The sequence below is a fragment of the Diospyros lotus genome, chromosome 4 (assembly GCF_014633365.1).
Source record: "Diospyros lotus cultivar Yz01 chromosome 4, ASM1463336v1, whole genome shotgun sequence".
NCBI classification, from domain to species: Eukaryota; Viridiplantae; Streptophyta; class Magnoliopsida; order Ericales; family Ebenaceae; genus Diospyros; species Diospyros lotus.
The window spans coordinates 17738081-17859684 of record NC_068341.1 but is presented as its reverse complement, the minus strand read 5'-3'; the positions used below and the strand labels follow the sequence as shown (position 1 = coordinate 17859684).

General features: G+C 35.8%; 3 protein-coding genes across 6 annotated transcripts; 2 read left to right on the top strand and 1 right to left on the bottom strand.

Annotated features, from left to right (window-relative positions):
• Nucleotides 1-15829: 15829 nt before the first annotated feature.
• On the top strand, nucleotides 15830-64878 carry LOC127799479 (uncharacterized). 2 transcript variants are annotated; one of them, XM_052333542.1, is made up of 16 exons: nucleotides 15830-15976; nucleotides 16119-16178; nucleotides 16366-16438; nucleotides 16530-16602; nucleotides 45560-45605; nucleotides 46594-46704; nucleotides 47269-47356; nucleotides 47776-47872; nucleotides 58970-59030; nucleotides 59130-59260; nucleotides 59918-60035; nucleotides 60684-60807; nucleotides 60994-61101; nucleotides 61187-61264; nucleotides 62421-62497; nucleotides 64475-64878. In XM_052333542.1, the coding sequence occupies exons 1-15, from the start codon at nucleotides 15911-15913 to the stop codon at nucleotides 62468-62470; spliced, it is 1284 nt and encodes a 427-aa protein (XP_052189502.1). In that variant the 5' UTR covers nucleotides 15830-15910; the 3' UTR covers nucleotides 62471-62497; nucleotides 64475-64878. The 2 variants fall into 2 exon arrangements, with proteins under 2 accessions (XP_052189502.1, XP_052189501.1); XM_052333541.1 differs by lacking the exon at nucleotides 64475-64878 and adding an exon at nucleotides 62985-63147.
• Nucleotides 64828-70574, top strand: LOC127799480 (probable F-actin-capping protein subunit beta). Its single transcript, XM_052333543.1, has 8 exons — nucleotides 64828-64978; nucleotides 67947-68017; nucleotides 68355-68468; nucleotides 69217-69299; nucleotides 69376-69449; nucleotides 69614-69733; nucleotides 69847-69942; nucleotides 70142-70574. Exons 1-8 carry the CDS (start codon nucleotides 64850-64852, stop codon nucleotides 70223-70225), a joined length of 771 nt encoding a protein of 256 aa, XP_052189503.1. The 5' UTR covers nucleotides 64828-64849; the 3' UTR covers nucleotides 70226-70574.
• A 5914-nt stretch (nucleotides 70575-76488) lies between these two features.
• LOC127800048 (co-chaperone protein p23-1-like) lies at nucleotides 76489-83966 on the bottom strand. Of its 3 annotated transcripts, none has more exons than XM_052334445.1 (6): nucleotides 83800-83966; nucleotides 77485-77671; nucleotides 77233-77395; nucleotides 77110-77150; nucleotides 76971-77032; nucleotides 76489-76853 (listed from the first exon to the last, which is right to left on the bottom strand). In XM_052334445.1, the coding sequence occupies exons 1-6, from the start codon at nucleotides 83802-83804 to the stop codon at nucleotides 76847-76849; spliced, it is 465 nt and encodes a 154-aa protein (XP_052190405.1). In that variant the 5' UTR covers nucleotides 83805-83966; the 3' UTR covers nucleotides 76489-76846. The 3 variants fall into 3 exon arrangements, with proteins under 3 accessions (XP_052190405.1, XP_052190403.1, XP_052190404.1); XM_052334443.1 differs by having other exon boundaries at nucleotides 76975-77032; XM_052334444.1 differs by having other exon boundaries at nucleotides 76978-77032.
• Nucleotides 83967-121604: the final 37638 nt, after the last annotated feature.

Genomic DNA, 121604 nt, shown 5'->3' with positions numbered 1-121604 from the left:
AGGGATATTGTTAGTTGTAGATAGGGTGACTCATCATTCTGGTATGATTTGTTTGTTTCATTGTTTGGTGCATCTGGAGCATTAATTACATTTTGAGAAAGCATTAATAACACATAACCATGCTTGATGGCCTTCAGGATATAGTGTGTAAAATACTTATTCTACTTGTTCTATGAAAGAACTGATAGACACTCAAGAGAAGGTGGATTAGGTTTTAAAAACTTTGTAAATTGAAACCCTTTTGTGCAAAGAAAGAACATATATGCCTTTTAAAGTCTTTGAAAGATGAGTATGAAAGATTTTATTTGAAGTTTAAATACTTGGCTCCTTAAGAAATAATAATGCAAATAAAAACTTGAAAGACAAAAAACTTTGTAATAATAAAATAGATTGTTGTAACAACAAACTTTGAATGATGGAAATAAGAAGTTAACTTTGTTGAGAGTAAAGACAATGTTGAAATGAAAGAAAGAAGAAAAGGATGCATCGCACAACAATTTTTATAATGGTTCGACGCAACCAGCCTAATCCACTCACTTGACTCCTCACTAAGGACTTTAACAATCTACTTAGCTTTTCAAGCTCAGCTTTTCACAGGTGTAGCTGTAAAGTTCACTTTTTACAAGTTCAGCAGTAACCAATACAATCGATTTTTAAAGGCTCAACCGAAACCACTACTTTTTAAAGGATCAGGTGTAACCTCTTAGAATCAGGCGCAACCTCTTGTCTTTTAGGGATCAGGAATAACCACAATAAGATATAAGAGGTTTACAACTTTGAACACTTGAAAAGTTTTTACAATAAGTGATACCAAGTACAAAAGTTTGCTTCTCACGAATAAAGAAGAGAGACAAAAGAAATGTAGAGAATGTAAGCACTATTTCTCTCTTTTTGTGTTTGAGGATGACAGTTTGAAGAACTTTGGCTCACTTCAGTAGTACAAAGAATTCAAGAATCAATAGCCTTTATCTTATTTTATAGTTATTGTCTTAAGAATGAGAATTTGCAATGACATCTTTATTTTTCCATAAAATAATCATTAGAATATTCATTTATGATGCTAGATGATTTATGAAAAATTTAGAGCCTTTTTAGAGCCTAAATGGTCCAATTTGTGCCTTGAAAGTATATATAATGATTAGTTTAACAGCTATAAAATTTGACTTCAATAACCTCTCACTCGACTAACTTAGGTTCTCACTCGACTAATGAAATTCTTCAATCGATTGAAAAAGCTTCATACTTGAGTATTTTTTATCAGCACTCTATTATACTTTTTAGATACTCGATTAAACTTGAGATACAAAGAGCTTGTTTAAAATATTTGACTATCACTCATTAATAGTCTATTATCCATTAATATACACTCGATTTCCCATAAAAAAATACTTGATTGAAATCATATAAACATTGACTAAGCACAATCACACAATTAATACAAGATTTTACTTGATTATGCTTAAAACTTAGTCGATTAAGAAGATATACCACTCGGTTACAACATAGATCACTAAATTGCTTTTGAAATAGCTGAGACTTGTAATAAGTACTTGATTGCAAAGAGCATTCACTCAAGTAGTATTCAAACATACTCGATCATACTTAATGCCCAACTCAATAATCATTCAAACAACATATATTGTTTTGAATAACATCAAAACAACATCTAAGATATCATGAACATTGAGCTTAAATATAAAACTCAATTTTCTCATTAAGAACAACATAACACAAAACTAATAACTTAACATAAACATTAAGCCCAAATACATAGCATGCTTAAAATACAAGTGGCATTTGTGAAAGTTGATTATCACTAACTTTCCAATCACACTCACTTGGTTATATAGAAAACCTTAGAAGAGATATTCTTAAGGAACATGATTTTTTATAACAAGTTGAGAACAATATACGTTACTCAACTAAATGGCTTCCTTTATATATATTCAAATAAGAATCACTTTACTAGATTCATTAAATCACAGCATGCATAAAGATACATCATGAATAATCACATTCATTTTGTGAATCATGCTCACATGAAATATTCATAAGTATCTGACCATTACTTGACTGGAATGAAGCACACAAAACATTGCAAAATGTTGAGCACAAAATATGTTACTCAACAACATAGCACATCATACATCACAAAGATACTCTAGCTTGATTATTATGGTATCTCATTTATTTGCCAAGACAAGAGCACACATAAGATAAATAAATTTTATAGGCTTTAAAGCTTCATGACTTACCAAAATAAGAACATATATACGCTTAACAAAACATATATGATTTCTATACTATAAGCTCTAAGCTATTCACACATATACAACAAATGCATACTTTGAGTAATTTTTGAAAGATAGAAACTTTAGAGTTCTATTACTCAAATGCATTCAACCTAAACATGAGCAACATTATGAAGTATTACTTGGAAAGCAAACAGAGTTGGACCCCACCAGGAACCTTCAAGACTAAGTGCTTATCGTTGTGCTAAAAGCTATAGCTATTAGCAAAGGTGCAACTCTTTATCCCTATCTACATTGTGGGTTTGCAACCCCATCCCCAGGTTTGAATAGGAAGTCTCGCGGAACTGTTGAGGCTATGCCTATGGACCAACAGTCCCCCCAGTGCATCAAAGGAGACTTGAACCTGCAACCTGCTCTGATACCAGTTGAACCCCACTAGGAACCTTTAGGACTGAGCGCTTACCACCGTGCCAAAAGCTATAGCTCTTAGCAGAGGCGCAACTCTTTATCTCTATCCATACTGTGGGTTTGCAACCCCATCCCTAAGTCTCAACAGATAATCTCACGGAGCCGCTGGGGCTATGGCTATGGACTAACAAACAACATTCAAATGCTTTCAAGAATTGATCTAACTACATCTAGATACCTTAAGATTTCACTACTTAATTGCATCTACATCCTTACTCAAGTGACTGTCCATCTAATGACTACACACCTAAGAAGATGAAATTTCAGTAGCTTAACCAACTGCTACTTGAAATCAACAATCCTATAAATACTTGAATGATTTTGCTTATCAAGCAGCATGCATTCAATATTATAAGTTCTTCAAGTGTTCTCCCATTCAATTTAAGAACATTGAGAACTTTAATAACTTGATACTAAATATCAAATAGATAACTTAAACTCTATGATTTGGATCTTAGAATTACTTTGCCTAAGCATACACACATATATTCAAAAGCATAGATGAAAACATTAAAGCATCAACTAAAGCACACTACTTTTAGACATGAGTGATGCTTTCACAAAACTAAAGTGCTTAAGATATTTTTCATCCTTAAGCTTACTCTAAAGGTGTGTTTGATTGCATTACCTAGAATTTAATTCTATGTAATATTGCCTAAAAAATAAAAACCACCCCACCCCCTTGAAAAATGAATTCCATGGAAAGAAGCTTTAAATGCTTGTACCATACATATTTTTTCATAGAAAAATTAAGAGTGTTTGATTGTTTTCTATAGAAAATGTGTAATAATTACATATTTTTCACGGTAAATGTGTGCAATAAAACACACTCTAAGTGTCATGATGATAGATAACATTTATCCATGACACTAATGCATTAGGATACTTAAGATATCCCTTGAGATCCTAGGCACATAAATAAAAGAAAGATTAAACACAAAGAAAGCATAGAATAACCTTAAAATGAAGAATAAAACAACTTAATTTCTACAAATCAAAAACTTAAATACCATCACTTGAGTGCATAATCATTTACTTAAACATTGAATATAAAATATGGAACACATTACTTTTAAACATTGAGTAATGCTACAGCATAAAACACTTAGTTTATCATAAGCTTAACTTATACAATATCTTTAGGATAACCTTATGTCACTAAAGCATATGGTTAGAACAAACATAACACAAAAGAGATGAGACCATCAAAAGACAAACCTATCAAGGTTCCTTGACCAAGGCAAGCTTAACATATACTCTATTAGGATAAGCTTAACATATCCTTAGACAATATTCTACACAATTTTTTTTTCAATTAAAAAATATATTAATAAGCCTATGAGAATATAACAAGATTCCTTGAGCATACTCTCAAAGCATCTTTCATTACATTAATTTTTTGCATACAATAGTCATCATCAAAACATTCAAGAGCATAAAACTTAACATTTTGCAAGTATAAATGGATAATACAACCTATATCGCCTCTTTGCTTTAACCTCAACAATCCCATAATTTTTATCTATCTTTTTCCCTTGATTAGGAATTGGATCAAACCATGCACATTTGAATGTAACTAATTTATTTATATGCCATCTAGTATATTATAATTCTACAACATCATATAATACTCCATAAAAATCATTATTTGATTGCCTATAGTTAGAACCTCGAACACACACCATAATTATAAGTGGATTTTCCCTTATTCTAGTCCTTTATATAAAATTTATAGCCATTCACAAAGTACATAGGCCATGTCTCAACCATATTTAAAGGCCCCTATGCCAAACTCCTCAGAAGAGGGTCTTCAATCCTATGTTCTGAATTGAGAACTATTATCATAAAATACTTATTAATTACATCGACCTATTAAAACATGGAGAAATAAAAACATATGAGAATAATGCAACTTACATATTTTTTAAACCAAGAGGTGAAGTTTATCGTAATCTTGTTGTCAAGTTACATATTAGAACTGTTAGACATAAGTATAAGTTCACACAACATATTTGTATACATACTGCAGGGGAAAATATATTATCACTCATTTTTTATTTCTTAGATGACAGATATATATATATATATCATTTTTGAATTAACACCTTGACAAATAACTTACTCGAGAAACAACTGAACCTTAAGACAATTTAGAAGAGGGTGTAGTTTTACAGCTTCCAATTCCTTATTATCTAATTGATACATTTGATGCATTTCCCATATAGACGACCTGGATTATTAAAAATTAACACATGTGGATTAGATGAACTAACTTCACCTCCATCATCATTACGTGACACTTTTTTTCTCCTGCATGGAATATCTGATGGATAATAATAAGACATAAAGGTAGATGTCTCCTCGACTAAATAGGTTTTATATAGAACTTTCTACTCGAGCCTTGTTCTTGACCTTATTTTGTAGAGTATGCAAGAATTTATATAATGATATTAAATGTAATACTTGAAACAAAATGATAGGCTATCATTGAAATGATGGATGCATTCAACACAAAATGTTTGAATGGATACATCCATCCATATTGAAATGGTCCACCAACCCTTGATATGTACGGTAGGTGAATAAGAATGTGCTCCATTGAGGCAAAGAAGCTAGTGGGGAATATTTGTTCCAATTTACACAAAATAGGAGGAATGTTTGTCTTGAACCAACAATTGCTCCACTCTTAATGATGTTGAACTCAATTCCTTGAAAAGTTGACTTAGCTTAGTAAGTGTATTCCAGATGGGCTTTGGAAACTCTTTAAATTCTACTGGAAGCAATTGTTGCATAAATACATGGCAATCATGACTTTTCATACCGTGCAACTTTGCTTCCCTCATGTCGACACACCTCGTTTTATTGGAAACATATCGATCGGGTAAGCTAAGTTGTTTAACCCATTCACAAATGGCCAATCTTTGTTGCTTACTCAATGTGTACTTTGCTTTGGGTTTGATTAACCTACCACCTCTTATATCTTGAAGATGTAATTCTTTTCATTTACAATACTCGACCAAGTCAAACCTTGCATTTTCTATGTCTTTCGTTTTACCCTTGATGTCCAAAATGATATCGAGTAGGGCAACAAATATATTCCTCTCAATGTGGATCACATCAACATTTATATGTCAACATATGCGTTTTTCAATATGTCAACTCCCAAAATATACTTCGTTTTGCCCAATTGTGATCAATCCCATATCCAAATGGATGTGCGCCTTGAGACTCAAAGATTGTAGCTAGGTATACACTTGACTCTTTGCCATATTTCTTCGCTATTCAACCTATGAGGAGACAATGCAAATTTAGTATAATTTATTTTAAATGTTTTCTTGCTATGTCTGTAAGGATAGTCCATGGGCAAAAATTGTCAATGACAATCAAAAAATGAATCTTTCCTCCTATGCTTGAGTGTAAAAGCCTTTAACCGCTCCATACAATATGGGCAAGTAAGTTTCCCAATAGTCATCCAACTAGACAACATCCCATAAGCAGGAAAGTCATTCACAGTCCACATCAAAGCTACCCTTATCATAAAGTTTTGTCTTAGAGACACATGATATGTTAGAGCACCACAACAATTTTAAGTCAACGATCAGTGGCTTCAAATACACATCAATCTTACTTTTGGGATTGGATGGATCGGGAATAATGATGGTCAGGAACATTATTTATTTTCTCATGCATATCCAATGAGGAAGATTGTAAGGAGTAATGATCACCAACCAACAAGAATAAGCATGTCCAGATATCCCAAAAGGCAAAAACCCATTAGCATATAATCCTAATCTCATATTTTGGGGGTTGGTTGCAAAATTAGGATAGGTTTTATCAAAATGTTTCCATGCCTCTCTATCTGATGAATGAGATAAAACATCGGTCTCTCTTTGGTTCTCACGATGCCATCTCACGTGATTTGCTGTAGCCAGCAAAGAATAAAGTCTTTGAAGCCTGGGCACAAGTGAGAAATACCACATGTTCTTAAGGGTTGTGTCTTTACTTTGACCACATCTTGTTATTCGTTAAAACGTTAATGCCCACAAAATCTATAACTTTGCTCATACTCATCATCTTTATAACTTATGGCAACAATCAATCTTTATATACCCTAATCCTAATTTTTCTACTGATTTTTTTGTACGGTATAAATTTGTGGGCATATGTTTCCACAAGGCAATGCATCACCCATCATTTGGACCATGAGATTAAAATAGCCCTCAGACATGTTATAATCACTCTTGAGACTTACACTTTCAATTACCATAGATAACTTCGAATAATTTTCACATCCATCCCACAATGGAGCCTATGTAGCTGACAACATCTCAAAAGATTGTTATGCATATGGATTGGGATCTTCAGTGACATTATGTTCGTACCCAAATGCCTATTGTTCAATATGTTGACCTATACTAGGTCCTGCTTCATTCATAACCATTCATTCATATGTATTATATTATGCTCTTTGTCTATTATGACCATAGTATGTGTTTTCCCAGACTACTGTCGGAAATGAGGGTATCGATTCTCCATGATTAGTCCAATAATAATAATTTTTCATAAACCCATTCCTAAACAAATCTTCCTTCACCTCGTTAACCAATTTAAATTTCTTGAAATTACATTTCTTACAAGAGCATCTCAACTTTCATATTCTCTAAACTTGATCTTGAGCATATGTGAAGTCTATAAACTGTCTAACCCTTTCAACAAATTCATCAGTCAAACGTCGATTAATAGTTAATTTATTATCTGTAAGGCCCGCTTCTGAATATTCGAAAGAAGGTCCTTACATAGATGATATAGAACAAAACTGAACTTAAATAACAACTCATTTCATTTCTAGCAGTGGAAATTAAATTAATGTTCAATTACGTTCCCAGTATCTCATAACTCTAGGCTCGATGGCCATCTAAAATGATAAGAGGCTCAAATGACAATAACATAATAAATTCTCTTTATTACAACCTCACCAAATTACTAACTAGGATCTTTAAAACTATGACACATCTCCGTACACCACTACCTTTGGGCTATAGTCCTATTGGACTTGCCCCCAATAACATTCTTTCATTCACCTAGAATGGCAAAGAAGATCAAATGAGCCACAAGGCTCAGCAAGTTTAAGAAACAAGGAACAATATATAGAATCCAAGAACACGATGACACTAAAAAGAATAAACAAGGACTCCACAATTATATACAGGTTTCATAATTCATGAATTTATCGATTTAACTTAATATATCATGTCACCATGTATCACTATGCAAATGTGCATAAAATTTCAATATCATTATCAATTCTCACAGGCTCGCAAGCCATCAATCAATATATGCAAGAGTGCATCATTTCATTATCAATATCAATTTTCCTGGCTCTCAAGCCTTAAATCGATGCATGAAAAAATGCATAAGTTCCATAAAATCTCACAACAAATATGGAGCCAACCTACTAAGCTATGGCCACCTCGTCCCGAGCCAAGTGCTCTAGGGTACCCTTTCTCCCTCCGCGTAAAATAATAGGTGCGCAAAACATATATATATATATGTAACATGTACATATATGCATCATGTATGCATTTGCCAACCACATGTATTTAAATTCTTATTTCTCAATATTCATTCTTTCAACACCATTTACCCATACTGGGTATTTACCATCATCAAATAATTCAACATATCTTACTTCATAACATTTACCTCGATTAAGATGTAAATTAAAACACATAAATAATTTTGGGAGATGTTATTTAAGGTTAAATCTTGATTCACCATTTGAGGAGTAATATAGATTTAATATGTTATTTTTGCCGTCATAAAAATTCTTCAATGATTCATTTAATAATTATGCTAAATTGACATTGATATGTATTTTGGAAAATTAAATAGGGTATTTGGATTTTAGCATATATATATTCAAATATGGGAAAGTGTATTCGGATGGGTTATGGCTTATTCGGATATGTTGGATGAGCATTGAGTGATATCCAGATGGCTGGAGGTGGATTCAGATGTCTCTGGGAGTGATTGAGAGTGATATTCAAATATGGGGTGATACATCCGAATGTTAGAAGTCAAGAATGTGAGTGATATCTGGATGCTACAGTAGCACATCCGGATAGATATCCAGATATGGGCTAAGACATCCGGATGCACCATGATTCAGAAATTCAACTTCAACCAGGTTTCGTATTTTGGGCATAACTTTCTTGTACGAACTCTGATTGAGATGATTCAAGATGATATGGAAAGCCAAGAAAAATATATACAACTTTTATATTTTGAGTTTTCAAATATTAGGGTTTAATAGAGGTCTAAATTTAGCTTGAAGTTTGCTGCTATTGCGTTATATTCGAATGTGAATATACAGTTCGACAATGTTTAGTATTCTAGGAATATCTCTCTCGTCTGAACTCCGATTGAGATGATTAAAGATGATATGGAAAGACAAGAGAAGGATCTACAACTTTTGTGTTTTAAGTTTTCAAAGAATCGGGTTGTATAGAGGTCGAAAATGAGCTTGAAGTTGCTGCTAGGGTGAACTATCCGGATATGGCTATCCTTGGAGGGTAATATTCGGATGGTAGATATGTATATCTGGATGAGACACACACTCATCCGAATGTTACTCACATGGATTCCCAAGACTCATTCGGATAAACCATTTCCTATTCGGATGACTGCAAGAAGATTCTGTAACTCACTTACGCAGACGATGGTTTATACATACCTATATATATATATATATATACAACAAGCAATACTTATGGCTACACCATTTCGAAAGAAGATTGGGGAAAACAATCCCAATTGAAAATAAAGAAATCTGGAATGAATCAATGCTAGCTTAGGAGAAATATATGACTAAGTGTATATATGTATATACATATATATGTGAACAGTATATATATTTACAGAGAAGAAGAAGATGAATAGTTTAACTGAACATCCAATGCATAACATGGTGTGAAGAAAAGAACTTGCCTGAAGATGTTCCAATAGAAGAACTTGAGACTCCCTCAATGAGCTTCGGTCGCCAACAGCAAAAATAGGTGGAGAAGAAAGAGAAGATAAAAGTAGAAGAAGAACATAGAGAAGAAGAAGGTTATGAAACTATTGGAGAAGGAGGAATGAAAGTGATGGTCAATGGAACAGGAGACAAAATCAAGCACTAAATCATCCAAATGGTACAAAATCAGTGTACAAAGAGAATAGAGAATCAAAAGGGAGAGGGAGAGGAAGCTGTAGGCGCCTACTGCAACAAGCAGACAGCCTACTGCTTTCTGATTAGTGGTTAATTTTGTAAAAATTATGTTATAATTACACCTTTCTTTTGATCTTAAAAATGACCTAAATTAGATATTAATATATATTTTATGGTTATATGCAAGTTTAAATTGAAAAAATGAATGAAATGAAGTTCTAAAGTAAAATTTAAAAAAAAAAAAAATAATAATAATAATAATAATAATAATAATAATAATAAATATATATAATACATATACATCATTATATGCGTGCATGTAATATATATATAATATAATTTATTAATAACATTAAATTATTTTTTTTGTAGGCATGAAGAAGGTGGGCTTGGAGACTCAAAAAGAATTAAAATCCATGAAGAATTAAAGCTCATGAAGAATTAAAACCCAAAAAGAATTAAAGTCCATGAAGAATTAAAACTCATGAAGAATTAAAGCCCATGAAGAATTAAAGTCCATGAAGAATTAAAACCCATGAAAAATTAAGGCCCAACTTGAGCAACCCATGAAAGATATCATTTGGAGAAGGTCCAAGCATTATTTTTAATTCTAATGAAGATTAAAAATCCAATTATAGAAATCTATTTTTATTTTTTTAATGTGAGTGCTTTATTATGTGTGTTTTTTAGCTAAAATCCATTTAACTATTAGGTGTGTATTATAGCTAAAATTCATTTAACTTTATGAGTGCTTTATTAGGTATGTATTTTAGCTAAAATCCATTTAATATTAGGTGTGTATTATAGCTAAAATCCATTTAACTTTAAGTATGTGAGTGCCCATTAGATATAATTATGTCTAGTTGAATAATTGAAATTGTGTGGTTTGTATTGCATCTTGTGGCTTATAAATAGCTCACTTGATTGCATTTGTAAGTGTAATTATTATTATTGAATCAAAGTTTAGTTGTTTCCTTAGAATTCTCTCTTTGAGAATTGCTTTTAATCTCTCTTATTTTTTCTATTGTTTTCTCTTGTGATCTTACTTCCTTGCTTTCTTCTTTTAAATTCTTATGTCATTTATTGTTATTTTATTATTCACCGCCTAAATGGCCGGTTAGTTTATGCCTTTAAATTTCTACAATTTTAATTTTAGTCTTTTAATTATCCACCGCCTAAATGGCCGGTTAGTTTCTGCTATTTTAATTCCTGTCATTTAAATTCTGTTATTTAAATTACATTATTTAAATTCCTGTCAATTAACTTTCAAATGGAAATGAGTAGCTAAATCTAATCTTGGGTTAAGGCAAGGACAGTGTCCAACGCCAATGATTCCCAAAGAAAGCTGTGCTTAAAATGAGTGACATTAATTTAAATTTCAGTATAGGTGTATAGTAATTATTGAGAGATCATTAGGTTTGGATTGGAGCGTAAGCCTAACTTAGAGCTTTCATGCCATGTATGGAAGTTACTAGAACTGGAAACATTATCATACCCAAACCCGGATGATTGATTTAGTTGTTTTGTGTATTAATTGTAATTTGATTTATGGTAGTTGTTTAAATTAGAATCCCGCATCTCATGTATGGGGATTGCTTAAACTAGAATTATCATTATCTCTAATTACATTTAATAACAAACCCTCATATCTAAAATTAAATTAATGTTACTAACCTTGTTTGCTAAAATTTGGGAATCAACGGGTTGACGCTTAAATTGTTTTAACTCAAATACTATCCAATTTCATATTTTTACGTTCAATATTTATTTCAATTTCTGCCTTGTTTTATTTCCTACTATATGTTGTCTAAAAACCATAAAAAAATCTTGTTGCCAATTTGTCCAAATGCGTGTGCGTGTGTGTGAAATTCTTTTTCTGTTGCCATAAATAAATCTCTCAATAGATGACCTGGACTCATCCAAAAAATATAAATTTAAATTTGGACTACAACTGCACTCGTACACTGATGAGTATAAACCTCTCACCAAAATAAAGAAAAGAAAAATATAAAATTTTTATTGTGTTTTGTTTTGTGTTTTAATTGCAGAGTGAGAGTGTAGCCACTTTCCCTTTTTGTTTTTCTTTTCTTTCTTTTTTTTTTGTTATCCACATAACAATAAAATTTAGATCCTATTACCTTTGGGCCTAAGCCCAAACTAGAATTTACATAGCCCATCAGATAGACCCGTGGACTCATTAACTAATTAATTGAGGTCCATTTCATTATTCCCCAATTTTATTAAAAATTATCCCCATATACGTATTTTTACGATTACATGAACCACAAATCTAAAATTATTTCTATGCCATCAAAGAGATTTATCACCAAATATTAAAATACTTAGACCCATATTTAGAATGCCATTAAATTGTCATCAAGTAATAAAACACCTAGATCCATTCATAATATAATTAAAATTCTAAACACATCTCAATGGCCCAATTTATTTGGACTTTTCCCACATTTTTGAATTTCATTTAGATGGGCTAACAAATTCTTATTCCCACTTACACTTTATTTCATAAATAAAAAAAATATTTTCAATCCTCAATTAATTAAATAAAAAATTTTGAGCCCATAATAAAATACCCAAAAATGTCTAGACCTCATAACGGTCGTTACATTATCCGTCCATCATTGATGCTCAAGGATTTCCATTATGTTTGATTCTAGAAAACAAAAAGAAAAAAACATGTGATTGTAATGCCCAAGAATTTTGGAAATAAATAATTATTAATTTTGGTACTTGAGGTGGTTATTGAATATTTGAGGGTTTAGGAGAAAATATTAATTTACATTGACTTGAGGAAATAGGAGAATACTTGGTAAATTATGGTATTGGTGTAATTATTAATCTAGGGTGTAAGTGGGATTCCAGAAGTTTCAAGGTAATAGTGTAAATATTAAAAGGGGCTAAGTGCTCGTTTCCAAAACTTCGGGGGCTTAGAAGCAATTTCTAAAAGTGCTGGTGAGGTCTCCTTAAATTCAATAGGAGACATATAATAAATGAGGAAGCAGCTAGCGCGGGCGTTCGCGCGCGCGCAAGGGAGGCCAGGCCAGTGACGCAGGATCGAGGCTGGGGCTTTGCTTGTGCACTGGGGGAATTTTGGTTGATTTTAATTAGGCTTCAGCGCCCAAAATGGTGTCGTTTTGGGCCAAGTGTTGGCTTTGTGCGGCCCAACCGCGCCATGTGGTGCGAGCTGGTGTCTCCCTTGCCACCTATCCATTTTACCTACATTTCATCCCTTCACTGTTTGCCAATTTATAGCCACGTATCAGGGGTAAAACCAAGACCATCATTAACCTTAATTCAGTGGGTTAAATCATGGTTTGGGATGAAAATCGGGGGGTGGCCACGCCTATAATTAGGTGAGCATAGGTGTGAAATTGAAGGCATGAAATGAAGAAGTGGCTATGAGCCGGAGAAGGAATTTCAATAGTGAGATTAGTTTCAAAGTTGATTTATAATTAGTTAATTTGGTAAGTTAGTTAATTAGTGAATTAACTTAATTAGTAAATTAATTTAGTAAATAACGTTTAAAATTAGTTAAGGTAGTGCATTAGTTAAATTAATGAATTAACTTAGTAAATAATTCATTGGAAGATTTCGATAGAATTGCTACCCATAGATCTATTTAATAAATTTCTACTATATGTAATTTTATATATAGGGAATTTTGAGTACATCGACGGTATATTTATCGAGTTATCGACATTAAGTGATCGACAAGGTAAAGGTTAATATGCTTTGTATGTAAATTTCTTTTGTCATGTCTTGCATAAGATGTCGAGGGAGTGGCTAGGCATGGGGCAGTGGATTTTTGACTATGAAAGTCCTAGGACTAGGTCATACAGGGAACCACTAAGGGCCACATAGAGCTTCAGATAGGTGCAATGGACGGTTTTGCATAGATGTTGCACTTCATTTTTATCTATAATGTCATTCTTATTAATTTACTGCATTGTATATTGTCTTTACTGAGTCCCTGGACTCACCCCTTTACCCCTACTAGCCCAACAGATGGCTCGGGGTCTAAGAGAGGGAAAGCGGTGTCGGTGGAAGAGTTGCTGGTTAATAGTGATTGCGGATAGTGAAAATGTGGGTCGTGTTTTTGTGTCATTTATGTAATATATATGTATATATATGCTTTGTATTTGACTACGGGAGACAGCTACGGTTTAAATAAAAAGTTGATTAAAATCAAGTTAAGGTTCCCACTATGAGTAACTCAAAGTATGTGTTTGAACCGCTCGAAATATAAAATGTGTTTAAATATGCTTGATTGTTGGTGCGTCTAATAAGCATGTTGGTATTTACTTTTATTTATTTACGAAAAGTGGATTTATATTTTAAAGGGCTACTCGAGCATGAGAATTGGGTGAATTTCTGTTGTTTATGTATTTTAAATTCGAGTTCTCGATAGTCGAAGGCAACGAAACCTGGACCCCACCCATGGCATCATATTATTTTAATGCTTTATATTGGTAGGGCATAATCGTCATTCGAGATAGGCCGAGGTTGTAAATGTGGGTTATGGTGATACTTGATAATAGGGACCGGGGCGTCACAGTGATCAATAACAATAATGTAGTAGCTTACAATCAAGAGTCTTGTTATTCTTACTTATTCAAAAGATGAGAGATTAAGCTTACTTTAGTTTATTCTTCTCTCCCTATATACTCAAGAGAAAAGTCTATAATCTTGTTAACCTTATACCTTTTTTTAAATTCCTTTTGACGTTTTTATTTGTGATATTATAAAGGTTAAGCCTTACCCTAATAAAAGGCATTAGTTGTGCTTGAACCTATTAAAAAGTCATTGGTTGTAAAGGTTTGTACTTGAGCCTATTTCAAAAGCTACTCAAGTAAGTTGGTTAGACTAAATCTTTGGTGAAAAGATAAGGCAGTAGAGAAAGCACAACCGAACCACTATATATTTTGTGTACTGCATTTCTTTATTTATTTTTACTTGCTACTTTAATTTTTTTTAAGGGTGAAAACGCTTAATTCACTCTCTTTTAAGCAAACGAAACTTTACATTTTCAAATGCCCATTCAACAAAAGAAAAGTTAGTATAATTTTTACAATATAATGAATAGATGGTATAATTATGTGAAACCTCAAGTTTGTTATTCTAATTTGTTTAAAAACATCTTAGGATGTTTGTCACTATTTTTTTCTACATAATAATAGAAGTTTTTTTCATGTGATTCGATTAAAAATAACAGCTAATATTATTTATATAGTGTATTATTTATTAATAGTAAAATTTAAATTTTATATTCCTAAAAAAAAAGGTATAAGAGGTGGTAGGCTAATCAAATACAAACATGAGCTAATATTATTTATATTGTATATTATTTATTATTAGTAAAATTCAAAATTTATATTTCTAAAAGAAGTAAGAAAAATATTTTTTGAAAAATGAGTGTACAAATATTAAATTACCAATAAAACACTAAACTTTGACTTAACTATCATTTTCGGAATGAATTTAAGAATAATCACTTTTTATGCCAAACAAATCTATATTAATTTTATAACATGTGATAAAGCCGTTAATAAAATTAATGTTTGTTAAGAAATTTTAAAAATCAATGTCAAATCCATATTAAATTTTACAATTTATAAAAAATGTGAAAAATCTGATACAGAGTTTCGGGTTAAAAATTATTAAATATATAAAGTTTTAATATCTGAGTTTCAGATAAATTTGATTATGAGTTATAAAGGTTAGTAAGCGATGTTAGTTCGAGTAATGCTGCTATCTAAGAGTTTGATATAGAATTGATAATTTTTAAAGTTCATTATAGAATTAATAATTTTTAAAATTAGATACAAAATTAGTAGTTAGGTCTGATATTTTATTGATAATTAACTAAAATCGAGTAACTTGGTCTTGGTCTCTTTACCCATTCCCGTAGGTGAAATTCAACGCCCCCGAGCAACGGAAGCGTTAGCCATTGCAGCGCGAGAGAGATATGGCCGACTCAGACCTAATCACTGCGCTCCAATCCCAAATTGAGTCTCTTCAAATCAGAGTCAAGGTTTACTCGCTCTCTCTTCCATTTCTTCTACTTTGTGTTTCCGTTCTGTAATTTCAATTCATTCCCATCAACTTCCGACCTCTCATATGGGTTCTTCACTGCATTTCTTTCACTCTTTTTCCTTCAAAACCCCAAAAATCAGGAATTAGAGTCCGCGAATTCCAAACTGTCGTCTATAGTCTCCACTTGTCACTGCCGTAAGGTTAGTTTCACATCCATACACGATTGTAATTTGTTGTTGGAAGACAATGAGCGTTTCTATGGAGCTTTAATAATAATAATAATAATAATAATAATAATAATAATAATAATAAATTTCCGTGTTAATATGTAAATTTAGCCTCTTTTTTTTTTTTTTTTCTGTTTGATGATTTGATTACGTAATGCAGGAGGAAAATCTTGATGCTTGTAATGTTAGTAGTGTTGGGTTAGTTGGTAAGAGCGGGAAGAAGAAATTGTCAGGTTCTGGTTCTATTATTTTGGGCCTTGTGAATTATGGCTTGGAAAAAAAAATCATTTTATGCATTTGAATTTATCCAATTTCTTAATGCAGAAAGTAACATGCAGACTGGGCGTCCATCTTCCAAGAGATACGTTGCACTAAAAATAATGTATTTTGGTCAGGGGTATGTGTTGTTACTAGCATTTGTTTGTTTGTTTCTGTACTTACGAAATGCCCTTTAAATCTGTGTTGCCTTACATTAATAAGATTACGAACTGGCAATAAGTTTAGAACTGCTTATTATAGGTTAAAGTTGGAAGCATGAAATATTATGGAAAAAAGCTAGAAGAATTGACAATTATGTTTGGTTTTAACTATCTAACTGGATGTGGCTGGGGTGGTGAAGAAAGATATCGCATATGTGGAATAATCATAAATTGAGAAGTATGGTGGCTTACTGTGCTAGAGACTATTGTGGCTGACCATATGTATCTCTAACTTTTCAATTCTGGGTGTGTTTGATTTAAGTATTTATGGAAGTCTAAGCATGCTAGTTATGTTATATACCCATATTTACTATTTTCTCTGTGCTTAATTTCTTCTTTGTCGGTACTTATATTATTCTGAGATGGCTGGAGGTCTAGAATTGATATAGTCAACCTCAGCTAGTGGGATTAAGGATTGTAAGTATTGTTCTTGTTGTTGGGTAGTTATATCACTCTAAGCAATCAACTACCACCAGTGTGATTCTGTGCAAGGAACATAAGCAGTTCCATGAATTCTCCCTCCGTGGATCGAGCATATTTCTATGATTATTTCCAATTATGAGCTCATATTTATGAATTGACCAATGGTAATATTATGTTTGCCTTATAGTTGGACCAACTATGGGCACTTACGACATCGTTTGGCTTGGCCACAAGATTTCTTCTGCCTAAGTGTTGCCACTTCCCAGTAGGATGCTTGTGGCACCCTCAGCTCAATATTATATTTTGCCTTGTAGTTGGACCGACTATGGGCACTCATGACACCCTTTGGCTTGGTCACAAGACCCCTCAGCTCAATATTATGTTTTGCCTTGTAGGTGGACCAACTATGGGAACTCAGGACACCCTTTTTGCTTGGTCACAATACTTCTTCTGCTTAAGTGTTGCCACTCCCCATTAGGATGCTTGTGGCACCCTCAGCTCAATATTATGTTTTGCCTTGTAGTTGGATTGGACCAACTATGGGTTCTTACCACACCCTTTGGCTTGGTCACAAGAATTTTTCTGCCCAGATGTTGCCACTCCCCATTAGGACACTTAATGGCACCATCAGCTCAATTGTTTGCTTGAGCACTGTACAGGTTACCATCTTTTAATATGATATCAATGCAAGCCTCCATAGGCTGCTCCATTGGTTGTAGGCTGCTTTGCTAGCTGTGCCACACATTGCTCCACTAGTTGCTCTTATTTGTTGGGAGTCCCCACCAAGTGGGTCCTACCTTGCAACAACTTAAATAGATTCGACATCTATGGAACATAGGCTAAGGCAATTCTTAGGACCCTTTTTGTAGGGGTCCATCAAGGTTTTGTGGAATAAAGGTTAGAATTAATGGTTTGTGTCCTTGCCGTATTGATTCATAAAGAGAGGACAGATATATGTAACATGCTTATCCCATATGTGCCATGGGTCACAACTCCCTGTTCTCCATCATCTATAGGGTGCCTCTCTCCCATTAGAGTCGTTAGTTACCCATTTCAAGTGCCCCTTTTTCAGTACCGATGTGGTGTCACTTCACTAATGGGATTTTATGGTATGGCTTTTGACTACGTCTCTTGGACATTAACCTGCAGCCTGATTTCTCCACTATAAATATGGAGTTAGATGTCTTTTGACAGATTGATTGCAACATATATGCACGAGTCCTTTTTGTTCCAACTTTTATTCTCCTTGAGGACTGAAGAAATCTTCTTTTGAAAGAATAATCCTCTGTCTATTATTCCCTTGAGAATGCCACAAATATATACACAGTGAATCCTAAGAATTCTCCTAAATTTTAGAGATTAGATTCCTACTTTTTAGGACTAGATTACAACAACCTTAAATACAAACAAATCTAATAAAAGGGAAAGATAAGATATAATAGCAATATAAATCAAGATAAATTACAGAGAATAAATCAGATGATAACGAGCTTAGTAGCTTGGCAACTCGGCCATTAGCTCGACAGCTCGGCCTTCCCTTAGCTCGGCAGCTCGACCTCATCAGCTCGGCCTTCCATCAGCTTGGCCTCCCAACAATTTCCACACTCCCCCTCAAGCTGGGCTGAATATGTTATTCAAACCAAGCTTGTAACTCAATTCATCGAATATTCTTCTAGATAGAGCTTTAGTGAGAATGTTAGCCATTTGGTTACTAGTAGGAGTGTAGATCAACTTGAATATTCCCTCTTCCAGTTTTTCTTTGATAAAGTGTCTGTCAATCTCCACATGTTTAGTCCAGTCATGATGAACCGGATTTTTAGCAATGCTGATGGCAGATTGCTTGTCACACAACACCTTTACTGGTTCTACTGTATCTATTTTCAGCTCTTGGAGTAGTCTTTTCAGCCATATTCCTTCACAAAATCCATGAGCCATTGCTCTAAATTCGGCCTCTGCACTACTTCTAGATACAACCGATTGTTTCTTATTGCGCCAAGTCACTAGATTTCCCCATACAAATGAACAATACCCTAAAGTTGACCTTCTATCAAGAATTGAACCAGCCCAATCAACATCTGTATAGACTGTGATTCCTCGATTTGCTGTTTTTCTGAACATTAACCCCTTGCCTGGAGTTGATTTTAAGTATCTTAGGATGCGGTAAATTGCTTCCAAGTGCTCCTCTTTGGGATCATTCATGAATTGACTTACAACACTAGCAGAAAATCCAATATTCGGCCTGGTATGTGATAGATGTATAAGCTTTCCTACTAACCTTTGATACCTTCATTTGTCAACTGGATTACTTTCTTTGCCAATGTCCAATTTTGCTTTAGATTCCATAGGAGTTTCAGCTGGTTTACAACCCAACATTCCTGTTTCCTTAAGGAGATCCAGGATATACTTTCTTTGTGTGACTGAAATTTTCTCTTTGGACCTTGCAACCTCCATGCCTAAGAAGTATCTTAAATTCCCTAGGTTTTTTATCTCAAATTCTCTTGCAAGTACTTCTTTAAGGCTTTTGATTTCAATAATGTTATCCCCTGTAACAATGATATCATCCATGTGAAACTTAGGAAGGAAACCCTAACTTTTAATATGTATATACAACTTAATTAAATTCATAGACTATACACCTATATATATATACAAATACAATGGGCCATGGGCTCTAACATAGGATTAACCCTAGACTATAACCATATAACTCAACACTCCCCCTCAAGCTAGAGCATATATATCACATGCACTAAGTTTGCTACAAATATACTCAATTCGAGGACCCCTGAGAGACTTAGTGAAGACATCTGCTAACTGGTCATTGGAATTGACAAAATCTATGGTAATACAGCCAGATAAAATCTTCTCTCGGATGAAGTGACAATCCATCTCGATATGTTTGGTCCTCTCATGAAAGATTGGATTGGAAGCAATATGTAATGTTGCTTGATTGTCGCAAATTAATCTCATCTGTGATATCTCCCCAAATTTGAGCTCCTGAAGCAATTGTTTTAACCAGATAAATTCACACATTGCCAAAGTCATAGCATGATATTCTGCTTCTATACTCGACCTAGCAACAACCTCTTGTTTCTTACTTTTTCAAGATACTAGGTTTCCTCCAACCAGAATACAATATCCTGAAGTAGACCGTCTATCAGAAGGAGAACCTGCCCAATCAGTATCAGAATATCTGACTACTTGAGTATGACCTCCGTCCTCATACAATAGTCCTCTACCTGGAGCTCTCTTAATATACCTGAGAATCCGGACTATCTCATCCCAGTGGCTATCGCAAGGAGACTGTAAAAACTGACTGAGAAAGAAATATCTGGGCGAGTGATAGTGAGATAATTAAGTTTTCCGACTAGCCTGCGGTATCTTCCAGGATCAGCAAGAGGCTCCCCCTGTCCTCGTAAGAACTTTACATTAGGGTCCATAGGAGAATCTATAGGTTTATAATCAAGCATCCCAGTTTCTTCCAGAATGTCTAACACATACTTTCGTTGAGAGATAACAATACCAGAATTGGACTGAGCAACTTCTATGCCAAGAAAGTATTTAAGTAACCCCAAGTCTTTAGTCTGAAAATGATGGAAAAGATGTTTCTTCAAGTGAATAATACCATCCTGATCATCACCTGTAATAACAATATCATCCACATAGACAACCAAGTATATACACCTCCCCTGTGATGTGTGTTTATAAAAAATCGAATGATCAGACTCACTACGAGTCATACCAAAGTCTTGAATGATGTCAGGTTCCTAGCCTGATAAGTGAAATCGAGAATGGCAAAGGAAGGGAGAGAGGGAATTGGAGAGAATTTTAGAGGGAAAGAAGAGCGAAATTTTGGAGGGAGAAGGATTGAGAAGGAAACTAATTTCCTGATTTCATTCAACATATGGGAAAATGCATAGATCAGCTTCTTTATACTGATTGGCTCAGTTGGCGGCAAAAACGGTTAAGCCTTCTCCCACTTGCCTTACAACTTGCTTGACACATGCTGGAACATTCCTCCAGCTGTGATTTAACCGAAGCTATTATTTACATGGGATTACATGGGCTCAGCCCAATAGATTTAGGCCTATTGTCGAATACATTGGCCTAAGTATCTAACAATCCCCGCCCCTTAAAACTTTTCATGTCCGCAAGAAATATGTAGGAGACTGGCCACGTTGGGAAATTGTTGGAGCAGTTTTGGAAGATACTCCCAAGTGTTGTTGTCCTCATGTAGAGATGACCACTTGACGAGGGGCATGGGGGGCAGTGTGCTACTATGCGGTTGTTGACCAATGGCTTTCTTGAGAAGAGAGACGTGAAACACCGGATGGATGTGTGTGTCCTCCGGAAGTAGTAACTTGTAGGCTACAGCTCCAATCTTTTCGATAATAGGAAAATGGCCATAGTATTTTGGAGTGAGCTTGGAAATTGGCTGCTGAGACAAAGCCTTGAGATGTTATGGCCCGAGCTTGAGGTAAACCACTTCTCCCACGGTAAATTCTCGTTCGCTACAATGTCGATCAGCCATCTGCTTCATTCGATTTTGAGCCTTAGCTAATTCTGTCTTTACCAACTGCATAATTTCCTGTCGCTGTTGCAAGTAATTATCAACGGTTGCCACGGTAGTGTGGTTGGCTAAGGCCGGTAGTAGTCTTGGTTTGTAGCCATAAAGAGCCTCAAATGGAGTCATGCGGATTGAGCTGTGGAACGTTGAGTTGTACCACCATTGTGTAACGACCAACCACTTATGCCACCCTTTAGGTTGTAGGAAACTGAAACATCTCAAATAAAGCTCCAGCGACTGGTTTACGCGTTCAGTCTGGCCATCCGTTTCTGGGTGATAGGCGGTGGACATTAAGAGTCTTGTGCCGAGCAACTTCATGAGCTCTTTGTCACGGACCATGCCAAGTTTTGCTACGGATTTTTTTTTTTTTTTTCTTGCTATGTCTTTAATTGCTTGCTATGTTTCTTTGTTATTCCATAGGATTCTCTTTTATTCCAGCTGCTAGTTAGTTAGAGAGAATATCCAGCTGTAAAGGTGTTTGGGATAGGACAAAATAGTTGGTTATGGGAGCTGCAATCTGCTGTGGCAGCCCCCCCTAGGATAGCTATATAAGCCCAAACGGCTCCTAAGAATGGTCATCGAGAATCAATCAACAAATTCTGGATTTACTCCCTGCATTCTCTCTACCTCCCAAACTATTCTCTCCCTCAATCTTCTTCTTCTTCTCTCTAAACCTTTCTCTTCTACTACCATTCCCTAGCCCATTCTAATACACCTTGGACGGAAGTTGACAGCAGTCCCAGCGACTGTGACATTTGGTATCAGAGCAACGACCCCGACAGTAGAGGACCACGCGAAACAATGGCCGAAGGCACTCGCATGAAGAATATGGAGTCACAACTCCAGCAAGTCACATCAACCGTGGGACAGTTCCAACATCGCGTGGACCGTTTGGAGTTGGGTTCCAAGAAGAATTACGAGGCTATTGGAGGACTCGAGCGTAGGCTTGAAAACGGTTTGAATCAAATGAGGGAGGATATCAACCAGATGAGAGAGGAGATGGGGAATCAGCTTCAGCGATACATGCTGATGTTTACCCAGCAAAACCAGGTGAGAATAGCTCCTGATTTCCCCCCTCGAGCTAGAACAGAACCCATCTTGCATAATGATAGGGTGAACAGAGGCAATGAGACCTCGGAGGTTGAGGTTGAGCAAGACGATGAGATCGAAACTGAAACAAGGAGAGGAAGGGAGGACAGAATTGCTCCGCCTCAACCAGGATTTCCAATGCCGAGAATGGAAATTCCAGTATTTGAAGGAACTAATCCTAGGTGGTGGATCAGGAAGTGTGAACGAATGTTCAAATGGTATAATATACCAGTAGAAAGAAGGGTGGCCCTGGCCACAACTTATTTTGACGATGCAGTGGATGCATGGTTCCATGGATGGACCCGAACGAGGGGGATTTACACCTAGCAGGAGTTTTCAGAGAAACTTTGTGAAAGGTTTGGGGAGAGGACCATGTCGGACATTATAGAGGAATTTAATAAGTTGAGGCAAGCGGGGAATGTTGGGTCTTACTCGAAGCGTTTTGAGGAGCTAAGGTCGTTGATGAGTGACAATGATCCCCACCTGTCAAAAGCTTATTTTGTTTCTAGCTTCCTTAGCGGCCTCAATGAGGACTTGCGACCGATAGTGAAAATGATAAGGCCTCGGACGGTGGAACAAGTCGCTGAGAGTGCCAAGTTGCAGGAGTTGGTGGTTGAGGCCCTTATGAGAAAGCAGAGGCAGCAACAGAAGATGACCACCGGTGGAAATTGGCAACAAGGGGGGAGCAGTAAAGGAACTTCTAGAGATCCAGTTAAAGGAGGAAGAAATGTTGGTGGTCCCTAAGAAGCTTCCTGGCGCATGTTACAAGTGCGGGGATAGGTACTATCCGGGGCACCAATGCAAACGCCAACTATTACTGCTGGAAGGAGACAGGGATGGTGAACTGGATGCGGAAGAAGTAGAAGAGATCAGGGAAACTAGAGGCGAGAACGATGGAGAAATATCCCTCCATGCCCTCAAGGGGATTACCAACAACAAGATAATTAAGGTGGAAGGGAAGGTGAAGGAAGGCAGCCTGTCAATTTTGATTGACAGTGGGAGCACCCATAGTTTCCTTGACAATAGCACCGCTAGAAAGCTTAAGTGCCAACTCACCGGGACACCACCCTTGAGTGTGGTCGTTGCTAATGGAAACCGAGTGTTGAGCAATTCAGCTTGCCTGGGTTTCATATGGGAAATGCAGGAGGAGGAGTTTGAGGCAGACCTTAGATTACTGCAATTAGGAGGTTGTGATGTGGTGTTAGGAGTGGATTGGATGAAGGGGGTGAGCCCCATAAGCTTTGATTTCAACCGAATGGAAGTCTCATTTGAAAAAGAAGGGAAGAGGATGACGTTTACCAGCGGGCAAGAGGTTGCGACCTGCAAGATGATCATGGGTAAGAGGCTGCAGAGAGTCCTCAAGAGCAAATGGAATCAGTTCACACAACTGTTCTCCATTGTGGCAGTGGAAAAGCTTCTTGATGAAGGGGGGCAAGGGGAGCTGCGACTCACTGTTTGCCATCAGTGTAGGAGTGACGATCAGGTATGCACATTACCCTTTATTGATGAATTGTTGGCAGACTTTAAGGACCTCTTTGTGGAACCTAAGACCCTTCCTCCTAACCGAACTTTGGACCATGCCATTAACCTAAAACCAAATGTAGAGCCCATCAATGTCAGATCCTACCGTTATCCCCCCATCCAAAAAACTGAAATCGAAAGAATGGTAAAAGAGATGTTGAGCCAATCCTTCATTAAACCAAGCCAAAGCCTATTTGCTTCCCCTGTCCTATTGGTAAAGAAAAAAGATGGCACTTAGCGTTTTTGTGTAGATTATCGCCAACTTAACTCCCTAACCATCAAAGACAAGTTCCCCATTCCCCTTGTTGAAGACCTTATGGATGAATTACACCAGGCCAAGTTCTTTTCCAAGTTAGATTTGCGCTTGGGCTATCACCAAATAAGGATGAAGCCCGAGGATATCCACAAAATGGCCTTCCGCACACACCATGGTCATTTTGAGTTCTTGGTGATGCCCTTTGGGCTCACCAATGCCCCAGCCACTTTCCAATCTCTAATGAACCAGATATTTGAGCCCTATTTAAGGAAGTTCATCCTTGTATTCTTTGATGACATCCTTGTTTATAGCCCCACCTTGGACCAACACCTAATCCACCTAAGAACCACTCTTGAGGTCCTTAGAAGAAACCAACTATTTATCAAAAAATCTAAATGTGCATTTGGCCAAAACCAAGTGGAATACTTGGGACACTTAATTTCAGAAGAAGGAATCAGCACCGATCCCAGCAAGGTGGAGGCCATGCTCATCAGGCCAAAACCCACTACAATAAGGGCTCTTAGAGGATTTTTGGGGCTGACTGGCTATTACCGTAGATTCGTTAAGGGGTATGGAATCTTGAGCAAACCACTTACTAACCTGTTAAAGAAGGGAAACTTCCAGTGGGGGCCAGAGGCAGACTCTGCCTTCGAAGGGCTGAAGTTGGCAGTAAGCAGGGTTCCCACACTCGGGCTGCCGGACTTCAACAAGCCCTTCATGCTAGAGACGGATGCTTGCGGAGTGGGGATAGGCGCAGTATTGATGCAGGATGGAAGACCATTGGCCTTTCTGAGCCAAGCCCACAGTCCTAGACACTTGGGGCTTAGTGTTTATGAGAAGGAGTTCTTGGCTGTCTTAATGGCTGTTGAAAAGTGGCGCCATTATCTGGAGGCAGGAAGGTTTATCATCAAGACGGATCATGAGTCCCTGAAGGTCCTGCTCCAACAAAAGCTTCAATCCCAACTCCAAAGGAAAGGGATGACCAAGCTAATAGGTTTGGACTACTCAATTCAATACAAGAAAGGGAAGGAGAATCTAGCAGCGGATGCATTGTCCAGGTGCCAAGAAGAAGCCAGATTGGCCGCCATGACTGTGGTAATTCCTGAATGGTGTAAAGAGGTGGTGGACAGCTATGAAGGAGACGACCGTATTCAGGGCCTACTGGAAAAATTGGCTCTGGGAAGCGGGGAGACAGGAGGCTATACGATGAGAGATGGGTTGCTGAGGTATAAGGGTCGGATAGTAATAGGCCACAAGGAGGAGCTTAAGAGTAAAATTCTGCAGTCACTTCATGAGTCTCCTATAGGGGGACATTCGGGCATCCAAAACACCTACTTAAGGGTGTGACAACTTTTCTACTAGCCCGGACTAAGGGAAACGGTCAAAAGGTTTGTCTTGGGGTGTGACACATGTAAGAGATGCAAACATGAGAACGTGGCATATCCCGGTCTTCTTCAACCATTGCCCATTCCATAACAGTCATGGACAAGTGTGTCCATGGATTTCATTGAGGGACTGCCACGTTCGGAGGGCAAGGACTGTATAATGGTGATTGTCGATAGGTTCACTAAGTTTGCGCACTTTGTGGGACTAGCACACCCTTACACGGCTCAGGAGGTGGCTCGGGCGTTCACTGACCGGGTAGTTGCCATGCATGGGGTCCCTAAGACCATCATATCCAACTGGGATAAGATCTTTACCAGCCACTTTTGGAGGGAGTTGATGAAAAATATGGGCATGGAACTCAATCTATCGACTGCATACCACCCTCAGTCGGATAGGCAAACCGAAAAGGTGAACCGAAGTCTCGAAACCTACCTCCGTTGCGTGTGTTTTGCTGCAACCCAAGGACTGGCATAGGTGGCTAGCTCTAGCCCAGTGGTGGTACAATTCCAACCACCACACATCAATTAAGATGTCACATTTTGAAGTTGTATTTGGGTTTAAGCCTCCAATTCTACCGGCCATCGAAGATTGTACCTCAGCTGCTGCAGTTGAAGAGTATTTCCAGCAAAGGAGAGGGGTGATACAACAACTCAAACAAGAGTTGGCATCAACCCAAAACCGGATGAAGCAGCAGGCTGATAGGAGGAGGACTGACAGAATTCGGAGTAGGAGATAATGTTTATCGACGGCTGAGGTACCCTCACCTTAAATCCATTTCCCAAGGCCCGGTCTCTAAGCTCAGCCCTAAATACTTTGGGCCTTTTCCCATAACGGCTAGGATTGGCAAGGTGGCTTATCGTTTACTACTTCCCGAAAGATCCCACATTCACCCAGTCTTCCATGTTTCCCTATTAAAGAAGTCAATAGGGAAGGAACGAGTGAACCCGAGGTTGCCTACCTTACCTAAGGAGAAGGAAGTCACAAGGGAGCTAGAGGCCATATTGGACAGAAGAGTCATCTACCATCAAGGGGCTCCTCTTATGCAGGTGCTAGTCAGGTGGCAAGGAGAATCAGGAAAGGAAGACACCTGGGAGTACCTTCCCCAGTTACTACAACAATTTCCCCGGACCGCTAGCCTCTTAAATATTTCTTGAGGACAAGAAATCGCTGAAGGGAAGGGCATTGTCACGGACCATGCCAAGTTTTGCTGTGGATTTATTTATTTTTTCCTGCTATATCTTTAATTGCTTGCTATGTTTCTTTTGTTATTCTATAGGATTCTCTTTTATTCCAGTTGCTAGTTAGTTAGAGAGAATATCCAGCTGTAAAGGTGTTTGGGATAGGACAAAATAGTTGGTTATGGGAGCTGCAATCTGCTGTGGCAGCCCCCCCTAGGATAGCTATATAAGCCCAAACGGCTCCTAAGAATGGTCATCGAGAATCAATCAACAAATTCTGGATTTACTCCCTGCATTCTCTCTACCTCCCAAACTATTCTCTCCCTCAATCTTCTTCTTCTTCTCTCTAAACCTTTCTCTTCTACTACCATTCCCTAGCCCATTCTAATACACCTTGGACGGAAGTTGACAGCAGCTCCCATAACCAACCGCATAATTTCCTGTCGCTGTTGCAAGTAATTATCAACGGCTGCCACGGTAGTGTGGTTGGCTAAGGCCGGTAGTAGTCTTGGTTTGTAGCCATAGAGAGCCTCAAATGGAGTCATGCGGATGGAGCTATGGAACGTTGAGTTGTACCACCATTGTGCAACGGCCAACCACTTATGCCACCCTTTAGGTTGTAGGAAACTGAAACATCTCAAATAAAGCTCCAACGACTGGTTTACGCGTTCGGTCTGGCCATTTGTTTCTGGGTGATAGGCAGTGGACATTAAGAGTCTTGTGCCGAGCAACTTCATGAGCTCTTTCCAGAATAAACTAGTGAAGATGCGGTCTCTGTCGGACACAATAGACTGCAGTATACCATGCAGCTTCACTATATGATCCATGAATGTTCTAACAACGTCTTGAGCCGTGTAAGGGTGGGATAACCCCAGAAAGTGGCTGAATTTAGAGAACCTATCCACCATTACCATGATGCAGTCTTTTCTTTCGGAGCGAGGAAGCCCTTCTATAAAGTCCATTGTGATATTAGTCCAGGCTTGGTCCGATTGGAGAAGGCCGGGATGCGCTATAGTCTCATGCTTACACCTTCTGCACACATCACACTGCATCACATAGTTCTAGACATATTTTTTTAGCTGGGACCAAAAGAATACCTGTTGGACTCTTCGGTATGTATTTTGGATACCCGAATGGCCATCGAGAGGGGACTCATGGAGGGCTTGGAGGATGTTCTTCTTCAATACTTCATTGTTTCCGATCACCAAGCGTCCTTTATAGCGCAGTATCCCATTGTTTAGTGAGTAGCCGGGTCTACTGTGCACAGCCACACTTAATTGCTCTAGTAAGCCTTTGGTCCAGTCATCTTGAGGGTAATTGGTAGTCACTTCTTGTAACCAATCGGGAACAACGGCGGATATAGCTTCACATGTTCCTTCTTCTTGGCAGCGAGACAAGGCGTCTGCTGCAACATTCTCCTTCCCCTTTTGAAATTGGATTACATAATCCAATCCCATAAGTTTGGCCATGCCCTTCTTTTGTAATTGAGTGTGTAGCCGTTGTTGTAGCAAAAATTTAAGACTTTCATAGTCCGTTTTTATCACAAATTTGTTTCCTTCCAAGTAGTGCCGCCACTCTTCTACTGCCATGAGAACTGCCATCAACTCCTTCTCGTATATGCTAAGTCCTTGATGGCGTGAAGCTAGAGAGTGGCTTAGGAAAGCCAACGGTTTGCCCTCCTGAGATAGAACGGCCCCTATCCCATGGTTGCTAGCATCGGTTTCCAACACAAAGGGTTTGTAGAAGTCTGGTAAACCAAGAACTGGGACTTCACTCAGTGCTTGTTTAAGTTGCTCAAAAGCTGCCTCGGCCGGAGGACTCCATCTAAAGCTGTCTTTCTTGAGCATTTCTTTTAAGGGTTTACTTATCGTTCCATAATTTCTTACAAATTTTTTGTAGTAGCCCCTGAGTCCAAGGAACCCCCTCAAGGCTTTGATGCTTTGTAGGTTTCGGCCAAGATACAACAGCTGCAATTTTCTTGGGGTCTGTCCCCACTCCTCCCCCTGAAATGATATGTCCAAGATACTCCTCTTGTTGTTGTGCAAAAACACACTTTGACCTTTTGATGTACAATTGATTGTATCTCAAGATGTTGAATGTAGCCCTAAGATGGTCTAAATGTTGGTTAAAAGAGGGGCTGTAAACCAAGATATCATCAAAGAAAACTAACAAAAATTTTCTGAGATGGGGTTCAAAAATTTGATTCATGAGAGCTTGGAATGTGGCTGGTGCGTTAGTTAGGCCGAAAGGCATAATAGTGAATTCAAAATGGCCATGATGTGTTTTGAAGGCTGTTTTGGGGATATCACTAGGATCCATTCTAATTTGGTGGTACCCCGACCTTAGGTCCAATTTGGAGAAAACAATGGCGTACTTAAGTTCATCTAAAAGATCTTCAATAATAGGGATGGGAAATTTGTCTTTGATAGTAATGGCGTTAAGTTGTCTGTAGTCAATACAGAAACGCCATGTTCCATCCTTTTTTTTTGACTAATAGGACGGGAGAGGCGAATGGACTGTGGTTGGGTCAAATCACCGATTGAGTTAGCATCTCTTTGACTAGTTTCTCAATTTTAGATTTGAGTTTTGGGGGATACCGGTAGGATCATGTTTACTGGTGCAGCATTAGGTAGGAGGGGTATGGTATGGTCCAGGGACCTTTGAGGAGGAAGGGTTTTAGGTTCTACAAATAGATCTTGATATTCAATTAAAAGTGCATCAAGAAGAGTCAAATCATGTACCTGCTAAGTAGATGTGGTCGCTGAAACTGTTTCACTTCCCAATCCTTGCTGTTCATTGGCCTTAATTGAAAAGAGTTGGGCTACTTGTGAGATCTTCTTTTTGAATAGCTGCTGAAGTGTTTTTCCTTTAATCATCTTGCATGTGCCCACCTCCACATTTCCTTGTAGCACCACCCTTCTTCCTTCTTTCTCCAGTGCAACCTCCATTTTGTTAAAATCAAAGCTGATTGGACTCACCTCCTTCATCCAATCCACCCCAAAGACAATATGACATCCTCCTAGCTTAAGCAGCCTCAAGTCAGCCTGGTAATCCTCTCCTTGCATTTCCCAGCAAAATCCCACACAAGAGGATTTGCTGATTACTCGGTTTCCGTTGGCCATAGTAACCGAGAGTGGCTGGGTGTTGGCTAGCGGCCACTTCATTTGTTTAGTTGTTCCCTCATCTATGAAGCTGTGGGTACTCCCACTATCTATTAAAACCATGAGAGTACTCTCCTGAACCCTCCCCTCTACCTTTATAATCTTGCTACTAGCCATTCCTTTCATAGCGTGTAAAGAGATGGCCCCTCCTCTTTCATCTTCATCTTCTTCTTTGCCAACGATCTCTTCCTCATCTTCCCTCTGTCCCTTCTAGTAATAGCAGCTGCCTTTTGCATTGGTGTCTAGGAGAGTACCTATCCCCACACTTGTAACACAATCCTGCCATCCTTCTTTGTTCAAAGATCTTATCTCTGGAAGGTAAGTTCGAATCATAAGGGGAGGAATTAGTTAGATACCTTACTCCTGTTCCTCCTCTGAAATTGTCCTTGTTTTGTATTCGTTCTCCTGGTGATAACATTCCCGAATTCGTTCCCTTGCCTTACGCCCTTTGCTTCTTCATTAGGGCCTCCACAGTAAGTTCTTGAAGTAGTGCATCTTCGGCCGCTTCCTGTACCGTTCTTGGTCTCATCATCTTCACCATAGATCGGAGATCATCGCTCAATCCACTGATGAAACTCGATACAAAATAATCCTCAGTTAAGTAAGGATTTCGGTGGAGCATGAGTGACTTCAGCTCTTCGAATTTGAGCTGATAATCCTAAACCGTTCCTAGTTGTTTTAGTTTGTTGAACTCTTATACAATGTCTATCGTTCTTCGTTCACCAAATCGTTCGCACAATCCTTTAACAAATTCTGCCCACGAGTATCTTTCCCTGACTCTTGACCATCCTTGGAACCATATATCTCCCACATCATTTAAGTATGCGGCGGCTAGATTAACTCTTTGCTCCTCGGTCACTTGGTGGATATTGAACAATTTTTCACATCGTCGAGTCCACCACCTTGGTTTGGTCTCGTCAAACACCGGTAACTCTAATTTAGGGATTGGAAAATTAGAGTTCCCCGTGTTAACCATCGCTCCTTGCAGTCGGTTCATGCCTCTTTCTTCCATTTCTCCTGGTTCACCTTCCAGTTCTGGTGATCCCATTGCTCGATGGCTAGGGCCAATACCTGGAAGTATGGGATCCCATTGTTCACGTGGTGGAAAATCTGGAGATATCCTTACCTGCGCCTGGCTTGAGAACATCACAGCATGAATTGCTGCATCTGATCTCTCACCATATTACTCTGCTCCCGCATTTCTTCTCGGATCTGAACGTGCATATCTCCTCTCAAACGATCCGCCACTACTTCCAACTTCTTATCCACGGCTCCGATCGCGTCTTCAATATTACCAACCCATTGTTGCACCTCAGTCACCGTCGCAGTGACTTGTTGGATCTGCATTTCCATTTGCTTCATGCGAGTTTCGTCAACCATTGCGTTCTAAGCTCAGAAGCGCCGGTCAGGAAAGTTTCTCTGATACCAATTTGTCAGGTTCCTAGCCTGATAAGTGAAATCGAGAATGGCAAAGGAAGGGAGAGGGGGAATTGGAGAGAATTTTAGAGGGAAAGAAGAGCGAAATTTAGGAGGGAAAAGGATTGAGAAGGAAACTAATTTCCTGATTTCATTCAACATATGGGAAAATGCATAGATCAGCTTCTTTATACTGATCTTTGGCTCAGTTGGCGGCAAAAACGGTTAAGCCTTCTCCCACTTGCCTTACAACTTGCTCGGCACATGCTGGAACATTCCTCTAGCTGTGATTTAACCGAAGCTATTATTTACATGGGATTACATGGGCTCAGCCCAATAGATTTAAGCCTATTGCCGAATACATTGGCCTAAGTATCTAACAAATGACAGGACTGAAACGACCAAACCAGGCTTGAGGAGACTGCTTCAACCCATATAGTGAGCGACAGAGTTTACAAACCTGGCCAGACTCCCCTTGAGCAATAAATCTAGGAGGTTGCTCCATATAAATCTCCTCATGAAGCTCACCATGTAAGAAGACATTCTTAATGTCCAGTTGATACAACGGCCAGTGGCGCATAGCTACTATAGAGAGAAACAAACGCACAGAGGACATCTTAACAATAGGGGAAAAAGTGTCACCATAGTCAAGACCATAAACCTGAGTATACCCTTTGGCAACTAACGGCCTTAAGGTGATCAACTTGCCCATCAGGACCCACCTTAATAGTATAGATCCACTGACAGCCGACAAGAGATTTCCCTGGGTGTAAAGGAACCAAATCCCAAGTACCATTGGAATGCAAAGCAGTTATCTCATCCACCATTGTTTGTCGCCACCCCGGATCAGAAAGTGCCTCACTAATAGTCTTAGGTATTGAAACAAAGGACAAGGAAGACACAAAAGCATAAAAAGGAGACGAGAGACGGTGATAACTAAGAAAATTATAAATGGGGTGAGGATTGCGAGAAGAATGAGTACCTTTCCGAAGGGCAATAGGAAGCAAATTCTTAGAAGGTAGTACCGCAGCAGGTGGAGAGACTGGAGCAGGATGTGAGGCAACAGGAATCGCTGAAGTAGTAGGAGATACGGGAGAAGGCACAAGAACAACATCTCCACCGGGAGGAGACCGAGGTTGATGACGTCGATGATAAACCTACAATGGGGTAGAAGAAGGAACAGGGAGAATAGGAGCAGGGGGACTCGTGGGAAGAGGGATTGCCTCAGAAATGAGTTAACACTCGGAATGAGGCGAAGAGTAGAAAGGAGGCGACTCAAAGAAGATAACATCCGCCGAGTGAAAATAACAGCGGGTGTCAGGAGAATAACATTGATAACCCTTCTGAAGGTGAGAGTAACCAAAAAAAAATGCATTTGATGGATCGAGCAGACAATTTATCTTGACTGGGAGACAGGTTATGGACAAAGCAGGTGCAACCAAAGACACAGGGAGGAATCTGGTGCTGAAGAACTGAGGAGGGCATCCTGTTAATGAGATAGCAAGCAGCAAGGACAGCTTCAGCCCAAAAGCAAAAGGGAACATGATGATGTAGAAGAAGAGTGCGAGCAGTTTCAATCAAATGTTTGTTTTTACGTTCAGCAACCCCATTCTGCTGTGGTGTATATGCACAAGACGACTGATGCAAGATCCCTTGAGAAGACATAAAGGTAGTAAAGGGAATAGAAAAATACTCAGGGGCATTGTCATTGCGCAATACTTGGACAGAGATATGAAATTGCGTTTTGATTTCAGCACAAAAGGATTCAAAAATTGAGAATAACTCAGAACGATTTTTCATTAAATATAACCATGTGCAACGAGAATAATCGTCGATAAAGGTTACAAAATATTGAAAACCCAAAACAGACATGACACAACTAGGACCCTAGACATCGAAATGAACTAAAGCAAACGGGGACATAACCCGATTATTGACACGCTTTGGAAAAGAAGTGCGAGACTGTTTTCCAAGTTGACAAGACTCACAATGAATGGACGACAAACTAGATAAACTGGGGACCATCTTCTGAAACTTAGCCAAACTAGGATGTCCCAAACGATTGTGGAGAAGAGCAGGAGACTCAGTCACCAAGCAAGCAACAAGCGATGGAGGAAGGTTGAGATGATAGAGACCCTACGACTCACATTCGACACCAATCATCTGTCCCGTACCGCGATCCTAGATAATAACAGAATGATCATCAAAGGTGATAGAACAATTTAAGGCACATGTAAGTTTACTAATAGAGACAAGATTAAAGGGACAATGAGGAAGATAAAGAACAAAATCTAAAGGCAGAGAATGTAAGGGTTTGGCAGTGCCAACAGCTTTAGCAACTGCTTTGGACCTATTGGCTAATGTTACAGAAGGTAAAGAAATAGAGTTAGTAAAATGAGAGAACAAATGGGGATTACCAGAGATATGGTTAGAGGCACCTGAGTCCAGGACCCATGGTCCCAAAGAGGATGACTGAGCGAGACAGGCAGTGGAATCACCAGAGTGGGCGACAGAAGCAATTGTGGATGAGGTTTGTTGTGACGTCTTATACTTGAGATACTCATCATAGTCAGCCCTAGTGAGAATAACAGATTGCGGTGGATGACCATCAAAGGACTTAGATCGAGAACCATCAGCATGAGTAACATTAACACGAGGAGGGCGGCCATGCAACTTATAACAGTGTTCCTTAGTATGCCTCCACTTGTGACAGTAGTTACACTTGGGGGCGTTTGCCCCGATTACCACGATCTCCATCCTGTTCGCCACTACTCTGAACCTGTGAGACCATGACTGAATGATCACCTGCAGAAGAGGAAGTCACTGTAGGAACAGATGAAACCCGAAGAAGACGAGAATGCACTTCATCCATAATAGGTACAGTAGGACTAGCAAGAATCTGATCATGAACAGGAGCAAGTTCAGGACCAATGGTGGCAAGAGTACACACCATGAAGAACTTATCCCGTTGAGCTAGATCCTTTGCAGCAATCTTACCAACATGTAACAAGGAGTTAAATTCAGCTTTAATAGAGGCCATCCGACCAAGAAAATCAGGAAGAATCAAACCTTGTTGTCGTAAACTGAGTAGATTAGACATCACTGAATACAGATGTTGAATGTCATTAGCGTATAATGCCTTGGCCTGAGCCCATAATTCACAGCACATGGTATAGTTAGTATAGATCGGATGAAGAGAGGGATCAATTGACTACCACAGGAGACTGCATAACAGAGCATCAGCTCTCTGCCACTCAGATTTATTTGTGGTCACATTTTCAGCCTTGGTAGTCAGATGATCTTGTAAACCTTGACCCATACACCATAGTTCAACTGCCTTGGGCCAAGAGATATAATTGGAACTGCGCATCAACTTCTTAGTAGCAATGGCTGGAGAGGGAGACAAAATACCAGAGAATGAGCCAGATTTACTGGTACTAGCCATGTTGGACACAAAAGAGCCTTACAAGATCAACAGATCTGAAACAAAAGGGTTAAATAAGCCAAAAAATAAAGGATGGGTGATCCCATAGAGAATGAAGTGTGGAGGCGCGTTGGAGCGACAACAGATGGAGGAAGCCGGTGACCGGCGACGGCGGATGGCATCGGATGGCGACGAAACCATTGGGGCTGGGATGGACTAAAAGAGGCGAGGCCAATGGTTAAGATGGCGTTGTGATCGGAGCACTGGTGAGAGAGATCGGAGCAAAAAAGGCTCCGTGAACAGAGCGAGAGAGGTGGCGCGTGGCAGCGGCAACGGCAACATTCCTCCGGGGGTCAACAGATCGGAGGCCGGCAAATGCAATGGTGGTGGTAGTGTGCATGATCGGTGGTCGGACAATGAAGACCTACTGCTGACCAGTAGCGCGAGTGGCGAAAACGCAGTGGGTGGCGACGATGGTGGCACGGCAGGCTGCGACGGTCGGTGGCGACGCGACCGTCGGCGGTCGTCGATGATGTGGGCAGCGGCGGCGACAGCTAGGGTTTGTATGGTGGCTGCTAGGGTTTGTATTAAAAGTTAGGGTTTGTATGGCTCTGATACCATGTGAAACTTAGGAAGGAAACCCTAACTTTTAATATATATGTACAACTTAATTAAATTCATAGACTATACACCTATATATATATACAAATACAATGGGCCATGGGCTCTAACATAGGATTAACCCTAGACTATAACCATATAACTCAACAATCCACATATACAGTGAGAATAGTCAATTTACCTTCCAAGGACTGTTTGATGAATAAAGTGTGGTCGACTTAGCACTGATTAAATCCATGCTTCTTGACTGCCCTTGTAAATCTCTCAAACCAGGCTCTTGGGGATTGTTTAAGTTCATAGAGTGATCTCTTTAGCTTGCAAACTTTGTTCTTTGTAAGTTTAGTCTCAAATCCATGGGGAATCTCCATGTAAACTTCCTCTTCTAGATCTCCATTTAAGAAAGCATTCTTCACATCTAACTGATGTAGAGGCCAATCCAAATTTGTTGCTAGGGACAACAGAACTCTGATGGTATTCAACTTTGCCACTGGAGCAAATGTTTCTTGGTAGTCAATACCATAAGTTTGGGTGAAGCCCTTTGCCACTAACTGAGCCTTGAATCTATCAATCTCTCCATCCTCCCTATATTTTATCGTGAAAACCCACTTGCAGCCCACAGGGTTTTTTTCGGGAGGCAAATCAGTGATATCTCACGTTTCATTCTTTTCCAAGGCCTTGATTTCCTCAAGAACAACCTCCTTCCATCTAGGGTGCTGAAGAGCCTCTTGGATATTGTTAGGAACCTACACTTTGTCTACATTTGAAACAAACACACTGAATTTTTCTAAGAGACCCTTGTATGAGATATAATTTTGTAGAGGATGTTTTGTGCATGCTCTCACACCTTTCCTCAAGGCAATAGGCCAATGTAAATCCTCATTATCAATAGAAACAGTAACAGTATCCTCACCAGTTATATTTCTACCTCTTTCTACCAGTGATTTCGGCTTAGCCTCTTGAACAGTCTTGTGGCATGTTGGAGCCTCATTCTCCTTAGGTTTGGACTGTCTTCTAGAGTAAACCTGCAGTTCAGTGACAGTAGAGGCAGGAAATCCCTTGGTAGGAGAAGGAGAATGGCTGATAGAGGTGTTAGATTCAGGTTCCTCGGTCTGCTCAAGTTCTTGGCAGTCAATAGAATCCCAAAACTAATATTCTAAGGAAGTATCTTGAGTGTTCTCCCCCTAAATATCAGTTTTGTGATAATATGGCTGATTTTCAATAAATGTGACATCCATGGAGGTGAAGAATTTTTGAAGTTCAGGAGAGTAGCATTTATACCCTTTTTGATGAGGAGAGTAGCCTAGAAATATGCATTTGAGAGACCGAGGCTCAAGCTTGCTTCTCATATGATTATGCACATGAACAAATGCACAACAACCGAAAATTTTGAGGGGAAGATGTGAAAGGATCCGTGTGTGAGGAAAGGAAGTAAGAAGAAGTTGACTAGGGATTTGATGCTTTAGGATGCGTGAGGGCATTCTATTGATTAGATAGGTGGCCGTTAGAATAGTTTCACCCTAAAAATGAGAAGGAACATTAGTAGAGAACAATAGGGATCTCGCAACTTCCAATAAGTGTCAGTTCTTTCATTTTGCAACCCCATTTTGTTGGGGGGTATCAACACAAGTGCTTTGGTGTACTATGCCTTTTGTTGGGAAAGATAATGACCAATGATAGAATTGAAGTATTTTTTGCCATTATCTGTTCTCAAGATCAGAATTTTGGCATTGAATTGTCTTTGCACCATTGAATGAAAAGTTTGAAAGATAGAACCAGCTTCAGATTTTTCTTTCATAAGAAATACCCACGTTAAGCGAGTATGATCATCAATAAATGATATGAACCAATGAGCCCCAGTAATGTTTCTAACCCTAGAAGGCCCCCACACATCGTTATGAATCAAGGAGAAAGGCAAAGATGGAGTATAAACTTAGCTGGGATAAGTGTTTCGTATATGTTTAGAGAATTAACAGATTTCACATTGTAACAAATGGGGATCTTTATTCTTGAACAATGAGGGAAACAATTTCTGAAGATAAACAAAATTAGGATGACCTAATCTATAGTGCCATAACATGATAACACCATTATTGGAATGAAAATTAGATAAATAAACAGCTGGTTTAAGAGAAGAACAGTTGCTGGATTGAACGACTTTACTGCTAGAAGAAGTCTTTTTAAGGATGTAGAGGCTCGAACATGCTTTAGCACTGCCAATCGTCCTCCCCAAACTCCAGTCCTGAAATTCACACAAATTTTGTGAGAATTTAACCACACAATTACAATCAGTAGATAACTTGCTCACTAATATTAAGTTGTAGTCTAAATTTGGCACCAAGATAACTGATTTTAGGGTTAAATCATCTAAAACTGCCACCATTCCGATTCTAGCTACCTTTGATAGTGAACCATCAGCAATCCTTACCACCCAATCTTGCTTGCAGGGTTGAAAATTAGTTAGTATATTAGATTCTCCAGTCATGTGATCAGAAGCCGCTAAATCAACAATCCATACAGCATAAAACTCACTTTTGACAGTTAAAACATGAGATGATTTACCTTTAAGGGCTATGGAACCGGATGCCAAGTTAAAGGGCTGAGAAAATTGGGTCTTTTCTAACATAGTTTGAAACCATTCCATCTGTTCCTTGCTGAACAGATTAGGTGATGAAGTTGATGAGGCTGTTGTGGTTTCCTTCGTGGAAGCTAAAGTACCTCTACTCTTCCTTTCGTGGGCTGGCTTCCAATCAGGTGGCTTACCATGAATTTCCCAACAAGTATCCTTGGTGTGTTTTGTCTTGTGACAGTGATCACACCAAGGTCTGGCCTTCTTTTGTTTGAAGGCAGTTTGATGGCTTCTTCGGGTGATTAGAGCCGATTGCTCCAAGGTTGGAGTTGTAGACTTGAGCATAATCTTCATCCGGCTCTCTTCCCTTCAGACTTCAGCAAAAGCCTCTCTAAGACTTGGCAAGGGCTTTGTTCCAAGAATTCTCCCACGTACAACATCTAGGTTTTTATTCAAACTGATGAGAAATTTGTACAACCTCTTCTTTTCCACAATACTCTTGTATTTTGCTGAATCCTCTGTGCACTTCCATTGGATGGTATCATACTTATCCAATTGAAGCCAATACTTGTTTAAGGAATTAAAGTATTGTGTGACATGAGAATCACCTTGCCTTAGGTCATCAAGCACGCTTTCTATGTCGAATAACTCCAAAGTATTTTCGATATGGGAATAGGCTTCCTTAGCAGCCTCCCAAATTTCTTGTGCGGTATCATAAAGAAGGAAATTCTCACCTATTTCATTCGTCATAGAATTGATGAGCCAAGACATCACCATGTTATTTTCTATCTTCCAACCTCTGTATCCTGGTTCCTCTTCTCCTGGTTTGGCTATGACTCCGGTCAAGTAGTCGTTTTTACCCTTGCCGCATATGAACATCAACACTGATTGTGACCATTGGAGATAATTCTGACTGCTGAGCTTGTGTCCCGTAATAGCAATCATGCTGTTATTATCCATGGTTATAGCATTGTTGCTTGGTGCGGGAATAATCTGGGTAGACTTACTGTTGCTGCTGGCCATTGTAGAAGAATTTTGGTACTATCGGGTAGAAGGAAGAAAAGAGATTAAGAGGTGGCTGGTCGCTGCAGCAACTGGCTGCTTAGGGTTTGATAACAGGAGGAAATAATTCCTGCTCTGATACCATGAAGAAATCTTCTTTTGAAAGAATAATCCTCTGTCTATTATTCCCTTGAGAATGCCATAAATATATACACAGTGGATCTTAAGAATTCTCCTAAATTTTATAGATTAGATTCCTACTTTTTAGGACTAGATTACAACAACCTTAAATACAAACAAATATAATAAAAGGGAAAGATAAGATATAATAGCAATATAAATCAAGATAAATCACAGAGAATAAATCAGATGATAACGAGCTTAGTAGCTCGACAACTCGGCCATTAGCTCGATAGCTCAGCCTTCCCTTAGCTCGGCAACTCGGCTTCATCAGCTCGGCAGCTCGGCCTCCCAACAATTTCCACAAAGACCTTGACCTCTCTGCCTCTTTGGGTTTGTCTTAGCCCTTCTTGTTCTTGGTATCAGTGATTCTTGCCTAGTTCATCACCAGCTATAACTTTTAGAAGGCCTTTAATCGACCTTAGCCTTTTGGCATCATCATGCAGAGCATACATGTAAATGCCCTTACCTTTTTTGGGATGTTATTTGTCTCCCAATGATAGCAGGATTTTTTCCAAATAAATAATTAATTTAGTAATTGATAATTGCCAATCAGTTTGAACAATTACTAATAATTTGATAAATTCCCCACTTATCTTTCTAGAGTTCATTTGACTTCGGACCTTGGTTGGGTTTATTGTTCGTGATTTTATGTAACCCTCAAATAACACGCATGTATATACATTCAAGACAAGTAAAATGATGAGTAAAGATCGTTCCCATGGAGATTGGTAACTAAACTTCTTGATTACTAAAGTTGGCCACTTGGACAATCAATTACTCAAAGAAATTAAACCCTAAATTGTGCAACTAGAAAGAAAAAAATTAAACAACTAACAATCATTTACATTCTAAAGAACTAAAATTTAATTGATTAAAACCTACGGTTTTCTAAATTCACCTAGCAAATCCACTTTATCGAATTATTTCAATCTTGGTTGATTAGGTTACGAACTATGTCAATCAAGTACTTTAATTTATTTATTAGCTTATGTCTAGGTCTAACAAGTTTATTCAACTAATCTAACTCACTATATGTCTATGTGAATTAGAATTAGAGAACACATTAAGCATAGGTATTCATAACATGAAAATATTCATCACAAATATAATCAAAGATTGCACATGTAATCAAGTGAATGTCTTCCCCCATTAACATATGTTATTTTGTCCAAGAGTCAATTCCTTACTTATCTATGTCTAGCATCATAAAAAATCTCAAATCATGTAATTGGTGATTAGGTACTACGAGCATCAAGTCTATAACAAAATAAACATAGTTGAAGCAGCAATCACAACTAGAATTGAGTAAACTAGTAAAGATTCATTGCATAGGATCCCTTAGAAACCCTAGCACAATTAATTAGCTACTCATAATGAATAATATATCCTCAAATCATCCAAGAGTTGCTGCATAATTGAGATCCCAAATAATCAAAAGAAAAACAGAATTTAGAAGCTAAAACCAATTTCTTTGATCTTGCTTTGACCCCTCTTTGATGTAGCACCACTCTTTGTTGAACCTCTTGCCTCCAAAACCTTGCTTTTGGTCCCTCTAGGGCTGCTGCAAAAGTTGGGAATCAGTGGACAAGTGTCTGGAACAAAAAGCTCAATAGAAGAAGGAAGGATGCAAAACGATCTCTATGAAAGAAAATCTGTCTTCTCTCCCAAAAGCTACACTTTTTCTCCCCCTTTTTTTTTTTTTGGGGGGGGGGGGGGGGGGGGGGGGGGGGGTGTCTTCATGTCCAATCTGTTCTCTAATGTGTCTCCCATGTTCCTAAATAGATTGGTCCTCTAGGAAGTCCAAAACCAACTGGAAACAGATTGCCAAACTAACAGGCCTCCTCAACAGAAGGGCTGCCCATGTCCAGCAACTTTGCATGTGTTTTAGACTGCCTTCCTGTCAGAATTGGGCTTTGTGAAAGTTGTAGATAATTGTCTTAGCTTTCCAACGCATATAAGAACACCCAAATCCGATATTTGTGGAGGAAGTTATTGCCAGAAAACCGGGAGGAGGTCCAGGTTGGAATTTCAGTCCTTGTGCATGTAGGATTCCAATTCGACCCCAACTTTTTTTTCCATGTTAATTAAGAACTTTGACCTCCAATTAGCCTCTTATTTCCTCTTCCATCTGTACCACATAATAAAATAAATATTAGTGCAATATTAACTCAAAAATAAATTAATTAACACACTAATTAACTAAAATTCACAAAATTGGGCATTTAATTTGTGTAAAAATTTCAGCTCATCATTTATCCTTTCAAACTCTAGTGGCAACACCCTTATTTTTATTTGTCGAGTAAAGGTAATAAATTAATTAACTTATGAAAGCATAGGATTGAACCTCAGATTTTAAACTGCACCTAAAATTTATTTCTATGAACTGGTGTTCGGTAGTGCCCCTTTTTAATTTTTATTTCTAAAATGTGTGTCATTATAACACACTTATTTATCTCCTTTATTCTAGTTAATTTTATATTTATATATGAAAATACACAGATGCATTCACGTATATCTATTTATAGACAATAAAATATTATATATTATATTATATTATATGCTTTGGGGTGGCATTAAATGCCACTCCTCTCCCTTGCACCGGGAGCATTGCTGCCGGATTCTCCTCAACCAAATGCCCTAGGCTTTCCCTTAGGATAAATTTGTGGGACACCCCTCGATTCTGCACTGAGGTTCCTGTTTGGTTATACCAATTTCTTTTTACATCTCCAAACTTCATACCCAAAACCTTGCACTCTTTAGCATACTCCACAAAATCAACTTCTCGGAATATTTAAGCCTTAAATATTCCATCAAGCTTTCCATTGCATCGAACAAAATCTATCATCTTTTCACTCTAGTGTGTTTCTGAAATCATATTTCTTGATAAATAAACATCCATACGTGAATAATCAACACCCTTATAGTGCACTTAAGTGATATAAACACTGTTTCTCCCTCCTTTATGTCCCAAGTTTCTCCTTTCTTGTGGAATGTCCTGCTTGCACATCTACATACATATACATTTTTAGCAAAATATATTTCAGGGGTGAGGTATACAATTAACAACCATCATGCATAAACACATTTGACATGGATATCATTTTATCAACTCAAAAAGCAACAAAGCTTTTGTAGATTGCAACTTCAATACATTATTCCAAGAATATCAAAGTAGCATATGCATGTCTATTTTATGCAAGATATTCAAAATAATCATGTGCAATCTATTTATCATGTCAAAATAATGCTTGTAAACAAATTGCTCATACCCCTTACCTTTAGTAAACAAAGGCTAGCATTGAAGAGGAGAAACATTAGCTTTGGCATCTCCTTCTTCTCTTCTTTTCCTCTTCTTCTTCATACTTTGTTCTCTCTTTCTTTCTTTTCTTCCTTGCTCATTGCCACTGTTGAGCCCTCACTTCTCTTTTGCTAAAAGTAGAAGTATGGTCTCTAAGGCCCCTTTTGTACTACTAAGGGATTGAGGGCAATTTCGTCATTTCAAAACTTGCCACTTCTCTTTTTCCTTCACTCTTTTGGATTTTGTGCAAGCATGCTCCAACCATGCTCTCTGTCTCCTCTTTTCTCGAAAGAAATCCCATGTCATAAAATAGGCTATCATTGCCTATTATCTTCTCTCTTAATTTAAAAACATCATTTAACTCATCAAATCATTAAATGCTCTCCTTCCTTTACACTTAAGCCGTTCTCATGTGTGTGTGTGTGTATGCACATGCATACACATATTTTGGCCTTTTATGTCAACTTTACTATTATTTTTTGCACTACACAGTATTTTTCCTCAAAAATCATGCCCACGACGTACTTCTTCAAAACCTATCAAGTTATATGTCTATGGACTTGTTTTGATATGAGGAGCCTGAATATCATAGTTTTCAAAAGTACACTTGAGGCATGCCTAGGCACGAGGCACATAGAGGCCTCATCACCATTGAGGTGCAACACCACGCTTGAGGTGCTACCTAGGTTGCGATGAGGTGTTCCTCATGCAAGGTGCAATGCGCAATATCTTGTGTATACAAGTGTATTAAAATCCTATATCTTGTCCATTTGTCATCTTAGATCTTATTTCTTGTTGATTTGATTGCATATTCTTGTATATTGGTGATAGGCAAACCTAGTAGTGAAAGCCAGAGGTCTACCAGATCTCCCACTTGCCGCTAGGAACCTTTGACAGTGATTTTCACTCGCTGCAGAACTATTCATGTCTGCATTCTGCATCATTTTTCATTCTTTATTCTAATTTCTCTTACAATTTAAAAGAAACTAATTCTTTGTTGTAATTGTTTTTCACTATGTTCTACACTATTTTTTTTTTTTATTTCTTCTAATTTTTGTTCCAACTTAGAAGAAACCAATTCTTGAGAAACAAATGTTTTCATTGTGTGCTCTACTGATTCTTTTCTCTTTCTTCTAATTTCTTTTGAAACTTAAAAAAAAAAAAAAACTAATTGCAAACGAAACTAATTGTTTTTTTTGTAACTATTTTTGCTATGTGTTCTGTTGTATTTTTTTTTTCTTTTTTCTAGTTGCAAAAGAAATTAGAAGAAATAATGGTTTTCCTATAATTGTTTTTGTAGTGTATTTTGCTATAATTTTTTCTTTCCTCTAATCTCTTTTGCAGTTAGAAGAAACTAATTGTTTTCCACAATAATATTAGTTGTTATTATTGATTTGGTTATTTCATTTATGATTTTATCCTTATAGGTACACATTGAAAAGAATAATATATAAGTATTTTAAAATCATCTTGTGTTGGATGAATCATGGGATTACACACGATTTGGAGGAGAAAGTTTGCAAGCAGCCTTTCCAAGAATATATTGGATTCTCTCCAAGATTAGGGATGTGATCATAATTTAAAATAGTTTCCTAAATCTGTAAAGTTGTATATATGGTTTCCTTGTATATTGTGTAGCATATTTATCTTTCCTTTCATAGAGCTTTCTGATCATCCATCTTGTCATAGACAAGTATTTGTGTCTCCAAAAATTCAAGTGATATGCTGAATCGCCAATTTTCTCAAAATTAATTATCCCAAAAATTAATTTCCACAAAAATAGCTCTCCCAAAATTATAAAAGATTTTGGGGGTGTTGCAATACTCAACTGGAGATGAGCAGTGCTTGTTTAGCAAAGGCACAAAAAAAAAAAAAAAAAAAAAAGCAGTCTTGTGAAACCACCTGAAGTGATTTTTATACCCTATACCTTTTTTGAGAATAATTAAGGAATTATTAAATAAAGAAAAGTATGTATGGAATTTCTAGATATATTATGGTTTTGGCAGTAGGTTGTGGGGCCTGATAAGTTCACTTGGTTCGGGGTCATAGTCCAAGTACCCCTGGGTATGGACTGGAAACCAGGTAAAGATAAGTTGTTATTCAAAATGTGGTGCAGAGATGATTCCAATGATGTGATCAACGTGTAAAATGGATAAACTGGAGAAAGATAAAATAAAGAATAAGTTTAAATGTAGTATAAAAGGAATGGGTTCCCCAAACCCAGTTTGGGTTTTAGTAAATTTTAACATTTAGTAGTTAACTTTTAACATTTATTGAGCCAATCAAAAGGAGACGCGTGGCTGCCACTTCACTGGGTTTGTGAACACAGTGGGTTCACCAATCAATTTCCAGTATAAAATACTGCATTCATGCAAAACAAGGCAAATTGAATCAGTGAGTTATGTTGGAAACACTGAACAGGTTGAATCAGTGAGTACAGTTCAGAAACTTTGAAAATTCATAACTCACTGGTCTGAGATTCACTGCAAGTGTTTGGTATAATTAGCTACTGAGAACATATGCATGTATATCCACTTAACATTTTGCAGATGTCGAAGCTTATGCACCATTGATTGCAACATGCTCTTGTCATATTTCAGTGAAACTGTTGGAATTGGATCTTTGGCCCTTGTTTCTGCTTTCTCACAGACATCAGTTTTATGGTTCCTACTAGGGTTCATATTTGCATTTGAAAATTATGAATATTTTCCCTTTTTGTTATCCATTTTGCACATTGCAGGAATTCATATTGTTTATACTAAGTCATTAAGTGCTTTATTGCAGGTTCTTTGGATTTGCTTCAGAAGCTCAAATGGATCCAACTGTTGAGGTGGGTTTCATTTTTCAAGATTTTTGAATGGCTATGTTGGAAGAAAAATTTTAACTGATATGGAACAAAAATGCTGCCTTAAATGCAAATGTTATGTGTTATTGTATGGAAGGATAGTCCATCCTATGTTCTCACAAAAATTTGAGATGTGGGCAATTATTGCATGGACCATCATGTTTACCACATGTGATTGGTTGACCTTAGAGATTCTTCTGCTCATGTATTCTTTAAAAGAAGCGTGATACCTGTCTATTTAGTATGACCGTTTATTTCCTTAGAATTCACCCTTCAGCAAGGGAATGCAAAATTTTCTTGATGAGCATGAAATATATAGATTGACATCCATTACTTGTCATGCCATAATGCATGTTGGCATCAACTGTTTGGAGAGATGGAATGTTTAGGTTTTCATTTTCACTTGCTACATAAAGATTGGGGCGAAATAGTTAACTTTTTTTCCTTTCATTTGTTTTAAAAAAGTTTGGCAGGAAAAATCAATAATGTTCTTATCTGGGATTTTCAGTTTTGATCTCACAAAGAATAGCTATTTCTGTGGAATTCTTTGATTTTATAACTATTTATTTTGTTGTTCTTTTATTTGTGAGAAACTTTTATATCTATGGTTTTGAAGTTTAAATAATAATTCACTGCTAGATTAAAGACATCTTTATAGGATGTCCCAGTGCATGAGGCTGCCTGCTTTGTGAGGGTTGGGGGGAGGATCATTTTTATATGCAACCCAATTCTTTGTTTGCAAATATGCTGTTTTCATGAATTAAACCCAAGACCTTGAAATCATAAAGCAGCAACCTTATCGTTACTACCAAAGCTTGCCATGAGATAAGGCATCTTTGAAGGTTAAAAAATTAGAGTTAAGATGCTTATACTGACATAAGATTTTCTTGGAATGAACTTGGAGGCTTGGTTTACTTGCAAGTAAGTGGACGATTTTCTATTATTCTTTGTTTAATATTTGGATTTTCTGCAGTCTGAAATTTTTAAAGCTCTAAAGAAGACAAGGCTAGTTGATGGTGACAAGAAGGACTTTCTGTACTCGAGATGTGGCAGAACAGACAAGGGTGTTTCATCTGTTGGGCAAGTAAGATGGCAGCAGAACTAATTTTGTGTTTTATTCCCAATTGCTAGGAAATATGGCTGCAAAAGTTTGTATGAGTTGGTTGTTTGAACTCTTTCCTTGTTTTTTCTTTTTCTTTTTTTAAATATTCTGCTGATGCAACCTGTGTTACATTTGAATTTGTGAGGATTTGAGATTTTCAATAATAAAACATGATTGTGATAGGTGGAGTATTGCAGAGGAGGATGGGATTTGTGGCTTTGAGTGAGGATATGATTGCCTGGTTTAAGTGAGGATGTAATTTGGCTCATACAGAGGTTATCAGGCAATTCATACATGTGCACTGTGTGCCAAGTGTTTGGAATTACAGATTTATATCTTATTAATTTGAGATAAATATTAAGGTCTTCAACCTTTAGTACATTCATGCTATCAGAAGTCAATGTTAGAATTCCTAAAACCAATAAAATGGCATAATTCTGTTTATTCTTTCTTTTTTTTTATTCTAAATTTCATTTATGGAGCTTGTGAAGCATCTTGTTCTTATTATTATTAAATCATTTGAAAGCAAGAAAGTGATTGATGCAGGTGATTTCTCTGTTTTTACGTTCTACCCGGATGGAAACAGAACAGAGCAATGGAACTTCTGGCAAATTTCAGGAAAAGGAACCATATGGTTAGCTTACATCTCCTTTTAAATTTTGATTTCTAACTCTTAGCTCTGGTTCTCCCAGTAAGTTTATTTTGATTCAACTGATGAGCATAGTCATAAAATAAGAAAATTGCCTCATTATCTTTTCCTATCCTAGTGGAATTTAGCTTCCAATATAGATTATGGCCTTAATTGGATGGGACTTACTACATATCTCATATGTAGCAGCACAGTTGGATGAGCCTCGATGAAGATACAGACTGATCTAATGGTTGTCTAAGAACATGGCATGATCAACTATGTCTTAGAAAAGAATGCTGAAAGTGTTTTACTCCTTTGGAAGATACTAAATAATTTTTACAGATGATTTGCATATGAATAGTGTAAATCTAAATTATTATTCTGTCATGGTTGCTTCTGACTATATTTATATGTTATCTCAGAAGGAGAAATAGACTACGTGAGAATACTGAATAGAGTCCTCCCTAAAGATATTCGAGTTATGGGATGGTGCCCTGCTCCTGTTGATTTCAGTGCAAGGTCTGTCTGGCTTTACTAGTCCTTTCACTTGCTAGAACTTTTAATCATTGTGATTTTTTAACTGTTTTATTTGTTGGTTTGCCTGCTAAAATGTGAGATCCACATATGTATGTATGACTTCTTTACTGACTAGAGGATAGCATGCTATTATAAGAATTACAACAAAAGTAGCAGCTTATTGTCCACCAATCTCCATGATTAAATGGCAGTTTTGGGATGCATCAAAAGCCACACTTGAGAAAATGTTCTGATGAATGGATACTTCAAAATGTTGGCCTCTTGCTTTTTTACCATACCATGAAATTTTGGTTTTCTAGAAGCAAGCCTCATAATTTTCTTTCATACTATTGACATAATTCATTTATTCCAAGAATGTGCTTTTAGCATGCAGAAGAATCGGGCTTCAGTGAGTTAGATTTTCTAAATTATCCCTCTTTTAGAACTGCTCTACTGCAGCTAACACTTACCTGGAGTGCAATCAAGCTGGAAGACCCCAGAGTCCCTGGTGCACAATAATTTTTTTTGCAGCTTGCTTCTGACTCACACTGTAAGCATAGTCAATTTTCATTATCCACGCAACATAGCTTAATAGGCAGTTACCAGAGCCAGTGATTCTCCTCTTGAATGATGAAGAAGAGCTGCAAGGGAGGACAGAAAGGAAGCAGAGAAAAGGCAGAGTAGGAAGAAAGAAAATCTGAAAGCTTTTATTGAAAGCAGAGTACAAGAATTATCCTGTTTTTATACATATTCAACTATAGGTACATCATCTAGCCAATAGACGGACAGCAAAGTGCTACCAAGTCTAGAACCACTCTCATAACTGCCAAAAACAAACAACCTAGTTCCTAGTTGAGTGGTGCAATCCACTCATCAGCTCCGAGATGGTTTAAACCAGTGCAGTGATCCAGTTGACCCTCACTCAAGCATTCCATTTTAATCCCAAGCCATTGATCATTCTCCACCCGCTATCTCCTTCTTAGCTTGAATGGTTGCCTCCAAATTAGGAATGTAAAAGCTCAGTTAAGTTCAACAACTGAACTTAACTGAGCTTTTAACTCTCCTCAATACACATATCTCTTGGGAACTCTTTTCTTTCTGTATCCTCTGCCGCTCTACCAGTTGCTCAGCATTGCTTGTTGAATTCTGAATAGCTTCAGTAGTAGCCTTGCTTCCCCTTTCGCCTGGTAGTTTGTCATAGCTCTCATGCTTAATTGGTGAAAAGGTTAAGAAGGTGAGCATTGTGTGATTGATAAGGCCAAAGTTGTGCTTCAGGGTCAGATATGTTCCTTTACCTTTAAATATATGGAAAGGGTGACAATTTGTTAGATATATTCCAGATAAAGGTGAAGGAATTTGAGAATTGGCTGGATAACATGTAAATCACATCAGTTGAAGGTGATAAAGTTGTTCGAAATTTTCACTTGAATTACCATACAGCTTCATCAAAATATGGTTTTTGAGGTTATCCTATTTTCTTTTGGCCTGATGACTAAGAAGAAAGGTTTCTTTTAAATTCATCTTGACTTCCCCACCATACAACCTATCATGCAAGTGCTTTGACCCTTGAAAGCCTGAGGATGTTTTGTAGTTTGACTTGTATCAAATTACTTCACCAAGAATTACACCTTTAGCTTCTAGAATGTTAAAGGGTAACACACAAAGAAGCAACAGTACATTTGCGGATATGGGTATGGATACAACAATTAGAAAAAAACTAAGAAACAGATAGGTAAAAGATAATATTCTTTTTATATTATGTTAGTAATGCTTATGTACACGATAAGCAAAAAAGGAAAAATCACTAAAAATACATAAAAAGTATGACTAATCTAATATGAAGATATTGATAAAAAACAACAGTAACATATCAAGCTTTACTCCCACTAGGTGAGGCTGGCTGCACAGATTTTAACTTGCCGATTATCTCTATTTATAGCCATATCTTTTGCAAAGACATTTTAATCCATATCATACCGAAGAGTTTCCTACCAAGTTCTGTTCAATAAATGTAACTAAAATGTAACTAAAATGTATTATTTATTTGTCTATTCTTGGTTGATTTAATCGTGTCTACTTATTTTCTTGGCTTGCTATTCAAACTTTCTCCAATACTAGCAGCTAGGCAACAATTAACTCTCTTCTATATCATGCACATAATATTTGTCTGTTGTCTCTTTTAGCTCTCATCTATTTGGGCTGTATAAACAATTTCTTGTTATTACCCCTAGAATAATTGAATAGACTGATGTAATTTCTGATGATTAGCAACAGCATCACTGTATCATGCAGGTTCATCTCCTTTATTTTGGAATGTTTCTTAATATAATAATTATTATTATTTATTATAAATAAATGGATCTACACTCATTGGTGGATATGAATTAATTCTTATGGTTCCCATTAAGAAAATTTTGTTGGATCACTCCAGCTTATATGATGTGTAGTTAGTTTATTTTAATTTTATAAAGAAGTTTGTGTCTGTGATACTGGAAAATTGTAATTAAAAAAGGATCCAGCTCTCTTTTCACTTGCTGAAGCATTTCTTGGACTTGTGAACGAGGGAGACAACAATGGCCGAAGGCACGCGAATGAAGGGATTGGAGGCTCAAGTGTAGCAATGCGGATCCTCGATGGTGGACTTGCGGGCAAGGGTAGACCAATTGGAGTTGGGATTCGATAGGAACCATGAGGCGATCATCGCCCTAGATAGGAAGTTGGATGTGGCAGTAACGCAGATCAGAGAGGAGTTACAAGGATTTATGGTGATGTTTGCAAGGCAGCATCGGGTTAGCATTCCACCTGATTTTCCCTCTTGAGAGAGGACAGAGCCGATTCTGCTAGGGCAAGGTAGAACGAATCCAATTATGCTAGGAAGAGGAAGGAATCAAAGGACCATTGAGACTTCGGTAGGAGGAGAAGATCAAGGGGAGCCAGGGGAGGCTAGATGGGAACAGCGGCAGGAGGTGCCAGTAGGCCACAATCCGCATGGTTTACTCATGCTGTGATTGGAAATTCCCTTGTTCGATGGGATGAACCCCTGCTGGTGGGTTCAGAGATGTGACAGGTTCAGTGTTCTAAAACGTGTTAGGCGCTAGTCGGGTGCCAGACTGGGGCCTAGCGCCTAGGACACCTAAGCAGGGCCTAGGCGGACTGTTTTTTTTTTTTTAAGTTTTTTTGTATGTAATTTCATGTTATATATATATATAAACTGATGATGGGTGATGGCATACCAAAGGGCGGAGGAAGAACAACCAACAGCAAGAGAGACAACTGGTGACGACATCCAAGGCGCCAAGGGAAATCGGGAAATCAGGGGCCAAGAGAGATGACTAGTGGCGACAGCCAAGGAGCCAAGGGAAATTGGGAAATCAAGGGCCAAGAGAGATGACTGGCGGCGGCGGCGGTGACAAGAGAGAGCTTTTGAAAAGGCGATTGGCGGCGGCGACGATTGGTCGGTTCTCAGAATTTAAAAACCCTAACTTAAAACCTTTGAAAATTAGGTGACCCAGGTGGCTAGGCGTCGCTGATGATTGATTAATGGGATCGGTGCCTAGGGAGGCCGATTAGCCTATATTCGTAACGACCAGGGGCCGCCTAACGCCTCGGCGGCACCTATAGGCGGTGCCGCCTAGGTCGATTTTTAGAACACTAGACAGGGTGGTTGAGTGGTATGGAGTGGCCGAGAGGCAAAAGGTGGCAATAGCAGCAACATACCTTAACGATGTAGGGGACGCCTGGTACCAAGGGTGGTCCAAGGTCTAGGAATTCTGTAGGTGGGGAGATTTTGTAGAAGAATTATGTGAAAGGTTCGGGGATCTGGGGCTATCGAACGTGGTTGAAGAATTTAACAAAATCAAACAAGTTGGAACGGTGATGGAGTACCAACTAAGGTTTGAGGAGTTGAAGGCCTTAATGCTCAACCACAACCCCTTCTTAATCGAGGCTTATTTCGTTTCAAGCTTTATAAGTGGCTTGAATGAGGAATTGAGACCCCTGGTGAAGGTGCTAAGACCCCGAACCCTTTAGCACGTTGCTGACAGTGAGTTGCATGAGGTGGCGGTGGAAGCACTGATGAAGAAGTAGAGGGCAGTGAATAAGAGTGTTGTCCCAGTGAATTCACTGCTTGGTAGGAGTTATACCACGGAATGGGATGGGGACCTCCGGCCATGAAGAATTTGGCACTACCAGTGTGACACCCTTAACTTGCATGAACATAAACATAAGGCAGACGGTCATATTTCTTCATATATATATATTTTTTTATATATACGTATATATGTTGATAAATATAACTCTTATACTTTTTGGAGAATAAGAGGTATAGGTACATATATATATATATAGGTACATATATAAGAGGTATAGATACAAAGTTTAGAACTTTGTTTGAGAATCTTAGATGAAAATTCCAAAAACATCCTCATAATCCCATGGCTTTAATTGATTACAAAATTAGAATTTAGTGCTAAAGGAAGCGAGGTTTTTCATTCATAAAGGGATGATAAGGATATCCGAATCTTGTCAAGACAAAAAAACGTAACATAAACCACAAAAATAGTCTTTTAAACAAGCTTTCTCATAACATTTAACTTTGAAAAACTTGTTTCGATAAAGGAAAGAAAGACAAATTTGAGATTTATTAAAATTCTTTTTGAAGAAGCCACCACGTTCCATGTCCGTCTTCCAATCTCCTCATTCGCTATCACCTGAGGGGAAAATTATGGGATGAGATTCATGCGAGTCTCAGTAAGTACAAGAGAACCATCATATGTATTTAAACAAGTCATGACATAACATATCATATGGAGACACGAGAGGTTCCACCAACTACGAGGGCACGAACCCTCGTGCGTAGCGCTACCGAGCTCTGGTCCTGAAACTTTGTGAACATAACATAACATGAGGGACCACATAACATAATTCATGGGCATGCTTAAATATCATAAATAGTTCATAATGTACTTATCTCAACTTGGTTGAACAAGATTTTTTTTAAGGTTTAAGGCCTTCACACCTTAAATGGGTTTGTTTCTCTGCAGAAAACATGGATTTTTATAAGACAAACTTAAATTATTTTTACATAAGGTTGTAGGGAATCTAAATAGGAGATAAGATGGAAAATTTCGTGGGAGAAAGGGCTTCCACGCGCCCCAAGAAGAGATGGTGCGTATTTACACCCGCTAAAGGTAGATTCGACACCCTTTCGTATTTTTGCCATATCTCTCTCATTTTAACTTCGAATCAACTTCCGTTTGAACCTACAGACTCCTATTTCAATTCTCTATATGATTATGGAAAGAAATCAGACTTACCTCTCCAAGCTTATGACTGTTGCAGCAGTTCTTTGGCGACTGTTTGCTTTTCGTCAAGCCTTTGCCTCTTCTTCGTTTTCTCCCTCATTTTTCACCGAATTTCTCTCTTTCTTTTTACAGAACTTCCTTTTCACACTCAAGATCTTATTTCTCTCTAAAAGTGCTCTCAAAGTGGCACGGATTTGGCTCACACAATTTTGAGATTGTTTGAAAAGTTAGATTTCAAGCTTATTTATGGAATTCCAAGTCAATCTTTCTTTGCCAAGTGTCCCGCCACCTAGCACAACAATAATTACCTTGCCACTTGCCTAAATCAAATCTTGACATGTGTATTAAGCTACATTTAAAGGAGGTTTGGAATCCAAAGTAGAATTGAAGAACTATTTGAAATCCAAAGTTGAATTTGAAAGTTATTTGAAATTCGAACCAATAGGATTGTGCCACATCGTCGTTGATCTTATCCTCAAATACCCAATAAGATGCTTCCACCTCACAAGGACACTTGGAAGGTGTTGATTGGCCAATCCTTGATATTTTTGGATGATATTTTTGGCTAGTTTACCAATATTACATTTTAGCCCAAACTTTTTAGATAATTGCGCTTAGACCTTGCAAGTTGGTCCCCGGCCATCTTTTAATTGCACTTTTGCCCCTGGAGAAATGATTTATTACGTTAATACCCTAGGGTTTTCGTAAATTACACTTGTGTCCAAGTTTTTCCAAAATTTTCACTTTTACCCGGACTAGTAATTACGAATTTGCCACTAGTTGAAAAACTAAATTTTTGTCTTAGGACTTTCGTAACCCCTTGAAAATGTCTTATTTCGTCATATATCTGAACTTAAAGATCCTTGGTATATATCACAATTTAAAGTTATTGGATATTACATATTTGAACTCAGAAAGAAAAGAAATAAAAATCTTCTGTGTTACAACCAGCCCCCAACCCCCAAGGAGGGAAGACTATGGAATAGAGAAGATAGGCAGGCCTCTGTTTCAAGTGTGAGGACAAGTATTACATAGGCCATCAATGCAAGAAACAACTCCTGTTATTAGAAGAGGAAGAAACAGATTTGGTGGAAGAAAGGGAAGCATCACACACACAAGAAGAAGAAGAAGACAATGGTGAGATTTCCCTACACGCTCTAAAAGGACTCACCAACAGCAAGATAATTAAGGTAGAAAGGCAAGTGGAGGAGAGTAAGCTAATGATCTTGATTGATAGTGAGAGTACCCACAGTTTTTTAGATGAGGGTATGGCTCGAAGGTTGAAATGCTCCCTAATTCCCACTCAGCCATTGATAGTGATTGTGGCCAATGGGAATAAGGTGATGAGCAGGTTTGCATGTGCAGGGTTCTGTTAGGATATGCAAGGAGAGGGATTCAAGGCCGATTTGAGGCTACTAAAATTAGGGGGATGTGATGTAGTATTGGGGGCCGATTGGATGAAAAATGTTAACCCAATCTGCTTTGACTTTAACAAAATAGAGGTGACCTTTGAGAGGGAGAGAAGGAAGATGACACTAAGAGGCAGCAAGGAGGTGGGGGTATGCAAGATGATTACGGGCAGAGGGTTACAAAAGCTATTCAAACACAAGATGAACCAAGCGGCTCAGTTATTCTCTGTTCAAGCCATTGAGGAAGGAGAAGAAGAGCTGGGCATAGAAAGGGAGTTCGTGTTAACCATTAGAAGTTCCCCACAATCCCACACTAAGGTACACCATTCTGATCTACTTAATATACTCCCAGTTGAATTTGAGAATTTATTTGTAGAGCCTCAATCTCTACCCCCAACCCAAGCCATTGACCACACTATCAACCTTAAGCCCCACACAGAACCTGTTAACACTCGTGCCTACTGCTACCTTCCTAACCAGAAAACAAAGATCGGAAAATTGGTTAAGGAGATGCTCCACAAGTCCCTCGTAAGACCTAGCCACAACCCTTTTGCATCCCTAGTGTTGTTGGTAAAAAAAAAAAATGGTTCCTGGTGATTTTGTATTGATTACTGCCAGTTAAACAAAATAACCATCAAGAACAAATTTCTCATCCCACTCATTGATGACCTGCTAGATGAACTGAAACATGCCACTATTTTTTCTAAGTTGGACCTGAGATCCGAATACCACCAGATCTGGATGAATCTTATGGACATTTCCAAAACCGCATTTAGAACTCACCAGGCCCACTATGAGTTCCTTGTCATGCCCTTTAGCTTAACCAATGCCCCAGCCACCTTTCAATCTCTAATGAACTAGATTTTTGAGCCATACCTCAAAGATTTCATTCTTGTATTCTTTGATGATATTCTAATATATAGCCCAACTTTTGACCTCCACCTAAAACATTTGAGGACTACATTTGAAATTCTTAAGCTCAACAAGTTGTATATTATGAGATCAAAGTGTGCCTTCACACAAAGCCAAGTGGAATATTTGAGATATATCATATCGGGCCAAGGATTGAGTACAGACCCCAAAAAAGTGGCTGCCATGAACAACTGACCTAGACCAACAATTGTTAAGGCCCTAAGGGGTTTTCTGTGGTTGATCAGTTATTATAGAAGATTTGTAAAGGGGTATGGAGGCATAAGTAGGCCACTTACAGACTTATTGAAGAAAGACAACTTTGGGTGCAATCATAAGGCAAAGGCCGCCTTCGAGTCATTGAAGAGAGCTATGAGTGAAGCCCCAATCCTTGGCGTGCCTGACTTTAGCAAGACATTTGTGGTGGAGACAGATGCTAATGGAATGGGCATAGGGGCAACCCTCATGCAAGAAGGCAAACCATTAGCCTTTATAAGTTAGGCCTTAGCCCCAAAACATATGGGCCTTAGTGTGTATGAAAAGTAGTTGTTAGCAATCATTTTTGCAGTGGATAAATGGAGACATTATCTTGAGGGAAATAAGTTTATCATAAAAACCAATCATAAGAGTTTGAAGTTTTTACTACAACAGAAACTTCACACCCACTTGCAGAGGAAGGGGATGACTAAACTAATGGGTTTGGACTATGCAATCCAATACAAGAAAGGAAAGGAGAACATTGCGGCAAATGTTCTGTCTAGATGCCAAGAAGAGGCAACAACTATTGCCATCTCAACTTTAGTTCCGAAGTGCTGTTAGGAGATGGCCAATAGTTACAAAGGGACAAGTAGGCCAAGACTCTCTTGGAGCAACTGATAATTGCTCTTGCAAGTAAGGTGGGGTATACACTGTCAAATGGGGTGATAAGATTCAAGGGTAGGCTAGTGATAGGAAACAACATAGAACTGAGGAAGAGGATACTACAAGCCTTACATTAATCCCCTTTCGGTGGCCATTCAGGAGTCCAAAATACTTATCACAAGGTGAAGCAAATGTTTAGCTGGCCTAAGTTGAAAGGGGAGGTGATGAAGTTTGTCCTTTCATGTGATGTGTGTAAGAGATGCAAATATGAGACGGTGACCTCCAAGGCTTTTACAACCACTGAATACTCCAAGGCAAACATGGGAGAGTGTTTCCATGGACTTCATTGAAGGGCTTCCGAGGTCAGAAGGGAAAGACTGCATATTTGTGGTGGTGGACAGATTCTCCAAATTTGCGTATTTTATGGGCCTTACTCACCCTTACACAACACATGAAGTAGCTCGGGTTTTCTTAGATCAAGTGGTGAAAGTGCATGGGGTGCCAAAGACTATAGTGTCAGACCGAGACAAGGTTTTCAGCAGCCTCCTATGGCAGTCACTAATGAAATCCTTGGGAGCTAAGTTGAACCTCTCTTCTCCCTATCATCCTCAAACTGATGGGTAAACCGAGAGTCAATCAATGCCTCAAAACCTACCTCAGGTGCTTGTGTTTCATACACCCAAAAAGCTGGCACAAGTGGATTTTAGTAGCATAGTGGTGGTATAACTCTACCTACCACAGTGCCATTAAAATGCCACCCTTCGACGCCCTCTTTGGCTACCAACCCCCCCTATTGCTAGCCTTACCTGGCCCTATCAATGTGGTTGCGATGGCTGAACACCTGCAACAGAGGCAGCATGTCCTTCAGCAACTAAAGAAGGACTTAGCCATGGCCCAGAATCGGATGAAACAAATGGCGGACAAGGGAAGGAGTGAGAACATTCAATGTGGGAGAGGCATTCTACATGAAGCTAAAGGGACCCCATCTCAGTTCCTTAGCTCCTGGCCCTATCTCTTAGTTAAGTCCCAGATACTTTGGTCCCTTTTCCATTGTGGCCAAATTGGGAAATGTAGCCTGCAAATTGCAGATATCAGAGGTAACCCAAATCCACCAGATGTTTCATGTATCGTTGTTAAAGAAGTCAGTAGGGAACCAACTAGTCAGTGCCCAGTTACCCCAAAGACCCCTGGACTCTGAATTGCCTCCAGAATCAGCTGCCATTGTAGATCTCAGGGTCATCTATCAACATGGAGCCCCAATAATGCAGGTGCTGGTGCAGTGATCCAACATGCCTACAGACAACAGCACTTGAGAGTACCTCTCGGACTTACTTAAGCAGTTTCCAAGAGTTGCTAGTCTCCTAACCATTTCTTGAGGACAAAAAATGTCTCAAGAGGAGGGTATTTGTCATGTACTTGGGGGGCATACTGTAAATACTTAGGCAGTTATTTTGGGCGGGAGATGTAGCATGTGAGGGAAGGCTATAAATTGTAGCCGACCCTACTATTGGTTTCATCCAGAATTTGAATGAAATCTTGATTCCCTCTCAATTCCCTTCTCAATCCTTGTTGCATTCTCTATCTCTCTCTATTTCCATAATTCTCTTTCCCCCCACTTCACGAAATTCTTCTCGTTCTCACTGAGATCTCTACCAATCGAGAGAGATCAATTCTCAAGCATTGCCAGATCTTTGTGGATCTAACATCATCATATCTACATTTAACTATTATCCAAATTAGTTGAGCTGTGACCAGCAGGTGTAGGATGAGTATGGAGCACAAAACTAATACAATCAGTGGAGAAAGGGACTAGTATTTAGGGTGACTTTAGGTGGAAGGCTGGTAGACTTACATGGATTGTTAATGTTTTGGTAACAGGGGTAGAGGTGTGATTTGAAAAAAATTATAGAAAAGGACTTCATGAGCAAACGGAGGAGGAGGAGGAGGAGGTTGTGAGCATGAAATGGATTAGTCAAGTCAGGTTCAATGATTGACAAGAAAAGTAGGCAGTTAAGGGGAAGAAGGAATTTTAGTAAGATCCCTAGGAATAGCCCCTTGGAAAGATTTAATGGACTCCAAATTTTTTATTTTTTCAAAAAAATTTCTATCAATAACTTTTTTTCTTTTTGCTGAGTCAACAACTTTTATGAGTATCTACTGACGTAGCATTTCCTCATTCCAACTGCAAAATGATTTCCAAAACCGGAGGACACATGATACCACTCATTACAATACTCTCACTCTTTCTAACTGTCAGAGATATACTCGTCTGGATTAAACCAAATCCTTTTAGTGATAGTCTCCAATCAGACAATGGTGGGACCCCTTACTCAAGTTAGTTGGGCTCACATTGGCTTATAGGGGTCATGACACCTTTCCACTTTGCATTTGCCAAACGGTTGTACTTTCTCAACTTGTTCCATTGAAAAACTCTTAATGGTTTCTGCACATCCTTTCTGTTTGAAAATTTGCTTTGTGATGACTGTTAGAAAAATCGTATATTTAATGGCCATGAACTTATTCAAGGATATTTTTGTTTTGTAATTCATTCTCTTAGGCTTTAGTTGTGAAATTAAATTGTCATTGGCTCCCATTTCTTGTTGTTATTGCCAGTTCAGGTTTAGCTGCTTGAACAGGGAATACAAGTACTTCTTTTGGAGAGGAAATCTGAATATAGAGGTGTGTTTTTGGCCTTATGCCTCTAACATAAAAAGAAATCCATATGGTCCTGCTCTACTACTGACGTGCTGAAATTTTATCTACTACATGTTTTACTAGACAATGGAGAATGCAGGTAAGAAATTTGTTGGGGAGCATGACTTCCGAAACTTCTGCAAGATGGATGCAGCTAATGTACATAACTACAAGAGGCGTATCATGCAATTTGAAATAATACCTTGCACTGAAAGGTTGAGAATAGCAACTAGCAATAGCTCATGAGTGTTATTAGTGATTTCATCTTGTTCATTACTTGGAATGATGATCACTTTAATTCTTAGTAGCATCCTCTCCAAAATCTTTATGGTATTCTCTTACTTTGTTAACTTTGTTGGACTTTTGGTAAACTTTGCAAGTATTAGGCATTTTAAGATAGAGACTTCCAGCATATATTATAACTTTAAGCTGTTCTCTTGGTTTGATTCTTTTGGAGAGTATATAATCTTGTCCATTGTGGACTGAATTATGGAACAGTTCTCTTTATATTCACTCATCATTCAAAAGGCCTCTGCCCATGTTTTGAAAATTTTAGTTGGCATTGAAGAGGTAAAAAAAATGGTTGTGCTAGAATTTGTGCTAGATTTCTTTAAGGTCCTCTTTCTAGGTTATTTGTGTGCTACTTATGAAACATAATCATCTTTACTTGTTTCCATCGGTTAAAACTGTAGTATTCATTCTCAAAACAAGTAGGAGAATGTACTGTTACTATCAAAAAGGTTCGTCTCTCTAGGTGTTATCTGGATTCTGGTACAAGTTTCCAGGCATTTTTTTGTATAGATCAAATAAACTTTCTTATACCTAGCAAAAAAATAAAAAAAAAAATGAACAAAATTTCTCATTATCTGCAGGCTTGAAAGCGATCAGCTTTGGGCAGTAAAAATCAAAGGTACGGCTTTCCTATGGCACCAGGTTCGGTGCATGGTTGCTGTACTCTTTATGATTGGCCAAGGTCTTGAATCCCCTAATGTGCGTATCAATGTCTTCAATTGATTAGTCTGAAATCTCTTTTATGTGACTGCATATGTTATTTATATCTAATAAACTAAATACACATAAAAACATATATTATCTGATTTCATCTTCTAGTGATGCAGCTGTACATCTTGGATGACCATTGATTATACATCATAGAATAAAGCATTGTGTGACGTGACTTTCCATCTTTCAAGCAAAGACAAACATTTTATTTTGAGGTGGGGTGGCGGGGATTGGGCTTGGGCTTATGAAAGGTTTTTCATATCACATCTATGAGGATGTATGTGTATATTATCATGTTGTTTGATGATACCTTTAACCCATAGCTAATTAACACAGGATGACTGAACAGCTTTAATGTTGGCTGATAAGTTCTCCATTTGGTTTCATGTTGTTTTCAGTGTTGAATAACACGTGTAGAACATATCCTCTTCTGTAAGTTGACAGTATCAGTAACGGTGATAAATAGTTCTACTGGATGATGGCTCTGGCCTTCCTTAGAAACCCATCATTGGCCCATTAATGAAATATAATGAATGGTTACCTTCTTTTGAAGGCTTATTGGGGTCATCATGTAATCTTCAAATTTTTTTCTTATATGCTTTGTCATCAACTCAGATCAGGTTTTTGAATCTGCAGGTAATTGATACATTGTTGGATATTGAGAGGACACCAAGAAAGCCTCAGTACATAATGGCGCCGGAGATTCCATTGGTACTCCAGTCCTGCGAGTTTGAAGGCCTCAGGTTTATGTGCTCGTCAGGTACTTAGCATCAGAAACACCATTCAGTTCCAGCTCTAACTGTTAATTTGTCCTACATTATGTCCAAATTACAGTTTATTTCTGGAAATTCCTTTTCATATCTTTGGCAGGATGCACATCCTTTAATAGCCATTTATGTGTTTTATATGGAATATTTCTATTTGTTTGGTGAATTTTTATACATAGATGCAAGGCAAGCTTTGCATAAGCACTTGAAGATGGAATGCCAAACTTACAAACTTCAAGCTGCAATCTTTCTTGAGGCTCTGCTAAGCTGTTCACTCGTAGACAATGGTGCACTAAGCAATATCATTTCATTATGTTGAGCCTATTTTCTTGCTTTGTTCTATATTTACTCAGACCACTTAAAAATTTTCAGATGACAGCATGCTGAATGAGAAGAGAAGAAACAAAGTAGCAGTTTCTCATGTTCCTCTCATGTCACGGCCAACTGAACGTGAGTCCATGACCTTCATACAGTTTACAACTGCTATGAATGCCTCATATGTACTGCATGATTGTATTGCTTAAATTAGTGCATGCAAGAGTTGCTGCTATTTTTCTATTTTTGTGGTTGAGAATCGTTTTTATTGCATCTATTGCCTCATAAGGGTAGGAAAAGCTGTTGCTGGATATTTACGCTTTGTTTGGATGAGGGGTATAGAGGGGGAGGGGATGGGAACGGAGACCCTTTCTCTTGTTTGGATGAGTGTTTCATAATGGAAGGGAGGGAAAGGGAAGGTACATGATACCCTCCCATCCACTTTAATACCCTTATTTGCTTACATCCCCATTTTGGGGGTATAAGGAGGGGGAAGGAAATATATTGATAAGTATAATTATTGTTATTACTATCTTACCCTTGTTATTTTTTCACTTATTTATTTGGAAGTGAAAAGGTATAATTGTAACTCTTTTTTCTTTTTTTTACCATTCCGTATCTTTCCATTCTCTATCCAAACAAGGTAAAGTTATAGTACAATCATTTACATTTTATTCTTCCCAAACAATGGAAAGATAACAAACTTTACATTTCTTCCTTTGCCCTTACTTCCCGTTCCATTATGTACTGTTCCATCCTTTACCCCACCTCTCTCCCAAACATAGGCTTAAGGTGTTACCTTCAATCTTCATTGAGCTAGATTACTCAATAGCAATGAAGCCAGGAATAACTCTAAGGGGGAGGTTATTTGAGCTCCCCACCTTCCTTTCTAAATACAAGTATTTTTTGGCTAAATAATTTGCATTCAGCAGACATAACTAACAACTATCTGGTCTCTATAGTTTCCCATAGTATCATTATCACCAAGTCTTCTGCTAACTAAAATGTATTTTCTGGATGTGTTTTGCTTTCTGTGCAACTTGAGAAGGCAATTTCACTTATTAAGTTCTTCGAACATTTAACCAAGATTAGTATTGCTTCACCTTGCTGAGATCTACTATTGAAGTAAATGAATGGGCTTCTACTTTTTCTATTTGTAGTCATCTTCTTCTGTGGTCAACCACTTCTGCATGTTTCTTCAATTCTTTTCTTCTTCTCCTGTAGTTATGTTGAGCTATTATGTGCACGTCCAATTGCTTAACCTCTGTCAATGTTTTCTCACTTTTGCCAGCATCCTACGCTGAGCGGCGTATTAAGTTGAACTCAGGAGCACGAGACTAGGGGCTTATGACTTGTCCTTGACACAAAGTATCTCTCTTACCCTGGCATTGTTATTTCTTGTTTTTTGTAACATCAATTTATTCTGTGCTTTCACAATTTGTTTCTAGCACAAGTTATATATGATTAGAAAATTTTTGCCTTCTGACGTGATTCATGATCGTATAATTCATTTATCACTCAAATTGATTCCCACTTTTGAAGAGAAGAATTAGAGGATCATAAGTTTATGTTAGAAGTTCATAAAGATTGTATTCCTACTTTTGAATGTGAATACGTTGTAAGAAAAACAGAACAAAACCTTGCAAGCAAAAGGGAGAGATTCAAAAACTGCTATTGCCGCATGCATCTAGCACCAAATTTCACACGACATGATGGGAGATGGGTTCATGCAGTTTTGGTTCTGATCTTGTCTCATCTTTTGATACAATTCAGTCAAATGTCAAATCTCTTTTATGTCCTCCCTGCCCTCTTTTTGTCACGTGCAAGTCACATGACTAGTTTTATGTTAATTTAGGAAATGTTGATGGAAGGGTGAAGTTGATGCATAGATGAAAGCAAAGGAAGACAAGTGTAGGAATGGCAATGGATTGCGTGCAGCTCATTTGCAGCCTACTTGTTAACTTACACAGTTAATCACTATTTGTCAAGTTATATAGTTAAAATTTGTATTTGTATTCGCATCTTATCAAGTGATATATATATATATATATTAATTGGATATTTGTATTAATTCATTTAGATTAAGGAAATATTTACTCATTTTTTATATCAAATTTTAGAGTTCTTGGTCAAGTTAGGGTGGTTGTTGAATGCTACTTTTTTTATTTGACTAAGTTAGATCTTAATTATGAGTTGTCCAATTTAAGTGACTGCACTCAACCTTCACTTGCTATATTACTTGGCAAGCACTAGTCTTCAATAGATAATTATACTAAAAATAAAAATAAATGTACATATATTCACACCCGAGTATATTATATATATTGGTTAACATATACAAGCATTGGCAAGGACAAGGACACGTACAAGGCTACTGACGCATGCTTGTATGGGTATTCTCTTTTCATCTATACTCACTTATTAAACAAAATTTAGGCTTATACTTACTTGAGATGAATCGTAGTATATATATTAAATACTTGTCGATGGAGTAAAAGTTATAACATCTTGCATAAGTAAAATGTAATAATTTATACATTAAAATTGTTAAAAGTGATGGTGGCTAGTTAACAAAAAAATATAAATATCCACTCAAGTATTATAATATCTCCTTCAAGTGAATTAATGTTTTGTCAACATTCTTGTTTGAGTACGTAATCATGAACGCTTGTATCGAAATAATATTTGAATAGGTATTATTATATCACGGTCAAAGCGGTCCCTTAATAATATTAACTCATCATTCTTTTTTTACGAGCGATGAACGATAGGTTTTATTATCACGATAAATTAGTTTATCACAATTTGTAATCTCACTTTTTACCACCATCAATCTCACGTTTTGCACCCTCAATCCTAATGATAATCACTTTCTATTTACTCTATGGATGGCCAAAAAAAATTAATAATAATTTTCTCATCACAATGAATTGCGTACTTTATCGCCTTGATTTTTCTGAGTAAGAAAGGTGTGGACAAATTTCAATGACCCACCTGCCCAACTTTGATGTCCTATTATTAGATACTCAAATTCTTCAAGTGATTCATATTAGGGACCATTGTCGGTAACTTCACTTCTTTAATTTTCTTCATTTAATTATGTACACTATGAGCTTTAAGTTTCAAATTTGTAAGAGAATATATGTCTAATTTACTCCTCCAACCGCAATGTTACTATTTCGGGTTGTATATTTTATTTGTTTTAATTTAAACAAAAAAAAAGCTGCAAATGGGTGGTGGTGAGAGAGCATTGGCCAGCTTTTTAGTTGAAATTGTGTGCTGTCGAGTGATTAAAATAATTACTTTATCTTTATTGGATTAATATGATTTTTTTTTTTTTATAAGATTTGAAATTTCAACCTGCCTGCCAATACCACGCATGATGCATCATGATGGACCCGGACCCGGACCCTGACCCTGACCCTGCACGCTGCAGTGGTGGGCTACCGTTTCGACTTTGTAACGAGTTTCAGGTAAAAAAAAAAACTATATTTGGGAGCGGAAATATCGGCGTCGAACGTGGCTGGGAGGCGGTCTCACTGCGTTCGAAAGTGCACCGCGGAGCAGCTAAACATGCTTTCGAAGATTAACAAATCTGAAGCGAGGGAAACTCGGATCAAACAACGCGCCCTCTTTCTCTCCCCCAAACTCTCTCTCTCTCTTTTTGCACGATCCAGTGAAGTTCGGATATTGTGGTGGTAGTCAATCGATTGAGGAAAAATGGAGGCGGCGATGGGATTGATGAGAAGAATTCCGCCCAAGCACACAGAGACGGCGCTTTCTGCTCTCCTTAGCCTCCTGCCGGACCACTCCTCCGATCTCCTCTCTCAAGTCGATCAGCCTCTTCAGGTCACTCTCCTCCTTTCCAATGCTTTGCATCCATACATCTGTGTGTTTGAATGTGCATGGCTACAGATATTTCTGTCATTTTCAGTCAATTTATTTGTGTTGGAACTTCTCTGTAGCGTCGCCTCGCCGCTGGCGTTTTAGGTGAGGATTTTCAGTTCCGTAACTGTTTTCCGTGCGCTCGAATCTGATGTTTCGTTTCGTTTACGAGCGGTTTGGGCGGAGAATGACGGTTTCTTCTCTAATTTGCAAGCTGCTGATTATTGTTGTTAGGCTTTCTAGGGTTCGCTGTCTCCCTCCCTTGAAATATGTACACGCAAGGTGTGGAACGATGAATTTTGGGTGCAGTGTCTATGCATTATATATATATATAGAGAGAGAGAGAGAGAGAGAGAGAGAGAGAGAGAGATTTCTTTTGATTTGTTTGTTTTGATTTTTGTTGTCATTTTTTTTTTGCGTACGGCTGTCGGTGCCCTTTGGATTTCTTTGTTTCTAAACCAACAATCTACTTTTCAATTTTCTACGATGTCCAAATGTTTTACCCTGTTTTCAGATTCTGCTTGCGGATGAATAGTACTTATGGATTTGGTCTTACAGTTTTTGTTCTCTCTCTACTGAATCTGTACATATTTCTGCACTTATCCTCTTTGGGACCAAAAGGTGAAATCCCTCACCTTAAGGGCTCGCAGCGCAGCCTATGATTTCTGCAAGAGAAGTAAATCACGAAATCCAGCAGTAAGAATCGAACACGGCACCTTGACCGGGTATATAGCGGCTAGAATCCAGAGCTCTTTGGGACTAACACATGTATGGTCTCAACCGCTGGGCTATGCCCGTGGGGGCCACTTATCCTCTTTAATGCATGCAATGTACGCATTGTATGTATTTATGGAGACAGAGAACCTCAATTTCAATTTGTCTCGATTTTTGCCCTTCATTGGTATCAGAATTTCTGATATCAAAAATTTGAACTTGAGTTTGGTTTTGACTTTACTTTTACTTTTCTATTTTTAGGGTTTCTAGACATTTTTCTACTCTGCCTTCAGTTTGAATGCATTTATTGGCCATAGTGTTGCCAAGGTTGCAGTTTCTACCTCTGTTGAAATTCAATTTCTTGGTTACATAATTATCATCTGTTGCTGTGGCTGGACAAGCAAAAGGGGAACAAGGAAATAGTAACAACTCTGAAAGGTCATGTTCTTATGTTATAGTCCCCAAATGGTCATCTGTCTTGATTTCTTCAGGTGGTTGGCTTTTTATTTGCTCGTGGTATCAAATAGTTGATAATGTCCATGTTTGTTTATAACTATGTTTAATTGATGCTAATTGGTTGCTATTTATATTTTTTTTTACCATGCATATGTTTGTTTTATGATGCTTTTTGTCAAGACCCCAAGGATCCCCAAGACTATAATTGTAACATGCATTTACTATATTGTACTCTAGTTTGCAGTTCATGTTTGTACCTTTTAGTTGACAGCCTATAAATAGGCTAAGGTAGTTAGAAAATGCATACGGATGAATGATAATTGATTTCCAGATTTCTCTCTCAAGTCTGAACTCTCTTGTTTCCTTCTCTCTCTCTCTCTCTCTCTCTCTCTCTCTCTCTCTCTCTCTGTGTGTTTGTCTGCATTTCTCCCTCAATTCTTTTTGTATTTCCCTCTCTTTCAGTCTAATTCCCCCTCCAATTCTCTACATTCTGATTATCTCTTCCCAATTCCTTCCTAAATTCCATTCTAAACCCTCGGTAAACCCTAGGTACATGATACTTTTCTTTCATTCTGTCTTACTTTCCATGTTTTTTTCCATTTTGAATTTGCACCTATTGGGTGTAAAATGGAAGATATTATGTGTGGATTAAAAGGCCTAATATCCTAATCGGATGTCTTAGAATTAGGTTATTACTGCCCAAGTCCAACCTATCCTACAGAGATCATTTTGCTGTAAAGTTCTTGGAGAGAGTAGACAGAGAATGATGAGAAATCCAGATTAATTTTTCTTAATTAAATAATTATCTGAAAAAATAAAAGTTATTTACATGAATTTGTGGCTTCATGTAGCAAATGAGATGTATAATTGGGAAACATGCAAAAGGCAGAGGATTCTAAAAGAATAGAAAGCCACCCTTTGCTCATGTGTTATTGCTCTATCCATATACTTCCTTTGGATTACTGCTGGCTTTTCAGACTCACCAAGTTACAAATGACTTACTCTTCTTGCTTGTACCAACACTTGTCAGTTTGGCTTCTCAATTTGATTATTTAAATCTGTTATTATCTTTTCTGTAACAGATTCGAAGTTCTCAATTTGATTATTGACCTTCCCCAAAGCCTAATGTGGGAGTCTCATTCTAAGTTCATTTTTCTGTTTCTGTAGAGAAATAGGTAGAGGAAGACCAAGAAAAACTTGGTTTGAAACACTTAAGAGTGCAATATTAATTAAATGGGCCTTACATAATATAAAGCTATAGATACAAATGAGTGGAAAGTTAGAATTCATGTAGTTGAGCCCGCATAGTGGGATAAAGGCTTGATATCACGTTGCTACTGTTGAATTTTTTTATGCTTTAGGCACCATTTTTCCTTGCCTCAACATGTTTATTGCTCCAATCTGTGGTTCATCCCCCCCCCCCCCCCCCTCTCTCTCTCTCTCTCACACTCACACACACACACACACACGTGCTTTAACCTCACTATTATTTTGCTATATTATGGAGTATGACATGCTGTATGGTAATTACTGGGGGAAAAAAAAAAAAAGACATGCTATATGCTGCCAGCATTTTTTAGTCAATCACAAATAAAATTTACTTTTCTGGAGAAAAGGCGTAAATTTGGTATGTACTGTCAATAATTGGTATATCATTCATCCTGTGTTGATATTTCATATATCAGTTCTTATGCAGAATTCAATTCTCCATGTTATTGCTTCCATTTATTTATTTGACAAGTTCTTTTGGACCATGGGACAGATATTACATGATGAAGATTGTGGAAAGGAGTTTATCTTATGCGAGTACAACAGAGATGCTGATTCCTATAGGTAAATGATAACCTCCTGAATGGCTGTAATTCACTTGACATGTTAACTTTAGTTTGTACAGATGGTATTAGTTTGCTGACAATCTGAATGAATAATTAATCAGGTTTCTTTCACATGGACAATATTCTTCCAAAGTGACATGATAAACTTTTCCAATTTATGGTCTAATTACATCCTTACATGCTATTCCTGCAACAATTTACTTTAACTTCATTTGGCACTCATCAACAGTTAAACAACAATCTGTATTTGGTTTTAAACTTTTCAACCCTTCATTGTTGTTTCATCTTGCTACTGTACTTTGGTAATCTTATGATTGGTTACCAAAATGTTGTAGATCTCCTTGGTCAAATAAATACCAACCACCACTGGAAGATGGTCTTTATCCTTCTCCGCAATTGAGGGAACTTGAGATTGAAGCAAATGAAGTCTTTGCAATATATCGTGAACAGTGAGGTCCTTTACTTACCTAGTCTTGTACTTTCTTATGTGTTTATAGAATGAAAATTGTTTCATCCTCCATTTTGGTCAATTTAGCAAATCCCTTAATTATTATTATTTTTTAACTGATGCACACATCCATTTGTAAGTTCTTTTGGCCAAAGAGAATTGACCAACTGATTTTAAATTAGGAGAGATGAGTCTCAATAGATGCCATTTATTTAAACCTGTTTAATTTTGTTTGGTAGCAAGTAGTAATAGGGTAAATTAATCAAAACAAATACTGAACTTGTAGACTTGTTACAATTTCAGAATGAACTTTTAATTTTAGCAATTCATTGACCGAACTTATCAATTTGTTATAATCATCGAATGCATTTAGAAATTGTAGCCTTCTGCCAAATGATGACTTGGTAGATGAGTTGGGCAGGAAGAAAGATGTTCTGGATAATGATGTGGCTTTTAATTGCTATATAATTCTCCAATTCATGTTCATCTATCAATAATATTCAATAATGTTCCTCAATTTTCCCCCAAACCATCAATTAAAAGCCAAATCATCGTCTGCGTCATTTTCCCTTTGTCCAGTTCATCCTCCAAGTCATTCAATTTATAATGGTGTTCTATAATTGTAACAAATTGATAATTTCAATTAGTGAAAATTAGAAGTGCGTTCTAAAACTGTAGCAAAGCTATAAATCAAATATTTTTAAGTAATATAGTAATAGTAGCAAATTGATTAATCAGTATTTTGGTAGGTATTATGAAGGTGGCATCTCATCAGTATATGTGTGGGAAGATGAGAGTGATGGTTTTGTAGCATGCTTCTTGATAAAGAAAGGTGACTTATTTTATTTTTAAACCCCTTGGTTAAGTTTCGGTTACATTTTCTAACCTGTTATTACTCGAGGGTGAAGATGGCTCAAAGACTGGGCATGGAAGAAGAGGCTATCTGCAGGAGGGAGCATGGGATGCTATACACGTTGTTCAGGTGGACTTCCTATGCTGGAGACTAGCATAGTAGAATATAAACATGTGGCAACTCCCCGATTCCCAACAAAATAAAAAAATCCTATTTTGTTTTTTGGATCCTTACTTTTTAAGAGGACACTATTAGTTCATTCTTACTGTCAAGTTGCACTCTTTGACTTTCAGGTAAGTCCAGAGGAGATGGGAACAGCTCATTACTGTCTAACGAGCACTATCATGCTCTCATTGACTACAAATAATGAATCATCTGGTGTATTCAATTTGTCAGGATCAATTAGAAGACAGGTTATTCATACTGATTTGTGCTGTTCTTTACTGTCAAAGAAGTTCTAAACGAGCAATTACACTTTCAAGATTCTGGTAAAATCAGTTTTTCATCTTCCTCGTATGCTTGACAGATGAATATGGACCTCTCAGTGGCAGATGGTCATCTATGTAACATGGGAAAGATGATAGAAGAAATGGAGGCTAAATTGAGGAATTCGCTTGATCAGGTACTTGATGAAGTTCTATTTAATTTTTATTCTATTGGCTTTGTGTGACATAGTGAAATGATATTTAGCAATTGGCCAACTATCAAATCTTGCCCTTCACTGTCAAGAGATTAATCCTGATCCTTTTCCCCTTTGACATTTCCTAAAATTCTAGGTCTAGATAGAATAAGAACTCTAAAGTTACTTTGTGTAACTGCAGGTATATTTTGGAAAGACAAAGGAGATGGTTTGCACTTTGCGCCCACCATCAGAACCAGTGCAACTCAGGCTTCCCGATAACTAATGGATGTGCGTGAAAAAACATACTATATTTTTTTTTTTTTTTTTTTTTTTGTGTTTTGTTGCTTTAAGCTTGTCAGCACTTAAAATGTAATTTTTGCTGCATTATTTTTTTTGTTGAAAAAGGGTAGAAGTATAAGAACTTGTTTGTTGTAGGATAAGACCATGGGAGGATGGTATATTGAAAATGCATTGTTTGATGTGCTGCTTCAGGTTTATGTTGTAATTTAAATATGGCAGCATTTTGTGTGTTTTTGGTGCCTAAGAGCGGCTGGGGGATATGATACGGATTTGCAGTGTTCAGTCCCAAGCACTATCATATATATATATATATATATGAGTTAGGTTTTTGACGTTGATGATGATCACGTGATATCTTTGCACTTAAATGTTTGTTTGGTGTCAGTAACTAGTTCATTCCATTCCCTCATTTAACTTCTTTTTGATTTGTTCTTGTACTTGGCACCATTTCTTTGTGCATGTAAGTTATGCTTGTTCTACTAAAATATCACTAATTATAGAAACATATATGGTATTACTGAATATGTAAAGTGATCTTGGAAATTCGTTGTAAACTGGTTTCGTTTGTGATATCTTCCTCTCCCTCTGTTTCTTTCACCGGGAGCGCGCCATTGTCGTCCACTCTGCAGTCCGGTGAAAGCCCTTCAGCGGCCACTGGTGGTCACGTCGGTCTTCCTCTTCTTCTCAGGCAGTCTTCTCTACTCAATGTTGGTCTCTCCCCCCTCCCAAATCTGCAAAGAGGTTTGAAATTTGGTTGAATTTGCAGGCCTCTTTGAAATTTAGTTCAATTTGTAGTGAACCCCGATTGGGTTTCTAGTCACCCCTCTCTCTCTCCCTCTCTTCAATATGCAGCGGTAAGGGTTTGACTTTGAACCCTTTTGCGTTACAAACGAACTCTGGTCGGGATTTTTACTGAAATTCTTAATCTTGTAATGGCGGGTTTTTCCATCTCTCTCTTTGTTTTTCTCTAAACTAATTTGAGGTAGAGGTGACAAATGGTGGCAATAAATCTTTCTACTCCGTTAGTCCTTTTGAACCTACATCGAAGATTTGGATTTCCTTACAGGTCCGTATCTGATTTGAATTTCTTATAAGGTAGGTTTTTAGTGTCATTGACCACCACAAGGAGAGCTTTTTGGAGAATTTAAAGAAAATTATCTTATTTTAGCTAATAGTAAGGGTCTATGTTGCATGAAAACACCTCATAAGAGCTGTTTTCGAAACGTTTCCTATTTTCGTTTCCTATATATTGTGTAATATTTTATTTTAAGGGAAGTTAGTGATATTTTAAAAAACACATACATGATTAGTGCAATTTAGGTAAACCCAGTAGTTTGTAAATTTAGTTCTTAATTATAGGATAATATTAACGGGGCAATAATTAAGAAGCCTTAAATGCCTTTGTTTTTTAGATAATACATGTGTTATATTTCATTTTTAAGTACAAATATTTGGCTTAATACATGTGTCATTCAATAATTTAAAAATATTATATTTAATATTTAATATGTAAAATATTAAAATTATGGTATATGAATTATTAAAATTATTATTTTAAATTCATAGAATCTTTATTTACGTCATATAAGATGTTATATTAATGAAACATATCAGATTAGACTTAATATATAAATATGACATTTGATCATTTAATAATTAAAAATTTTGATATTTGATAATTGGTATGAAAACAAAGACTAAATTTGATTAAAAAAATTAATTTTATAGAAAGACTTGAATTTTTTTAAAAATATATATATATATATATATTTAAAAAAACTTAAAATTTCACAAAAATGCCAAAAAATTTCATAAAAGACATAAAAATATTCAAAAAAATTAAATTATATAAAAGACTTATAAATTTCATTAAAAAATTAGAAATATTAAAAAAATCTAAATTTCATAAAAAGACCTAAAAATTACATAAAAAAGACTTAAATTTCATAAAAAAAAAACTTAAAAATATTCAAAAAAAAGTCAAACTTCATTAAAAAAAAGTTAATGAAAACTGTGATAACAAGAATTCAAATGAAAAGCAACAAAAATGTCATTGAATCTATAAATTTTGTTCACAAACTATCAAATGAAATCTTAAATAAGAAGTGAAAATAAACTCTTATCAATTTTTTAAAGATTTTTATATTTTTTATGAAATTTAGGTTTTTTTAACTATTTTAAGTCTTTTTTAAATATTTTTAGAGTTTTTTTTTTGTATCAAATTTTGTCTTTTTTATATGAAAGACTAAATGTCAATTTTTTTAATTGTTAAGGAATCAAATGTCATATCTATATATTAAATTTAATCCGATGTGTTTGGCTGACGTGGCATTCACTTATAGAAACGGGACATTTATGCATATACTAACATTTTGTTACAATAAAAATTTAAAGTAATAATTTTTAAAAGTTGAGATACTGAATTTTGATATTTTACACATTTGGGGACTAAGCATCATGTTTTTAAATTGTTGAGGAGGCTACTATATGTAGGGTTCTTTACAGAGCCAGAGATGATGATAGAATGGCTTACAGATTGGGGAAAAAAAGATGAAATTGTCCCTGCCCACTTTGCAAATTGCAAAGTGGGCCACTGCCCTCGCCCCTACTCTCTTTTCTCCCCTCCCATGGCCGCCACCTCGCCGTCGCGCCTCGCTGCCCTCGCTTCCGTCGCCTCGCTGCCATCGCCGCCTTGCCTCGCCGACAGTCGTTGCGCAGTGACTGTCGGCGAGGTGAGACAGCGATGGCAGTGAGGTGAGGCGACCTCCATGGAAGGGGAGAAGAGAAAGCAGGGGCTGGGCAATCCATGGAAGGGGAGGTGAGAGAGTAGGGCGCTGGGGCAATTTTGTCTTTTTGCCCCCATTCAGTAAGCCTATCAGTCATCATTTCGGGCTCTCAAGACTTGTCCCCATATGTATTAAAACTCAATGGTGGATCTATCGTGGGGATAGGCAATTACCCTCCTTACCTAGACAAAATTTTGTAAATTTTATTGTATTCATTTTGAGTTTACATTTTTGCCCCCCAATTAATCTTTCTCTTCCCCCAAAATCTGCAAAATGTCTAACATCTCTCCCACACTATCTCTCTCTCCCACTTTCGTTGTTTCTTAAGAATACCTCTGTAAATAATTGATTTTGTAAAATTCAACCGTCTAATCTTAGATATGATCATATTTTCACAATGAAAATGGCTCCGACCTACAAGAAGATAAATCTTTTAGTTTGTCAGCAATTATTTTTAGCACAGATCCATGATATATACATATAAGGGTGTTGGGTGGTTGACTTTAATCGTCAGAAACCAATAGCCACAATAGTCAATGGCGACTGCCAATGCGTTTTTTCTGTTATGGCTGAAAATTAAAAATCAAATCTACGAAAATCCAGCTATTAAATTGGCCCACTTTTGTGTATGTTAACCCCCATTGGCCAATGACAAAATCTGATAACAAATTTTTGATAGTTAATGGGATTGGTGGTATTGTAAAGAAATTAGTCTAAACAAAAAAGAATGTTGTATATCCATTGGTGTATATACTTGTGAAGTTAATTTTAATTCTTCTTGTTGTTACTGCAACCGTTGAAAGAGATTTCTTAATTATGAATTTCGTTAAGAATCGTTTACGCAATTGAATGGATGATCAATAGATGAATGATTATTCGATTACTTATATTAAGAAGGAAACATTTGATATAATTAACAATGGAAAATTATGCAGTAGTTTTAGAATGGGAAAACTCAACGAAAACAACTATGATTTTGTGAAGACCTAAATGTAAGTACAATATTTTTGTTTTTGAAACTAAAGAACTTTCTAGGAAACATATGTTGGAGTTTATGTAAAACATTATAATGATGTTTGATATGATATTTTGACATTATATTATAATATTATTTTTATCAATGTGTATAATTATTGTATAACTTTAAATTTTACGTTTCTTGTTATCGTTGTTCATCCTATTAATTAAATATCTTGGCTCCGGCCTTGTTAAGACTAAATATTTTTTTCTTCTTATTTTGTGCTAAATAAAATGCATTTATTATAACAAAACCAATTAATACAAAAAATTAAGGCTAAAAACAAAATATAATAAATATGTATTATTTGAAAAATAACTAAACTGAATGCTTCCTAAGTAGGTAATAGGGGTGAGCACAATTTCGGTTAAACCGAAGTAACCGAATCGAACCGACAAGTTCAGTTAGTTCGGTTCGGTTATTTTTTTTCAAAATTTCAATTCGATTAATTGTTTTGGAAAGTTCAGTTTTCGGTGTTCGGTTCAGTTTAGTTTTTTGCTTGAAATAACCGAACCGAATCGAACTTATAAAAACGACACAGTTTTTGGTTTATAAAGCAAAGTGAAAATATCCATATCCCCACCCAAGTCAAACAAAAGTCACGCAAAGGCAGAGGAGAGAAGACCTAGAAGGCGGAAGGATCGAATCGATCCTTCCATTCGCTCCGCTCTCTCCTTTCCATCATCTTCGACGCTCTGGCACGGCGGCACCATCGCCCCCTCTGATGCCGACGTCGACATCACGGCACCCAAGGCAGAGACTCTCACTCACTTGGAACTAGAAGGCTAGACCGAGATGGACGCGAGATGTCGAGAGAGACCCTTCGAGTCCGTTGCCATCGGTGTCGCCTCCACCTTCAATGCCTTTCCCTTCGCCATCAGTAGTCGGCCGCCTCCAGCCTTTCCCTTCACCGATCGTCGTCCCTTTCATCAGACCCAGACCGATGCCTTTCCCGTTGCCGATCGCATGATGCTTCGTCTCCTTGTTTTTTCCCTTTCTTGTGCTTAGACGATCAACCCATACCAAGTATCAACGATGACCGACCATCAAGATAGAGGTTAGTATTGAGGTTAGGTTAGGGTTTTAATTTTTTAATTTTTTTGACTCAATGAGGTTAGTTTCTTGATATTTCTTCATTTGTTTGGTTTTTCGTTTGTATTTCCTTCTTTTGCACAAATTGATTTGTATTTCTCTCAATCTCTAAATGGGTTTGCATTTTTCTATATCAATTCAATGGATATTCTTCTTGTATTTCATTTCTGCAAATTGGTTACTTCTTTTACTAATTTTGCCCAATCGATTATCGGTTCTCGGTTCGGTTAACTTAGCTTAGATTTCGGTTAGTTAGAATTAATTGATCGGTTCGGTTCGATTATTACATGCAATTCGGTTAGATTCAGTTAGTATTTTTTGGTTGGTTCGGTTCGGTTATAACCAAATACACACCCCTAGTAGGTAGCATAGATTAGGGATCACATTAAATTGCTTATTTATTTATTTATGTTTTTTAAATAAACGTTATGCTTATATCTCAAATTTTATATTTATTTTAATTCTAATTAAGTAAATAGAGATGTATTAAAAGATTTATTATCATTGCGAGTGTGTTAGGTCAGAGGTTGTTGTACCTAAGTAGTAGCAATAGTAGTAGTATGCGATTGTGTTAGCTCAATCAATTTATGCCACAGGGATCAATTTCCATCCATTTGGCATACCGAATGAATTTTACAAAGTTTTCTTTTATAAAAAAAGAAAAAAAAAATTCTCAATTTGTGGCCCTTCATACTTCTTTTTTTTTTGGAAAGACAATCTCAGCTACATATTTCATACTAGAATACTTTCTTTGTCACATAATTTTTAGAATATAATTATTCATTAAAAAAATAATTAAAGGACCACATGTGACATGATATATCTTAAATCATGACCTACTTATAAAAAGAATTAAATTCAAAAAATAAACAAACCTTAGGAATAAAAAAATTATAAAAAATTAAAAGATCCTCTCGTCTAAGTCTCTTAAAGACTCTCGTCTAGAACTCTTCGATACTCTCTCATCTAAATTTTCGCAAAAAACACACTATGCCAATAATTATTTTCTACATTATAGTCTTTCAAGAAAATACACTCTTAAAAATTAAAAACTCTATTGTAATTATAAATTTATTATTATATTTCTGCTTCATCAATGGCTAGAGAAAAAGAAGCTTCATCCACAAAGATGAAATGGAATCCAAATCGTGACATCTTCTTCTATTTCTGCTTCATCAATGGCTCACAATAATTCGACCCCCTTCTCTTTCTTCTTCATCGATTTCACTTCATCATCTTCTTAGCCGATCCTTCATCTTTGCAAATGTTTCTTTATCTTCGCTGATTCATGAACTGAAGGGAAAGCAAGGGTAGAATAGAATTTTCACCCACTTTCCAAAACAGATACAGTTATCCCAAATTTAATTGCTATAAAATTGATGAGACCCGAAATCAAGTTGATTGTTTGTTCCTCTCTTGTACAGATACGGACATTCCTAATGCAAAATCGAACAGACAAGCCGAAATACAACTTAGCATTGATCAAAAAGATCATATGCATTGTAATTCCCCAGAAAATGTTTCAGCAAAGCAAATATTTTCTACATTCATTGTAGAGCAAAACCAGGGTTGACAAGAAAAGAGTTCACAGGACACAATGGCAGAGCACCTTTGACGACAGCATTAAGCTTTAGCCTCAGGCTCTCCACTGCCAGGTGCAGTCTCTTCACCGGAGACCTCAGCATTTTCCTCTTCGCTGTCACTTTCATCATTGCCTACAAAAATTTTTGAGTAATTTTTTATAAAATGAGCAGATATTACAGTTTTAATTCGATCAAAAACTGAAAATAGAGGATGTTTAGGTGCCCCAGTGGATGCAAGAATATGCAGACCTACCACCTTCATCATTGTCAGCGGCAACACCATCAAAATCTCCGCCACCCATGTTAAGTTTCTGAGAAAATGGAGGAAAATTGAATGAGAATGAAGGTTGGCTTAGATTAAAGGCTATGTGAAGAAATCTTTACAAACCGAAAAGTCCAAGTCACCAAAGTCTGCATCAGAAGATCCCACTGCAAACCAAAATGTCAAGTTAGTTTCATCAAGAGATGACAGTGGTCAAGATATGGGAGCGGAAGGGGACAAAGAAGTTACATTTGCTATCCTGCTCTTCATCTTCATCAGCCCATTTGTCCCAATCAACTTTCAGAAAGATAGGTTGTTTTCCCCCCTGCTTCAACAATCGGCCCCACCATTTACTCTCTGCCTTCTTTATAAGGTAGCAAATGTTTCTCAAGCCAACACTAGCCTTGCTCTCCTGCATCCGTCAATATAACAGCGCACTTGCATTCAAAAAGTTACAACTGATGTGACTGCCACAGAGAAATGAGACCTTTTGCTACTTACATTCACGTCAACCTTCTCATAAAGCTCCATATCTATTTCATAAGGTATGTTATCTGCTCCGGTCGTAGCAGAAAAGAAGAATTTCCCCTCTGGCTCCAGTTTAAGCTTCACATCTTTGGCGTCTGGAAGCTCAATGGTGATGAACAACTTATCGGACCTCTGGGCCCACTTTACTGTAGGATGACGACTGCCGAAGAAAAGTGTTCCAAGAAAAATGATATATAAAAACTACATAGAAAGAAGCTCGGAAATCATTCAAGCTACTGAGACTTTAACCTGCCAGCATTATAACATTCTGAATCTCACCAATGAAAACACAATACATTTTGGATTAGATACACATGCATAGGTGAATTAATGGAAGACCAGCCACACAATCACTCGGGTATCCAGAAATCCTTTTATGGAATCATCACAAAAAATAAGACTGCGATCCCAGGGATCATTATCCCAAAAAATATGGTCAATAGATCCCCTATGCATGTACGATAGTATGTTTGCCAAGGATACAACATATCAACATTTCTGAATGCAAAGTTCTCATTCACTATGACAATAGAAATACCAAGATATGTAGAAAAAAATCAGACAACAAGCTTCATCAACAAGAACTAGCCACCTAAAGTGGGAGCTAAATTTGGGTGCCACAACACAGAACCAAGTTAAACAAAACATGCCTCTGCTTAGCCAATCAACAGCATAGGTGTGCTTGCCAATATAATAAAGAGAGATCAATGGAGCCGATTGAGATTTTTCAAATTACCTAAAACCTATGTATGCTAGCTTAATTCTTTTGGGGTACATGATTTTGATTGTCTAAAACAAGCACCATAAAAGTAGAAGAGATCCGTCCCATATGCAACAGGATTACATGCACATTTACAAAGCTGATATCATCAAGCTACAGATTTGGGTAAATTCATTCAATAGAAGTGACAGTTGGACAATGATAAAACAGTAAGGCTGATCAAACTGATTACAAGAAAATAACCACAAATCATAATTATGTTTGTATTGTCCAAAAGTTTTTCAAGTAAAATTTAAACCATTTCTAACCTCACATGGGTTGGCTGCATCTAACCATGTAATTGTTTAATCAGCTTATGTTTCAGACTATATCTCAGAGTCAGATTCTCAGGTTGAGTGAGTCAAGTAACACTTTGAATTCCGTGTGAACTCCATAAAAACAGAAGTGAGCAGCCAACAGCAGTTGCCCAAACAAGCCATGCATTTAAGATAGTTATGGTCTAAATAGCATTACAAGTGAACCCTCCAGAAAGCTTACAACTTCAACTAGATAATGACTATTACACCACCAAAAGTAGCCTCAATCAAAGCAAAGTTCAATACTTATAACTAAAGCACAGGACTATGAAACGTAGTCTAGAATAAATCCTCAGTAAATCAATAGATATAATTGACAAATACCTGAAACATCTAATATCCTAGTTATCATTCACTTGAAAATAAACTATACATTTAGGTAGAAGTAATGGCCAGATAAGCCCTGGACCTTCGGTACATCTTGTAATCTGAACAAAGCACTTCCGGCGTGTTGGATCACAATGCTCCTAGAATAAGCAACATGATTCTTCTAAATTTAACATATGCAATTTCAATGTATAATAAACTCAAATCAGATTACACCTAATTAGCTATCACTGATACAGAATAAGTTCAAGCATTTTAAATTTGTACAAATAGGAAGCGACCAAAGCCTCGAAGGGGCTCAGCATCTGGAGACAGGTACATATATTTACACAATTACAACCTAAACTTCCTATCAGGTGCATTGCAACACTAGTGCTGGTAAGGGGGCACAGGTCTTTGGGCACACGCATGTTTTCAATATAAAACAACATGCATTGTAACACTTTCAAAAGTTAACACAGTAAATTAAAAGGATAAAAACATACATACCAAAAATTCATATTTATGGGCAGTGTAGTTGAAGGCAAGTGAGACGCCTGCCTCTTGCCTAGGTGTTCCTTATCTAGCTCTAGGCAAGGCAGCTTCAATCAGGAGAGCGACTCAGAAAAGGCACCAAGTGTCACAACTGTAAAGATGCCCATAAATATGAATTTCCAAAGGATGGCCACAACCGTAAAAATGCCCATAAAGGCAGCTGTAACCATCAGATGTTCCTTGTCTAGCTCAAGACAGTTGTGAGTGTAGGTGGCCATCCTCTCTCTCTGGTCTAGTCTTTGCAGCTCAAAGATGCCTGCTCACTGTATTTCTTCTATCAATTGTGTTCTCTCTCTCAACTTTATAGTTGGTATACCTTTTTAGCATCTGATGGTTACATTAGGCTATTAGTTTCTGTTAGGCTATAGTTCTAACACTTTATTTATATTATAATTATATTACATTTTTATTTTTTTAATATTGTTACTACTACAACAAATGGCTTATGAACTTGTTTCATCAAGTGGAAGTGGTGAAGAGATCCAGCCTAAAAATATATAGATATTTTTTTTTTTTTTTTTTTTGGGGGGGGGGGCAAAATTCCATAAACAAATTATCTTACATTTATATTTTGTGGGAAAGTGGGAAGAGGTGGAATATTTCAGGCAATTTGATACCCAACAGTAACAGGAATCACAAACCTTAATCCCATTAAATGAGGTCGGTACATGAACCCTTTCCATGGCCATATCCCCAACAAGGCCATTATAATCCTACGTCACAGAAGAGGATTTGGATTTTGATGATAATGACATGACATGAAGGAAAAAAACTAGATCTCACAGTAAGGTCTACATCTAGTTCACAAGAGAATGAGGCTAATCCGGTGGAGATGGAAGATGGTACTATGTTATCAATTTAAAGGAGATGAAAATAAAGAAAATATAGAACTATAATCTGATGATGATGACTTTTACATAAAGCAAGAGTTATTTGTTCAAACATTATTAAAGAAATTCTATTGAAAATATTTTAGAAATCTTATATGCATTATGTAATTACCTTTTACATATAAAATGCATTTACTAATTATTTGTTACTTAACAGCTTGCTTCACTCAGGTGAATGAATTTTTCAGCACCTAAGAACCTCAGGCTATATAATGTCATAACACCTTTAGGGCATCGTTTGCCTTTAACTATGTCGCTTACAGGCATTATTTGTTAAAAGATGAATGGGGAATCTCCAATACCAGCTTATGGAGGTAAGGGTGTTGACATTGCACCCATGACCCAAAATGCCCACAATAAACACTGGGATCCTCTAAATCATGTTTTAACTACCAACTACAACAAAATACTGATACTTAAAGAATATTGTTGGCCTCCCACCAGAATGGAAGATTTAGATCTCCTTCCTACCCTAAACCCCATAACACCCAAATTAAACTATATCTTATATGATAATATACAACTTGTGTCACATTCTAACACTTTTGAGTGCAACCTTTAAATACATTGTCAATAGGTTTTAACTAAGTCCAAACCCAAAATGCAAGCTCGTACTCATACCCAAACCCATTCTTAATGTTGGATTCAAGTATACAAACAAACAACAATAATATACCAAATCTTTATCCTACTATCGGGAATTGACAACATGAATTCTAGCTCACTAGCCATTTCAATTTATGACATTATCTTCTACAAGACCCTTATAACTCCTATCACATCTAAGTATCTCCCATCAAGTTTTTCTTAATCTTCCTCTTACCTCTTTTGTGAGATGCTTGTTCCATTCTATCCACTTCTCTCATATGAGTCTCTATTGGTTTTGTTTTCATATAAGCAAACCATCTTAACTGTGTGCCTTGCGCATTTTACATTCTATAAGAGCCACTCAAACAGTCAAACCTCATTACAAATAACATCATTTATAATTTTATCTATTCTTATATAGCCGCACATCCATCTTAATATCTTCATCTTTGTTACACTCGTATTTGCACATGTGGGTGCTTTACTGCGCAACATTCAAGAATATATTCATGCGTACAAAAGATTTAATATGCCATTCTTTGTGTACATGAACGACATTGAATTTAGGAAAAACAATTTATCTCTATGGCACACAGGTAAAGCACTTAAGGAATGTTAATGAACTGATTCAGGCTAAGAACTTCCTCCCTTGTCACCATCTCCACACCCACATCCCTTTTTCCCTTCCTATCCACATTGGATAATGTAATTGATTCCTCATCTTTATAGAACATCCATTATCCGATTAATGTATATAAAATTAGAAATAATTAAAAGAATAATTTATCACTAAAATATAATTTTTAATCATCTTTACCCAACCATGTAGATGTACCACATCTTAAACAATTATTAAAATTTTAAAATAAAATCATTTAAAAAACATATTAACATGTAAAGTGATTTCATCATCGTCATCATCACCTACATCTTATTCTAACCAAGTTACAGTTAGTGGGATGTCATTCATAATGTTAACTGGCTTCTATATGTCACATGGGCAATACAAATCCATGTAAAAGAATAGTGTGACAAAATTTTACGTCAAATGCCCTACCTAACACAACCCTCTAATGAAGGAATGAGAAGATAAAGTTTCAACGCCATCTTCATATAGAAAAGTTTCATGAGGTAAGCGGTGAATGAAGATAACTGATATGATTGTATTCCATTATAAAAAATTTAAAAATAAAATACCAATCATAAATATTATATGCTCAAATTTGAAAAAAAAAATAATAAATCTAATGATTAAAGATTTAATTTTTCAATTAAAAAAACCTATATCTAGCTGGCTAGGGTACCATGAGGATGTTATAGTTCCCTCTAGCTTTCGTGCCCGATGGGTACCATAGTGGATTTCCATGTTAGTTCAACAACTCTGCCAAGGGAAAATATTCTTATGTGCATTCTCATGAGTGTCTCACATGTTGGGATGTAAAGTCTATAAATGTGTTGCCTTGCTTGTTGCATGTCATGGCACGGCCCTGTGCCTAGGTTTGGCCCTATAAATTATGTAGCTTAACTGGCATGAGTGATCCTTGATCAACATGACGTTTGTAAGACTTGAATGCTACATGCCTCAAGCTCAATTATATGGGTAATGATATCAATGTGTGGCTTGTGTTAATGGGAAGGCACAAGGCCTCAGGGTTGCATGCAAGTCTTACTTGGCTTGTTGGGTGCCTTGATATAGTATGTGGCCAAGGCAAGGCTTGCAGGGGGCATGCCTAAATGAGCATGCTACCTAAGGTCCTCAAAAGTGGGAAATAGCTTGTCCTCAGGCTTGTGTGAGGCATCATGCTAGTGGGTCAACATCAGTATTGTAATTGACATGGAGGATGGACTAGAATCCCTAAGCATACAAAGGAAAATGTTCTACACTACTTTGATTCAACTGATTTGTGCATGCACAATTGAGTGCCATGTAGAATCTTGGATGAGCACATCTAGACACTTAGGGGCAATTCAGCTGTGGAAAACAGCCATATTTTGAAAAATTACTCCACAAAAAAACCAAAAATCAGAAAACTTGTTCAAATACAAAAATTTGCTAAATGGAAGAAATAGAAATTTGGAAAATGCATTTTTCCACAAAAATTTTCCAAATCACCTACATCTCCATCTCTAGCACAAGTTACAAAAAGGGACCCCCAAAAAGGGACCCCCCCCCCCCCCCCCCTCCTTCAAACATATGTTCATACATTGGAAATTAGTTTTCTATACTTCTAGCATTTGAAGCTATTTTTCAAATTTTATATGAAAAGAAAACTAGAGATTTTATAGAAAACTGGAAAACATTTTCCACAACTAAACAGCCGCTTTCCAGAAAAGTTCGGGAGGGATAGTTACGGCACGATTGTGCTGTCCTTGGATATCACCAGGGCTTATTGGGTGAAAAAGAGTATTCACAACCACACAAGCCCCAACAAGATTCTGTAACCAGAAAACGGATGCTAGGGTTTTGGTAAATTCCACAGAGAAGAAAATGCAGAAACAGAAATGTCAGAATAAAAAACAAAATGAACAGAGAAACAAGAAGCATTTATTTGCAAATGTATAGAGCCATGCCTATAAACATGCTGCAATCGATAGATATGTATAAGGCTGAAATCCAAAATAGGGTCACAGAGCTAGTAACAAAAACACCCAAATACCCTTTAAGTAATCAAAACTACAAGGTTCCAAGGGTTATGCAAATTCTAGAGACTAAAAGGAAAAAAAACGGAAACAGAACTGTTAGGATCAAAAACCAAAAGCACAGAAGCTTTCACTTGCATATAAACAGACCCTTTGCTTACAAACATACTGCAAGCTAAACATATATACATACGATGCCATCGGAGAAGCGATAGAAAGGAAGACAACACACCTCATTTGAGATTTTCTCAGAGATCACGAGAGAGAGACAAAGAGAGAAACAACTGGTGTCCGGAACCTTTCCGAGAGGCTTGCGCTGTGTGTTTGCTTGATTTTCGCAGAGCGGGACGGTGTAGAATCCAAGAGAAGCAAGCGAGCTAAAGCGGTAGGTTTATGCATTTGTCGAGAAGTTATATATATTCCGGAAATCTCTAGATGCTTCTTTCGAACCCGCTGGGATCGAAAAATATCTTCTGGAAAATTCATATAAAAGATTATGTTTAATATTAAAAAAATTATGAATCATTTTTCTTTTCTAATGATGGTCCTTACATAACCTCCAATTCATATCCTGAATTATGTTAAAAGAAAGATAAATTAGGATAATTTATCTTTATAATTATCCTAATTATCTTTATAATTTAGGAAAATTTTTTTTTTTGGTAGAAAATTAGGATAATTATCTTTATAATTTAGGAAAATTTTATTCACAGCGAGTCTTTTACTTTTCGCAACTATTTTTAAATATATCTAAAATACCTTCAAATAAAAATTCAATTTTACCCTTATCTTCAATACTCAACCACCACCACTTGACATGACGTCTTTCGGCCGGAGAAATTTTCTTCTTTCTTCACACAGTGGCTTATATCCCAATCAAATATTTTCTTCTAAAATCTCTATCTCTCATTAGAGACTCATGTTCAGACTCGCACTCATACTAATCTATTTTCTCTCAAATACATATCAGCGATTCATACATTTTATGATCAATCATGGATTACTACACTAAAATATTGACGGAGAACTGGAAAGAGTTTGAGGAAGATCAGAACAACTATTTAGAAAAAGAATATTACGCATAGGGAAGTAATCTGTAAATGTGTGTTTTAAAATATGTGGTTGTGTTTGTAAGAGTGTAATATGGGTTGTATTGGAATGCGTTGTATAATGGAAAGAAAGAAGTGTCAAACTTATTGAATCCAGCGGGGAAGGCTAGGTTGAATTCAGGAGGGCCCTTCCCCGAATTCCACCCTTTGGGGAAGATTATCTTCCACGAATGCTGGCATTCGGGAAAGGCTATCCTTCCCCGAAGGCTGCGATTCAGGAGACTTTCCCAACCCCGAACCCTAGCATTCGGAAAAGTTGGGATTTTCTGAATGTTAGGTTTCGCCAAATATCTTTATTTTCAAGTTTCAATCTATATTTTATTTTATTGATTTTTTTATAGGAATCGAATTATGCATTCCAGGAATTTGATGTTATTCAACAATTTACTACGAATGAGGTATGATAGATTTTTAATAATTTTGTTTGAATTATTGAAAAAAATATATTTGAATATTTTTTATTGTTGTATTAGCTATTTGATACTAGAGAAGCACTTATTGGATGGGCTAAGAAAATTGGAAAACAAAATGGAATTGTGATTGTGATCAAGAGTTCAGAATCTGGGGGTCATGGAAAAAGACCTAGAGTTCGTCTTGCTTGTGAACGTAGTGAAAAGTATAGGCCATCAAAGAGGAAAGAAGAAATAATAGGAGAATTAAAACGGAAGTGCACAAGTTCAAAAAAGTGTGATTGTCCGTTTGAATTACTTAGTATGAAATTTGAGCAGTGGGAGTTGAAAGTTGTATGTGGAATGCACAATCATGCACTAGCAGTTCAACTGGAGGGTCATTCATATGCAGGGAGGCTTACAGAAAAAGAGAAAGTAATTTTAAAAACAATGTCTGAGAATCTCGTGAAACCTAGAAATATTTTGATGAGCCTCAAGGCATATGATGAGAATAATGTTACTACTATCAAAACTATATATAATGCGCGTCAAAGATATAAACTTATTGAGAAAGGTGGTAGATCACAAATGCAACAGTTGATGAAGAAATTAAGAGAATGTAATTATGTGGAGTGGCATAGAAGCGATGGATCAAATTGTATTACAAACTTATTTTGGGCTCATCCGATGTCCATAGATTTATTAAAAATATTTCCACATGTCTTGATAATAGATTGTACATACAAAACTAACAAGTATAGATATTCACTTCTTGAGATTGTTGGTGTGACATCCACTGAGTTAACTTTTCCTGTTGCATTTGTATTTATGAATCATGAATACGAGGATAACTACACATGGGCTATGGAGAGATTAAAGAATGTGATGGGATCTAATATATTTCCAGGAGTAATTGTCACTGATAGAGAATTAGCGTTGATAAATGCAATACATAAAGTCTTTCCAAGTACGACGACCTTATTATGTAGGTGGCATATATCTAAAAATGTACTTGCTAAGTGTAAGAAATTTTTTGATAGGAAGGAGACATGAGAGAAGTTTATGTTACAATGGAATCTTCTTGTTTTTGCCTCTACTGAGATTGAGTATCAAAGTCTGCTTTGTGACTTAATGGTTGAGTATCATGCATATGAAGAAGCACTTGATTATGTGAGAAAGACATGGTTGAATGATTATAAAGATAAATTTATTGCAGCGTGGACAAATAAAATATTACATTTTGGCAATGTTACTACTAACAGGTATTCTTTAGTAAACTCAAATCTTGTTGTTATTATTTTTATTATAATATCTCTAATTAATCTCTTATTAATCTAATACTGCTTATGTTTTTATTCAAAGGGCTGAGAGTGCACATGCGAAGCTGAAGAGATATGTAGGATCATTTCAAGGTGACTTTGAGTCATCATGGAAAATTATCAATTCTCTTATTGAGTTACAACATACCGAGATAAAGGGGTCTTTTGAGAAGAGTTTAATGTTAGTACAACATAATTTCAAGCCATAAATTTTTAGAGAATTGAGAGGTATTATATCAAGAAATGCAATGAATATGGTATTAAAGCAAACATTGATAGCTCAAAAAATTGGGGTGGATAAAGTTGCATGTGGATGTGTGATAAGAAACACACATAGTTTACCTTGTGCACATGAAATTGCAAAATTAATGATGGAGAGAAGACCAATTCCTTTATCATTTGTGCACCCTTATTGGACAAAATTAGATTTAGTGAAGACTGTTGATGTGTCCTCAGTGTTAACAATTGATCCAGAGTTAGAAAGTTTAAATAATATATTTCAATCAAAACCAGCAGGAGGTAAAATCGTATTAAAATAGAAGTTGGGAGAATTAATAGATCCAGCTACGACTTCATTGATCCCACCAAGTGTGAAAGTTCGGACAAAAGGTAAGCCATCATCAAAGAATAAAATTCAGGTTGATACATCCACTCGACGTGATCCATCATATTTTGAAATAGTACAGTCTATTCATGATAGTACATCTCCAGCAACATAGAGCTCAGTTAAGACATCGAATGAAGGTAAACTTTATCGTACCAGTGTCAAACACAGATTGTTAGGCTATGATGCTTCATTCCCATAAAAAATACATCATTTTATACATAATATTGTTAATGTGGAGTCGGATGGACATTGTGGATTTCGTGCTATTGCTGCGTTACTTGGAATGAGTGAGTACAACTGGAGGGATATTCGTATGAATCTGATTGGAGAGTTGCATACTTTTCGTGATGAGTATATAGAGTTATATGGATCTGCTATGCGTGTAGATGAGTTAATGCACTCACTTTCTTGCTTTGAGTCTGTTGCACCTCCTCAACATTGGATGACTTTACCTGACATGGGTCATTTGATTGCTTCAAAATATAATATTGTGTCGGTTCATTTATCTCGAATGCAGTGTCTTACCTACCTTCCATTGAGATCAGCCGCCCCTTCAATTATACAACATAGAATTATTACTATTGGTTTTGTGGATGATTGTCATTTTGTACAGGTATTATTATTTAATAATTTATTTATATATTTCTATATTTATGTTAATATAAATTTGGTACTAACAATATTATCTTCTCATTTTTTCAGGTGTTTCTTAAATCAGGTTCACCAATTCCTCCCATTGCACGTAATTGGCATAAATATCGATATGATATTGCACGTGAATGGGAAACACCATATATAACTCGAATTCAAATATTTCTGTCTCTTATTAACAAAAATATTATTACAAAGGATGTTTTTGATTTAACTGATGAATGATGAATTACCAATGTGTATGTTTTACATTATATATTTTTGATTTAACTATGAATGACGAATGTATATGTTTTATATTATATGTTTGTAATATTTCTTTATTTTATTTTATTAGAAGTGTCAAAATTACACAAAGTTATACTTCTTTCTTTTATTAATTTATTCTTTTAATTTTTGTGTAAATGGTATTAAAATTAGATAAATCATAATAAAATTTAACAATAAATATTAAAATAAAATATCATTACAAGTTATACATAATTCAAAATTATAATTTACGAATTATAACCATAAACAACAACTATAAGCAACTCGGTGCTATAAACAACAACTACACAACAACTATAAGCAACCTATAATTAATCCGAAGTGAATTATCTTGTTGGAAGAGATGTACGAGATGTGGACGCTTCAATATTATCAACATCAGGATGCCGAGAGCCTAAAATGTTATTCACCCCAAGACATGTCTCCCTCCATGCATTAGCAGATACAGGCTCAGTACTTGATATCGTCTAGTTGATAGCATATAATACTAGTCGATTACGCTGAAATAAAAATAAATATATCAATTTTTTTTAATTTAAATAAACTAAATTCAATAATAACTTAAATATAATTTATAAACTTACTGATTCAGCAAGACTGAGCATATCTTCTGCACCTCTATCAAAATTGGATCGATGTATATGATTTTGTATAATTGGATGTGTAATAGCTCCATACCACGTCAAATATTCAGGTGTAAAATGCCATGGAGATTTAGAATAATTACCACGTCGACGTGGTGGTAATAAATGCATATCCCATCGATTCCAAATATTATCAACAAATGTATAAATTACCCGATATGAAGCCGTACCTGAACCCCGCCTAGCTTCAACAGGTGATAATGGAGGTGGAGGAATAGTTTGCACATGTCTAAATTGTTGTAAAACTCTCTCAGGATGATATGGTTCTATAATATTTCCACATTTCAAACAACCTGAGAAAAATGTAATTTGTGGAAGTGGATGTTGTGCCTGAACCCTCCCGTATGGTGTCCAAATCAACTATAAATATTTTTTAGTTTAAAATGTAATTTTATAATATATTAATTAACTTACAAATCATATATATGATAAATACCTCGTCCGGTGATAAATCATCAAGCTACTCCCTAATAGATTGTAAAGAATTAGTATCACGAACAGGTATCCAACGGAGAGCTCGTGGCTGATCGTCACTATATAACAAGTTACATCTAATTCTAGTAAAAGGGAAATGCTCGTACACTCATGCTTGTAAATTTAATATAAAAAATTATGTTAAATATATATAAATATATGATATAAAATTATAAAATTAAAATAATTACCTCAAGTAAGGTAAGATATCCAGCAATACTCTTCACCTCTCGTCTAGTAGCAATGCCAAGCTGTCGATACAAATATGCGAGACATGCAGCTCCCCATGCATAATTACCGATCATACTTAAATCATCTAATAATGTCAAATACGCTACTGAAACTAATGTCCCACTCTTATCTACAAATAAAGTACAACCTAATAAAAATAACAGATATGCTCTACTAATATGTTCAATCTCTTCATTAGAAACCTCATTTGGTAGATGCATAAATGTTCTTTTCAACCAATCTAATTTTACAAATGCTCATCGATTCTCTCTGATTTGTTGTGTTCCTACATCTAATGAAACTCCAAGTAACCTACATAATAAATCACTAGCTTCACTAAGTGTCAATTGATGAGGCACAGATACAGATCTTTCTGTTACTAGAATCTTCAAAATAGCAGCAACATCATATAATGCTATACTTATCTCTCCAAATGGTAAATGAAATGTATTAGTCTCAGGCTATCATCTCTCTGTAAATGTTGAGACTATAGCATGATTTATATATCGATAAGTACACTCTATCAATGGCGACAGACTAGAACCCATAACAATATCACGAACACGAGGCTGATTATCCAATGGCCATTCAGGAATTTTAAGGCCATGATTTCTACATTTTAAGATGCCTATTTCTTGTTAAAAAATTCAAATACCTAATTATTTAAATTATAAAAACTTGCAATAGGTAATTATTTAAATTATAAAGACAAATATTAAAAAAATTAATATAACTTACCTCTCCTGCCCATATTGCAAATGCAACATGATTTTTAAAACTTTTTAGAATAGATCTATCACTAGGGCCCCCAGGTAGTGGTTCAAAAATATCATCCTCATGCTGAGAGGAAGATGGTTGATCCGTTGCTTCCCCTTGATTAGGGTTGGGATGTTCCTCAACTGGTGTCACATAATCTGCTACTGGCTCTTCTACTGCCTCTAAATTCGGTTCACTAGAACTCTCGATCCTCCTTCTTCTAGTTGACGCAATAGGACACTCCTGAGAAGAAGAAGACTGGCGAGATGAGGAAGCTTCATCTCTTCTTCTACCACGTACCATATCTACAAAAAAACACAAATAAAAAAGCACGTAACTATAAAATAATACAAAAATACAAAATATTAAATCCGAACTCCAGAGTTGGGGAAAGCTAGTGTTTCCCGAACTCTAGAGTTCGGGCACCACCAGCTTCCCCGAACTCTGGAGTTTGGGAAAATCAATGTTTTCCGAACTCTGGAGTTCGGTACCCAAAAATATGTTAATATAATTATATAAAATATTTAGTTGGGAAAATCCATTATTAGATTTAAAAAATTAAGTAAAAAAATATATATTTGCTTGTATTAAAAATTAAATTATTGAACTCCAATACCTAAATAAAAAATTAAGTATAAAAAAAATTAATTAGCACTATTTAATTAAAAATTAAGTTTTTTCAAATATTTGTATAAAAAATAAAATAAAAATTAAGTATAAAAAATATTAATTAGCAATATTTAATTAAAAAATAAGTTTTATCAAATATTTGCATAAAATATAAAATAAAATAAAAATTAAAACAGTTGGGCCGTTCCCGAAACCTGGGTTTCGGAGGCGAGGGACGTCTCCGAACAGCCCTATCAAACCCAAAAATCATGTTTTACAACACAAAAATTATGTTTCTTGACATTAGCTCAGTGATACAACCCAAACAATCACCCAAACAATCAAAAAATGTAAGTAAAACTTACCTCACCAAGCGCGCACAGGCTGTAGAGAAGGTGACGGCTGCGAGTGTAGTGTAGGGAAGTTTCAAAGGAGAGTGGAGGTTGAGAACGGCGGTGAGGCGCGGCAGAGAGGTGTATTTGTATGAGTGAGGGCAAATTTGGAATATAATTGGCTGCAACAAGTAATAATTTTGGCTACAAAGAGTAATTATTAAATTTAGTTTAATTATTGCTACGAAGAGTAAAAAACTAGCCGTGAATAGAATTTTCTTATAATTTATCTTAATTATAAAAATACCCTTAATATTTTAAAATAATAATAATTCACTTCATTATTTAAAAAAATAAACATAACTATGTTACTGTTCCTTTCTTTCACTTTTATTTTTTCTCTTCCGTCTCTCATTAAAAAAATAAAATCTGTAATAATTAGTCACTAGTCCTCACTAATTATCGATGATTAATGATATATTAATTATATGACTTTTATTTTTTCTCTTTCGTCTCTCATTAAAAAAATAAAATCTATAATAATTAGTCACTAGTCATCACTAATTATCGATGATTAATGATATATCAATTATATGATGGTGTTGGTTGTCAAAAATTATTATGGGGTTAATTTATATTTTTAGACAACAAATCAAATAAACAGTGCGTTTATTGTTAAAAATTCATATACGTAAAAAAAAAAAAAAATCGAGCAGAAAAGAAAGAGATCATTGCTTTCATTGCTAATCGTTTGATCATTTATTGTTAAGAGAAAGAAATGATAGAGAGAAGGAGAAATATTTTCAAAATATAAAGATATTTCAATTATTTTTAATCACTCCTCCTTTCTCTTTTTCTTTCTTTTTTTCTTTTCTCTCCATTTTTTGTTCTAGCCGGCAATGTTCCCCCAGCTACTAGTACCTTTTGTTTAATTTCATGTATTTATATTTATTTTTTTCATTTTATGTATATATAATTATATATAGATCCTTTTATATTTAGTTTATATTTTTTTGTTAGTTTGGAACATATATAGTTTATTTTTAAATAAAACATAATTTAATTTAAGTTTATAGTTACTATTTTATAAAATACATATTTTAGTTTAGAGTTATATTATTTATAATTAAAAATATATCTTGTGCAACAATTAAAAGGGTAAATTTCATATATCACCTATAAAGTTTACCTAAATTGCACAAACCACTTTTGTATTTTGAAAACACCAAGCACCTCCTTTGAGTTTTAAAAAAATGAATCACTTATCCTCTTGTTATTAATTAGTACCTATTAACTTTTTCTGATACTCAAAATGCCTCTATGTTGTTATAAAAAAAAAAAAATTAAACAAAGTTTTAGACAATTGACAATAGTTGCTAATTTGTCTTTCGAACCCACAAATCTAGATTGATTGTTGTTAGGTTTATCTTTGAATGAACCTAGATTTAATATGAGATTTGTTATTGGGTTTGTTTTGAGCAACTCAAATTGATTATAGATTTAATTTCAAAAAAAATCATCTTTGAACTTGAATTGATTTTCGACTCAAAGAATTTTGGTTCAAGTTCATAGACAAACCATCTTTAAAGAATTTAGCTTCTAGTTTGAATATAATTTATCTTTAAAGAATAAAGGTTGAGGTTCTTTGTCTTTGATCCGAAATTTGGGTTTGAAAAAGAAGAGCTTAGATTTAATCCAAGTCATACCCATAATACATACACACACAAAGAACCCAATACAACTTTGCATCTCTTTATCTGCTTTTTGTCTCACGATAGAGTTTTAGAACAATTGATGTCATAATAAAGCAATTAAAGTGATAGGATATGGGTTTTCAATCATAACCTGCAGTGGAGAGAAAGAGAGAAATTATAAAAACTTACCAATGAAGAATGGTGGCAAGAAAAAGGTATTGGAGATAAATAAGAAAGGTGTAGAGAAGAAGGAAAAGAAAGCGAAAATGAGGAGGGAAAAACTATAGAATGTTTTTTAAAAAATATCAAATGGTCAATTTTTCTAGTCAATTAATGGCATCGGAGGTCATTCATCAATGACATTTCTAAACGTATGAGGGTAATCAATGTAATTTAGGCAAAAATTAAGAATAATATGTGAAATTTACTTTAATTAAAGTAGAGACAATAAAAAAAAGGTAATAGAAAATTTTGAGTTAGTGATAAGGACGAGGTGACGAACACTTCAACACCTATTCCTCCAAATCAATTTTTTTTCTATTTCCACTAACATATTATAATGGTATTCCACAATTAAAAGCAAAAGATAACTTGGTATGGTCATTGAAACAATTAAAAGTTTATTCTAAAGTTAAACTTAAGCTCAAAGTTAAGTATTTTGTCAATAAAATTTTTAATATTATATATTTGTATTTTTAATATTTATATAATTTAATTTTTATGATAATTTTAAAACTGACAAAATTTTTATTATTTTCAAATACAGAGAAATAAGGCATGAGAAATTTTTTAATTACCATTTTATAGATGATTAAAGTTTAGAACTAATAAATAAATTTGATGCCAAAAAAACAAATAAATTAACTAACAAACGTAATATGATATTAACATAGTTTTTAATTGTAACTTTAATTCTTACATATTTATTTATTGAGTAAAAATCACAAAAAAAAAACCTTTGAGGTTTAATGAAATTGCAAAAAAACCCCCTAATGATTAAGAAACAACAATAATCACCTCCACTGTTAAAAAAAAAAAAAAAACTAAATTAACATTTTACCCTTCATCTATGTCCTTTCTCCTCTAATTTAGAAAGATAAAAATAGAAAAACAACAAGTAACGACGGTTGGTGACCATTTGCCACCAAATTAGAAGAGAGAGATGATGAATCTAATTGTCTGTTTGGATTTCTTGATTTGTTGTAGAGAAAAAGAAAGATATATATATATATATACATATATGATAATAATGGTGATAAACCCATGTTAGAGCTAGATTCATCATGAAGAACCCCAGGTAGATCTGGGTTTATAGAGTTCTACGTTGATCTTGGATAAATCCAACTCTTTGAGTTCATTAGCAATGAACCTAGCTAAATCATTGAAGATGAGAGAATGAGAAAGAAAGAAAGAGTCTGTGTTGAATTATCGTCGCTAAATTAGCTATCCCATAATTCAAATCCTTCCAGATTTAGAATGATCATTCAGATCTGAAAGATGGTCTAGGATGGTTCATCACGAATAAACTTGGATGATCCATGATGAACTCGGATTCATCACAGAAAAGAGAAAATGAGATTTCAATTGTTATTTCCACTGTCGTTGTTCGTCATCACCGCTATTCAAATCATTCCAAATCAAGAAAAATCATCCAGATTTGGATTTGGTTATATTGTTCCAGATCTGGAATGATCATCTAGATTTAGAATTTGAAATGTTATTACCATCATTATTGTCGTCGTCATCACTAGTCAAGAGGTAAAGAGAAATAAATGAGAGATTTGAGAACAAATATAAGTAAAAAAAAAAGAGAGAAAAAAGTATTTAAATATAAAGGTATTTTGGTTATTTCTTAATGGTTAAAAGTTAAATTATAAAAGAGAATTACAACATAACATTAAACCTCAAATGTATTCACTGTATTTTCTCAAATGTGAAGAGTACTATTTACAATTCGGGTAAACCTTACTGATTCTGTGAAATTTGTCCTTATTTAATTAATAAAATATTTTTGTTCAACCCAATTTGGCTACCTACCTACCCCTTTTTAATTTATACTCGGTCTAATTTTAAAAACATAGTTAATCACAAGTATTTGTTTAAAAAAATAGTGCTATAACTTATACATTATAAAGAAACAACCACACCAATTACTTAGAAAGTAGCAAGGTTTTTCACTAAAATAATATTATTTTTTAAAAATATTACCAAAATAGTATTGGAAAAAATTTATTTACAAACACTCTTTCTCTCATGTCACTTCTCTTTAGAGATATTGGACCATTTATTTCTTACCTTCCACAAATATGAGAGGAAAATAGAGATACTTGTTAAAAAAGAGTTTGAGCATCCAAATAGAACTAATATTATAGTAAATTCTTGTTTGGATCTATATTTGGTGATTTTTGGCATGATATCGATTCGTTAACTTATGGCACGATCGTCATGGATCTATAATACATGATCTCCCAAACTTATTCTAATTATCATGCTTTAGGTGATGTATGACATGGTATAGATGTAACACGCAACAATATTTGGCTCCCATAACTCATCCTTCACAAATGGTATTCCAGCCAAAGAATTTGTACAGGCATATCATGATATGAATACATTTCAACTTAATGTTTTTTGTTCTCATTTTGCATTCTTCCTAGTTCCCTAAACATATCTATTTGTTCTTTATATTTTTATTTATAGAAGGTTTGTATTATGCATGCATATGAGCAACATCTTGAAGCGTTGGATGCCTTTGAAGTATTGGATGGGTCAACATGTGAGGGGCATAAAGGTAGTTTAGGTGTCTATACCTATTTGTGGCAACTATTGAGGTGGATGTAGGTCACTCAATTTGTAGATGATATCAAACTATTGAGCAACCCAAATCGAATATGGGTTCAATTTCAAAGAAAATTCATCTTTGAACTTGACCTGTTTTCCAACTCAGAGAATTTTGGCTCAAGTTCATAGACAAAGAATCTTTATAGAATTTAGCTTCTAGTTCGAATATGGTTTATTGTCAAAGAATGAAGGTTTGGGTTCTCTGTCTTTGATCCGAAATTTGGGTTTGAAAAAGAAGAGCCTAGATTTAACCTAAGTCATACCCACAACACATACACACACAAAGAACCCGTTACAACCTTGCATCTCTTTGTCTTCTTTTCATGTCATGATAGGGTTTTAGAGCAACTAATGTCACAATAAAGCAATTGAAGTGATAAATATGGGTTTTCAATCATAACCCACAGTGAATAGAGAAAGAGAGCGGGAGAGATTATAACAACTTACCACTAAAAAAGAATAGTGGCAAGAAAAAAGTGTTGGAGATAAATAAGAAATAAGAATAGTGGCAAGAAAAAAGTGTTGGAGATAAATAAGAAATGTGCGGAGATGAAAGAAAAGAAAGAGGAAATTATAAGAGAAAAATTATAGAATGTTTTTAAAAAAAGATCAAGTGGTTAATTTCTCTAGTCAATTAATGGCATTGGAGGTTAGTGATTAGTGACATTTCTAAACGTTATGAGGGTAGTTAATGTAATTTAGGTAAAAATCAAGAATAATAAGTGAAATTTACTTTAATAAAAGTAAAGGAAATAGAGAAAAGGTAAAGGTAATAGGAAATTATGAGTTAGTGATAAGGATAAAGTGACAGACATCTCAACACTTATTTGTCCAAATCAATTTTCTTTCTATTTCCATGTCAATATTTAGTATTGAAAACTAACATATTATAATGGTATTCCACAATTAAAAGCAAAAGATAACTTGGTATGGTCATTGAAAAGAATTAAAAGTTTATTCTAAAGTTAAACTTAAGCTCAAAGTTAAGTATTTTATCAATAATTTTTTTAATATTATATATTTGTATTTTTAATATTTATATAATTTAATTTTTATTATAACTTTAAAATTGACAAAATTTTTATTATTTTCAAATATAGAGAAATGAGATATGAGATATGAGATATTTTTTAATTACCATTTTATAGATGATTAAAGTTTAGAACTACCAAATAAATTTCATGCCAAAAAAACAAATAAATTTACTAACAAACGTAATATGATATTAACATAGTTTTTAATTGTAACTTTAATTCTTACATATTTATTTATTGAGTAAAAATTGCAAAAAAAAAAAAATTTCAGGTTTAGTGAAATTGCAAGAAACCTTAATGATTAAGAAATAACAATAATCACCTCTACTATAACAAAAAAAAGGCTAAATGACCATTTTACCCTTTATTTATATCATTTCTCATCTAATTTAAAAAGATAAAAATGAAAAAACAACTAGCAACGGCGGTGTAACGTCCGACAATTTTGGGAGATAAATAATAATAATTAATTTGGGTATTCAATGACGTTATTAAATATTTGAAAGTTAGAAGAAAATAATAATTTATGTTGTTGGAGGAAATAGGCAATTATGATAATTAATTATTTTATTTGGGAGTATTTATGGAAATAATGAAATAATAAAATAAATTGATTTGATGGAATTCTAAAAATTTTGGGATGAAAATGGAATAAGAAGAAAATCGAATGTGGGGTGTACGAGGGATTTTCGGAAGTTCTGGGGTGTTGGTGCTAATCTCGGAAATAGTTGGAAGTCACCTTAAAATTAATTAAAGGTGCATATGTGTTGAAGGTGGTAGTTGGAGTAGGCGGATGTAATGGCCCGCCTCTCGGAGCCCCTGCTAGTATAAAGGATCGGTGAGAGAGTCATCACTAGAGTGATATAGAACAAAAAATACCCCTAAAACTCACACATAACCCTTATCCAAACCATAACTTTTTAATAATATAATATCTTATAATCATCCTTACATAACCATTCACCATTTGGGCCCACCTGCGCTTACATAACCTGCACCTACCTCTAAAGCACAAAAGCATTACTCTGACCAAACAGATGACACCCAGTATCTAATCTCGGGAGAGCTCTGCACTTGCTATCATGGCTCGATGAACTAAGCCCAACCCCGTCAAACGTACCTGATCCCTTGGACCATTCTCTTACCTGGAATGATAGAAAACAAAGATGAGTCGCGAGACTCAGTAAGCTCATGAAAGAAATGTTGTAGGTTAAAGATAGGGCTCTTCCCATGACACCCTATGCAATTCATGCCAATACAACCACGCCATGTTATGATCCATATGTGCCTTACTTCTATATGCATAACATAAAGTTAACTACACATAAAGGTCATTGGGGCCCACATAAGCCACACATTGGCACGTAAGTCCCGCATACAAACCTGTTGCAGCCTAGCATAGGCTACCATATCTTTATCCATAAAGACCCATATTTTCTTGACCTTGGTCGACTTTTTCTGACATTCATAACATGTGTATAGCATGAGACCATTCACCCGTAAGTTTGGAACCTGCACTCCCTGGCTAATCTACCGGGTCTGTGCCTCACAATCCACCCATATCATAGCCTTGCACTCCCCAGCTAACCTACCGGGTCCGTGCCATCATCAAAATCACTATCCTCACCATGAAATGCAACACATAAAAAATGCAATGACATCTGTAGTATAAACGTGATGTCAAGACCTCCATAAACTAAGCATCAAGCCATGTTACGCCCACATAGGAATTCACACATACGATATGCTCTGAATGCACCGGCTCACCTAGAGTACCCAAGTTGGCTCTTAGACTAACCGGATCATGCAAATGCTCACATATCCCATCGCACTCGAAGCATGTCTCCAAATGAATGCAACACAGCCCCATGTAGCAAACACATCATGACATGCACAAGCCAAGGCGAGAATCTGGCAGTACCAGCTTTTCTAGTCCGTCTAACGCTTATCGTAACAGTTGATGACTGGCGCCCATACATCCAGCCATCAACTGTCACGACCCACGGTCAACAGATAATGGCTTTGTACCCTATACCCTATCCATAGACGACATTAAACTTAGTCACTTAAACTTATCATTTTGCAAGCTTAATCCATGATAACATAGACTCCATTATGACATTCATGTTCTCATCTCTTTTCATACACAGGAAACCATTTTCACATTCATAATAAATTATTACATAACCACATAATCTTGACTACATCCATTTTCTAAGAACCTAGCCCCAACGGGTTCGGCATTATGTAAGAATTATCTTCTTATGGCTTACATGATAATTAAGAATTTATCTCATCGGATAAATCAATAACATTATCTGGTATATTACAATAATTGATATTTATCAAATATTATGGTATTTATCTGATAAAATAACCGAATCAAATATCAGATATAATTGTGTTAATTTGATGAGATAAATATAAGAATTTAATAAGATAATGGTTAATCTTAATTTTAATTGGTTTAAAAGATGATGATGATAACTCCTAAAAGTCTTGATGGGAGACTACTTCTACTATTATAAATAAGGGTTTGGTCATCTCCCTACCCAACACAATCAAAAGCATTACAGTTATATTATTCCATCATTATGGTTGAGGTCAAGGGGGAGAAACCAGATTCTGGTATTTTGTCATCAACTAGTATTTTTTATTACGGTATATCCTATTATAGATTCATGTACATATTTAATTACAGTTTATGTGATTTACATTAGTTTTATGATTATGGACATAATGATTAATTGTATATCATGTTTATCATACAATATTATAATTTTAACTTACATGTGGTATCGGAGCATGCGTTATAAAACTTGTGTATTTTTCGTATAAATTTATTAAATGTTTGTATTTGCATAAACCAAGCATATACATAAAATTAAAGAAAGAAATTGAATCAATGATATTAATTTATGTATATTCATGAACCGTGCTCATATATTAAAATAAAAGAAAAGTTTGGACAGTGGCATAAAGTGTCTTTATGGCCATTGTTACGTGTTTTTTCTCAACCATCATGGGTTTTACTTTTCATTGTTCATGGGTTTCTTTTCTCTCTCCATTACTCTGCATATATATATATATATATATGTATTATGCACGCCATATCAGTGGGTTTTTTCAATGGTCGATGACAGTCACAAAAAGCTCTTCTTCATTGCGCATATCACTGGTAATGAAATTTGGGTTTGCCATGGCTGATTTCTAGTCATGGGTTACTGTTTGCCTACGGTCAATGGCCTTAAGCTTCGCCATGGCCGTCGGTTCAAGATCAGTCAAGGCCATGGCCGTCGATCTTAACCATTACAGTGGGCATCAACCTCAGATTCGCCATGGCTGACGCTTGAGCTTCTCCAAACCGCGACTTTTCCTCTCCCATAACAGTGGCTGACATCGCGTGAGTCATCTCCGATCGCGGCCTCTTAGTCTTCTGCACGCCATGGCCGTCGATCTGTGCTCTCCGCCATTAACGGAGGAGATGAACTCGGTGATGGAAAGGCGAGAAGAAAGGCGTGGTGGCGGCAGCGGCACAGAGAATGGGGTTTAAAACCCTAGGCTATTAAGGAAGAATGTGGGTGACCCATTAAGCTTGCTGGGTCACCCATTGGGTCAAATCTGGGTTTGGATTGGGTTATCCAATCCATTAAGGCCCAGACCCATTACGCGGGTCGCCCGGATCTGGATCCATTAATGCGATCTAGACCTAGACCCAATTACAGTTTTTCCCATTAAAAAAAAATGAGAATTATGAAATAAAATATTTATAGTTTGAAATTTATAAAAATTTGTTAGTCACCATGGCCAAATTTTTGTAAAGTAGATAAATTTCAAATTATAAAATAATAGATCCATAATTGGATTTGTTTATATATATATATATACAATTATAGTGTGTATATATAATAAATAAAATAAATATTTATGGCTTAAAATTTATATTAAGAAAAATTTGTTAGTCACAAAAGTAGCCAAATTTTGCAAAGTAAATAAATTTTGAGCTATAAATTATTTTTAATTTTCCCATAAATATTATAGTTGATGACATTAAAGTTTTGTTTAATAATTTATTTATAGGTAAATTGAAGTTTGCATTATAAGGCTATTCGGAATTAGCCCAAAAGTTAATTATTTGTCCTTATAATTGTCAAATATAAATGTGATAATTATTATATTCTGTTAATTTTATTTTGCATATTCAAAGATAGTAAATAGATTTAATTGGTGTATATTTAATTATCAATTATTATTTTATTTTTTACATCTTAGTATCACCCAAAGGAGAACTATGATATGCCTTATGATTGATATCTGAATCTGAAATTACGTGAAATTTTTTATGCATTAATGTTGAGTATTTAAATTTCTTTTGCAGTATCTGTGCCTGTTTTAATGCATTCACAAACATCATCTGTATCGTTTTTCAACGGATTAAATTTCTCCAACTGGAGTGAATAAGTTCAGTTTCACTTAGGTGTTCTGAATCTTGAGTTAGCACTCAGAACTGAGAAACCCACTGATCTCACCGATAAAGGCACCGATAAGCAGAGGGAATTCTATAAAGTATGGGAGAGATCGAACAGATTGTGCCTTATGTTTATGCGGATGACAATTGTAAACAATATAAAGTCAGCGATTCCCAAAACTGAAAACGCTAAGGAATTTATGAATTTTGTAGAAGGGCGTTCTCAGACTGCTAATAAATCTTTGGCCGGTACATTAATGAGTTATTTGACCACCATGAAATATGATGGTTCTCTTACCATGCATAAGCACATTCTGGAAATGACCACCTTAGTAGCACAATTAAAGACCCTGGGAATGATCGTGGATGAGTATTTCTTGGTACAATTTATTCTCAATTCCTTGCCTCCAGAGCAATACGGGTCATTTCAAGTGAACTATAACACTATAAAGGATAAGTGGAATATCAATGAATTGACCAGTATGCTCATTTAAGATGAGACGAGGCTAAAGAACCAAATAGCTCATTCCATTCATTATCTGAAGCATCAAGAAGCTAGTAACAATTTCAAGAAGAGAAGTGGCAAGAGTAAGAAGAAAGGTCATCGTAACCTGAACGATTCTTCGAAAGGCGCTCATAAAGAATCTATTGTTATTAAGTGTCACTTTTGTAAGAAAAGTGGACACATGAAGAAAGACTGTCTGAAACGTAAAGCTTGGTTTGAAAAGAAAGGTAAGCATTGTGCTTTAGTATGTTATGAATCAAACTTTACTGAAGTTCCACATAATACTTGGTGGATTGATTCTAGTTCCACTACTCATATTTCTAATAAGATGCATGGGTTCCTTACGATCCAAACCACAAGGCCAAATGAAAGTTTCATGTTCATGGGGAATAAAAGTAAAGCTCCCATTGAAGGCGTTGGCACTTATCGTTTGATTCTGGATACCGGACATTACTTAGATTTATTAGAAACTCTTTATGTTCCTACATTTACTCGAAACTTAGTTTCATTACAGAAACTTGATGTAGTTTGTTTTTCTTTTAAATTTGGTTCTAAATCTTTTAGTTTTTTGAAACATAATAGTTTTATTGGTTCCGGTATATTATGTGATAGTCTCTACAAGTTTAAACTTGATAATGTGTTTGCTGAGACTCTGATAACCTTGCATCATAATGTTGGTACTAAATGCAGTTTAGTTAATGAAAATTCAGCTTACTTGTGGCATAAACGTTCGGGTCATATATCTAAAGAAAGGATGGAAAGATTAGTAAAGCATGAAATCCTTCCATATTTAGATTTTACTAACCTTCAAGTGTGTATTGATTGTATTAAAGGCAAACAAACAAAACACACTAAGAAAGGAGCCACAAAAAGCACATAGCTTCTTGAAATTATACACACCGATATTTGTGAGCCTTTTGATGCTCCATCTTTTGGTGGAGGAAAATATTTTATCACCTTTATTGATGATTTTTAACGTTACGGTTATGTTTATCTATTGCATGATAAGTCTCAATCTATCAATGCACTTGAGGTGTATATTAAAGAAGTTGAGAGGCAATTAGATAAAAATATGAAAATATAAGGTCAGATAGAGGTGGTGAATATTATGGAAAATTTGATGAATCAGGTCAATGTCCAGGACCGTTTGCCAAATTTCTTGAAAGACACAGTATTTGTGCTCAATACATAATTCTAGGTACACCATAACAAAATAGTATTTCTGAAAGGCATAATCGTACCCTAATGGAAATGGTTAAGAGTATGATGAGTCACTCATCTTTACCCTTATCTTTGTGGATATATGCATTAAAGATTGCTATGTATTTGCTTAACAGAGTTCCTAGTAAGGCAGTTCCAAAAACTCCTTTTGAACTATAGACGGGTAGGAAACCTAGTTTAAGGCACATACATGTTTGGGGTTGCCCAGTAGAAGTAAGGTTTTACAATCCACATGAAAAGAAATTGGACTTTAGAACTATCAGTGGTTATTTCATTGGATATCCGAAAAAGTCCAAAGGGTATAGATTTTATTGTCCTAATCATAGTACTAGGATTGTTGAAACTGGAAATGCCAGGTTCATTGAAAATGGTGAAATTAGTGGGAGTGATAGAATGCATAATGTCAGCATTCAAGAAGTCAGGGTGGAAGTTCCTATGCCCAAAACTGATAAAGTTGTTGTTCCTTAAGTTGCAATCCAACCAAATAACAGTCAAGAACAACAAACACTCCATGATGAACTGACAGTAGTTGAACCACAAGTAATGGCATTAAGGAGATCTCAAAAAGACAGAAAATATGTTATTTTTTATGAATATGTGGTTTATCTACAAGAGTCTGAATCTGACTTAGGAATTGACAACAATCTAGTTTCATTTAAACAAGCCATAGAATGTGATGATTCTATTAAATGGTTAGATGCCATAAAAGAAGAGTTAAAATCTATGGATCAAAATTAAGTTTGGGATCTTGTTAAATTGCCTGAAGGGTATAAAAGAGTTGGATGTAAATGGGTCTTTAAGACCAAACGTGACTCTAAAGGCAATATTGAATGACATAAAGCCAGACTTGTTGCCAAAGGTTTTACCCAGAAAGGTGGCATTGATTATAAAGAGACTTTCTCACCAGTCTCTAAGAAAGATTCTCTTAGAATCATCTTGGTTTTAGTGGCTCATTATAATTTGGAATTACATCAAATGGACGTAAAAATTGTCTTTCTTAATGGGGAATTGGAGGAAGAGGTCTATATGGATCAACTTGAGAGTTTTTCAGTTGAAGGAAAGGAACACATGGTCTGTAAATTAAAGAAATCAATATAAGGACTTAAGCAAACCTCTCGCCAATGGTATCTAAAGTTTAATAATACAATTACGTCTTTTGGCTTTTAAGAAAACACCGTTGATCAGTGTATATATATGAAGGTCAGTGGGAGCAAATTTATTTTTCTAATCCTGTATGTTGGTGATATTATGCTTACTGCTAATGATCTTGGTTTATTACACGAAATCAAGAAGTATCTCTTTGAGAATTTTGAAATGAAAGATATGGGAGAGGCAACTTATGTGATAGGAATAGAAATATTCCGTGATAGATCACAAGGATTGTTAGGGTTATCTCAGAAAGCATATATTAATAAAATTCTAGAGAGATTCAATATGGATAAGTGCTCATCGGGAGTAGTTCCAATTCAGAAGGGGGATAAATTTAACCTTATGTAATGCCCGAAAATAGAATTGGAACAAGAGCAAATGCGAAATATTCCTTATGCATCTGCAATTGGGAGCTTAATGTATGCTCAAACTTGCACCAGACCAGACATAAGCTTCGTTGTTGGGGTTCTGGACAGATATCAAAGTAATCCAGGCCTTGATCACTAGAAAGCTGCAAAAAAGATTTTCAGATACCTACAAGGAACTAAAGATCACATGCTCACTTATAGAAGATCTGATCATCTTGAGGTGATTGGCTATTTAGATTCATATTTTTCCAGATGTGTTGATATCAGAAAATCAACATTCGGCTACTTGTTCCTATTAGTTGGAGGAGCAATCTCATGGAAAAGTGCAAAGCAGTCTGTCATTGCTGCATCCACTATGGAAGTTGAGTTCGTGGCTTGCTTTGAGGCCACCGTTCATGGTTTATGGCTTCGAAATTTTATTTCAGGACTTCGGATTGTCGACAGTATTGCCAAGCCGCTGAAAATTCATTGTGATAACTCCGCAACAGTATTCTTCTCTAAAAATGACAAGTATTCTAAGGGTGCTAAGCATATGAAAATCAAATACTTAACTGTTAAAGAAAAAGTTTAGAAACATACAGTGTCAATGGAATATATTAGCACCAACCTTATGATTGCAAATCCTATAACAAAAGAACTGCCACCCAAAATATTTAATGAACATGTTGAAAGGATGGGCATTTTGGGTATTATGTAATTTGACCCCATTAAAGTTTATGCATTTAACACTTTGATTTCATATGTTTCTGATATTCTTGTTTTCTATTTGTATACATAACTGTTTAGAATAAAGTTGACAGGAATAATTAAAGTTGGACCGTCATGATTATCTTCATTAAAGGTCATGTTAAGTTGGAAGTTAATGTTGTGGTACATGGAAGGGACTGGGTCAGAAAGAATTGACTCACAACCACTATGACCCGCATTAATATTTTAACTTAATAATGACATTATGGTAACCAAAATAAAGAGAATTAAAGTATGATTATTTGTGCACATTATGTTCTTTCTTATTAAATCATAAAAGTAATATCATATGAGCCAAGTGAGAGAATGTAAGAATCATCTTCTTATGGCTTACATGATAATTAAGAATTTATCTCATCGGATAAATTAGTAACATTATCTGGTATATTACAATAATTGATATTTATTAGATATTATGGTATTTATTTGATAAAATAACCGAATCAAATATCAGATATAATTGTGTTAATCTGATGAGATAAATATAAGGATTTAATAAGATAATGGTTAATCTTAATTCTAATTGGTTTAGAAGATAATGATGATAACTCCTAAGAGTCTTAATCGGAGACTACTTCTACTATTATAAATAGGGGTTTGGTCATCTCCCTACCCAACACAATCAAAAGCATTACAATTATATTATTCCATCATTACAGTTGAGGTCAAGGGGAAGAAACCAGATTCTGGTATTTCATCATCAATTGGTATTTCTCATTATGGTATATCCTATTATGGATTCAGGTATGCATTTAATTACAGTTTATGTGATTTACATGAGTTTTACGATTATGGGCATAATGATTAATTGTATATCATGTTTATCATACAATATTATGATTTTAACTTACACATCATTCCCAAAGAAAGCGGGGCGATACAAAATCCCGTGACGGACATAAGAAATGACATCAAGGAATCATTTACTTAGCTTATTTAATCACCAATAGACTCATTATTAACATATACGTTATGGAATGGTTGCTATGCGGATTATCGTTATTAATGCATGGAACCGAGTCAAGGTGAGGGAGGGATTAAGGTATGAAAACCACGGAGACTTTCTCTGGAAATAAAAAACACGAGGAGAAGGTTAGAAGCTTGCCTGTAATCAACTGACTCTTGCCTCTTTTGTGCTCCCGTTACGAAGTAAAGTGTTCTATAGGAAGGAATAAAATAATAGCTCAATTTAATTAAATCTAATCGCATAAAACTCATAAACTCATAGTTTAACCATGTAAAATCTATAATTTAAACATATAAATCCTATATTAATTTTACTCACTTACCTAGGTATTTTGGACACCAATTAATTCCAAAATTCCCTAGCTCTCCTTTTCTCGAAGCTAGTCGCGCCTTTTCTCCCTTAATTTCACTTTGCTGGCTCGTGCCTCACTCCAAATTGGCTTCAATTTATATCTTCTAAATTTGCTACTTGCTGCCCATGATTTCTCCCTTTTATAGCTAATTCAAATGGCATTAAGGCCACAAAAAGAAAGGACTGAGAAGCAGCCACGTCCCAGCCCAAGTTGCTGCCCATTTCCCACTTTAATATATATTATAATGTTAATATTAACTAAAACTATTTTATCTTATTATATAAAATATATATTTGCTGCCATAATGTATATATATATCAACTATGAGCCTATACAACATGTACCCGCGTGGCAGCTTCTCCATTTCTACATCACCAATTTTTCTTTTATTTATTTCAAAAACTCTAATCACTATTTTCACTTTAGCACCACATACCTTTATTATATTATGATAATTATGTTAATAGGTGTTTATCCCTTACAAATTCGGCAGCCCTTCAACGATGTCTCTTTTATTTTATTGTTATTATTATTTTTTTTAATATAATAAAGGATGCAAGTTTACCAATTCCATTTCTTTCTACTCGTAATTATAATTAATTTAATATCCATAAGTATATTCCTTAAACCAAAAATCTGCAATAAATCATTTTTAATACTCAAAATTATCTATTGTTATAATCTCAAAATATCGGGATGTTACAGCGAACGTGCGCGAGGGTGGTTGGTTGGAGGTCACGGGATCAAGCTGAGCGCGTGCGAAGGAAAAATGTTGATTTTGCTCAGCTAAGGGAGGGCCAAAATGGTGTAGCGGTGGCTCCCAGCGGCTGCCGTGTGGCTCTCCCCCAGCCACCCATTTTAAGCTCATTTTTGGCATCTCCAAGCTAGCAAGAATAGAAGGGAAAGTGGGAGGAAAAAAGGCTTGGTCAGCAGCGCGCGCAGGGAAGAAAATTCAAGAAAAATGGAAAAAAACCTGATTTAATTCGCCGATAAAGTGATCAGGTAAGCTATATAAATTATTAGAGCCTTGTGTACATGGGAATAACAATTTTACATGGTTAAAATTAATGATTTGGGGCTCGAGAACTCATTATTTACTTTAACTGTAATATTTTGCAGTGAGAGTGCGGGAAAGGTGAAAATTGACTGAATAGAGGCAAGTTCCTAACTCTTTCTTCATGAGCTTGAATTCCTCTATAAGTCCCTGCCATTATTCATATTTTATTCCCTCCCTTGTTGTTATCCGGTTTCACGTATTAATTGTGTAACTACGTGTGGCAACCATTTTTATTATTGGTGTAATATTTCTTACTCATCGACACGGGGCTTTGTATCGCCTCATTTCCTTGGGAATGATGCTGCACCTGGTTAGGTTAGGTTCCAGATGGTGTGTGTGTACTGGTTGTGGGTCTTGGGTCTTTGAATGTGAAATTGTTATTTACTTAATTATAGTTGATGTTGACAGTGTGTGTCGGGGTTAGGTTGCATCCATTGTAGAGACATGCTTTGTGTGTGATGGGGTATGTGAGCATTGGCATGACCCGATTGGCCTAAGAGCCAATTTGGGTACTCTATGTGAGCATATGCATTTAAAGCATTTCGCTTGTGTGTATTCCTCTATGGGTATAGCATGGCCTGATGCTTGGTTTATGGGGGTCTTGCCATCACGTTTATGCTACAAAAGTCATTGCATTTCTTATGTGTTACATTGAATGGTTCTATTGCGTGCAGTTATTATTAATACTATTATTCTGGGTGGGAGTACTATGCAGGTCCGGGTGTTGAAGAATATCGACTCGAGGGAGCTTCGGCTCAAGTTGGGTGGTGGGAATACCGACTCGGAGGAGCTTCGACTTGGCTTTTAGACTAGCTCGAGGGAAGCCTGAGGGAAGACTTTTAGACTAGCTCGGGAAGGTCCCGGGGGAAGACCTGATTGGATATGGAGATCTGTGTGTGTGATTTTACAGGTGGAGGGACTACACCTAGAAGACTTGGGATCTTGTGCTGGAGCATAGAGCATTGGAAGCTGTGCTAGAGCATAGAGTATCGGAAGCTTGGGATTCAGTGTGGGAGCTCAGAATATTTATCACTTACCATGAACTGGCAGCGGCAGGTTTGTTAGGGACTTGGGTGCCGGTGTCTTCTATGTGGGCCCCAATGACCATTATGTGCATGTTTATTTATGCAATTTTCATTTGACTTGTGGTTCATGCTGTGCATGTGTGTGTCTTGGGTATGGGAGGTACGGGTTGTTGCTTGTTTTGCATGTGGCGTGCGAGTGGTTTGGGATTATATCTTTAGCTATACCAGCTTTGTTTCTTGTTATGCTTGTTGAGTCTTGTGACTCACTCTTGCTTTCCATCATTCCAGGTAAGGGAATCGCCTAAGTGGCAGGTACGTCTAGTGGGGTGGGGCCTGGATTGTCGAGCTGTGGTAGCATGTGCAGAGTTCTCCCGAAACTAGGTCTTGGGTGTCGTTATGCTTAGTCAGGGTAATACTTTTATGTTTTTGAGATAAGAGTATGTTATGTAAGCCCAAGTAGGCTCTTGTTGTGAGCGGTTATGTAAGGATAGTTATTAAATGTTGTGTAATAAAAAGATTATGGTTTAAATAAGATTTATGTGTGAGTTTTGGCTTGTGACATTGTTCGGTATCATCCATATAATGACTCTCTCATGGATCCTCTACGCCAACAGGGGCTCCGGGAGGTAGGCCATCACAGCAGTTGTCGGCCATTTACTGCCAAATTAAAAGAGATAAATAAGGAATCCAATTTCCTGTCTAGGTTTATCAATTCATCGTATGGAAAGAAAAAGAAATATATATATCTATATATATATGATGGTGATAAACTCATTGCTAGAGGTTAGGTTCGTCATGATGAACCTAGGGCAAATATGGGTTCATGGAGTACATGTTGATCTTGGATAAACCCAATTGCCTAAGTTCATTTACAGTGAACCTAAATCATTGAAGAGGATGGAGAGAAAGTGAGAAAAAAATTATGATGAACCCAATTGCTCAGGTTCATTAGCGAATAACCTTCATCGCAAGAGAGGGAGACAGAGAAAAAGAGATTTGCGTTGTTATTGTTTGTGTCGAATTATTGCCACTAACTAGCTATCCTGCCATCCCATTATTTAAATCCTTCCAGATTTAGAATGATCATTCAAATCTAAAAGGTGGTTTAGGGTGGTTTATCACAAATATACTTCAATGATCCATGATGAACCTAAATTCATCACAAAATAGAGAAAGAGATATTTCAATTGTTATTTCCATTGTCGTTGTTTGTTATCACTACTATTCAAATCATTCCAAATAAAGGACAATCGTCTAGATCTGGATTTGGTCATATCGTTCCAAATTTGGAAGGATCATCTAGATTTGGAATGTTGTCGTTATCGTTAATGTCGTCATCGTTGCTAGCTAAAAGGGAAAGATAAACAAATGAGAGATTTGAGAAAAAAAAGAGAAATAAAAACAAAAAAATGAGAAAAAAGTATTTAAATATAGAGGTATTTTGGTTATTTTTTAATGGTTAAGAGTTAAGTAGTAGGAGAAAATTTCAACATAACGATAGACCTCAAATGTAATCATTGTATTTTCTCAAATGTTAAGAGTGCTTTTTACAATTATGATAAACCTAACAGATATTATGTGAAATTTTCCCTTATTTAATTAATAAAATATTTTTGTTTAACCCAATCTAATTTTAAAAACATAGTTAATCAAAAATATTTGTTAAAAAACTAGTGCTATAACTTTTACATAATAAAGAAACAACTACACCAATTACTTATAAAGATTGAGAGTAACAAGGTTTTTCACTAAAATAATATTATTTTTAAATAATATTACCTAAATAGTATTGGAAAAAATTTATTTACAAACTAACTTTTTAATAGGACATCCATCATCATTAACTCTTAGTGATGATTAAGAACACATAACAATGAAGCATCACTAATCCAATGCTATGCCTAGTTTGTGTATGACTTTCTAATAAGTTCAGAGTTATGTAACAATCAAGGCATGTCAAACTCTTTAACAGCGATCGAATACTTTGATCTACTATAAGAAACTCTCCATTTTCTCACAACACCCTAAAAGATCCTGAGTGACCTCTAGCATAATGTTAGAACGATCTTAATGGCAATGAAGTCAGTACTTCAAGCAAACCTATTAGGGCTTTTGATTACCGTGCACTATAATCCTTTCATTAACTAACATCCCGACTGAGTGAGAGATATGGATTAAGGATTAATCAAACTCACAGGACTTGATAATTATGCCAAGATCTAGTATGGTGTGATTGAGATGACACATTGGAACTCTTTCCAACATCGAAAACTTTTTTCCGATTATGCTCACCCTAGTTAAGGGTTTACCAACCACAAACCAAATGAGATTGTATAGGATGTTCACCTCTGACTGCACTCTCACCCTGCAATTAAAACACAATAAAAACAAATCATAATAAAACTTTTATATTTTTTTTATTTTAGTGAGAGGTTTATACTCGCCAGTGTACGAGTGCAGTTGTAGTCCAAATTTAAATTTATATTTTCTGGATGAATCCAGGTCGTCCACTGAGAGATTTATTTATGGCAAAAGAAAAAGAATGTCACACACACGCACACGCATTTGGACAAATTGACAACAAGATTTTTTATGGTTTTGTTTTTAGACAACAGATACTAGAAAATAAAGTAAGGCAAAAATTGAAATAAACATTAAACGTAAAAATATGAATTTGGATAGTGCTTGAGTTAAGACAATTTCAGTACCAACCCGTTGATTCCCAAATTTTAGCATATAAGATTAGCAACATTAATTTAATTTCAGATATGAGGGTTTGTTATTAAATGCAATTAGAGATGATGATAGTTCTAGGTTAAGCAATCCCCATACATGATATGCGGGATTCTAATTTAAGCAACTACCATAAATCCAATTACAATTAATATACAAAACAACTAAATTAATCATCCGGGTTTGAGTATGATAGCGTTTCCAGTTCTAGTAACTCTCATACATGGCATGAAAGCTCTAAGTTAGGCTTACGCTCCAATCCAAACCTAGTGATTTTTTAATATTTAATACACACTCATACTGAAATTTAAATTAATGTTACTTATTTAAAGCGCAGCTTTCTTTGAGAATCATTGGCATTGGACAATGTCCTTGTCTTAACCCAAAATTAGATTTAACTACTCATTTTTATTTGAAAGTTAATTGACAGAAATTTAAATGACGTAATTTAAATAACAGAATTTAAATGACAAGAAATTTAAAAGCATAAACTAACCGGCCATTTAGGCGGTGGATAATTAAATGACAAGAATTAAAATTGCAGAAATTTAAATGCATAAACTAACCGGCCATTTAGGCGGTGAATAATTAAATGACAAGAATTAAAATTACAGAAATTTAAAGGCACAAATTAACCGGCCATTTAGGCTGTGAATAATAAAGTAATAATAAATGACATAAGAATTTAAAAGAAGAAAGAAAAAAAAGTAAGATTATAAGAGAAAGTACTAAAGAAAATGAGAAAGAACAAGAACAATTCTCAAAGAGAGAATTATAAGGAAACAACTAAACTTTTATTCAAGAATAATAATCACACTTACAAATGCAATCAAGTGAGCTATTTATAGGCCACAAGATGCAATACAAACCACACAATTTTAATTATTCAATTAGACATAATTATATCTAATGGGCACTCACACACTTAAAGTTAAATGGATTTTAGCTATAATACACACCTAATATTAAATGGATTTTAGCTAAAATACATACCTAATAAAGCACTCATAAAGTTAAATGGATTTTAGCTATAATATCCACCTAATAGTTAAATGGATTTTAGCTAAAAAACACACCTAATAAAGCTCTCACATAAAAAATAAAAATAGATTTCTATAAATTGGTTTTTAATCTTCATTAGGATTAAAAATAATCCTTGGGCCTTCTCCAAATAATATTTTTCATGGGTTGCTCAAATTGGGTCTTAATTCTTCATGGGCTTGAATTCTTCATGGACTTTAATTTTTCATGGGTTTGATTTCTTCATGAACTTGATTTCTCCATGGCTTTAATTTCTTCATGGACTTGAATTCTTCATGGACTTTAAGTCTTCATGGGCTTGAATTCTTCATGCCTAAAAAAATAAAAATAATTTAATGTTATTAATAAATTATATATTATATATATGTATTACACATGGCACATATATATATTAGATTATATTATATATATATTACATGCATGCATATAATGATATATATGTATTATATATAATTTTATATATTATTATTATTTACTTTAGAACTTCATTTCATTCATCTTTCAATTTAAATTTACATATAACCATAAAATATATATTAATATCTAATTTAAACCATATTTAAGATCGAAAGAAGGGTATAATTATAACAAAATTTTTACAAAATTAACCACTAATCATACCCCCAACTTAAACATTGCTAGTCCCTTAGCAAGCAGATTATACACCTGCCAAACTTTATTCACAATAACTGTATGAATGTAAAAATTTCAAATTCGAAACCGAAATGCATAAAATTAAATAAATAATTTAGCATTCTAAATCAGATTTTTGGTTAAAGGTTATACAATCTCAGGAATAGAAATTAGGGTAACCAACACATAGACTTACTCCCTCGAAGTTTTGACTTCAAATCTTACTATGGATTTTCTCTCCAATAAAAAGGATTCCTCAGGTGTACACACAAGGGGGTGCACCGTTATAAGAGTAAATGCAGAACAAGTTCAAAACTCGGTGCCATCCCAAATACAAGGAACGTATTTTCATGAAAGAACAAGAAAATTGACATAGCTTCATGATTGGAATAATGCTCTAGATGAGTAACTTCTGAATTTAAACATGATTCCCTACTCCAAACTCGAATTCTGAGATCACATGATTTATAGCATCAAAAGGGACCGGACTGGGTTGTAATGGGGCTATAAGGTTAATACGGGTTGTCAAAGAAAAGGTAGAGTGTGCAAAGGGTGTCGGGATTTTTTTTTTTTTTTTTTTTTTTTAGCATTCATTTTGAAACAGTTATGCTGAATAGCTAAGAGAATTTGCCCCTTTTTTTTTCACTTTTTTTTTTCTTCTTTTTTTTTTCTCTTTTTTTTTTCTTTTTCTTTTTAAATATGAAAATAGATAAACAGACTAATTCCCAAAATCACACCAGGTTGGATAAAATTCATATGGTTATGGGTTAAACGAGGGTAACGAAAGAAGTTGTACTACAAATGGCTCAAATGGGCTAACAAGAGGTTGATTTAAAGAAAAAAAATAGGCTCAAAATGAAAGAAATTGATCCCCCTATCATGCTTCTCAGTCATCTAATTCATAGTTTGAAACCAGTCAAATTCATCCGCTATCATACTAGACATTCAAAGCGAATTGATATTTTGAAGCCATTGAAAAGATAAGATAAACAAGAGAGCATATTTAGAGTAAGTGTTATTTCACTCAGAATTAACGGTTATTAGGCTCAAACACTTGCTTGGGTAATAGTCTCCACTTCTGATGAGGGATCATTCAATGTACTAATCAGCTAATTACTGTTACCTTTGACTTTATGACCGATAACCAATTTCTAAATTTTGAATCCCTGATGAATGTAAATTACTTATTCTCATGCATAAACGTTTTCAAATGAGAAATCAATGCATTCATGTTTCGTATTGCAAACTTAACCGGCTATCAGTGCATAACTTTAAAGCTTTAGGAATAGCATTATTTAAAACACACAATAATTTTATTTTTATAAGAGCAGATAAAGATAATCAATTCCCACAGGACTACAAACTAGTAATTACAAACTCACAGTTAAATATAAACCAGATGATTCATGACTAGACCTTACACCCCCCAACTTGAATTGCAGTAATAAATCAGGGTTGTTAGGAATACCTGTAACTCCACAAGTCCATAGATTTGCTGTGAACTGCTAAAACTTAAACAACAAATGAATACACCATATATATATATTTATATTTTCACACCAAAATAAAAATTTCATGCAAGTTATAAGATAAGCAAAATGCGTCTCAAGAGTACAAAAAGTACTCCTTACTCAGCCACCTTATCAAAGACTTTGCTAACAACATTCCACAGTTTTGTTTTGTTTTGTTTTGTTTTTTTTTTTTTTTTTTTTAAAGAACACAATCAAGAAAAATTCTGCGAGTTGTACAATAACTAGATGCGTCTCAAGAGTACAAAAAGTACTCCTTACTCAGCCATCTTAATAAAGAGCATTTCTCACAGTGATAAATCTAAATTAATCGGACCCCTTTGACGCTTGTTACTAATTGCCTTAGACCAGTCTATCCGAGGCTCATGAGGATCGTACTGTGGAACATAAGCATGTAATTTCTCTAGCAGCTTATCAATGGTGGATGCAAAAATGAGAATCTTTCTTGCTGAACGAGAAATGAACTGTTGGTCCACAGCCTGATCAAGAAAGGAGAGTAACCCATCGAAAAAATGGTTAACATTTAAAAGTCCAATGGGTTTGGTATGGAGATTATACAAAAGATTTCTTCAAGTGTTCCAAAACCTCCTGGTAAAGCAATGAAGGCATCTGACTGATAAATCTTACAAGCCATGCGCTCAGACATAGAAGTCGTTTCTATAAGTTGACCGCGTGTAATCCCGGAAATATGTGGTTCAGCTAAAGGGATTGGCATTATACCTACCACAGATGAATTTCCAAGATGTACAGCTTGTGAAACATAACCATTCAATCCACGACTTCCCCCTCCATATACCAAATTAATTTTTTTCTCTCCTAATTTTTTACCAAGTTCGTTCGCTGCAAGTGCGTAACAAATATCGCTCCCAAGTTGAGAGCCACAAAGTACGCATATGGTATTGATTCGACGAACTAACTGGCCTTCCATGTTTGTTCCTTTTGTATGTCCTGAAAAGAAGTTTGGCGATCAAAAGTAGCTATACAACAATTCAACAAGAAATAAATACAAACAAAAATCATGCGTATGTATAAGTAGTTGTGATTGTGGCTCACATCTTCCTCTGGTTTTACGTCCAGAAACGGCTTAAACACTTTCTATGAAGCGGGGATAAGCTTCCCATCCAATTTTCTTATAGATTGGCAAACAGGGTCTTTTTTAGTCAGATTCCCAAGACTATAACGTTGGTGGTCACTTCTGAACTGGGTCCATAAAGCAAGAAGTTCTCTTTGCACTATTCCACATGGATGCGTCTCAAGAGTCAATCGGATATCATCCAGAGACTCCTTACTCAGTCCATCCTTTATGAAACTAATTTTATCTTCTCGATTTATGGACGTAAACCCCACAGATTTGCATCGTGTGTTACAGGTCCATCGAGCACATTTGTAACAACCATTCACTCTTTTCGCTCTTCTTTTCTTCGCAAAACTACTCTTCCCTAAGCCTGGAAAATGCTTAAAACTAGGTGAAGTTTCACCAGCTAATCGAACTTTTGCTTCGATCAGCCAACGAATATCTTCAGGGATGTTATTAAGCATCAACAACCTAAGTCTTTCACACCTAGCAACATAAATTTTTTTCAAATCATTCTGCGGGAGAGATGGATAGTACTTGTGAATTTTTGAGAGATAAAGATCCATTTTTTTTGTTTTAAAAAAAAATTATACTAAGAAGAAAGTAAAGAACTATAAACTTTACGAAAGGGATGAGAGTACCTGATCGGAGAATAACACAAAGGAGAGAAGATTGAGCTCAAGAGGGGTGACTTGCCTCATACAGATATGGAGTCTCTTATAGAGTAATGGGCATCACTATTCTACACTCGACTCGAGGCATGCCATAATTGCACCGTCAGACTTGACGTCGTTTAGCGTCTCATTTTTCAACATTTGGCAGTGTGCCTTTTTTTTTTTCAACGCTCGGCGCCTCTGTTTTCAACATTTGGCAGTGTGCCTTCTTTCTTTATAGGGCAGTGTGATTGCACTGCCCAAGAAAAGATGGCTACCACCAGCGTCAATTCTGTCTCTCTCAATTCAATTTTTTTTTTAATTAATTTTGTTTTAATTTTTTTTTTTTTAGGTAAAATTTTGTAGACACCTTACCCCCCAACTTAAATTGCGTATTGTCCTCAATTGGCAATAAAAGGATAGAAGATAGGCATACCTGGCGGTCTTCAATACATAAACTCGTATGGAGAAATTTTATTTAGACTGCACATAGAGAAACACTAGTTAAGTAATGAAGAAAAGGAACAACTTATATGTATATATATATATATATAAAATTATTTTATTATATTTTTATTTATTTTTTTTTTTAGAATTTTTTTTTCTTTTCTTCCAATTAAGGATCAAATGAGTAGTTGCCCACCTAATCGTATAATATCTCCCATTCACTACACCACTTTTAAAGTTATTTTCAAAATTATATAAATTGATTTTTCTCATGAATGCACATATATATTTTGAAAATATATCGTCCGGAGGTGTTGGTTTTATTATATCCGCGTATGGCACATTAATTTGCACAAACATCTCACACGTGTTGGGTTTAATTTGATCCTCAATAATATCGACTAACCTAAAAGATAGAAATTGAGGGGTAAATGTGGATAAACTTATGATTTTTTCACATTTTGACTCTCGAATTTTATCCTCTTCTTCCTCCCAGGTTTCTTCTTTTCTTACATCATTTTGGTCTTTTTCTTCCTCCAAGGCTTCATTGACATCTACCTCACTGTGATCAACCACTCTCTCTTCTTGCACCAAAGGGTGTACTGTCCTAGGGGCATCAAGTTTCTCAATTATTTCTCCATTCCTTAAGACAGTCACTCCTATGTCCTGCTCCTGACTTTCACTTTTGATGATGGGTTTTATTAATGGGATTTGGAGTGAGTTGGGATGGACAGGCTCTGACATGCTCAAAGTCTGTGTTAGCTGTGTCAATTGGTTCCTAATGTCCTCTGTAACTCTAATAGTATGTTCTTGACATTTGGACATTTGTGTAAAAATTTCCATTTGGCCTTGCATAAATAGATTGAAGGTATCTTCTAATGAACTCCCATGAGGGGGTTGATATGCATCGAATGTAGACCCTTCATTAGTTTGAAATGATTGAGGCTGGGAAAGGAAGTGCTCATGTGGTTGGGCTACAAAATCATTTTCCCATGAGAAATTTGGATGAAAGTGTGAATTAAGGTGATATGCATCAAAGTCCGAATGGTAGTTTTCTTCATGGTTCTGGTAATACATTCTCTCATAGTTGTGTGTGTGTGTGTAACTGGATTGACCATACAATACCTCCTTAAAAGCAGGTATTATAGGGCAGTCATCCGTTAAATGAGCTGAAGTCTCACACACAGCACACCAAACCTCAATTTCATGGTAAGTGGGTAACAAATGGGTAGTGTCTGATTGCAAATCAAAAGTGGTTTGCCTAAGAGGGTATAGATAATCCTTAAGAGGTCTAGACAAATCAGATTCAAAATGATAATTTTCATCATGATAAGTATCTTGTGCAGACAGATTGTAGTAATTTTGAGACATGAGTGTAAAGTTGACAATCCAATTGCAGGTAAAGACTCAGAATGATATGAAAATACTGTTTCAAAATTCTACCTGATCTCAGTCTCATATACAATGCCCAAACAAAAATAAAGTAAAAGAGAAATAGAGTTACCGATTTTATCAAGAGATGCTTATTCTTTTTTTCTTTTTTTTTTTTATTTTTTTCTTTTTGTTTTTGCCTTAATCTCCCCGGCAACGGCGCCAAAATTTGGCTGCACTCTCACCCTGCAATTAAAACACAATAAAAACAAATCATAATAAAACTTTTATATTTTTTTTATTTTAGTGAGAGGTTTATACTCGCCAGTGTACGAGTGCAGTTGTAGTCCAAATTTAAATTTATATTTTCTGGATGAATCCAGGTCGTCCACTGAGAGATTTATTTATGGCAAAAGAAAAAGAATGTCACACACACGCACACGCATTTGGACAAATTGACAACAAGATTTTTTATGGTTTTGTTTTTAGACAACAGATACTAGAAAATAAAGTAAGGCAAAAATTGAAATAAACATTAAACGTAAAAATATGAATTTGGATAGTGCTTGAGTTAAGACAATTTCAGTACCAACCCGTTGATTCCCAAATTTTAGCATATAAGATTAGCAACATTAATTTAATTTCAGATATGAGGGTTTGTTATTAAATGCAATTAGAGATGATGATAGTTCTAGGTTAAGCAATCCCCATACATGATATGCGGGATTCTAATTTAAGCAACTACCATAAATCCAATTACAATTAATATACAAAACAACTAAATTAATTATCCGGGTTTGGGTATGATAGCGTTTCCAGTTCTAGTAACTCTCATACATGGCATGAAAGCTCTAAGTTAGGCTTACGCTCCAATCCAAACCTAGTGATTTTTTAATAATTAATACACACTCATACTGAAATTTAAATTAATGTTACTTATTTAAAGCGCAGCTTTCTTTGGGAATCATTGGCATTGGACACTGTCCTTGCCTTAACCCAAGATTAGATTTAACTACTCATTTTTATTTGAAAGTTAATTGACAGAAATTTAAATGACGTAATTTAAATAACAGAATTTAAATGACAAGAAATTTAAAAGCATAAACTAACCGGCCATTTAGGCGGTGGATAATTAAATGACAAGAATTAAAATTGCAGAAATTTAAAGGCATAAACTAACCGGCCATTTAGGCGGTGAATAATTAAATGACAAGAATTAAAATTACAGAAATTTAAAGGCACAAATTAACCGGCCATTTAGGCGGTGAATAATAAAGTAATAATAAATGACATAAGAATTTAAAAGAAGAAAGAAAAAAAAGTAAGATTATAAGAGAAAGTACTAAAAAAAATGAGAAAGAACAAGAACAATTCTCAAAGAGAGAATTATAAGGAAACAACTAAACTTTTATTCAAGAATAATAATCACACTTACAAATGCAATCAAGTGAGCTATTTATAGGCCACAAGATGCAATACAAACCACACAATTTCAATTATTCAATTAGACATAATTATATCTAATGGGCACTCACACACTTAAAGTTAAATGGATTTTAGCTATAATACACACCTAATATTAAATGGATTTTAGCTAAAATACATACCTAATAAAGCACTCATAAAGTTAAATGGATTTTAGCTATAATATCCACCTAATAGTTAAATGGATTTTAGCTAAAAAACACACCTAATAAAGCTCTCACATAAAAAATAAAAATAGATTTCTATAAATTGGTTTTTAATCTTCATTAGGATTAAAAATAATCCTTGGGCCTTCTCCAAATAATATTTTCCATGGGTTGCTCAAATTGGGCCTTAATTCTTCATGGGCTTGAATTCTTCATGGACTTTAATTTTTCATGGGTTTGATTTCTTCATGGACTTGATTTCTCTATGGCTTTAATTTCTTCATGGACTTGAATTCTTCATGGACTTTAAGTCTTCATGGGCTTGAATTCTTCATGCCTAAAAAAATAAAAATAATTTAATGTTATTAATAAATTATATATTATATATATGTATTACACATGGCACACATATATATATTAGATTATATTATATATATATTACATGCATGCATATAATGATATATATGTATTATATATAATTTTATATATTATTATTATTTACTTTAGAACTTCATTTCATTCATCTTTCAATTTAAATTTACATATAACCATAAAATATATATTAATATCTAATTTAAACCATATTTAAGATCGAAAGAAGGGTATAATTATAACAAAATTTTTACAAAATTAACCACTAATCAACCTCACACTAGAGGCCAATAGATCCCATCAGCGATTACTTGTCTCTATACACCACTGCACAAAGACCACACAGAGAGCATTTCCACCTCTCAAACCAGATGGTTCCACTCAACAAAAAATCTCCGACACCAGTGCACAAAATAACTGTGCCGCCTTAGGTTCAAGGACTAGATGCACAATCGAAAACTAGTAACATATCATTAATTCTCTCAGCCATGTGATATGTTACAAACATCACATTCAGTGGACGTTTAACTAACATTTACTCACATGTCTACTATCTACATCTCATGCAACATAACATATGACTCACCATTCTTTATCATTAGTATCTCATACTAATTAAAGATAGTAGCTAATGTGGTAGTCCATAATCAATTAATTATAGTCCCCTTTCGAGAAATCTTAGGACTAAGAATAACTTTAAGAAATCCTATGTTATAGATCTTTGTCACATATCTTAACAACTTAAGAATAAGATAATCATGATATCTAGGGACTCATACATATATAATTTGAGAGTTATGAATAAAGATATAACCATTTTATTGATTGCGAGATTATCAAATAAGTATTCTTATTACATACTAGATGTCATCTAAATCTAATATTAGGGCATACAACATTGACACAAAGGTCCATGGTGGTGTTAGAACTTAGTATAAGGAGGGATACTAAATGTCATCCATGTTAATCTAATATTCAAGTTTAAATGAAAACTAATGAGAGTTAAGCCTAGGTTAGATGCAACATTTGCCAAGCAAAATGACACAACCAACAAAAATGCACATCTACATGGGGGGCTTGACATTTTCAATTGTAGGTTGATGCTCATTTTATTTTCTAATACATGTTCTATTAAACAATTTTTCTCCCATGACAGTTGTAAGGAACTTATTTATGTATACTTTGGTTGGCATATCCACATTATGCAATACTCATATTTTATCTGTAATTTTACTCTAAACACACTTATTGTACTTGTATCCAAACTAAATTTTTCTATTTATTTTTGTAATTATTCTATAAAATCACATATTTAGTGAACATTTCATATTCCTTGATGCCCTTGATGATGGATACAAACCTAACTCCCCATGGGTTTGTGTTATAACTTTAGTATCGACACAAGTCAAAGCTAGTGTGGGTGAGGGAGTCAATGACGACATTACAGAGCCGAAATAGATAGACATTTGCTAGGAGGGAGTAGATGCCCTGAGTTCTACCATATGTTACATTGCCCAAAAAATGTTCCAAGTTGGACTTTTGAAATTTTTAATTTTTCTTAATAAAAAATATTTTGATGACAAATGTTTTGAAATATGTAACTAATGTGAATTTTTATCAAGGCAAGCAAGAAACAACCACATCACAACAACATTGGATTCTATATAGATTTGGCTATAAGAGCCTACGTTCTCTCTCTTCAAGAGATTCCTTAAAGATTTTACTAAAAAATG

What these genes read in the sequence shown, in the direction of transcription:
- LOC127799479 (XM_052333542.1), top strand. Translation starts at nt 15,911, where the DNA reads ATGGCCGACTCAGACCTAATCACTGCGCTCCAATCCCAAATTGAGTCT. An exon ending in AAATGGATCCAACTGTTGAG is followed by an intron (nt 45,606 to 46,593) that starts GTGGGTTTCATT and finishes GATTTTCTGCAG; the next exon opens with TCTGAAATTTTTAAAGCTCT. An exon ending in CAGGTTTATGTGCTCGTCAG is followed by an intron (nt 60,808 to 60,993) that starts GTACTTAGCATC and finishes TTTTATACATAG; the next exon opens with ATGCAAGGCAAGCTTTGCAT.
- LOC127799480 (XM_052333543.1), top strand. Translation starts at nt 64,850, where the DNA reads ATGGAGGCGGCGATGGGATTGATGAGAAGAATTCCGCCCAAGCACACA. An exon ending in AGAGATGCTGATTCCTATAG is followed by an intron (nt 68,018 to 68,354) that starts GTAAATGATAAC and finishes AAAATGTTGTAG; the next exon opens with ATCTCCTTGGTCAAATAAAT. An exon ending in TGAGGAATTCGCTTGATCAG is followed by an intron (nt 69,943 to 70,141) that starts GTACTTGATGAA and finishes GTGTAACTGCAG; the next exon opens with GTATATTTTGGAAAGACAAA.
- LOC127800048 (XM_052334443.1), bottom strand. An exon ending in TGAAGAGCAGGATAGCAAAT is followed by an intron (nt 77,151 to 77,232) that starts GTAACTTCTTTG and finishes TTTGGTTTGCAG; the next exon opens with TGGGATCTTCTGATGCAGAC. An exon ending in CGCTGACAATGATGAAGGTG is followed by an intron (nt 76,854 to 76,974) that starts GTAGGTCTGCAT and finishes AAATTTTTGTAG; the next exon opens with GCAATGATGAAAGTGACAGC.